The sequence below is a fragment of the Rhinoderma darwinii genome, chromosome 3 (assembly GCF_050947455.1).
Source record: "Rhinoderma darwinii isolate aRhiDar2 chromosome 3, aRhiDar2.hap1, whole genome shotgun sequence".
Taxonomy (NCBI): domain Eukaryota; kingdom Metazoa; phylum Chordata; class Amphibia; order Anura; family Rhinodermatidae; genus Rhinoderma; species Rhinoderma darwinii.
The window spans coordinates 402,512,411-402,656,589 of NC_134689.1; the positions used below are offsets into that span (position 1 = coordinate 402,512,411).

Consider the following 144,179-nt stretch of genomic DNA (forward strand, 5'->3'; position numbering starts at 1 on the left):
GAATATAAATCCTTGATCGAGACCGCATTTACCAAAAACCTGTTATGCAAAAAAGAAAAAATGTTTTTGACCGTTCCGTTTCCATCCATCCCATTCATGTATCATCTTCCCAAAATCCATAAAGCTCTTCAAAATCCGCCAGGCCGACCAATAATCTCAGGAATAGGCTCCTTGACAAGCAACCTATCACACTTCGTAGACATCCACCTCCAACCCTTAGTTTCCAAATTGCCTTCTTTTCTCAAAGATTCGACACACCTCATAAGAGATCTTTTTCAATTACAGTCAACTTGTGATATATCCAATATTAATTTCCTCACGGCGGACGTATCCTCACTATACACTAATATTCCACACACACAGGGAGCACAAGTCACTTTAGATTACCTTGCAACAGACTTACGGTATCCAAACACACAAATTAATTTTATTATGGAATGCGTAGAGTTCATTTTAACCCATAATGTTTTTAATTCTGATGGAAAATTTTACAAACAAATAAAAGGATGCGCAATGGGGACAAGATTCGCACCCTCATATGCGAACTTATATATGGGGGCTTTTGAGGAAGCCCTCATACTAAGTGAGCACGCTTTTAGAAATAGAATTCTGTTTTATAGACGATTTATTGATGACCTGTTTTTTATATGGAATGGCGACGCCGGTACTGCCAGCGATTTTATAGAAGTTTTAAATAATAATAAGTTTGGCCTCTCATTCACTCACAATTTTTCAGACACGAACATTGATTTTCTAGATCTAACGATTGGTAAGAAAAACGGCCATTTTACAACTAAAACCCACTTCAAAATGGTTGACGTGAACAGTTACCTCGATTTTAAAAGCGCTCATTATCCCCCATGGCTTAGAAATATTCCGTTCGGACAATACAGAAGAATTAGGAAGAATTGTTCAGATAATTTAGCCTTCAACCAGGAATGTAAGATTTTAAACCAGAGATTCCAAGAAAAAGGTTTCCCAAAAAGCCTTATCGAAGGTGCTGAATCAAAGGCCAGAAGCTTAACACAAAAAGAGTGTATCGAAGTGAAAGCTACAAGTACTAAGCCAAAACTAAGCTGTGAGAGGGTTAAAACTAACCTTATAACTACATTTAACAAAGGGAGTAATACCATAGCCACCATTTTTAAAAAACACTGGCACATTTTGACAAACGACCCTCTTTTAAAACCTCTAATACCAGCCAAACCTATCATCACATACAGACGGGCGAAAACAATAAAGAATCTAATAGCCCCTAGCAAACTACGGAATGTCAAAACAATAAACCATTGCTTACTCCCAGATTTGAAAGGTTCCTATAGATGCGGCCAAAACAGGTGCCTATGCTGCAACAATATTTCAAACAAATGCAGGGAATATCACTCCATAAAAACAGGGGAAAAATTCATGATAAAAGATTTTTTAAATTGCGGCAGCTCCTATGTTATTTACTTACTCCAATGCACTTGCAATCTCCAATATGTGGGCCGAACCACACAAACTCTAAGGAACCGAATTAATAACCACAGGTTTAATGTCACGAGGGTTTTTTTAAAACAAAGTGTGTCCCGCCACTGTATGTATAAACATAATTGCAATTTCTCTGACATTAAGGTTACCCCAATTGAACAGATACCAGTGGACCTACCCAATAGATTCATTAAGCTCAAGCAGAGGGAGAATTTTTGGATTTTTAAATTAGAAACCCTACATCCCAATGGTCTGAATGACCTTACTGAGTCATCTTTAGAATAAAAACAAAAAACAATAAAACGTCAAACAAAATCATAATTATAAGTGTATCTTCAACTATTTACCCCTCGACTTTCGTGATAGCACTACTAATTAGGATACCTTTAGTCCCTAATACTAATGGGCTGTAACCCCCGTTCCCCTGCTCATATACAAGATTCCCTTTTTAACATAAGGTCTCCTATTTAATTTACATTTTTCGGTCTGTTTTTAAATCTTTACAAATGTATATACTATTGGTATACAAAATCCAATTTGACCGACATAAATCCAGGCCCATCTTTCAACTTTTTGTGATGTTCATTCCTTTTAAGTGGCTTCTAAAAAATAACCATCTACCCACTGTGATAAGTGTGTCAATTATACTCTCAAGGAGAAAGAGATCTCTATTAATTTAAAAAGAACCAAAGTCCCTATATCACGACTTTCTGCCACTCACCGGTCCCGGTGCTGTGGTCCCCTTCAGATCTCTTATCGTTGAGATCCGTGACCCCCTGCGGTTCAATTTGCGATCCATCGCAAGTCCTTTAGTCCCCCATAAACCTCCGTGTATTCTTGACGTTCAGTAACCAAGGACGCTTTTATTCAGCAGTGCGTCTCCATGCGTTCCAAACATGCGGTCCATTCTAAGTGTTTTGGTCCCTCACGGCTTCCGTAATCTTTTGACTTTTAATAACCAAGGACGCTCTGTCTCAGCAGAACATGCGTTACTGTTGACCTTTCACTAACATTAGTCATAACACATAAAAACTTACACATAACTAAGTATATGACTGTCCATTCAGCTACAGTCGTACACACAAATAAAAGTTAATACTTTGCTTTTTATAAAAAATATCTGTAAATACCTGGGATCGACATGTCATTCTAACTCACACAGCATATATCCCTAATATGTAAAATAGCTTTTAAACATGTTGCTAATCCCGTTTTTTTATATTGTTCTTTTATACTGAATCATTACATGTGTAATTGACTTGTAAATTACTGTTTCTTAATTATGTTTTTTTATGTGACCTTTGACCCGTTACATCTGGCGGTCTTTTTCCTCACCCTGATGTATAAATAGGGCAGGAACCGCACAGTCTGTATTGGCCTGAGGAAGACGTCAGTTCGACGTCGAAACGCGTAGCCTATCAACAATAAAACTCCATACACATTACCCATCACGGTGGTTGTGTATTTTCTACGACCAAAGCAGCGCCGGTGGTCCCGTTTTTTTCCTACTCCTAAATTGTACTACAAGCTGACAGCAAACTTCGTTTGGCTGTGTTGTGGACCTGGCTGCAGCTTCCTAAGCCCTGTTGACACCCATTGGTGTCCACCACCCGAGGTGAGCGGAATTGTCGCACCGACCAATTTTTTAATACTGTATTAGATCCTGATTTGTGGCGCCGTGTTCCTTTTCTACCTTACCTAGCTTGATGATATACTTGTGTTTTCCAAGGACTGGTCCTCCCACATTGAGCATGTCAGGAAGGTGCTCCAGGCCCTTCGGAAAAACAAACTCTTTGCTAAAACCGAAAAATGTGTGTTTGGGGTGCAGGAGATACAATTTTTGGATCAAATCCTCACTCCTAACGAATTCCGCATGGACCCTGCCAAGGTTCAGGCTGTGGCAGAATGGGTCCGCCCTACCTCCCTGAAGGCCTTACAGTGTTTTCTGGGGTTTGCTAATTATTACAGGAGATTTATTGCTAACTTCTCGGTCATCGCTAAGCCTCTTACGGACCTCAATTGTAAAGGTGCTGATTTCCTCCACTGGTCTCCGGAGGCGGTCCAGGCTTTTGAGATCCTTAAGAGGTGCTTTGTCTCTGCCCCAGTGCTGATTCAGCCTAACCAAATGGAGCCATTCATCGTGGAGGTTGACGCCTCCGAGGTGGGAGTGGGTGCTTTATTGTCCCAGGGGACTAGGTCTCTCACCCATCTCCGTCCCTGTGCCTACTTCTCCAGGAAGTTCTCCTCCACTGAGAGAAACAATGACGTTGGCAACCGCAAACTCTTAGCCGTTAAATGGCATTTGAAGAGTGGCGCCACTTCCTGGAGGGGGCTAGGCACCAAGTAACGTTTCTTACTGACCACAAGAATCTGGTGTTCCTAGAATCTGCCTGGAGGCTAAACCCGAGACAAGTCCGATGGGCGTTGTTTTTTACGAGATTCAACTTTGTGGTTACCTTTAGGGCTGGGTCAAAAAATATCAAAGCTGATGCTCTGTCGCGTAGCTTCATGGCCAGCCCTCCTCCTGAGGAGGATCCCGCTTGTATTTTGCCCCCAGGTATAATCATATCCTCTGTGGATTCAGACTTAGCCTCCGAAATTGCGGCTGATCAAGGTTCTGCTCCCGAGAAGCTTCCTGAGAAGAAGCTGTTTGTTCCCCTGCAATTCCGGCTAAGGTTGCTCAGGGAGAATCATGACTCCCCACTATCTGGCCATCCAGGCATCCTGGGTACCAAGCACCTCATTTCCAGAACCTATTGGTGGCCTGGGTTGCTTAAAGATGTTAAGGCCTACGTCGCCGCTTGTGAAATTTGTGCTAGGTCCAAGACTCCCAGGTCCTGACTTGCGGGCTTACTATGTTCTTTGCCCATTCCCCAGAGACCTTGGACCCATATCTCCATGGATTTTATCACCGATCTGCCTCCATCCCAAGGCAAGTCGGTGGTGTGAGTTGTAGTAGATCGCTTCAGTAAGATGTGCCACTTTGTACCCTTCAAGAAACTACCCAATGCCAAGACGTTAGCTACCTTGTTTGTCAAACACATCCTGCGTCTCCATGGGGTTCCGGTCAATATTGTTTCTGACAGAGGGGTACAATTTGTTTCATTGTTTTGGAGAGCTTTCTGTAAGAAGCTGGAGATTGATCTGTCCTTTTCCTCGGCCTTCCATCCTGAAACTAATGGCCAAACTGAAAGGACTAATCAGTCTCTAGAACAATACTTAAGGTGTTTTATCTCAGACTGTCAAGATTATTTGGTCTCCTTCATTCACCTCGCCGAATTTTCCCTTAATAACCGGGTCAGTAGCTCGTCGGGGGTCTCCCCCTTCTTCTGCAATTTTGGGTTTAATCCACGGTTCTCCTCCGTTACACCTGGTGGTTCCAACAATCCCGAGGTAGATGTCGTTCATCGGGAACTGTGCACAGTCTTGGCCCAGGTTCAGAAGAACCTTGAGGCGTCCCAGAGCATCCAAAAGACTCAGGCAGATAAAAGCCGTTCAACTAACCCCCTATTTGTGGTCGGGGATCTGGTGTGGCTATCTTCTAAAAATGTGCGCCTTAAAGTTCCGTCCAAGAAATTTGCTCCCCGGTATATAGGGCCGTACAAAATCATTGAGGTCCTTACCCTTGTTTTTTCAGATACACAACGTGTTCCATGCCTCCCTCTTGAAAAGCTGCTCCCCGTCCTTGGCTACATCAAAGAAACCTCCGGTCCCTGTTCTCACTCCTGATGGGGTAGAATTCGAGGTAGCCAAGATTGTGGACAGCAGGATGGTCCAAGGCTTCCTCCAGTACCTGGTCCATTGGAGAGGATACGGGCCTGAGGAGAGGACTTGGGTACCCACCCGGGATGTTCCCGCCGGTATATTGCTCAGAAAGTTCCATCTTCGGTTCCCTAACAAGCCAGGCCCACCTAGGAAGGGTCCAGTGGCCCCTCATAAAAGGGGGGGTACTGTAAAGGGTTTGCTTGACACAGTTTCTGTGTCGACGCCCGGGGTTAATCAGCCTCCATCAGCTTCAAGGTCTGCTAGAGTGACGCGATCTGTTACCACTCAGGCTTGCAAGCTGAGGAGAGGGAGAACCTATCACAGCCTGGCCTGACGGTTCTAGCTCCCGCCCTCTGTCTCTTTATACGCTCACTTGCAGCATGTTCCTTGCCTGTGATTCTCTGGTTTCCTGGCTCTGCTATTCCTGCTATTTACCTGATTGACCGCTGTAACTTTTTGACCCTGGCTTGCCTGACTATTCTCCTGCTCTGTTTTGCTACTACGTACTCTCCTGGTTTGATTCGGCTCGTTCACCACTGCCTGTTGCTCACGGTTTTCCGTGGGCAACTGCACCTACTTCCCCTTGCTTCTGTGTGCCCTTGTTTCATGTTGTCTGTCTTGCACTTACTGAGCGTAGGGACCGTCGCCCAGTTGTATGCCGTTACTTAGGACGGGCCGTGCAAGTAGGCAGGGACTGAGTTGCGGGTAGATTAGGGCTCATCTGTCGTCTCCCTACCCCGTATCCTTTACAGGTACATGGCCCTGCCCGCAGAGCTGTTTGCTGTCCTTAGAGTCTTACGAACACAGTCACATACAAAGGAAATCCGCAGCAGAGTGGGTATGTCGGGTATACCCTTCCCACTTTGCGGGGCTCCTTGTACATAACAGTCCGCATTTTTGAGCCCCAGATGAAGCGAAACACAGTCCTGGTAATGGCCCTCGAGACAGTGGCAAGAGGGGGCCATGCCTGCGCAGTGTATTAAAGCACGGGCAAGACTTCGTTACGCAGGACCAGTGCTTTGCCCTCAATAGTGAGCTGTCTGAGGCTCCACAGTCCGATTCTTTGGTTGACTTTGGCAAAGCGTTCTTCCCAGGACTTTAGGGCTGCACCTTACTTCCCGAACCAGACTCCCAGAGTTTTGATGAAGTCCGGCTTGATGGTAAATGGGATGGGGGCAGAAGAAGACAGGTGCCAGTTCCAGAAGAGCATAGCTTCTGACTTCCTGCAGTTGACCTTTGCCCCTGAAGCCTGTCCGAACTCCTCGCAGGTCTGGACGAGTGCAATCACCGAAAGCTGGTCAGCGCAGAAGACAGTCACATCATCCATGTACAGCGAGCACTTGACCTCGAAGTGTCCTAGACCTGGTGCGGCGATCCCTGTAAGCTTTCCATTCTGTCGGATAGACCCTGCGAAGAGCTCTATAACACAAACAAAAAGGAGAGTTGAAAGAGGACAGCCTTGTCTAACCCCAACAAGACACTTTTCCAGCCATTCACCAACACCGTGCTGTAAATGTGAGTATACATCAGGTTAACATACAAACAGAACATCCTACCAAGCCCCAGCCCACGCAGAGCCCTGCCCATGAATTCGTGAGAGATCTGGTCATAAGCCTTCTCCTGATCAAGACTGACCAGAGCCACATGTGTACGGCGGCTTTGCATGAAATGCACCGTGTCTCTCACAAGGGCAAGACTGTCGGCCACCCTACGGCTAGGAGGGCTGCACGTTTGGTCCGATCCGATGATCCGTCCGATGACAACTTTCAGTCAGTTAGCCAATACTTTAGGGAGGATATTGTAGTTCACGTTCAGGAGAGAGATGGGACGCCGGTTTTTCAGGTCACATCTCTCCCCTTTCTGCTTATACAAGATCGTGATCATGTCTTCTCTCAATGATGGAGGCATTCTGCCCTCCACCACCATCTCCCCACAGAGCTCAAGCAGATCCGGACAGATCAGGTCCCCCAGCACTACATAGAGCTTTTTTGGGAGACCGTCACTGCCCGGGGTCCTGCTGGGTCTGAAGGATTTAGCGGCAGAGAGCAGCTCCTCTACCGTAAGAGGGACATCCATAGCCTCCGTACCTGCAGGATCAAGATGGTTAGTCATACCTGACAGGAATTTAGCAGCTTTAGGGTCAGTGGTCTTCGGGGGGAGTAGAGGCTGCGGTAGTAGTCTGTGAACATCCCCATCACCGCCTTATTCCCAGAATGGATGTTTCCGGTCTCATTTTGGAGTTCCTTCATAGGCAAGTGGCCGGCATGGAGTTTCCTGAAAAAGTTACGAATTACATTTCCCACCCTTCTCCATGTTCTCCACCTTGGAACGAAAGATAATTTGCTTGGATTTCTCCTCAAAATGCCTTTTCAAGTTCTTTTTGGCCTCTTCCAGCACTTTCCTGTCGTCCCAGCCACATTGAAGGAGGTCTTGCAGGGATTGCAACTGATGCTGCAGATCCCTGAAGTCTCTCTTCCTTTCACACGCCTGTTGATGACTTTTTGCCTGAAAGAAACAACGAAATTCAACTTTAACATATTCCCACCAGTCACAAGTTTTGTTAAAGAAAACGATGTCATTCCGGCAAATAATTTAGGTGTCTGTAAGTTCCACCAGTACGTCCTCTCTTTCCGGCAGGGCGCAATTCAGCTTCCAAGAGCCAGGGCCAGTGGGGAAACCGTGGCCGATGGCACTTTGGAAGAGAATGGCCCTGTGGTCAGGGAAGAAACAGGGGACCATAGAGTGCCCATGCTGCTTATCTGCCCGGGAGGTGAATAAGCAGTTTGGAATTGATATCCAGTTTTCTTGACATTCCGGAATATACTTTAAATTTATACAACAAACGCAAAAAACAAGGCCTCAAATAGATATGTAGCCCTAAAGGCTATGGACACATTTGACATGGAAAAACAGAATTTTACATATGGTAGTGGTAAAAAAAAGTTGTACTATGTTTCAGGCTGCAATCTCCATTCTTTTACGCAGCTTGCAACTTGCTCCGGTTTTAGACTTTTCTCATGTGTGCATGTCCCTCTCCATAATACATGCTGGATGTATGTTCTGTGTGTGTCCTAGATGCTGCTGCTGCCTTCACTATCTCCCATGTGCCAGCACAGCTTTATTCCTGTACGGCTTTCTTCTTTTACAGCTTATGAAGAATCTTCTCTTCCTTGTGCTAACAGACACTGATGCTGAGGAGCGTGTCATCCCAACAACCCTCTGTCTGCTGTGTACAACCTCCTCCCCCTCCCTGCTAATATCTCCAACACTTAGAAAAAGAATGGCGAAGAGCAGTGAGAGCTGAGACAGACAGGAGCACTGTGCTGTCAGATCTATGTCAGAAACATCTGGACAACCAGCTATGTAAAGATGTTACACAGATTCTACAGCAGGGTTAGGCAACCTTAGGATGATGAAGATCTACTGTTGGAACTTGGGAGCATAATGAAATCTACTCGGTACCAAGTTGTGACACAATCATGGGTCTAATGGTGTGTAACTTCTTGGGGGTGTTGCTAGGGTCTTAAAAGACATGGTCCCTAGATGGATATTACAGGAGAATTTTGCACTTATCAGATGCAGTCACAAGCAGAAACACAACAATTATATCCAGTGACTCACAGGTGACATCTTCTCTGAAAGGAAACATTTTCTATTTCCTTATCTTCCTTAATCAGCCTAAACCGCCAAGATGCATCTTTCATATAAACGACTCGTTTCGGCAGAGTTTGCTGCCCAAGTCCTCACTTTCCATCATTTTCTCCACCATCTCAGCACAAACTCCCCTTCCTGGAGTACTAACAGTGTCACTCTTCCACTACTTTCTAATACCGTTCCTGCTATGCTGCCCAGTGCCCCAAAATACTGTACTGCAGAGATAATAGTGACATACAGATAGTCTCCCTAAAAATACTAGTACCACACAGATGGCGCCCCCTCCAGTAATTAGTGCTATACATCGTGCCCTCATAAAAAGTGTGCCAAGCTCATAGTGCCCCTGACGGTAACAATGCCCACAAACTTCCCCCACATACATTTTTGGCAAGTAGACAGTAATAGTCCTCAAGCAGTGCTTCAAAATATAATTGTGCAAAGCAGACTGCCCTATTAGTAATAATGTGCCCCAAAATATCCCCTAATAGTAATAATGCATTCACAACAGAGCCCCCTTAGTAATAATGATCCCCCACTGTCCCCCCTTAGTAACAATGCCCCATTAGTAATAGCGCTCCCCATAGTGCCCCCAATAGTTATAGTGCTCTCGCACAGTGCCCACCTTAGTAAGTGTCCCCATTAGTAATAGTGCCCCCCGATAGTGCTCCTAATAGTAATAGTGCTTCCCACAGTGCCTCCATTAGTAACAGCACCTCTCACAGTGCCCCTATTAGGTATAGTGCTCCACTACAGAGGCTCCATTAGTAAAACTACTCCCCCCACAGTGCTCACATTAGTAAGAGTACTCCCCCACAGTGTCCCCATAAGTAACAGCTCTCTCCACAGTGCCCAGGTATACTGACCTGACGAAGGGACCAGTCCGGTCCAGAAACGCGTCGTCTTCTCAATAAAAGATCTCCTAGATACTATCCACTTGACTCCGTTCCTGATCCTCTTCAGCCTGGCGCCGATACCCGTAATTACACTGCATTTTTTATCTTCACCTCCTGACTCTCAATTGAAATAAGTCTTTTCTCACCTCTTACTGACGTAGCCAATCACAGTACGTATCAACTGTCTATTTTACTGATACAGCTGAGCATCGGTACATTAACGCTATGTGAAGAGGAAGCTCCATGACAAATGGTAAGTCATAGACTTGGTCAGTATTGCAGATAAGTTTTTAATCTCCAGTACTGAGTGAAGCCAGGGATCTATTTGTCCCCAGTCGGCGATTGACCAGTTGATCACTATCGATCGGTTTACGCCCCCTCCTTTACAGCAGCAAAATTATAGGTAATATTTAATGAAGATCGTTTAGAAAGATGTTTGATTTTGCATTTAGGAAGCAAATGAACATTAAAAAAAAAAAATCAGTGCAAAGGTGTCCATAGCCTTTAAAAATGTATTTTTTTCTTACAAGCCCTACATCTGTATGAGCAGCTGAACAATTTGATCCTGTACCAAGCAGTTCATTTTGTGATACTGGCAGCAGACATTGGGAGATATCAACATCTTCTTCATCAATGGCAGACAAATTCTCTGCAAGAATTTTAGGGGCTCCAGGCAATGCTGACACTATGTGTTATACCTTATGAAGTGTTTGAGGGGGAAGTTTGCAAAAACCTATTGACACTGCAGGAAAAAAAAAATTGTACTGGAAAAATGTTGAGTTTCAGCCAAGGAATTACTGTACTAGATGGGTATTAAATGGGTATTAGATCAAATTAAATAGTTATTAACCCCTTCCCGTCGTAAACAACTTTCAGATTTTAATTTTAGTTTTTTCCTCCCCACCTTCCAAAAAGCCATAACTTCTTTATTTTTCCGTCTATATAGTCCTATGAGGGCTTGATTTTTGTGAGACGAGTTTTAGTTTTTCATAGCGCCATTTATTGTGCCATATAATGTACTGGGAAACAGGAAAAAAAATATTTGTGGGGTAGAAAACGAAAAAAAAACAGCGATTCCTCCATTGTTTTTTGTGCTTCGCTTTTACAGAATTCACTGTGCAATTAAAAAAACATGTTAACTTTATTCTGCGGATCAATACGATTACGGCGATACCAAATATATATAGTTTTTTCTATGTTTTACTACTTTTACAAGGAAAAAACTAAGTGTAAAAAATGAAATTTATTTTGTGTCGCCGAATTCTGAGAGCCATAATTATTTTCTTTTTCCATCGATTAAGTGGTATGAGGGCTTATTTTTTTGCGGGATAAGCTGTCGTTTTTAATTATACCATTTTGGGGTACATGCAAGGTGTTGATCACTTTTGAATCCATTTTTTGTAGGAGATTAGGTGACCAAAAAATAACGATTCTGGCGTTTACATTTTTTTTTTACGTCGTTCACCGTGCGGGTTAAATAATGATATATTGTAATAGTTCAGACTTTTACGGATGCGGCGATACCAATTATGTTTATTTCTTTTTTTACTATGCTACACGGGGAAAATAGGAAAAGGTATTTTTTTAAAATGTTAATATTTTTTTTTTTTTTTTACATAAGAAAACCTCTTTATTTTACAAAATACAAGTAATTTTTTTTTTTTATTAGTCCCCCTAGGGGATTTCAACCAGCGATCTATAGATTGCTTGCACTATATACTGCAATACTGAGGTATTGCAGTATATCGTCTTTCTGACAGGTTTCTATTAAGCCCTGCCAGAGGCAGGGCTTAAAGAGGCTCTGTCACCAGATTTTGCAACCCCTATCTGCTATTGCAGCAGATAGGCGCTGCAATGTAGATTACAGTAACGTTTTTATTTTTAAAAAACGAGCATTTTTGGCCAAGTTATGACCATTTTTGTAGTTATGCAAATGAGGCTTGCACAAGTCCAAGTGGGTGTGTTTAAAAGTAAAAGTCCAAGTGGGCGTGTATTATGTGCGTACATCGGGGCGTTTTTAATACTTTTACTAGCTGGGCGCTCTGATGAGAAGTAACATCCTCTTCTCTTCAGAACGCCCAGCTTGTGACAGTGCAGATCTGTGACGTCACTCACAGGTCCTGCATCGTGTCGGCCACATCGGCACCAGAGGCTACAGTTGATTCTGCAGCAGCATCAGCGTTTGCAGGTAAGTCGATCTTACCTGCAAACGCTGATGCTGCTGCAGAATCAACTGTAGCCTCTGGTGCCGATGTGGCCGTCACGATGCAGGACCTGTGAGTGACGTCACAGATCTGCACTGTCAGAAGCTGGGCGTTCTGAAGAGAAGAGGATGTTACTTCTCTTCAAAGCGCCCAGCTAGTAAAAGTATTAAAAACGCCCCGATGTACGCACATAATACACGCCCACTTGGACTTTTACTTTTAAACACACCCACTTGGACTTTTGCAAGCCTCATTTGCATAACTACAAAAATGGTCGTAACTTGGCCAAAAATGCTCGTTTATTTAAAATAAAAACGTTACTGTAATCTACATTGCAGCGCCTATCTGCTGCAATAGCAGATAGGGGTTGCAAAATCTGGTGACAGAGCCTCCTTAATATGAGCACAGGGATGGCGGACCTGGGGGCCTTCATTAGGCCCCCAGGCAGCCATAGCAACCATCGCCACCCCGCGATTGCATTGCGGGGGGCGCGATGATCTGCTAGAGGGGGTCGCCCCCTTTTCTCTTTCTAACGATTTAAGTGCTGCGGTCGCTATTGACCGTGGCATTTAACAGGTTAAACGAGCAGTATCACGCTAGAGCGCGATCCCGCTCGTTACTGTGAAGTGTCGGCAGTAACATACAGCCGACACCCGCATCGTATGGAGCAGGTTCACTCCGTGAGCCCGTTCCATACTTCCGCTACCCAGCTATGATGAAACCATACGTCAAATGTCGGGAAGGGGTTAATTAAAGCCAAAATACGCATTGGGATAGACACCATCCAGGTAGTGTCTTCATTATGGGTTTGTTATTTTATTTCATAAAATGACATGTCCCTATGTACGTGACTCAGGTAAGATTTCTGCCCCCGTCAACGTCTAAAAATATACAATGCAAAAGTAAAAGGATGACAAAACAAGAATATATAGATAATACATTCACAATGCAAGTGGAAAGAAAAAATCACCCTGACTAATATAGAAAATTCTTTAATGCTTATAAAAAAGTGGGGGGGGGGGGGGGAGATGAAGACAGTGTCAGCGACAGCCGTTTCGCATACAATGCTTTCTCAAGCCCTCTAGATAATACATTCCCTTTAAGCAACAATTAAATAATAAGGAAAATAATAGTTGTAAGTATACAGTGTTTACTACCCGTGGGACTGTGAAATGTTAACTTTATAAACAACTGGTTTACCAGAAGGGGAAGGTCTTGAGTTTAAACCAGAATTACTGTAAAAAGAGTGCAACAGGTCAATATTCCAATCCACACTATTGCTACATTTCTGCAGGTGGAATGTAAAAAGATAACACTTTGTGACCACCGGAAGCCAAATGAAAAAATATAGCGGTACATGGGTATTAGATGGGAATTCCATAGGTATTAGATGGAAATTAGATAGCAATTAGATGGGCATTAGATGGTAATTAGGTGGTATTAAATTTAAATGACATAGTTATTAGATATATATCAGATGGGTATTAGATGGTAATTAGATGGGTATTTGATGGTAATTAGATGGGTATTTGATGGCAATTAGATGGGCATTAGATGGTAATTAGGTGGTATTAAATTTGAATGAGATAGTTATTAGATATATATCAGATGGGTATTTGATGGTAATTAGATGGGTATTTGATGGTAATTAGATGGGTATTAGATGGCAATTAGAAGGGTATTAGATGGTAAATAGATGGGTATTTGATGGTAATTAGATGGGTATTTGATCGTAATTAGATGGGTATTAGATGGTAATTACATGGTAATTATATGGGTATTAGATGGTAATTAGATGGGTATTAGATGGGTATTAGATGGTAATTACATGGTAATTAGATGGGTATTAGATGGTAATTAGATGGATATTTGATAGTAATTAGATGGGCATTAGATGGTAATTACATGTTAATTAGATGGGTATTAGATGGTAATTACATGGTAATTAGATGGGTATTAGATGGTAATTAGATGGATATTTGATAGTAATAAGCTTGTCATTAGATGGTAATTAGATGGTATTAAATTTGAATAAGATAGTTATTAGATATATATCAGATGGGTATTAGATGGTAATTAGATGGGTATTTGATGGTAATTAGATGGGTATTTGATGGTAATTAGATGGGTATTAGATGGCAATTAGATGGGTATTAGATGGTAAATAGATGGGTATTTGATGGTAATTAGATGGGTATTTGATCGCAATTAGATGGGTATTAGATGGTAATTACATGATAATTATATGGGTATTAGATGGTAATTAGATGGGTATTAGATGGTAATTACATGGTAATTAGATGGGTATTAGATGGTAATTACATGTTAGTTAGATGAGTATTAGATGGTAATCAGATGGGTATTTGATGGTAATTAGATGGGTATTAGATGGTAATTAGATCGGTATTAGATGGTAATTAGATGGGTATTTGATGGTAATTAGATGGATATTTGATGGTAATTAGATGGGTATTAGATGATAATTAGGTGGTATTAAATTTGAATGAGATAGTTATTAGATATATATCAGATGTGTATTAGATGGTAATTAGATGGGTATTTGATGGTAATTAGACGGGTATTAGATGGCAATTAGATGGGTATTAGATGGTAATTAGATGGGTATTAGATGGTAATTAGATGGGAATTAGATGGTACTTACATGGTAATTAGATGGGTATTAGATGGTAACTAGATGGATATTTGATAGTAATTAAATGGGCATTAGATGGTAATTACATGTTAATTAGATGGGTATTAGATGGTAATTAGATGGATATTTGATAGTAATAAGATGGTCATTAGATGGTAATTAGATGTTAGTTAGATAGGTATTAGATGGTAATTAGATGGGTATTTGATGGTAATAAGATGGGCATTAGATGGTAATTAGATGGATATTTGATAGTAATTAGATGGTCATTAGATGGTAATTACATGTTAGTTAGATGAGTATTAGATGGTAATCAGATGGGTATTTGATGGTAATTACATGTTAATTAGATGGGTATTAGATGGTAATTACATGGTAATTAGATGGGTATTAGATGCTAATTAGATGGATATTTGATAGTAATAAGCTGGTCATTAGATGGTAATTAGATGGGTATTTGATGATAATTAGATGGGTATTAGATAGTAATTAGATGGCTATTAGATGGTATTTAGATGGGTATTTGATGGTAATTAAATGAGTATTAGATTGTAATTACATGGTAATTAGATGTTATTAGATGGTAATTAGATGAAAACTGGATGGGTATTAATTAATTCAAGCTAAAACGCGCATTGGGGAAGGCAGTATAGTGATATGACATGTCAGTATGTACAGTATGTTAAAATATGGCTGCCTCTAATATCATGTAAAAATATACAATTCAAAGTAAGCAGGTCTTAATATTAAACCAGGATTACTGTAAAAAGAGTGCAACAGGTCAATATTCCAATCCACACTATTTCTACATTTCTGCAGGAGGAATATAGAAAGATAACACTTTGTGGCTAGCGGAAACCAACTGCAATAGAAAGATTTAATGGTACATGGGTATCAGATGAGTATCAGATGGGTATTAGATGGTAATTAGATGGGTGTTAGATGTGCATTAGATGGACATTATATGGTAATTAAATGGTTATTATATGCTAATTAGATGGGTATGAGATGCTACTTAGATGGGTAGGTGATCATAATCAGATGGGTATAAGATGGGTATTTGATGGTAATTAGATGGGTGTTTGATGGTAATTAGATGGGTATTTGATGGTAATTAGATGGGTATTTGATGGTAATTAAATGGGTATTAGATGGTAATTAGATGGGTGTTAAGGGCCTTTTACACCGTCCGACACTCGGCCAGTGCAGTGAGCGCCGATCAATGAGACATCGTTGATTGGCGCTCGTTGGCTCCAGTCACACGGAACTATGTATGGGACGAGTGGTCGTTACTCCGATCGCTTGTCCACATACATAATCATCATGTCGCCAGGGCCTTCTGTTTACACAGGGAGATGTGCTGCCGACAACGATAATATTTAACTTTTTTAAAACAATACTATCAGCAGATGATCGAGCGTTTGGTTGTTCTTCTGCTGATCTCTGCCCTGTTTACACATGGCAATTATCGGCTTGTCTGCCCAATAATCGCCCAGTGTAGAACCCCCTTTAGATGTGAATTAGATGGTTATTATATGCTAATTAGATGGTAATTAGATGGGTATTAGATGGTAATTAGATAGGAATTAGATGGATATGTAATGGTAATTAGATAGTAATTAGATGGGTATTACTGTAGATGAGAGTTGGATGGGTATCAGATGGGTATTTGCTTGGTATTAGATGGAAATTAGATGGGAACTAAATGGGTATTAGATGAGTATTAGATAAGTATTAGATGATAATTAGGTGGGATTAGAAGGGTATCAGTTGGGTGTTAGATTGGAATTAGATGGGAATCAGATGGGTATTACATTGGTAGTAGCTGGGTATTAGTATTAATTCAAGTCAAAATGCGCATCAGGATAGGCAACTTCCTGGGGGGTGTCTTCTTTATGGGTTTGTTACTTTGTTTTATGAAATGACATGCCACTGTGTATGTTACTCATGTTTTGCACTATAGAACTTTACTTGTAATAAATTGTAATATGGGGATTAATGTAATTTGCTAAATGATTGATTTAAGCACATGTGCCTATTCATGCCCTCTTGTTCCGCCTGTGGGACTCGTTTAATCATATACAGCATTTGTCTAGTTTTTCAATTCTATATGTACCTTTGGCTATTGGCAGTCATTAGTTGTATAGTTTGTGTTTAATAAAAAGAAGTTTACATTTTTGTAATGGAGTGCCAGACAGTCTCATTTTGTGATTTTGGAACTGTTACCATCGGAAGGAATCAGATTACCTCTAGAAGTTTGGACAAATTATCCAGCTAGTTCGGGTGAGATGATTCTCACGCCCTCGGCCTTGTTCCTGAGCTTCTTTTCCACTCCCTCTTTATGCTCTTTCTTCCTCGGGTATTCTTTCAATCTACCAGCCTATTCCTCTTGACATCTGACCCATTACCCTACCCTAGAGTTTGTAACGTTTAAACGAGCAGTATCACGCTAGAGCGGGATCCCGCTCGTTACTGTGAAGTGTCGGCAGTAACATACAGCCGACACCCGCATCGTATGGAGCAGGTTCACTCCGTGAGCCCGTTCCATACTTCCGCTACCCAGCTATGATGAAACCATACGTCAAATGTCGGGAAGGGGTTAATTAAAGCCAAAATACGCATTGGGATAGACACCATCCAGGTAGTGTCTTCATTATGGGTTTGTTATTTTATTTCATAAAATGACATGTCCCTATGTACGTGACTCAGGTAAGATTTCTGCCCCCGTCAACGTCTAAAAATATACAATGCAAAAGTAAAAGGATGACAAAACAAGAATATATAGATAATACATTCACAATGCAAGTGGAAAGAAAAAATCACCCTGACTAATATAGAAAATTCTTTAATGCTTATAAAAAAGTGGGGGGGGGGGGGGAGATGAAGACAGTGTCAGCGACAGCCGTTTCGCATACAATGCTTTCTCAAGCCCTCTAGATAATACATTCCCTTTAAGCAACAATTAAATAATAAGGAAAATAATAGTTGTAAGTATACAGTGTTTACTACCCGTGGGACTGTGAAATGTTAACTTTATAAACAACTGGTTTACCAGAAGGGGAAGGTCTTGAGTTTAAACCAGAATTACTGTAAAAAGAGTGCAACAGGTCAATATTCCAATCCACACTATTGCTACATTTCTGCAGGTGGAATGTAAAAAGATAACACTTTGTGACCACCGGAAGCCAAATGAAAAAATATAGCGGTACATGGGTATTAGATGGGAATTCCATAGGTATTAGATGGAAATTAGATAGCAATTAGATGGGCATTAGATGGTAATTAGGTGGTATTAAATTTAAATGACATAGTTATTAGATATATATCAGATGGGTATTAGATGGTAATTAGATGGGTATTTGATGGTAATTAGATGGGTATTTGATGGCAATTAGATGGGCATTAGATGGTAATTAGGTGGTATTAAATTTGAATGAGATAGTTATTAGATATATATCAGATGGGTATTTGATGGTAATTAGATGGGTATTTGATGGTAATTAGATGGGTATTAGATGGCAATTAGAAGGGTATTAGATGGTAAATAGATGGGTATTTGATGGTAATTAGATGGGTATTTGATCGTAATTAGATGGGTATTAGATGGTAATTACATGGTAATTATATGGGTATTAGATGGTAATTAGATGGGTATTAGATGGGTATTAGATGGTAATTACATGGTAATTAGATGGGTATTAGATGGTAATTAGATGGATATTTGATAGTAATTAGATGGGCATTAGATGGTAATTACATGTTAATTAGATGGGTATTAGATGGTAATTACATGGTAATTAGATGGGTATTAGATGGTAATTAGATGGATATTTGATAGTAATAAGCTTGTCATTAGATGGTAATTAGATGGTATTAAATTTGAATAAGATAGTTATTAGATATATATCAGATGGGTATTAGATGGTAATTAGATGGGTATTTGATGGTAATTAGATGGGTATTTGATGGTAATTAGATGGGTATTAGATGGCAATTAGATGGGTATTAGATGGTAAATAGATGGGTATTTGATGGTAATTAGATGGGTATTTGATCGCAATTAGATGGGTATTAGATGGTAATTACATGATAATTATATGGGTATTAGATGGTAATTAGATGGGTATTAGATGGTAATTACATGGTAATTAGATGGGTATTAGATGGTAATTACATGTTAGTTAGATGAGTATTAGATGGTAATCAGATGGGTATTTGATGGTAATTAGATGGGTATTAGATGGGTATTAGATGGTAATTACATGTTAATTAGATGGGTATTAGATGGTAATTACATGGTAATTAGATGGGTATTAGATGGTAATTAAATGGATATTTGATAGTAATAAGCTGGTCATTAGATGGTAATTAGATGGTATTAAATTTGAATGAGATAGTTATTAGATATATATCAGATGGGTATTAGATGGTAATTAGATGGGTATTTGATGGTAATTAGATGGGTATTTGATGGCAATTAGATGGGTATTAGATGGTAAATAGATGGGTATTTGATGGTAATTAGATGGGTATTTGATCGCAATTAGATGGGTATTAGATGGTAATTACATGATAATTATATGGGTATTAGATGGTAATTAGATGGGTATTAGATGGTAATTACATGGTAATTAGATGGGTATTAGATGGTAATTACATGTTAGTTAGATGAGTATTAGATGGTAATCAGATGGGTATTTGATGGTAATTAGATGGGTATTAGATGGTAATTAGATGGGTATTAGATGGTAATTAGATGGGTATTTGATGGTAATTAGACGGGTATTAGATGGCAATTAGATGGGTATTAGATGGTAATTAGATGGGTATTAGATGGTAATTATAGTCTGCCCAATAATCGCCCAGTGTAGAACCCCCTTTAGATGTGAATTAGATGGTTATTATATGCTAATTAGATGGTAATTAGATGGGTATTAGATGGTAATTAGATAGGAATTAGATGGATATGTAATGGTAATTAGATAGTAATTAGATGGGTATTACTGTAGATGAGAGTTGGATGGGTATCAGATGGGTATTTGTTTGGTATTAGATGGAAATTAGATGGGAACTAAATGGGTATTAGATGAGTATTAGATAAGTATTAGATGATAATTAGGTGGGATTAGAAGGGTATCAGTTGGGTGTTAGATTGGAATTAGATGGGAATCAGATGGGTATTACATTGGTAGTAGCTGGGTATTAGTATTAATTCAAGTCAAAATGCGCATCAGGATAGGCAACTTCCTGGGGGGTGTCTTCTTTATGGGTTTGTTACTTTGTTTTATGAAATGACATGCCACTGTGTATGTTACTCATGTTTTGCACTATAGAACTTTACTTGTAATAAATTGTAATATGGGGATTAATGTAATTTGCTAAATGATTGATTTAAGCACATGTGCCTATTCATGCCCTCTTGTTCCGCCTGTGGGACTCGTTTAATCATATACAGCATTTGTCTAGTTTTTCAATTCTATATGTACCTTTGGCTATTGGCAGTCATTAGTTGTATAGTTTGTGTTTAATAAAAAGAAGTTTACATTTTTGTAATGGAGTGCCAGACAGTCTCATTTTGTGATTTTGGAACTGTTACCATCGGAAGGAATCAGATTACCTCTAGAAGTTTGGACAAATTATCCAGCTAGTTCGGGTGAGATGATTCTCACGCCCTCTGCCTTGTTCCTGAGCTTCTTTTCCACTCCCTCTTTATGCTCTTTCTTCCTCGGGTATTCTTTCAATCTACCAGCCTATTCCTCTTGACATCTGACCCATTACCCTACCCTAGAGTTTGTAACGTTTATGGCCGCGGCCCGTCGTTCTGACTTACCCTCTGACGGCCGCGGCCATGGACATGTGAGTTCTCTGCGGCGTCTCCCTCCTGAGAGATGCCAGCACTCACTTCCTAGAGTCTGCAATCCAGGAAGTCTGCAATCAGTCCAGAATGCTGCTGGACTATAAAAGGGCTCTGTCCTCTTGATCATTGCCTGGTGGATCAATTTTCCAAAATGGTTCATTTTGTTCCCCTGTCTGGCCTGCCTTCTGCTGCTCTACTGGCCGACCTCTTCGTTCAACACATCTTCCGTCTGTACGGCTTGCCCCTGCATATTATCTCGAATCGAGGGATCCAGTTTACTTCGAAGTTCTGTAGAGCACTCTGCGGTCTCCTTGGTGTAAAGTTGGACTTCTCCTCGGCTTACCATCCCCAGTCCAATGGTCAAGTCGAGAGGGTTAACCAGATTATGGAGTACTATCTGCGGCACTTTGTCTCCAGGCGGCATGATGACTGGGTGCAGCTGCTCCCGTGGGCTGCGTTCTTCATCGTCTACGGTCAAAATCCTCGAATACCTCTTCCGGTCTCTACTATGTCCAAGGTGCCTGCAGCTGACTCTACCTTCATGGTCTTTCTGCAGATATGGCAACAGACCCCATCTTCTTTTCTGCTGGAGGTGGACCGCATGAAGAGAAAGGCAGACACTAGAAGAAGAGAGCCTCCTCAGTTACTTCCAGGTACGAAGGTCTGGCTGTCTTACAGGAATATCCGGCTGAGTGTGCCGTCTTGCAAATTTGCTCCCAGGTTCCTCAGACCCTTTGAGATTCTGCTACAAATTAACCCTGTCTCTTACAAGCTTTGGCTGCCTCCTACCCTTAAGATCCCTAACTCCTTCCATGTCTCCCTGCTGAAGCCTTTGGTCCTGAACCGCTACTCCAGGAATCTTAGTTCCGCAGTGGCTCCTGGCGGTTGCTCAGGGACTTTCAAAGTAAGGGAGATCCTGGCCACCAAGAAAGTGGGAGGACGGACGTTTTATTTGGTGGATTAGCGGGGATTCGGTCCTGAAGAGAGGTCTTGGGAGCCAGCAGAGAACATCGATGCTCCTGTCCTCGTGAAGAAGTTTCTCTCCTGCTCTGGCCCCAAGAAGAGGGGGCGTAAGAGGGGGGATACTGTAATGTCTATGGCCGCAGTCTGTCATTCTGCCTTACCCTCTGACAGCCGCGGCCATGGACATGTGAGTTCTCTGCAGCGTCTCCCTCCTATGAGACGCCGGCACTCACTTCCTGGATCTGAGACTGTCTCCCGCAAGGACCAGTGCGTGCACAATTGCAGGAAGTTTGCAATCAGTCCAGAATGGTGCTGGACTATAAAAGGGGCTCTGCCCACTTTATCCTTGCCTGAGCGTTGTTGTGTACCTAAAGTTTGTCTTCCAAATGGTCTCCTAGTTTTTTTCGGTTCCCAGTGTTACCCGTTGCTGCTGCCTGTACCCTGTATCCCGTGCCTCTGTGCCATCTGGAGTTGAAGTCGAGTTGTGTCTCCGGCTGCATCTACTGTGTCTACTGTCGGAGCCTCATCTTCAGCCTGAATAACCTCTTCTGTCTACATTGCCTCAGGTACCCTTCCTGGACTATAGACTTTGTATTGTACCTGTTTGGCCAGCTGCTATCCCGCTATGTGGTACAGCCCAGTGGGTCCACACCCCGTGCCGTGACAGGGTTGTTCGCTTATGGTTGGGCAGAGTCTTCATACTTGTAAAAGATGCCGGTCGGGACATAGGGCAGTTTCCTCCATGTTCTTATCTCACTTCCCTGTTGTATCTGATGGAGATTGTTTATTAAAAAAAAAAAAAGTTTTTGGAGCCTCCTTTATTTCCTTCTTCATTACTGGAGTCAATGATCCATGTCTTCTTCTGAATTATGTGGCATTATTATTTTCCTAGTAACAACCTCTGACTAATTTCAAGAGAAAAATGATTCTATTGGAGATCAATATTTGTTTTTTAGCTTATTTGTAAGATACTTTATTAGTATAAGATTTTTTTCAGAAATCACCAAAAACACTGGTGCAGTCATCAGGGGTGCAGAGGGTTCACTCAAACACAAGCCCCTATGTCTTTCATCTAAAGACTATGAGAATAGATATTTTCCCAGAAACAGCACCTCTCTTGCTTACAGGCTGTGGTTCGTATTCAGTTGAATGGGGCATTTTGAGTCCATGAACAAGAGTGGTGCTGTTTTTGGTAAAAATAGCGAACCCTTTTTTTATTGTCACACAAACCCTTTGTTAACAAATGTGCTCATTGGCGGGTTACATAATTTGCGACGCCTCTGACCGAAAGGGAATTTGAGGTCATGAATATCATACTATGTTCTCATCCAGAGAACCACCAAGATTTTTCTATATACATTTTTCCGAAAAAATAATTGTGGTATCTTCTATGGCATGCTATATTACGATGGTGCCATACGGAGGCACTACACAGAGTACCTACGGGTCTGTAATACGTGTGCCAATGTACTAGCTCCAGACACACGGCTTTATCATTCGCCTGAGGCCTGTTTATTAGATTACCAGATGGCCTGTCTACTATTTACTGCCTTGTGGACAATCTGGACCACTGCCTCTCGGATGTCAATAAGGCTTTAGGGCCATAGAAAGCAGGCAGCACACCACCCTGTTGGATTGGCCAATATTTTCATTTGTTCGCCCATTTGCCACCTGTCAAATCCTTGAGTAGAAGTCTGAAGAATTGATCTCAATATTGACATTACAGACCAGTTCTCAAAACCATCATTGTCCATAACCAGAGGTTAAGTGATCAAGGTTCATTCATTGCACCTTATTGCCTTAGACCGCTCTTCCCAGCCCATAACAAATAATCAGTAGCATTAAAGGGGTTATCCGGTTCCGGTAAATTATTGGTATTTTTTGTATAATTAAAAGTTATTTAATTTTTAAATATATTTTTTGTAATAATTCCTCACAGTTTTCAAGATCTCTGCTTGCTGTTTTCACCATCATTGTTTACTTTTAGTGGATAAAACTCAGTCCATGGTCATGTAATGCACACGCAGATGCTGGGATTGTTACAGGGTCATGTGATGTATACATAGTGCACGGGTCGTTAGAAGACACAGCTCTGATACACATACTGTAACTTTAATGAGTCAAGTACCTGTGTGTCCATCACATGACCATGTAACGAGCCGTGCACCTGTGTGTCCATCTCATGACCATGTAACGAGCCGTGCATCTGTGTGTCCATCTCATGATCATGTAACGAGCCGCGCGCCTGTGTGTCCATCTCATGACCATGTAACGAGCCGTGCACGTGTGTCCATCACATGACCATGTAACGAGCCATGCACCTGTGTGTCCATCACATGACCATGTAACGAGCCGTGCACCTATGTGTCCATCACATGACCATGTAACGAGCCATGCACCTGTGTGTCCTTCACATGACCATGTAACGAGCCGTGCACCTATGTGTCTATCACATGACCATGTAATGAGCCATGCACCTCTGTGCCCATCACATGATCATGGACAGAGTTGTATCCACTGGAGGTAAACAATGAATGTTCCTACTAAATAACAACAAGCAGAGATCTTGAAAACTGTGAGGAATCAAATCAGAAAGTATATTGGAAAATTGTTATAATTTTTAATTTTCAAAAAATAATCTTAACGTGCTGAAACTGGACAACCCCTTCAAGTTTAAATTAATCAAAGGGTAACTAAATTTTTGTAAAACTTTTAACATGTCAGAAGATTTGATTGGTGGGAGTCTGAGCACTGAGACCCCCAGTGATCTCTAAAATGAAGCACCAGAAGCGCTCAGGTGAGCGCTGTGCCACATCGTTTCCTCACAAAGTCGAGCGAGCGGTGTTTGGACTCATAGACTTTCTATTGAGCGCGTACACTGCTCTGAGGAAAGCTGATCAGAGCCGATCATAAATGAAGCAGCACCATGCTTACCCGATTGCTTCACCTGCTTCGTTTTAGCGATGGGTGGAGGTCTCTGTGCTCGGACCCCCACCGATCAAAATTTCTGACATGTCACTATGATATGTCAAAAGTTTTTTAAAAGTTTATTTACCCTTTAAGTGAAACTTGTAATAATGATGACCCCCACTACTCAAAAACAATAGCCAAAGAGAATTGTGTTTACTAAAATACATGAACCTCACAAGACAAGTTGTAAGTTGTAAGGAGTAATTGTCATAGGAACGGGGCTGAAAACGTCTGTTTTTATCTTCTATCGGCTTGAGCCCTCTGTACCATCACTGGGAAAGTGCTTCAAAATTTGGCATGCACTTCTATTTTCGATGATGTATGTTATATGCCGTGCCATCATTACTGACAGCCCATGATTGTAACTGGAAGGGTCCCAACACAAACACACCCTCACACTACACCCTCACACTACACCCTTTCACTACACCCTCACACTATACCCTCTCACTACACACTCACACTACACTATCTCTCTACCTCCTGACACTACCCTCTCACACTACACCATCTCACCACACTCTCACACTACACCCTCACACTATACCCTCACTACACCCTCACAATATACCCTCACACTACCGCCTCACCCTACCCCCTCAGGCTACACCATCTCGCTACCTCCTCACACTACCCCCTCACACTACCACCTCACACTACCCCCTCACACTACCCCCTCACACTACCCCCTCACACTAGTACCGCCCCACACTACCACCTCACACTTCCGCCTCACACTACCCCCCTCACACTATAACATCTTGCTACTGTCAGGGATCATTACTATGTATATTGTTTGAAAAATATTATCCTCACACATATGTATATACATTTCAGTTCTTTGTGTAATATACTGATATATATAACAAGTTCTTTGTTCATGTCGGACACACCTATGGAAGACACCGCCCCCTGGAATGCAAGAAGAGTGAATCTGAGAAGTTACAGCTGAGAAACCGGTGGGGGCTTGGGCACTCCCACATCTCTGGGGAGGAGGGATGTGTCTTTCTTTTTCTGTGTTTCTTTGTTCTGAATAAAAGTTTTTCAGTTCTCTCCTTGTCTGATCAAGGGAAGTTGTGTAACAAACATCTTTGGCTGGTTTACTTCTTTCCAGGCATGCCTTCAGCTTGCAAATTTACAGAGGTGGTTATTTGGTGTGAAATATGGACCTGACATTTGGCGCCCGAACGTGGGGCCTCACTCGAGGAAATATCAAAATCCGGACAATCGACAGTCACAGGGTGAAACAGAGGACTCAAAGTTGCCCACTGAAGGAATTTGATCACCTCCGCAACACGGTAAGTGAGTTGATTTTATGAATCTTCGACTTATCTGTGTTAGTGGACAGTCTTGTGGCGATCTGTAGAACCCTTTTGTTGGTTTCCTGGATTATCTCAGGCGACAGAGGCGATATTTTCCGCTGTGAGGTCGAAAACCTGTGAGACCTTAGTCGAGCCCGACTAACCATCCTCTGGGTAATTAGGGACTAGATAGAAAATACGCGGACACAATATACATGTGTGATAAGTCGTGGATAGTATTATAACCTGTCCTATACGCGGGCATGCAGGGTGCAATGCAAAAACACTGGTAAGTCGTGTGATAAGGCACATGCGGGGTGTATAAACTGATGAAACACTGATAAGTCATGCGATAAGGCAAATGCGGGGTGTATAAACTGATTAAAAAAAAACTGTTAAAGAGGCTCTGTCACCAGATTTTGCAACCCCTATCTCCTATTGCAGCAGATCGGCGCTGCAATGTAGATAAGAGTAACGTTTTTTATTTTTTTAAAAACGAGCATTTTTGGCCAAGTTATGACCATTTTTATATTGATGTAAATTAGGCTTTCTAAAGTACAACTGGGCGTGTTTAAAGTTAAAGTACAACTGGGCGTGTATTGTGTGTGTAACATCTGGGCGTTTTTACTTCTTTTACTAGCTGGGCATTGTGAAGAGAAGTATCATCCACTTCTCTTCACAACACCCAGCTTCTGGCAGTGCAGACACACAGCGTGTTCTCGAGAGATCACGCTGTGACGTCACTCACTTCCTGCCCCAGGTACTGCATCGCGTCGGACGAGCGAGGACACATCGGCATCAGAGGCTACAGTTGATTCTGCAGCAGCATCAGCGTTTGCAGGTAAGTCGATGTAGCTACTTGCCTGCAAATGCTGATGCTGCTGCAGAATCAACTGTAGCCTCTGGTGCCGAGGTGTCCTCGCTCGTCCGACACGATGCAGGACCTGGGGCAGAAAGTGAGTGACGTCACAGCGTGATCTCTCGAGAACACGCTGTGTGTCTGCACTGCCAGAAGCTGGGCGTTGTCAAGAGAAGTGGATGATACTTCTCTTCACAATGCCCAGCTAGTAAAAGAAGTAAACACACCCAGATGTTACACACACAATACACGCCCAGTTGTACTTTAACTTTAAACATGCCCAGCTGTACTTTAGAAAGCCTCATTTACATAAATATAAAAATGGTCATAACTTGGCCAAAAATGCTCGTTTTCAAAAAAAAAAACAAACGTTACTCTTATCTACATTGCAGCGCCGATCTGCTGCAATAGGAGATAGGGGTTGCAAAATCTGGTGACAGAGCCTCTTTAAGTCGTGTATTAAATTGTAGGTAATATAGTGGCCAGACCAGAGAGTTGTAGACCGAAGATTGTTATATAAATTACGTGTATAATATAGACTGTTAGAATGGATGGTTTACGGTCCATAATCAAATCATCAGGATCACCCGATCCTATTCATGATTTGGTGAAGTGAATGGCAGTTAGGAATAAGAAACGTATTGTATGTTATTTGTATTAGAAAACACAGGACCAGCCGACGCCCGGTAATGGTGTCCGTACCTCATGTTGAGTGTGTCCTCATTGTGGGTGGGAAACCCCCCCTTCACAGCTGCGCAATGTGTTTCCAATGGGGGAGGCTGCCCCCACCACCCACCCCTGATGTGGCCACGCCCGGCCCAACCAAATCAGTATGAAATAATCGCCTTGTTAATTTTGTCATTTGTAGTCTCTTTTCTATTTTTAGATTCAATTCTAGTGTGCAGGACGCTGTTCACTGATGAAACAACACGTCATCATTATATAGGGATGGTGGCCGACAGATTGGACTGTTACAGATTATGTGTTTGATGTTTTGAACGTAGATAATTCCTATACAATGGTGTGATGAATGATTGCAGATACGTATGTTGTTTTGCCAGCATTGAAAGTGTTAAGATTGTGAGACTAGAAGCTGTGAGAAATGAGTGTGTGACCCCCCCCTCCCTCCCCCCTGTAGTATGCTGTGTTTGGGAGGAGGAGGGGGCTGACTGGGTATATATATATCAGTGATGTCTACAAACCTAAATACATTTCTTCTCTTTGCGCATGCGCTATTGTTTATAAAAGTTACGATATTTATGTGTTATGATGTTAATTCAGATGTATTAAACTATAGATATTGTGAGACACGGGGTTTTGAAAATCTATGTGCCCCCCACCGTTCCCTATTTTTATATACAGTCTATTGGTTTGCAGTAATTAATGTTATCAGATATAATATTTTCTGTTTTATTGAATAACTAACTACAATTGTTTTGTTTTTGATTTCACACATGAGTTATGTCATTGTAAAGATAAAATGTATTTTCGTCAGGAAAAAAGTCATTTTTTTTGTTCCAGGCTGTTGTGTATTACAGGGGGTTAAATTAGTGCCGCACAGATAGAGTGCCCGACTTTGTTATGTTGAGATGTAGTTTTGAACTCCACAAAGGGGGGAATGGTGAAGGAACTGATCAGGTACAATTTTGGTTTATTTTGAGTTAATTAATTTGGTTTCAGGAGATCTAAAAATGTGTAAGAGACCCCAATGAGTAATCCAGATTAAATGTGTATGAGAGTAAACTACATTTTGAGGATTTTCTGTGTAGATGGTTCCAGATCTTTCCAGAACATTAAATATGGCACTGGGTAAGCTGTGCTGTAGTCTCCACCCAATATGAGGTATTGTGTAGGAGACCATCCCCCTCCAGCAAATTTACACAGGAGGCAGAGGTGACGTCACTCACAGATGAGTCTTTACAGATTTAGATGGGGGAGAAGGCAAAAAACAAAAAAAATTTGTCTGGACATTGTTAATTTGATGTAATGTTTTTAGGAATTTCTTTTATTTTTATTTGTTTTTGTATTAATCAAGTATTTGCAGAACCTGATAAAAGTGAGATTCTCAAAGTATTCTGGATTTTTACATAGTTACATAGTTAGTACGGCTGAAAAAAGACACATGTCCATCAAGTCCAACCAAGGGAAGGGAAAAGGGAAGGAAAAATTTCTACACATAGGAGCTAATATTTTTTTGTTCTAGGAAATTATCTAACCCTTTTTTAAAGCCATCTACTGTCCCTGCTGTGACCAGCTCCTGCGGTAGGCTATTCCATAAATTCACCGTTCTTACTGTAAAGAAGCCTTGTCGCCTCTGCAGCTTGAACCTTTTTTTCTCCAGACGGAGGGAGTGCCCCCTTGTTTTTTGAGGGGGTTTTACAAGGAACAGGATATCACCATATTTTTTGTATGTGCCATTAATATATTTATATAAGTTAATCATGTCCCCCCTTAGTCGTCTTTTTTCAAGGCTAAATAGGTTTAATTCTTTCAATCTTTCCTCATAACTTAGATTCTCCATGCCCCTTATTAGCTTCGTTGCTCTTCTTTGTATTTTTTCCAACTCCAGGGCATCCTTTCTATGAACTGGAGCCCAGAACTGAACTGCATATTCTAGATGGGGCCTCACTAATGCTTTGTAAAGTGGAAATATTACATCTCTGTCCCGCGAGTCCATGCCTCTTTTAATACACGATAATATCTTGCTGGCCTTTGAAGCAGCTGATTGACACTGCATGCTGTTATTGAGTTTATTATCTACAAGAACACCCAGATCCTTCTCAACAAGTGAATCCGCCAGTGTAGCTCCCCCTAGAACATATGATGCATGCAGGTTGTTGGTACCCAGATGCATAACTTTACATTTATCTACATTAAACTTCATTTGCCAAGTGGACGCCCAAACACTTAGTTTGTTTAAATCTGCCTGCAATTCACAAACATCTTCCATAGTCTGAACTATATTACATAGCTTGGTGTCATCTGCAAAAATAGAAATAGTGCTATTAATCCCTTCCTCTATATCATTAATAAATAAGTTGAATAATAGTGGTCCCAGCACTGAACCCTGGGGTACACCACTTATAACCGGTGACCATTCAGAGAAGGAATCATTGACCACAACTCTCTGGATACGGTCCTTGAGCCAATTCTCAATCCAATTACAAACTATATTTTCTAAACCTATAGTCCGTAATTTACCCATTAGGCGTCTATGGGGGACAGTGTCAAATGCCTTTGCAAAGTCCAAAAACACTAAATCCACAGCGGCCCCTCTGTCTAGACTTCTGCTTACCTCTTCATAAAAACAGATTAGGTTAGTTTGACAACTTCTGTCCTTAGTAAAACCATGCTGGCTGTCACTTATAATGCTATTTATTGTCACATAATCCTGTATATAGTCCCTCAATAGCCCCTCAAACATTTTCCCCACGATGGATGTTAAGCTTACTGGTCTATAATTACCCGGGGAAGACCTAGAGCCCTTTTTGAAAATAGGCACCACATTTGCCCTGCGCCAGTCCCTTGGCACTATACCAGTCACTAGAGATTCTCTGAATATTATGAAAAGGGGGACAGAAATAACTGAACTAAGCTCTTTAAGAATTCTAGGGTGTAACCCATCTGGTCCCGGAGCCTTGTGCACATTTATTTTATTTAATTTAGCTTGGACCATCTCTACATTCATCCAATTCAGTATATCAGCCGATATATTAACAGCACTGGCACCGGCTACATCAGCTACTCTTTCTTCAGTTGTATATACAGAGCTAAAGAACCCATTTAGTAACTCTGCCTTCTCTTGATCCCCTGTGATCAACTCCCCATTACCATTATCTAGGGGTCCTACATGTTCAGACCTTGGCTTTTTTGCATTTATATGCTTGAAGAATTTTTTAGGATTTGTTTTACTATCCTTGGCCACCTGCCTTTCATTTTGTATTTTTGCTAATTTTATTACATTTTTACAGATTTTATTAAGCTCTTTATATTTTACAAAGGCTACAGCTGTACCCTCAGATTTGTATTTTTTAAATGCCCTTTTTTTGTCATGTATTGCCCCTTTCACAGAAGGTGTAAGCCATGTGGGGTTTAATTTGAGTCGTTTATACTTATTACCTGTAGGAATAAATTTTGCACTATAATAACTCAAAGTAGATTTGAAAATCTCCCATTTATCATTTGTCCCATTATTTGACATTAGTTCTTCCCAGTCTATATCCTGAATTGCAGCCCTCATCCTGGGGAAATTGGCTTTCTTAAAATTAAATGTTTTTGCCCTCCCAGCCTGCGTTTGTTTTTTACAGTATAGGTAAAATGTAACTATATTGTGATCACTGTTACCGAGGTTTTCACGAACATTGACATTCCCAACAAGATCTGCATTATTAGAAATGACCAGATCCAACAGAGCTTCACCTCTAGTCGGGTCTTCCACAAACTGGCCCATAAAATTTTCCTGCAACAGGTTGAGGAAATGTCTCCCCTTTGCAGTTGAAGCCGAACCATGACACCAATTAATATCCCGGAAATTAAAATCTCCCATTATCACTACAGTACCCGCCTGTGCAGCCCGCTCCATCTGTTTATATAGCTGAACTTCCATCTCCTCAGTTATATTGGGGGGTCTATAGATTACACCAAAAGTAATTTTTTCAGTGTTTACCTCCCTTTCTAGTTCCACCCACAAGGTTTCAACCTCCTCACAGTATTCACCCACTATTGTCTCTTTCACACTCGCCTTCATATCACTTCTCACATACAGACATACACCACCACCTTTCTCCCCCATTTTACTTGCTAGACTTCTGGCATTTGTGAACATACACTTTAACTTGCCTGTCAGTTTTTCACTTTTATTATCAGAAATGTGATTTGACATTAATCGGTCCTTTTTATTTACACTGATGTTTTGTAACGAAAGGATCTCCTTATCCTGTTGTCCAGTCCTCTCCCCACATTCTGTTTCTCCCCCCACCAATATAGTCTGACCCCTCTCTAACCTGGCTACCCCTTTTTTTTCTACATTGACCTCCCTCCTCAGCCCTAGTTTAAATACTCCGCCACCCCAGCTAGAATTCTCTCCCCCAGCACAGCGGACCCCCTTCCATTTAGGTGCAAATCATCTGCAGAATACAGTTTGTACCCCAATGAAAAGTCAGCCCAGTGCTCTAGGAACCCAAATCCTTCTCCTCTACACCAAGACTTCAGCCATGCATTTAACTCCCTAAGCTCCCGCTGTCTTTCCTGTGATGCGCATGGCACAGGCAGCATTCCTGAGAATACAACCTTGGAGGTCCTTCCCTTCAGCTTGTAGCCTAGTTCTTTAAAATTATTCTTAAGGCTCCTCCACCTACCATTTATTCTGTCGTTGGTACCGACATGGACCACGACAGCTGGATCATCACCAGCCCCTCCCAGCAATTTGTCCACCCGTTCCACCACATGCCGAACCCTGGCACCAGGGAGACAGCAAACCATTCGGTTGAGGTGGTCTTGGCGACAAATAATTCTATCCGTCTTCCTGATTATAGAATCCCCTACGACTATCAATTGTCTTGGCTTACCTGCATTACCATCCCGCCGACTACTAGCTGGGCTGTTCTCCCGGCTGTTAGGGAGATCAGTATCCACTAGGGCTGCCATTTCTGAGACTGACACCCTCGCATCATCACCCAACTTGGCAATTTTGCCTGGAATGTCAGAAACCGGATCGGCCTTCCTTGTCTTTGACCCCTTTCTACTGCCCCTAACTACATTAACCCAGCTACTTACCTGATCCTGCTCACCCATGTCTTCACCCTCCATTTGTAACCCACTAACTGCATGCTCTGTGAGCAGCAAGCTCCGTTCAAAATTGTCTATCCTCCTCAGTGTTGCATTCTGCTCCTCCAGATCTCTAATACGAGCTTCCAGGTGAACAATATGCTCACATCTGCCACAGAGATATTCACCCTGGAACTCCGGCTCCAGTCGTGCATACATATGGCAAACTGTGCACTGAAGAAAACCTCCAATCTTGCTGTCCATTATCCCAGTTACAAAAAAACAGCGAACAGGTGTTAACCAAAAAGATAAAGAAGTAGAAGAGCACTTACTTGGGCTTTAACTCCTCTTTTGAACTCCGGTTTTTGGAACTCCACTTAATATACAAACCACTTGCAATTCAAGCCACAGAGCAGGCTCTACAGAGTAGTGAGGCCTGATTTATACCACCTGGTAGCAGCTAAGCCCTCCCCCTTACTCAGCTACTCAGGAAACTGCAAAGGAAAAAAAAGGTTACAAATTATGTCACTTTTGCAAACTTTGTAGCAAGCAAGCAATCAATACATATATCACATACAATGGCCCCCCACTTTGTCACACACAACACAGTAAATCAATCCGGTTTTTGGAACTCCACTTAATATACAAACCACTTGCAATTCAAGCCACAGAGCAGGCTCTACAGAGTAGTGAGGCCTGATTTATACCACCTGGTAGCAGCTAAGCCCTCCCCCTTACTCAGCTACTCAGGAAACTGCAAAGGAAAAAAAAGGTTACAAATTATGTCACTTTTGCAAACTTTGTAGCAAGCAAGCAATCAATACATATATCACATACAATGGCCCCCCACTTTGTCACACACAACACAGTAAATCAATCCGGTTTTTGGAACTCCACTTAATATACAAACCACTTGCAATTCAAGCCACAGAGCAGGCTCTACAGAGTAGTGAGGCCTGATTTATACCACCTGGTAGCAGCTAAGCCCTCCCCCTTACTCAGCTACTCAGGAAACTGCAAAGGAAAAAAAAGGTTACAAATTATGTCACTTTTGCAAACTTTGTAGCAAGCAAGCAATCAATACATATATCACATACAATGGCCCCCCACTTTGTCACACACAACACAGTAAATCAATCCGGTTTTTGGAACTCCACTTAATATACAAACCACTTGCAATTCAAGCCACAGATGAGTGTGGAGAAGTGTATAACATTTGGTTTTATTTTAGAGAATGAAGACGCCACCCCTTTGAAATGTTCTATCTATATGTGACATGGGTTTTTAATGTAAATTTGTAATAAAGAGATTTTATTATACAGTATGTACAAGACAGGATACGAGGCACCAGGTAAATTACCCAGAAACCACTCTCACCTTCTTGTTCATCTCAAGGAGCGGAGCTGGAGGTGCTCGCTGAGGCTGTAACCTGGCAGAAGGTAAGACAGCCGACATTTACACTGACTCTAGGTACGCTTTTGGCATCGCCCTCAATTATGAGCCCATTGGTAGTAGGAACTTTATTGGATCATCGGGTAAGCCAATTGAGAGAGCGAGAGACGACAGACCTGACAACAAGGATATGTGCAGCCAGGTGTCAGTAAATTGGCTTGTCCCTGGATACAATAATGCCACCACTAGGTGTGTAGCAGCCGTCATGATGTGCGCACGGCATGACATAGGTAAAACAGCAAAGGTACCTGTGAAAAGTGCAGCCCGGCCAGATTACCAGTCCCAGCGACTGCAGAACATACAACTACCCAAGGTAGAAGTGTATGACAATGTGCTCGTGTGTGTAGATCTGTTCTCAGTGGGGCCTGAAGCCCGGCCGGTATCTTCCCCACTACAGATGTTGTGTGTAAGTGACGGGGGAACAGTGTTATCCCAAGTATTGAACTGATGTTTGTACAATGATAAGATGTCAGCAGTTCTCCAGGGTTATCCAAAAGTTAGTTTGTTTAATAACTGTATTTAAGAAGTGTTGTGGGAATATTAAATACTGAGGTTAAGTTTTATGTAAAGTTCTAGACCAGCCTCAGCATTGGACTATTGGAGGAGTCAGATAAAAGGTACAGAAGCGGAATATTCCCATTCGAAAACATTTTTATTTGTTTATTTTTGTTGTTATTGTGAAAGGAAAATTTTAGAGCAGAGAATTCTGTGCAGTGTATATGTGTATGTATAGATATGTATATAAAGAAGAAGAATCAGTTTGTAAGTTTTAGTTACTGACCAGTGTGAACGTTTAAAATAAATCTGTAATTGTTAATGTTTTTCTTCAAGTTAATTATCTGATTAAGATCAATTACTGATTAGTCTATGAAAAGCTTGAGAGTCCAACTGGGAGCGGAAGGCGTGAGAACCAGTTTCTAACAGAATGTGGACGGATAAAGGAAGGTAAACCGGTAGCGCCCAATGCTTTCTTGATAGCACTTGTATTGATGGTGTATGACCTCACATATGCCCCAAGACTGCAAGGATCGACGTGGTAAGATCTAATTGGCATGTCCCAGGCTTTACAGCTGTTGCTGCTAAATTCTGTTAGAGCTGTTTGATTTGCCTACAGAACAGTCCTGGCAGACCGGTGCCAACCTTATCATACCCACCTCCCACAAAGAGAACCGACCTTGAGAGGCCTTCCCAGGTAGAACGAACCAGATTAGAGTAAGAAAAAATTGGTTTGAGACACTTGTCAGATAAACATGTGGAATCTGTGTATGTTTTTGTGAGGTGGAGTTGTTCTAGGCAATCAGCTGAGATCAAGGTACAAATCCTGCTGAAAGAGTATCACCAAGAGCAAATGAAATGTACCCAGTAATCACACATCTTCTAGGTGCACTGTCCATTGTAACAGAGAAGTTTTTCCTTTTTATATATATATATATATATATATATATATATATATATATATATATATATATATATATATATATATATAAAGGTATTTGATGTCATTTAAGGGCCTGACATTATTGTATGTACTTAGAACTACGTTTATAGTATATGCGGATGATGTTATCACCAGATTAGTATTTATTTTAACAATTGACAAGAGTTGGGGGTCCCCAGCAAGTGCCAGTAAATATGAACTAAAATACTTTTAATACGATGAACTCCATCACTGAGATGCGGCAGGCGCAGCCTGAGCCACTACAACGCGTTTATCATGAACTGACGGCAGTGTCACAATTCTAAGCAGCCGCCCAGACAAGTAACTTGCCAGAGGAAGAGGACAGATGCGGAGGGTTTGTGATAGTCACAATACAACTCCACTAATCCGCCTACGTGGGATCTCACCCCAGGCTCACAGCATGAGGTGCTATGTTTAGCCCGGTGACGTAAACGAAAGGAGACGGTGTCGGACAGATGAGAAGGACCAAACCAAGTCCTGATGACATCAGCAAAGATCAAAGTAAAGACCAAAGACCTGAGTGAATCCGTCAGCAGGATCAAGTGTTTTGATACGTAAGTGGCTAGGAGGGGATAATAATAACTCTCCCACTGGACACCAACGTAGTCTGACTCCACAATTGTGTGGGTTACCCTGAGGGTGACAGTCAGTGAAGAGCAGAAGACAGGAGAAGAAGAAGACGATGGTGTACAGGACTGGCAATGAACTGATGGGACCCGAAACCTGAGAGTGATAGCATGAGATTGGTGATAGCATTATGTTATTAGTTGAGGCCCTATTGTTTATAATGTCTGAGGTTTATAATTATAATGTGTGTAAATATGCCACAGTGCTGCAAATTACAATCTGAGGAGTTTTATGTGGAGGTGTGAGGTGAAGGTCACTGTGCTGCCCATGACCTGTTATATCTGCAGGGGTAAAAGTCCCATTAGGACAGTAAGTGACAGTGCGACAATTGTTACCATTAATACAATGTAGACTGGATTAATTATATATATATATATTACAACCAGCAGCGGTTTGTAGTTTATATCAAGACAACCATCCTGTATCCTGAGGAGAATAGGGAAAGTTAGGACCACTCCGACACCTTGGAAGTCCAGGTACAAAGAGGGTCACTCATCAGGAGTAGCTCGTCTCAAGCTGGTGAAGAAATCCAAAACCCCTACCCGCCTGGTTCGAGTGGTCAGTGGTAGGTTGCTAGGCAAGACTCAGGGATAGAGTAATAATATTTTTAGGGGGGACTGTCAGGGATCATTACTATGTATATTGTTTGAAAAATATTATCCTCACACATATGTATATACATTTCAGTTCTTTGTGTAATATACTGATATATATAACAAGTTCTTTGTTCATGTCGGACACACCTATGGAAGACACCGCCCCCTGGAATGCAAGAAGAGTGAGTCTGAGAAGTTACAGCTGAGAAACCGGTGGGGGCTTGGGCACTCCCACATCTCTGGGGAGGAGGGATGTGTCTTTCTTTTTCTGTGTTTCTTTGTTCTGAATAAAAGTTTTTCAGTTCTCTCCTTGTCTGATCAAGGGAAGTTGTGTACCAAACATCTTTGGCTGGTTTACTTCTTTCCAGGCATGCCTTCAGCTTGCAAATTGACAGAGGTGGTTATTCGGTGTGAAATACGGACCTGACACTACCTCCTCACACTACCCCCTCACACTGCACCATCTCTCTACCTCCTCACACTACCCCCTCACACTACACCATCTCTCTACCTCCTCACACTACACCCTTACACTACACCATCTCTCTACCTCCTGACACTACCCCCTCACACTACCCTCTCACTACACCCTCACACTACACCCTCAGACTAAACCCTCTCACTACACCATCACAATATACCCTCACACTACACCCTTTCACTACACCCTCACACTATACCGTCTCACTACACCCTCACACAATACTATCTCTCTACCTCCTGACACTACCCTCTCACACTACACCCTCTGACCACACCCTCACACTACACCCTCACACTATACCCTCACTACACCCTCACAATATACCCTCACACTACACCATCTCGCTACATCCTCACACTACCCCTTCACACTACCGCCTCACACTACCCCCTCAGGCTACACCATCTCGCTACCTCCTCACGCTACCCCTCACACTACCGCCTCACACTACCACCTCACACTACCGCCTCACACTACCCCCTCACACTACCGCCTCACACTACCCCCCTCACACTATAACATCTTGCTACCTCCTCACACAACCCCCTCACACCGCACCATCTCTCTACCTCCTCACACTACCCCCTCACACTACACCATCTCTCTACCTCTTCACACTACACCCTTACACTACACCATCTCTCTACCTCCTGACACTACCCCCTCACACTACCCTCTCACTACACCCTCACACTACACCCTCAGACTAAACCCTCTCACTACACCCTCACAATATACCCTCACACTACACCATCTCGCTACCTCCTCACACTACCCCCTCACACTACCGCCTCACACTACCCCCTCACGCTACACCATCTCACTACCTCCTCACACTAGCCACTCACACTACCGCCTAACACTACCCCCTCACACTACAACATCTTGCTACCTCCTCACTCTACCCCCTCACTCTACACCCTCACACTACACCATCTCACTACCTCCTCACACTACCCCCTCACACTACCCCCTCACGCTACACCCTCACACCACACCATCTCGCTACCTCCTCGCACTACCCCCTCACACTAACGCCTCACACTACCCCCTCATACTACACCATCTCGCTAATTACTCACACTACCCCCTCATACTACACCATCATACCACACCCTCATACCACACTCTCATACCACACTCTACATCTTATCAATGTATGCACATCCTTAACCCGTACTACTATCTAACACCCCTATGCCAAACCTGTATTACAAAAGTCTCTGGCCCTATTTAAAAAATGTAGCACATTTAGAAAAATCTTTTCACAGGGAGAAAGACCCAAACACTTGAGACAGGGGGCAGGAAAGGACCCAGGTGTTAAGGTACTTTAATTCTAACTAATCTCATCCATACCCTGCAGATCAATTTAATAGAGTTACTCCCAAAATGGCCTCTCCCCGCCACGCCTAATGTTCCCTGGCTGCTCCGCAGAACGTGACCAGCTCTCACCTCTGACCTCCAGATGTTACCAGGCTGCACCAGTTAAAATGAGTTTTTTTGCCGTTGTTTACAGTTTTTTCTTTCCAATAAAGTGGTAAACGAGGGTGCGGGGTCTTGATTTTTGTGTGGTGTTTTTTCTTTTTTATTACAAAAAAGGACTATTAAAAACATGTCTGTTTTTATTACCTATTCGATTACTATTTCCTTGCCATGTGTTAATTTTAGTTTTCTTTTATGGGCTGTAGTGCACAGTATGCACATTCGTAGCATTAAAACCAGTGTAAATAGTGCCCCCTGTAGTCCAATTGTATGTGAGGTCATTCTGCGCCCAAAAAAATAAATGAAAAAAAACATTGGGTGGGGTTCATAAATGGATAAAAATTTACGTTTTATTTAATAGAATAAAAGCTATTTTTCCACTGTTACTGGCTCCTATACGGTATTTTTATTGGCCTTTTTAAATGTATTTTAATACTTTGTCGCCGCGTTCCAAAACCCATAATTTTTTTTATTTTTCCATTGATGCAGTTGTAAGTGGGCTTTATTTAGCAGGACGAGATGTAGTTTCTATGAGTACAATTGGGGGGTAGTTGACTCTGACTAACATTTCTTATATTTTAGGGGTTGGGGAATGGGGAAAAAAATGCTATTCTGTTGTATTTTGTGTCTTTTTTATGTCATTCACTGCCTTCCCCTGCATTTATATAACTACCGAGGCGACGTGTTTACTGAAAAGCGCACTGACGGTCAATATGAAGGTCAAGGCTCCGAGTTATGTCAACCAAATACATTGGTTAAATAGAAGTTTCAGAGCTGGTGCAAGTTATGGGACAACGGATGGGCTCAACGTTAAAATACAGAAAACCTCTCAATGAAAAGTAAAAGAGAAAACAGCCTAGTAATCCAGTCCAATACATAGACCTCCATTGTTCAGACTACTAGCATTTAGGGTAATCTATGAATCGAGCTTACATGGGCCCAGTGGTGTAGCTATAGGGGCCGCAGCTATCGTAGTTGGCCCATGGCCCCCCGCCTGTCCATTGTAGTAACTGGGGCTAATGTAGTAAAATACATAGGTCCCTTTTTCTACAGTATTATCTCCATATGCTTACCCTCCTCGCTTAAGTGTCTGGCCTTCATGGCTTCGGGCGCAGCGCTGGGTACTAAAACCATTCAGTGCAGGACGTGGTATGCACAGCGTAAATAATGTAACGCTGAACGGTTTCAAGATCGAACGCTGAGGCCGAAGAGAACTCGTGGAGCCAGGTGGGTAAGTATATGGATACTGATTGCTGGTGCCTGTATCTAAGCCTATCATGTATGTTACCGTCTGCTGGGGCCATGCATCTAAACCTATCATGTGTGATATTGTCTGCTGGAGCCATGTATCTAAGCCTATAATCTATGATACTGTCTGCTGAGCCATGTATCGTAGGCCTATCATGTGTGATACTGTCTACTGAATCATGTCTAAGCCTATTGTGTTATACTGTTTGCTGAGATGATGTATCTAAGCCAATCATGAGCGATACTGTCTGTTGAACCAATGTATCTATTTCTATCATGTGTAATACTGTCTGTTGAGCCAATGTATCTAATCCTATCATGTGTGATACTGTCTGCTGAGCTGTGTATCTAATCCTATCATGTGTGATACTGTATGTTGAGCCAATGTATCTAATCCTATCATGCGTGTTACTGTCTGTTGAGCTACTGTATCTAATTCTATCATGTGTGATACTGTCTGTTGAGCCAATGTATCTAATCCTATCATGTGTGATACTGTCTGTTGAGCCAATGTATCTAATCCTATCATGTGTGATACTGTTTGCTAAGCCACTGCATCTAATCCTATAATGTGTGATACCGTCTGCTGAGCTGTGTATCTAATTCTATCATGTGCGATACTGTCTGCTGAGACAATGTATCTAATCGTACACAGTATCTGAATGGGTTGTAGTCATATAGATATGCTCTCCAAAATATTTATATGTACTGTATATTTAGTTTTTGTTTTTTTTTGGTGCAGAACATGCTTCTTGTGGCTTGTGCCCCTGATTTTGTAAGACCCTAGCAAGGTTCTTGCTGCTAGTGCTGCCTTCAGGGGGCCACGTAAGAGACCCAACCATGCAGCTGAAAGAACGGTCGGGCCGTGGCCATTGAACGTGAAGAAAATGGGTAGTCTGGGCACAGACAACTGATGACCTGTCCACAGTATATGATCGTAGGGGTCTGACACCCGGACCCCGCACGGAACTGCCACTCCGGCTGCCTCCAGGCGCCGGATGTTATGCAGCGGTCAGTGTCAGAATCAGATGGCTCTGGTCACAGAATAGCGGCTGTGCTGCAGTACTGCAGCTCTGAATACTACATAACATCCAGCACCCAGAGGCAGCTGGAGCAGCAGATCGGGGTGCCACAGGGTTGACAATCTCCACTTCAGTAATTTCTGGATAACTGAGCTAATAATCACGGACAGACCAACATTTTTACAGACACAATACAAAATCATTGCCTGTGCACTGTGCAGTGTAGGAGAGACTCACCAATCACAGCCTTGCTTGTAGCTTTCCCACGCTAACGTAACGTGGGAAAGCTGCAAGCGGAACGGTGTGATTAGTGAATCTGACTCACTCATCACTTCCTCCACCCCCACCGCCGCTACCACCTTGGCCTGTTTTAGAAAAAATGTGGGGCCCTGGACAAAGTTAAAAGCGGGGCCCCAGATGCTGCATTACTGTATGAATAATGCAGTCAATTCAGAAGGCGCTGTGCAGAGAACGGCATCGCTGATTTCCAGCGCGTTACTATTATAGGACCAATAATAACACAATATAAGGTCCAAATAATACACCATAACCATATAGTGACTGAATAATACCCCTATACTGTTACTGAATAATACCACCACACCATAACCACATAGTGACTGAATAATACCCCTATACTGTTACTGAATAATACCACCATACCATAGCCACATAGTGACTGAATAATACCCCCATACTGTTACTGAATAATACCGGCACACCATAACCACATATTACCACTACATAGTGACTGAATAATACCTCCATACTGTTACTGAATAATACCACCACACCATAACCACATAGTGACTGAATAATGCCCCCATACTGTTACTGAATAATACCGCCACACCATAACCACATAGTGACTGAATAATACCCCCATACTGTTACTGAATAATACCACCACACCATAACCACATAGTGACTGAATAATGCCCCCATACTGTTACTGAATAATACCACCACACCATAACCACATAGTGACTGAATAATACCCCCATACTGTTACTGAATAATACCGGCACACCATAACCACATATTACCACTACATAGTGACTGAATAATACCTCCATACTGTTACTGAATAATACCACCACACCATAACCACATAGTGACTGAATAATGCCCCCATACTGTTACTGAATAATACCGCCACACCATAACCACATAGTGACTAAATAATACCCCTATACTGTTACTGAATAATACCACCACACCATAACCACATAGTTACTGAATAATACCCCCATACTGTTACTGAATAATACCTCCACACCATAACCACATAGTGACTGAATAATACCCCCATACTGTTACTGAATAATACCGCCACACCATAACCCCATAGTGACTGAATAATACCCCCATACTGATACTGAATAATACCTCCACACCATAATCACATAGTGACTGAATAATACCCCTATACTGATACTAAATAATACCTCCACACCATAACCACATGGTGACTGAATAATACCCCCATACTGTTACTGAATAATACCGACACACATAACCACATAGTGACTGAATAATACCCCTATACTGTTACTGAATAATACCACCACACATAACCACATAGTGACTGAATAATACCGCCATACTGTTACTGAATAATACCGCCACACCATAACCATATAGTGACTGGATAATACCCCCATACTGTTACTGAATAATACCGCCACACCATAACCACATAGTGACTGAATAATACCCCTATACTGTTACTGAATAATACCGCCACACATAACCACATAGTGACTGAATAATACCCCTATACTGTTACTGAATAATACTGCCACACCATAACCATATAGTGACTGGATTATACCCCCATACTGCTACTGAATAATACCTCCACACCATAACCACATAGTGACTGAATAATTCCCCCATACTGCTACTGAATAAAACCTCCACACCATAACCACATAGTTACTGAATAATACCCCCATACTGTTACAGAATAATACCTCCACACCATGACCACATAGTGACTGAATAATACCCCCATACTGTTACTGAATAATACCTCCACACCATAACCACATAGTTACTGAATAATACCCCCATACTGTTACTGAATAATACCTCCACACCATAACCACATAGTGACTGAATAATACCCCCATACTGTTACTGAATAATACCGCCACACATAACCACATAGTGACTGAATAATACCCCCATACTGTTACTGAATAATACCGACACACATAACCACATAGTGACTGAATAATACCCCCATACTGTTACTGAATAATACCTCCACACATAACCACATATTGACTGAATAATACCCCCATACTGTTACTGAATAATACCGCCACACCATAACCATATAGTGACTGGATAATACCCCCATACTGTTACTGAATAATACTGCCAGACATAACCACATAGTGACTGAATAATACCCCTATACTGTTACTGAATAATACCGCCACACATAACCACATAGTGACTGAATAATACCCCTATACTGTTACTGAATAATACCGCCACACCATAACCACATAGTGACTGAATAATACCCCTATACTGTTACTGAATAATACCTCCACACCATAACCACATAGTGACTGAATAATACCCCCATACTGTTACTGAATAATACCGCCACACCATAACCACATAGTGACTGAATAATACCCCCATACTATTACTGAATAATACCTCCACACCATAACCACATAGTGACTGAATAATACCCTCATACTGTTACTGAATAATACCGCCATACCATAACCACATAGTGACTGAATAATACCCCCATACTGTTACTGAATAATACCTCCACACCATAACCACATAGTGACTGAATAATACCCCCATACTGTTACTGAATAATACCGCCACACATAACCACATAGTGACTGAATAATACCCCCATACTGTTACTGAATAATACCGACACACATAACCACATAGTGACTGAATAATACCCCCATACTGTTACTGAATAATACCCCCATACTGTTACTGAATAATACCGACACACATAACCACATAGAGACTGAATAATACCCTCATACTGTTACTGAATAATACCTCCACACATAACCACATAGTGACTGAATAATACCCCCATACTGTTACTGAATAATACCGCCACACCATAACCATATAGTGACTGGATAATACCCCCATACTGTTACTGAATAATACTGCCAGACATAACCACATAGTGACTGAATAATACCCCTATACTGTTACTGAATAATACCGCCACACATAACCACATAGTGACTGAATAATACCCCCATACTGTTACTGAATAATACCTCCACACCATAACCACATAGTGACTGAATAATACCCCCATACTGTTACTGAATAATACCTCCACACCATAACCACATAGTGACTGAATAATACCCCCATACTGTTACTGAATAATACCGCCACACCATAACCACATAGTGACTGAATAATACCCCCATACTATTACTGAATAATACCTCCACACCATAACCACATAGTGACTGAATAATACCCCCATACTATTACTGAATAATACCACCACATCATGACCACATAGTGGCTGAATAATACCCCCATACTGTTACTGAATAATACCACCACACCATAACCACATAGTGACTGAATAATACCCCCATACTGTTACTGAATAATACCTCCACACCATAACCACATAGTGACTGAATAATATGAGCTAAACACAAAAAATGGTTATAAACCATACCCAATAGAGATCCCAAATATGCAATCAATATATAGCACGGTGCCGTTTCGGAGAGCAACAATTCAGAAAGAAAAAAATAAATAAATATTTTCCAAAACATACCAGGCACTCTTTGGGATAACAATAATTTTGTATAAATTTTTATTAAATTCCATATAAAAATATATTTTAAAGGTTTTATATATATATATATATATATATATATATATATATATATATATATATATATATATATCTTTCCTCTTTTTTCCATAATACAATTTTTTTTTAGGAAAAGGAAAGGGTTTGAGCAAACACATTTGTTTCAAACTAGATGTACATCATTTAAAAATGTCTCCTGGCCAGGATACCAACACAGACTTTTATAACCTTACTTCCATTAATATATCCCCCTCTAAACATAATGACATGTCATGATGAAGTATCTAAGTAATATAAATTCTATACACGAGCCATTCATCAGACCCATATAGGTCGTTAGCTATAAGAAACGGTTCTTAAGATTTTTTGTTCAGACACCGTTGGTCTCAGTTCACACTTGCGTTTTTTTCTTCTTTTAGAAATTTGATCCGAAACTAACAAGAACAGTTCCTCTTATATGATAGCAATGCAAGTATAGGTAAAGAGTTGAATACTCATCTTCATGTTGATCTCGCAACTCAGGATGAACTAGAAATTCCCTCCTTTCCACTGTGTTCCTCCTCCTGGAACAATTGTAGGGTTAAGGCAGATTTTAGAAATATACCAATCGGGTTTTTCACCCCTTCGATCTCATCAATGGCAGGTCACAGTTCCCACATGGGAGATTCTCCTTATATCCACTCCATCCACGGTCAATGCTTATGTTGAGTAACTTAGATCTTCCTATACTCGGGGGCAGCCGAGATTTCACACAAAGGTGAACAAATTTTAGCGATGGAGCACACTCCTACATTGAAGAGTCAGTATCGTGCTATGCTGGTATCCACGTTGATTTTTTTCTGGCAACGCTGGAGACTGCAGGACGAAGCAAGGTTGACGTCACTACCTGCCAGGTACTAAGATATATACCCACAGTATATTACATATAAATTCTTATTTATTTAAAATAAGAAAAATTCATTTATCCCTAACAAACCCATTAGTGATAAGCAGTGTCTATCGAAGGGGTGAAAAACCCGATTGGTATATTTCTAAAATCTGCCTTAACCCTACAATCCTGGGAGAAGTATAATATATAAAAAATATCAAAAAAGAAAAGAAAAAATATTTCTTCATAACAAGATACAAGTATACACATAAAAAAAACAAAAAACATCTTAGCAACTTTAACTCCTTAACGCACCATCATGGTGAAGGAGAAGTATGGAGCCCGCTCCATATGCTGAGGGCAGGGCCGACCTTAGGATAGATGGCGTCCCGTGCGAAATTATCTTTGGGCGCCCCGTCACTATCATAAAAAATATGCCCCATAAAAAAGTATAATGCTCCCCCACAGCATAATGTCACTTTAGTGCCGCCCATACAGTAATAATAATAATAATAATAATAATAATAATAATAATAATATTTAATATAATATATGATAACCCCTTCAAGGACACAGTATTTTGTCCTCTAATTTTGTCCACACAGTTTTATGCCCACTAAGTGCAACACACAGTATATTGCCCCCTGTAGTACCCCTACACATTATAATGTCCACTTAGTGGCCTCCACACAGTATAATGCCCCCCTCCCCTGGCTGCCACAGACATCCCCTCCTTGTAGATAGTGCTGCACTGTAGATTGTGTCATACTGCCTCCCTGTAGACAGTGCCATAATCCCGCACCTCCTCCCTGTAGACAGTGCCATAATCCCCCACCTCCCAGATGTAGACAGCACCATGTAGACAGTGCCATACAGCCCCCCACCTCCCTCATTTAGACAGTGCCATACAGCCCCCCACCTCCCCCTTGTTAACAGTGCCCCCCAAACAAAAAACATTGTACTCACCTAGGCCCCGTTCCCACGACGAACTGAGCTGCTCCACAACACCGACGACGGGATCCTTGCGTAGGCCGGCATGATCCTATAGCCTAGTACAGAGTTTCCCAACGTTTTCGCACCCCTGGAAAAAAAATCAGCACACCACTCATAGTAAAATGACCATCAGTCCCCACTCACAGTAAAATGACCATCAGCCTCTCACTGAAAGTATAATGACAATCAGCACCCCCCAATAAAGTGACTATCAGCACCCCCAATAAAATTACCATCAACCCCCAACTCACAGTAAAATGACCATCAGCCCCCACTCATAGATGCCCCCTGTAAATAGTGCCACACAGCCTCTTGTAAGTAGTGCCACACAGTCGCTTATAGGTAGTGCCACACAGCCCCCTGTAGGTAGTGCCACACAGCTCCCTGTAGGTAGTGCCACACAGCCCCCTTGTAGGTAGTGCCTCACAGCCCCCTTGTAGGTAGTGCCACACAGCCCCCTGTAGGTAGTGCCACACAGCCCCTTGTAGGTAGTGCTACACAGCCGACTTGTAGGTAATGCGACACAGCCCCCTTGTAGGTAGTGCCACACAGCCCCCTTGTAGGTAGTGCCATACAACCCCCTTGTAGGTAGTGCCACACAGACCCCTTGTAGGTAGTGCTACACAGCCGACTTGTAGGTAATGCCACACAGCCCCCTTGTAGGTAGTGCCATACAGCCCCCTTGTAGGTAGTGCCACACAGCCCCCTTGTAGGTAGTGCCACACAGCCCCCTGTAGGCAGTGCCACACAGCCCCGTTGTAGGTAGTGCCACACGGCCTCCTTGTAGATAGCACCCCCCGTTCCTGTAGATAGCACCACTGTAGCTCCCTGAAGGAGCGGGATCCCCCTGTGACCGGGGATTCCGCTACTGGACAGAGTGATTGATGTCTCTGTCCTTATATTGACAGAAATGTCAGGGGCTTCTCCTGGAGTGGAATCCCCAGCCACAATGTCGGCAACGCTGTGGACGGGGATTCCGCTTCAGGAGTTGCCCCTGATGTCACTGTCCATATATGGACAGAGACATCAAGCGCTCCGTCTAGGAGCGGAATCCCCGGTCACATAGGGATTCCGCTCCTTCAGGGAGCTACAAGTGGCATTAGTAGACATGTTAGAAGTTTTGATTGGTGGGGGTCCGCGAACTGAGACCCCATCAATCGTTAAAATGAAGTGGCAGAAGCACTCGTGTGAGCGCTGAGCTGCTTAGTTTCTGTTCAGCTTTTGCTCGAAAAACGATGTAGCGGAGTACGGGATCATAGACTTTATATTGAGCCCATACTCTGATACATTGATTTCCAGAAAAAGTCAAACAGACACGAAGCGGCTGAGCGCTCCCATGAGCACTTCTGCCGCTTTATTTTAGCGATCGGTGGGGGTCTCAGTGCTCGGACCCCCACCAATCCAAACTTCTGACATGTCACTATGACATGTCAGAAGTTTGTCAAACATTTAGTTACCCTTTAAAAGAAAAAAATTAACTTTTCCCATTTTTTTCTAAAGTAATGTAAAAAATGAACAAAGTTGGTATCCCTGCATCCGTAAAAGTCCAATAATTACAATTTACCATTATTTAACTCGCACGTATAGAATTGCTGTTTTTTGTTCAATTTAGCGGTAAAAAATAATTTAATAAAAGTGATTAAAAGTCGTGTGTACCAAAAAATTGTAATGAAAACCAATGAAAACCACAGCTCGTGCCACAAAAAATAAGCCCTCACACCTCTCAATCGACAAAATGTCTATATCTAAAATGTTATAGTTTACAGAATATGGCAACACAATTTTTTTTTCTTCTTATAAATATTAATTTTTCTGTAAAAGGAGTCAAACATTAAGAAAACAATATAAATTTGGTATAGCTGTAAATGTATTGACCATCAGAATAAAGTTTATTTGCCGTTTTTACCGAACGGTAAAAATGAAATTGAAAAGAAAATGGAGGAATCACAGTTTTTTCCATTTCGACCCTACATTGAATTTTCTTTTCAGTTTCCCAGTACATTACTTTCAATGGTGCCAATAGAAACTACAACTCCTCCCGCAAAAAACAAGCCTCACACCATTCTATTGACGGAAAAATGTAAAAGTTATGGCTTATGGAATGCGGGAAATGAAAAGCGATAATAAAAAGTCAAAAAATGGCTTAGACTTCAAGGGGGTTAAGTGGTAATTCCATCTCAGACATTTATGGCATATTCCCAGGATGGTATATCTAGAACGGTGGCCCCCTGACCCCCGTCCTAATCTCTGCCGCTGGGATTCGTCTACTGTCTGACGAGGAGGCTGGGTTTTTCTGAAACAGACGAAGGCAATGCTGGCTGTCACCACTCAGTAGTAGGGCAGGGTCTTGTGCACTCTGCCATGATACAGGGGTACATCACTCCAGATACACTTGATCTTCTGCTCACGTGAAGGCCCCTGCCCTTTTACCCGTCACCCACACTTAGTCTGCGACTGTTTTTCCACACATCGACCCACCCTGAGGCTCCTGCCACTCATCCCCTGCCACAGTGCAGCAACATCTCTGCTGTCTACTGGGGCACAGCCCGCGCACTAAACCCTGCTAGGTGTGAACAGTTGTCTTTTATGCACTAAGCACCGCCCCAGCATAAGGGCACAGCGTAGCCATGCTGTGTCACGTCCCAAACGCTGCTATTGTGCGACACCACAATATTACCAACAAAGGCCCCATGTACACGACCGTGCCCGTAATCACAGCCCACGATTGCGGGCAGGGCTGGCTGCTGATGGCCGCCTGCATTTTCAGGCCGTGCTCCCATACCAAGTATAGGAGAACGGCCTGTAAAATACGACAAATAGGACATGCTCCATAATTCCCGGCACAGTACTATTGCACGGACACCCATCCGTAGCGCTACAGAAAGGTGTCCGCAACCAATAGAACCAAATTGGTCCGTAAAACCGTGGTATGGTCCAAGGTTTTACGGTCATGTGCATGGGGCCTAAGATGGCGTCTAGGCCGTTTCTTACCAACGCCAAATCCCTAAAGGCTACCGAAGCCACCATTGACTGCCCTGCACCAGAACCAAACCACAATATAAATGACACTACAAGTGACAAATAATAGGCAACACACAGCAGAAACATGCCTTTCTCTGGAACGCCAACCCTGGGGAGAAAAGCATATTAGAGCACCCAAAATGCATTTATAGGCACAGTGGTATTTACATAGGAATTACGTATGTATAAATGCAAAATAAAAATAATTAGTGTCCCTTTAGGGATAGGGTCACTCCCCCATTCTTACAGATCTATGACTCTTACTGATTGATTCAGAGGTTTTCTGACAACTTATGCCCCTCCCCAAGACTAAAGTGGTGGCCATAAAGCAATGCCAGCTGTCTCCAGTTATGTCACACTGAATATGATATGCCAAGGACCATGCCACCACTGACCCCTGTAGCAATGGTTATGATCAGGAAAAATATTTGACTTTTACGGTCGTATAGGACAGTCGATTTTTTTGAGGACAATATTTATATGCCATTGCTGGTACAACAGAAGGTTTCTAATAGGAAGGTGAAGATGAAGTAAATGATAAAGTCCGGTAAAATTAATTGGCCAAGTCTCAGTAAGCAATGGTCTATCGTGTTACTGTGCTTTTTGTTGAATTTCCATGTAACTGGCTTATCAGGTGTATATAAAATACGGCTGCCCCGTGCATGTTTGTCTGTTCTCTGTTATCTCTAGATGGCTGCGCAACAAGCAAATATTAGGAAACACTTGTCAGCTAGATTTAAACTCCTAATCCTTCCTTGAGTCTGTTCCAGTAACTGCATATACTATATAAACATAATATTAACCCCATACTGGACCATTTCTTGGACAATCCCTTGACAATAAGTAGATTAAAAAGTGTTCCCCTGCTGGAACTCACAGTGATCAGCTGTGATCTGTTGGGAAACGTGGCAGTAAGTGTTCAATTTCCCTGCAGCTCCTCGACAGGGGAGATTAAGTATTACACAGTGTCCATTCATATCAATGGGTTGTCTCTGTATTGCACATGAGGTCACATGAGGTCAGAGTGATGCCAAGTGAAATGTTACATACAAATCCATATAATTACTGTTATATGAATTTGTATGTAACGTTTCACTTGGCATCACTCTGACCTCATGTGACGTCAGAGGTGAGCTTTGACCTTTAATTTGAGCGCTTTTTTTCATGTGTGCTGCTTTGATGTGTGTGTTCTCTTTAAAAGAGGCATTTTTTTCATTCTCGTATACTTGGCCTGAGGAAGACGGTCCAACGTCGAAACGCGTAGCCTTATGTTCTAATGAATTATTGCTGTATTTTATAAATATTTCTACTATAATCATTTATACTACCAATATCAGCAGCGCCTACTATAGGTCCACAACATATGTTTTTCCTCACTCTACTCTCTATACCTGGCGGTAACTATTTCTTTGTTTTTTTTTTTTACTTTTTTTAAAACATTTTATTGAACATACAATATACAAAAGCAAAACATGGCATTGCCCACATTTTGAAAAAGTGCACATTTATACAGAGTATGTCATTTAAATTCTGTCAAATAGGTGTAAAGGATCTGCCAGGCACAACTTCTGTGTATACGCCCATAGGTAATCAGTCTGCACCTGAGTCTATGTCTCTGAGACTGACTCCATCTTCCACCACTCAGGATGGCAGGCTTAGGAGTGGGAGAACCTATCGCAGCCTGGCCAGACGGAGCTAGCTCCCGCCCTCTGTCTATTTATACCTGTCTTTCCTGTTCCTCCTTTACTTGTGATTTTTCTCGTGTGGTTTCCTGGCCCAGCTACAGCTTCTAATTATTTGATCCTGCTCCATACTGACCCTGGCTTACTGACTACTCTCCTGCTCTGCGTTTGGTACCTCGTGCACTCTTGGTTTGACTCGGCTCGTTCACCACTCTTGTTGCTCACGGTGTTGCCGTGGGCAACTACCCCTTTCCCTTTGCTTTGTGTTCCCTTGTCTGTTTGTCTCGTGCACTTACTGAGCGTAGGGACCGCTGCCCAGTTGTACCCCGTCGCTTAGGGCGGGTCGTTGCAAGTAGGCAGGGACAGAGTGGTGGGTAGATTAGGGCTCACTTGTCCGTTTCCCTACCCCCATCATTACAATAGGTACATTTTTATCCATACATTGTTTCAAAGAAGTATTTATCTCGGTCCAATCTTGACAATGTAAACAAAGGAAACATAATAAGAACTGAAAACAGTTAACATTTTAACTTTGGCAGACAGTTTACAGTTCGTTCGATACTCTTATACCTTCTCCCATATCGCACCCTTCAGCTACCTATCTTCAACTAAACTCTTGGCACTACGACCTTCAGCATACCTAAAGTCCCTGAAACATCTTCTGTAAGATACCATTTAGTATATTGAAATCCTGCTACTACATCTCCAATTTCTGAATCAGATAATTGCATTAGAAATGGCTTCCATTTTTTGAAGAAGCCCGCTGTTTTTTTCTCTTTATATGTTGCCATGTCAATCCTATCTGAATGTAGAAAAACCTTCAACTGCTGAATTAGTTGATCCAGTGTCGGTACACTGGAATCCAACCAATTTTTCAAAATGCATCTTTTGGCAATAAGCAGTATTACATGTGCTAATGATGGTACATATGTCAAGGCCCCCTCTTCCTCTGCATCTACTGAAGCTACGGAATGAAATAAAAGTAGCATAGGAGCCATCGTAAATGTTCTATCCCAGAGTTTTTGGATGTATTCGAGTATTTCCCTCCAATATCTTTGTGTATCCGGGCATAACCAGATGCCATGATACAGGGCAGTGTGCGGCTGATTACATTTGGGACATGCATACAGCCTATTTGGGTTATTAGCATTGGGTGGTATGTTGAAAGCGTAAATGTCCGCATGCATCAGTCTGAAATGGGTCTCTCTCCATATTTCATTGATGATGTGTTTCCTTACTACCTTCCATCCCTCCAATAGGTGTGTGTTAATGTTTTGTGTTTTTAGCGTGTGCCTCCAATATGCAAAATGATCATTCGGGTCTATTCTTAAAGGGAATGTGTCGCTAAATATATATATTTTTTTTCAGTTAAACAGTTAGTATATAAGTGATTACACATTGTTTTAATTTTTTCACAAGTCAGGAAATATTATAAATTAGATTCTAATTTATAACATTTCCATGTGCTGGTCACTAGAGGGAGCAATTCCCAAATTGCAGCATTGGCAATGTGGTAAAGCAACCTCATTGCTTTATGCTGCAAATTTGGGGTAGACACACTCGCTAGAGTGTCCTCACACAATCCCCCCTCCATTATCCTGGCTAGTGCCAGGAGAAGGAGGAGGTTGAATCTTCAAACCTCCTACACTGTGTGCGGCCATTTTCTGAGCGAATGCACAGTGTAGGAGGATTAGATACAGTGGTAATCAGACAGTATAACACGAACATAATACACACATCACATACACAAACATAACTTACCTGCTCCTGCCGCCGCTGACGCTTCCGCTCCTCTGCTTTGCGTCTTCACTGCCTTGAACATATGGCCGGAAGCCGCAACCGGAAGTCGTACTGTCCGGCCGCGGCTTCCAGTCCACATGAAAATGGCACCAGATGTCGCTCTGCTGAAGACCTTCCTTTTGATTTGTGTGGGAGCGGCGCATACGCCGTTCCCACACAGACGGCGTACGCTATAGTGAATGGAACGGCTCCCGTTCGCATTCTCTATGGGGATGTATGTGCCGTATTCCATCTCTGTATGTGTAGTTAATCAACACATATAGAGATGAAAAAAATAAATGGCAGCCCCCATAGAGAAGTAAAAGTGAGAAAAAAGTAAAAAGTAGAACACAAAAACACAAATAAATAAAATTTATTTTAATAACATACTAAAAGCAATATTATATATATATAAAAAAAAAAATTGCGACACCTTCCCTTTAAGTATAAATCTTTAATTGTTTTATATAAAACTGATAATGTCAACAACTTCCCTCTCCAAATTTCTTACCATGTTCATACAGAAAGATTTGACCTGTATGTATTGGAGAAAGTGTGCTGGCAGGATCCCAAATTCCCCCACCAGTTCGGACAATGTTTTTATTCTAGGTTCTGAGGCATGTAATATGTGACCCACTGTTGTGATACCATTTTGTTTCCACATATTAAACAGGTTACTGGACATCCCAGCCGGGAAGTCTATATGTGACCATAAAGGCAAATATTTAGATAACTGAAAGGACAAGCCTTGCTTTTTCCTCACTTCCTACCAGCACATAATAGTGTCTCTCAACACGACGGATCCCTTAACATGTCGCGGAAGAGAAATAATTTTAGTATGTAGTAGCGCCGAGAGATCACATGCTCCCGCTAGCTCTGATTCCAACCTATAGTTAGAGTAATAGTTAGTGTGATGTATCCAATCTAGGACATGTCGAAAAAGACTGGCTACATTATATCCCCTCAAATGTGGAATGTTTACCCCCCTGCCAATGATAGCACTGCAATTTAGATAGCAAAATACGGGAATGTTTGTGTGACCATATAAATTTGGAAATAGCGGTATTAAAAGCATTGACATCCGTATGCTTCAATAGTATTCGCAAAGTCTGTAATGGATATAGTACCCTGGCAAATGAATTCATCTTAACCAGGTGACTCGGTAACTACTTCTTAATACCGGACTGGACCTGGCTGCAGCTGGTCAATGTTCTTACTCTCTGCCTACACCAGAGTTGTGCCTGGGATTTACACAACCCCACAAGGTGAGCATTCTACCTGCTCACCCTCATTTGTCGTTTTGTATCATCTTCTATTTGCACCATGTGGCGCCGTGTATTTCTGTTTTCCTCTTCTCAAGTCGCATTGCGGGGAATATCTTCGTAATTTGGCCTCAGTTAAAACAACAGAATATACCTCTGTATGAAATTGGAGATACACAATGGTACAGTGTAATGGCCGCGGACAGCCAACTCCCCTTACCTGATGACAGCCGCAACCGCAGACCTCCCTCCTGTGGTCGACGTCTCCTTCCCCGGAGACGTCAGTGCATCCGGCCACTCTGTCCTGTAATGTCCGCTGGCTGTCGCCTCTGTGAATGGCCTACCATTGCCTGACCCTATTGTGTCCATCACTAAACTGCTGACACTACAAATCGGAGTTCTTCACTCGGGAACAGATCACCTTCCTCGTGCTGCCTACAGCTATCAACTCTGTTCTGCTGGGCCTGCCTTGGCTTCGTCTACACGCTCCGGTCCTCGTCTGAAATTCTGGAGAAGTCCTCCAATAGGGGCTTAGATGCCTTAGCCATTGCCTGCCACAGGTTCGTCCTGTTTTGCCTCCACTGCCTCAGTCACTCTCCGATCTACTGTCTCATTATGCTAGTTTTGCGGATGTCTTCAGTAAGAAAGAAGCAGAGACTCTTCCCCCTCATCGCAGCTACGACTGCCCTGTTGATTTACTTCCTGATGCTTCACCACCTCGAGGGCGAGTTTATCCTCTCTCCCTGCCAGAGACTCCAGACATGTCCACCTACGTTAAGGAGAACCTTGAGAGAGGGTTCATCCAGAAATCTTCCTTCCCGGCCGGAGTCCGGTTCTTCTTTGTGAAAAAGAGGGACGTATATCTTTGTCCATGTATCGACTACCGGGGTCTGAACCAAATTACGGTAAAAAATAAGTATCCTCTGCCGCTCATCTCAAAACTTTTCGATGACATTTGTGGGGCCAAGGTATTCACTGTCACGATATCTGTGGGTATTGTGGAACCATTGGGCCGTACCGCCTTGACGGTATGGCAGCTGGCCAACAGGATACAAGTCAAAGTCTATAGTTCGTATAGGTGTACCTGTAGTAACTTCAGACAGTAGCAGGATAGGCTCGGATGGGACCTTGGCAGCAGGCAGACACCAGGAGTGGTGAAACAAGACAAGCATAGTATACAGCACAACACGACTCCAACTCTACACGGCACTGGAACAAGATAGCACAGGATACAGGGTACAGGTAGCAGGAACAGGAACACTGGAACTGGAAAATTTTCAAGGGACCATTTGCAAAGACAGACACGGGTAGGTACAAACAATGCTCAGGCAATGAAGGAAGAGGCAGGGCCCTTCTTATAGTCCAGGGTGATCTTGGAGCAATCAGCTCAATCTCACACATGTGTGTGACTACTTGAGGTCGGGAATGAGCTCGAGCGCGCACCCTAGTGGACACTGCAGGACAGGACGGCCGCATGTGCTGGCATCTCTGGGGAGGATGATGTCTGCAGGAAGATAGGAGCCTGCGGTCTGCGACCGTGGACATTACATTCACAAGGCTGCATCTACACGGAGCATATAACTTGATTTGTATCTGAAAAGGTGACGAATGGAAAACCGCATTTAACACCAAAGATGGCCATTACAAATATCTTGTGATGCTCTTTGGACTGTGTAACGCTACAGCTGTGTTCCAGGAGTTTGTTTATGACATTTTCCAGGATCTGATGTATGTCTGTGTGGTGGTCTATCTGGACAACATCCTGATTTACTCACCAGATTTGATGACACATCAGAAGCATGTTCGCCATGTTCTGTAGCGGTTAAGGGGGAATCACCTATATGCTAAAATTGAGAAATGTGTGTTCGAGATAAACTCTATGTCCTTACTGGGCTACATTGTATCTGACTGTGGTCTCAAGATGGACCCAGAGTAGGTGAGATCTGTCTTAGAGACGCCACGTCCACAGGTCCTTCACTCCATACAAAGATTTCTGGGATTCGCAAACTTCTATTGAGAATTTATCCCAAACATCCCATCTCTGACTGCTCCAATCTCGGCCCTCACCAAGAAGGAGGTGAACGCCAAGGTTTGGCCTCCGGAGGCAGAATCAGCATTTACTAACCTCAAGAGCACTTTCACCTCAGCATCTGTTCTCTATCACCCTGATGCTTCTCGGCAGTTCTTTATGGTAGTGGATTCATCTTCCGTTGGTGCTGGAGCACTACTATTTAAAAAAAACCTCTAAGGGCAAGATGGTGGCCTGTGGCTTCTACTCGAAATTATCCCATCCAGTAGAACGCAACTATTCCATCGGGGATCGGGAGTTGCTAGCCGTCAAGTTGGCATTAGATGAATGGAGACACTTGCTGGAGGGGCGGTTCACCCTATTATCATTTATACAGACCACAAGAACCTTAAGTACTTACAGTCAGCACAATGACTAAATCCTCACCAAGCCAGGTGGTCGTTGTTCTTCGCTCGATTTCAATTCTTGCTCCACTTCCGTTTCCGTCCTGCTGATAATAATGTGGAGGCTGATGCCCTATCTCAATCATTTGAGACTAAAGACTCTGATGAAATTCCTCAATATATTATAGATTCATCTAGGATTATTATATATTATAGATCCATCTAGGATTATTGTTGCTAACCCGTTGCAATTTAGAGACATTCCTCCTGGAAAGACTTTTGTCCGCCTTGTAGACAGGAAGAAAATACTCCGCTGGGGACACAGCTCCAAACTGGCGGGGCACTCAGGTGTTCGAAAGACTCAGAACATAATAGCCCGTCAGTACTGGTGGCCGACGCTGCCTTTGTTGCGGACTATATATTTTCATGTACGAACTGTGCCTCGAACAAGTCTACCCGCTCCAAACCTACTGGTTTGTTCCTACCCCTGCCTGTCCCTGATGCTCCTAGGCAATGTATTGCTATGGATATATGTCACGGAAAGCTAGTGCTTCCCGCAAAATGCCTTATCCATACGGCAAATGGATGGCACGGGCTCAGAAGCTGAGTCCGTGCCATTTCCCCCGTGCCATTATGTTACAACTGACACCCTGCTGTAATGGCGGGGACAGAAGTTATCCCCGATCCCCGCCATTAACCCCTAATATACAGTAGTCAAAAGCGGCCACTGCATTTAAGGTGTCTATAGCCAATCGCCACCCCAGTGACAAGATCACCGGGATGCCGATGGCTGCAATGGGAACTGGAGGCCTAACACTAGGCAGTAGTACAGAAGCCTCCTAGGATCCACCTGGAGGCGGGATCTAAGAGGCTGCTGGTACCAACGGGAAGATGGCGCTTGCTCAGAAGCTTCCATCCCTGCCATTAACCCTTTAGATGCAGCGATAAAAAGCGATCGCTGCATCTTAGTGGGTTGTAGCCAAATCGGCAGCCCTGTGATGGGATCGAAGGGGTGCTGATGGCTGCTATGGCAACAGGAGGCCAAACAATGGCCTCCTGGTCTGCCATTATGGAAGCTGATTAGGCCTCGCCTGGAGACGGAGCCGGGATAGCAGCTGGCCAACAGGATACCAAGTCAAAGTCTATAGTTCGGATAAGGGTACCTGTGGTAACTTCAGACAGTAGCGATGGTAGGCTCGGATGGGTCCCAAAATCCACATGGTGCTCCTTTGCTTCTGAGGCCGGTGCTTCAGTCAATCACCATACGAGGGCAATATGTGGAATATTTCGAAAAACTGCAGAATCTGGGCAATGAATATTGAGTTGCGTTTCTTTGGTAAAACCTTCTGTGTTATAGAAAATAAAGGATTAAAAAATTATTTCTGCAAAAGAAAAATACATTTGCAAATGTTACCCCTACATTGCTTTAATTCTTATTAAAGGCCCAAAGGGTTAAGAAACTTTCTAAATGCTGTTTTGAATACTTTGAGGGGTGCAGTTTTTGAAATGTAGTGATTTATGGGGGTTTGCATTGTTTGGGCCTCTCAAAGACACTTCACAGCTGAACTGGTCCCTGTAAAAATAGCCTTTTGAAATTTTCTTGAAAATGTGATACATTTTTGCTAAAGTTCTAAACCTTGTACCGTCCTAGAAAAATAAAAGTATGTTCAAAAAAACAAAGCCAATCTAAAGTAGGTATATGGGGGATGTTAATTAGTAACTATTTTGTATGGTATAACTATATGTCTTGCAAGCAGATACATTTAAACCCATTCGCAATCTATTGGATGCGGATTGTTAGAAGATGTAACGTGGATTTTAGCATGGAAATTCGTGTAAAATACAGAATGTGTGAATGGGTCCTATGTTTTGAATACCTCCAGTAGAGGGTGTTAAATTATACAATTTTGACTCCCTGCAGCCACCACTAGAGGGAGCTTGGGAGCATACTGTATACTGTTTTATCATTGACTTCAATGTATGAACAGAATGCAGTAATCTCCTAAGCTCCCCCAAGGGGTGACTGACAGAATTTTATAATTTGACTCTATGGCTGAGTAAGGGGAAGCTGGGGGGGGGGGGGGGAGCCCTGACCCCTATAAGATGTAACTGGGTTTAACCATCCTTAAAGGGAACCTGTCACATCGTACAGTACATGCCTTCCGATGCACGGCCAGCATGTTATAGAGCAGGATGGGCTGAGTTGATTGATGTATATAGAGAAAAAATTCAGGATAACCAATATTTTATTGATACAGATCCCTGCTCACTCTTGAGTTAGTGGGCGGAGTCAATCACTGATTGACAGACTTCCCTGTATGAGTGTGGTTACAGTAACAGTTGTTAATCACTAAGTAGGACTGCCCACTAGACTCTTAAACCAAGTGAGAGCAGGGATTGATATCAATAAATGACGGGTTAACTCAGCTTATCCTGCTCTATATCCTGCTGCCCGCAGATCGGAAAACATGTACTGTACCTTATGACAGGTTCCCTTTAAGGAATGTTAAAGCTGGTTCAATAACCTGGCACAATAATTAACATTTAAGACGATTGTAATCTCTTTGGAGTCATTTAACTTCCTTGTTCCTTTGTTCATTATTACACTTGTTCTTCATATCTGAAGATCGCATTTCCTGATTACTTCTGAATAGTAGATCCATGTAAATACATTTCACTTCCATCAGATTTAAGGCTCAGGCCTGGTAACCATATTTATTCCGTTCTGTTCCATGTGTGCTCATACTGTAACGTCCGTGGTCGCTGACCACGAACTCCTTCCATCCAGTCTACGCCCTTTTCTCAAGAGATGCCTGCTCCATAGTGACCACCAGGGTGCGCTCACGAGCTCAGTCCAGACTTAAGAAGCCAGTGCGCATGCATGTTGGTGATTTGAGCTAAATGCTCCAGAGCACCCTGGGCTATAAGAAGGTCCCAGCCCCATCCTCCCACGCCTGAGCTTTGTTGTTGTATTCCAAGTCTGTCTTGCAAATGGTCCCCTAGTGTTTCCTGCTCCCAGTCCTGCTGGCGGTCGACCGCATGAAGCAGAAGGCGGACACAAGGAGAAGAGAACCCCTCAGTTTCTTCCTGGCACAAAGGTCTGGCTGTTCTCCCGGAATTTTCAACTCAGGGTGCCGTCGTACAAATTCGCTCCCAGGTTCCTCGGTCCCTTCGAGATCCTGCAGCAGATCAACCCTGTCGCCTACAAGCTTTGGCTGCCTCCTACCCTCAAGATCCCCAACTCCTTCCATGTTTCTCTCCTGAAGCCGGTGGTTCTGAACCGCTATACAAAGACTCCTAGCCTCCAGCGGCCCTTCAGACACCTTTAATGTTAAGGAGATCTTGGACATTAAAAAAGTAAGAGGAAGAACATTTTATTTAGTAGATTGGAAGGGGTTTGGTCCAGAAGAGAGGTCCTGGGAGGCAGAGGAGAATCTCAGCGCTCCTACCCTCATTAAGAGGTTTCTCTCTCGTTCTGGTCCCAAGAGGAGGGGGCGTAAGAGGGGGGATACTGTAACCTCCGTGGTCGCTGACCACAAACTCCTTCCATCCAGTCAACGCCCTTCTCCCAAGAGATGTCTGCACATACGGCCATCCTGCTCCATAGTGACCACCAGGGTGCGCTCATGAGCTCAGTCCAGACTTAAGAAGCTAGTGCACATGCATGTTGGTGATTTGAGCTAAGGTGGTACTAAAATGGCGAGGTGCAGTGAGAGATCGTTGTGGATGATGGAGGAGGAGGGGGGTTAATGGGGTAATAACATTTTTTAGGTAGATCAATGGAAGAACTAGGGATTGAGGGAAATATCAATTAGGACAGGATGGAGGGAAAATAATAAATTTATATATGTCATGAACTCCAGCTCCTTTGCGTGCTCACAGTGGAATGGGGCCCCATTTCATGTTTTGCTATAAGGCCCTGCAAGGATGTGCCCTAGTTGGTATACAGCCCCCTCCAGGAATGATGCGAAACAGATGGTACGAAGACAGGAACTAGTTGCGAGCTAGAACTTTTTATTCTCAGGCTGGCACCAATGGTGCACACGGCCACATGTATATTGAGTTTTTACTTATATGGGAGAAACAAAAATTAGACTGATCAGGCAGGTCAAGATGGCGCTGTCACAGAAATAGTCTAGTGCGCCGCTCCCTAGTATAGGTGTTGGTCTGGCAATAAAAGCCAAGTAGGCTGAAAGATGGCTGCTGCTTCTTGCTGCCTATGATCAGGCCTAGTAGGCCACAAATCTTCTCAGACTGTCTCCTCTACAACACACCCTCCTCAGCTGCTTTCCTCTCCCACAGCACAACCTCCTCAGCAGCTTTCCTCTCCCACAGCACAACCTCCTCAGCAGCTTTCCTCTACCACAGCACAACCTCCTCAGCTGCTTTCCTTCTCTACAGCACAACCTCCTCAGCTGCTTTCCTCCTTCACATCACAACCTCCTCAGCAGCTTTCCTCCTTCACAGCACAACCTCCTCAGCTGCTCTTCTCCTACACAGCACAACCTCCTCAGCAGCTTTCCTCCTTCACAGCACAACCTCCTCAGCTGCTTTCCTCCTTCAGAGCACAACCTCCTCAGCTGCATTCTTCCTACACCACACAACCTCCTCAGCAGCTTTCCTCCTTCACAGCACAACCTCCTCAGCTGCTTTTCTCTCCCACAGCACAACCTCCTCAGTAGCTTTCCTCCTCCATAGCACAACATCCTCAGCAGCTTTTCTGCTACACTGCACAACCTGCTCAGCTGTTCTTCTCCTACACAGCACAACCTCCTCAGCTGCTCTTCTCCTACAAAGCACAACCTCCTCAGTAGCTTTCCTCCTTCTCAGCAGCGATCTCCCAGTAACTTCCTCTTACAACACTCTGGCCTTAAAGCACCAGAGCCCAGGTCACACTAACTTCCTCCCAACACTGAACAAGGTTTGGCGGACTCACCACTTTTTTTATGCATCAAGCTCCACCCTCTGACGAGATGACGTTGAGTAGCCACGCTGCATGTCATCACTCGGTTACAGAACAACAGTCTCAGGCAAAATAGGGGAAATCGATGTTGATTTGGCATCCGATGGAGCATGCCACAATTTTTTTTTCATATGGAAGCCCATAGACCATGTAAAAAAAACTTGTGTGAAAAAATGTTGCAACATCAGTGCTTTATTATGAATCTGTACAGGGCCTGACTGGCCATCTGGCAGTTCTGGCAAATTCCAGATGGGCCGGTGATCTGTGGGCCGCCTGCTGGCCGACCAAACAATCAGTGTCGGTGGCCTGCTGCCTCTCTGAGGGGGCAGCGGCGCCACTGAAACCAGTCGATGCCACCCCCTCCTGCACTAATTGTACCTGCCTTACAATGATGCTGATAGGGAGGGCAGAATAACTTGCTCCGCCAATCAGCATCTTTCAACGATGCTAGTGGCACGATGACGTCATCGCACTGCTTCCATTGTTGAAAGGCGCTGATTGATGGGGCAAGTCTTTCTGCCCTGCCAATCAGCACTGTTGTTCAGCCCGAGCAGACCTGTTTAGAAGAGAGCAGGTCTACATTGACACAGGACTGCGTGTGAACGGGATCAAGGTGAGTATGTAAAGTTGGGGTATGTGCACACACACTAATTACGTCCGTAATTGACGGACGTATTTCGGCCGCAAGTACCGGACCGAACACAGTGCAGGGAGCCGGGCTCCTAGCATCATACTTATGTACGATGCTAGGAGTCCCTGCCTCGCTGCAGGACAACTGTCCCGTACTGAAAACATGATTACAGTTGTCCTGCAGCGAGGCAGGGACTCCTAGCATCGTACATAAGTATGATGCTAGGAGCCCGGCTCCCTGCACTGTGTTCGGTCCGGTACTTGCGGCCGAAATACGTCCGTCAATTACGGACGTAATTAGTGTGTGTGCACATACCCTTGTTGTTTTTTTCCCACTTAAAAATGTGAGTGACTTAATCTACAGGGGGGAGCTATATGTGGGACACTATCTATGGGGGAGGCTATATGTGGGACACTAAGTGGGGATATAATGGCACAATCTACAGGGGAGGCTATATGTGGGACACTAAGGGGGGGCTGTATGTGGGGCACTATATACAGGTGGAGCTATCTACAGGGGGCTTTATCGGGGGCACTGTCTACAGGGGGCTCTATGGGGCACTATCTACGGGGAGCACTCTGTGTGTGTGGGACACAGTGTATGGTGCTATTATAATCAGGGACACAGTGTTTCGTGCTATTATAATCAGGGACACAGTTAGAAACTTTCTCTTCGTTTATAGGTGCAGAAATGTTTGAATTGTGAGAAGCTGAAGACATCTGAGCGGCAAACTGCAGAAATAGGCTGTGGCCTGGGAGAAGTCGTTATAGAGGCCTGGACTGGATGGAGAAGAAAAGAGAAAAAGAACAACTAGAATCTGAGATCGTCACCAGTGAGTCACTTAATATAAATGCTTATTCTGTCTCTAATCAGTACTGTAGTCACTGTATGATCTGCAGCGAGATGGATGGTAGGATTTTTTTTGTGAAACAGCAACTCCCAGCATATCCTTACCATTGCTCGGTCCATGCTGGGAGCTGTAGTTTTATGTCGTACAAACCTATACAACAGGGGTTGCACTAAATTGAGCTGTATTTGTGCTGGTGCTGTATTTATGTATTGGGCTTGGTACTGGTGCTGTATATATGTACTGAGCTTGGTTTTGGTGCCTGTATATGTGTAGTGAGCTTGGTTCTGGAGATGTATATATGTACTGAGCTTGATTCTGGTGTTGTATTTATGTGCTAAGCTTAGTTCTGGTGCTGTATACATGTACGGAGTTTTGTTCTGGAGCTGTATATATGGACTGAGCTTGGTTTTGGTGTTGTATATATGTACTGAGCTTTGTTCTGGTGCTGTATATGTGTACGGACCTTGGTTTTGGAGCTGTATATATGTAATGAGCTTTGTTCTGGAGCTGTATATATGTACTGAGATTGGTCCTGGTGCTGTATATATGTATTGAGCTTGGTTCTCGAGCCGTATATGTCAGAGCTTGGTTCTGGAGCTGTAATTATATAGAATATATTTATAATAACAAAATTACAGGGCAGATGGAATTGTTTTCAATTCATTGTATATTTAATAGGAACCTGCCAGGTAGTTTTAACCCCTTGAACCACCACAATGCGGTAATACATGACCTGACAATATTTCCAAACATTCCCCTGTATGTTGTTTTTAGATGTAGAAAAATCTATAAAATCAACTTTTAAAATGGCGCACACTATAGGCTAATTTCTCATTAAAGGGTCATGGAGTTGTGCCGCTATCCTGAAGAGTCACATCGTTCTGCCTCCAAGCCCAACTTTCCATGCTTGATTGACATCTCTCTTTCTGTTATACATCACTACCAGTCTCCTCCAACTTTCCCTGATGTGCCATTGCCTTGTACTACTTGGGCACGCACAGTGCAGTGAGGTGTACTCTGCCCGGCTGCACCGCCCATGCCAGTACAAGGCAACGGCGCATCCGCAAGAGTTGGAGGAGGCTGGAAATGATGTAGAACAGCCAGGGGGGATGTCAATCAAAATCTGGGGGGCGTCATTTGAATTTTCGCCTTAGGCAGCAGAAAAGCTAGAGTCAGCCCTGCAGACAGTGGTGAACACAAGCACCAACATTACAATAACTGCTGCCTCCTGCTGTTTAAAACCACATCTTTCTGAGATTTATTGCTGTGAATTCTGCAATGATGGGAAGGAGCGCTGCAGAAATGAAGTATAGCGCTTGTTGGCCGAGCTGCAGCTAATCAGCTCTAGACTTGATTTCTGCACTGAGGCCTCGCTCACTAGCGCATGTCTCTGGTGCCGCAGAGGAAGAGGAGAATCAGTTCCTGCCCAGTCTGCATGTACAAATCAAACCTAACGCTGGTTGGCTGAGCATCAGCCAATCAGTGATGGGCTTGCTCTTTCTACTGCCCCCCTGAGCACAGCTTCAGTCTGGCAGCCGAGGAGATGGAGACTCCCGCCCCTGCCAGGTAGGTAGCTGATGTCTGTAGCGCCAGCAGGTTTATTTCATTATCTGCTTCAGCTTCATGTAACCTGCCACCAGTCTTCTGCAATGGATGTTAATGTTTATAGTGTATGTCAATTATATGAGTGGAATATGTAATTTCTGTGAGTTTTGTGTCTTCTTCTAATGTATTAGTGGCATTTGTGAGCGTGTTGTTTTCAATGTGAGTGTGAGTGGTATGTGTGGTATAGGTCTAGTGTGTAAGTGTTATGTGAGGTATGTGTTTAGCATTTGTGTGGTGTATGTGTAAGTAGTGTGTGCGGTATGTATCTTGTGTATGGTACGTGTCTAGTGAGTGAGTGGTATGTGTCTAGTGTGTGAGTGGTGTGTGCAGCATCTGTGCCAGGTGTGAGTAGTGAGTGTTCAACAGGTGTGGGTAGACAACATGCGGCATATGTCTTAGGTGTCAGTGGCGAGAGTGGAGGATATATCCTAGGTGTGAGTGGTGTGCGTGTGCATTTGTCCTAGGTGTGAGTGGTGTGCATGCGCATGTGTCCTAGGTGTGAGTGGTGTGTATGCGCATGTGTCCTAGGTGTGAGTGGTGTGCATGCGCATGTGTCCTAGGTGTGAGTGGTGTGTGCGCGCATGTGTCCAGCATGTTAGTGTGTGTGTATATCGCTGAACATAAAATTGAAATCATACTATTTAGTTACAGTATGGGGATATTTTAGCATTGTATAATGGTATAATTTGCAATCTTTATACGTCAGTATTAGGCCATGATCCCGCAATCTGGATTTGATTAGGACTAAGTCCCTGATTCCACACCTAAATCCCTTTCAAATCCACTAACATTCTGCATCCATTACAAGTGAATGGGCCATTTTATACCCCATTCTCATGCAGCGGAAAGAAGTCTGCTTGAATTTTTTTCTGCTCTGCAAAAAAAATAATCCTCTAGAATAACGAACATGTTCATTATTCTCGTGGAAAAACAATGGATTCATTGGAATTGGAGCTATCAGGACTATTCCTCTTTTCATTTACACCTGTTTTAATAAATCTCCCCATGTCTTGTATAGCTGAAAGGTGGTCCCAACCCAACACTGGCAGCTGTGTATGGCCTGCGGTGGGCCTGTGTGCTTAGAAATGCCAGGGCTGATTTTAAGACCCAGTCCGGCCCTGGATCTGTACCATATAGAAGTGATATGGATCCATATGATGCCGAAAAGTGAAGACTGGAAGTCATATCGGTGAAACATTTGAACATGGATTTTTGCACACAAATGGTCATGTCCTGTTGTTAAAATACAATAAATATACAGTATATCTGCTGACGACTACTGACAATTTAAAGTGTAGCTAAACGTTTGACAAACTTCTGACATGTCATAGTGACATGTCAGAAGTTTGGATTGGTGGGGGTCCGAGCACTGAGAGCCCCACCAATCTCTACAATGAAGCAGATGAAGTGCTCGTGTGAGCGCTCAGCCGCTTCATGTCTGTTCGGCTGTTTCTGGAAAGAAATGTATCGGTGTACGGACTCCATAGAAAGTGAGCCCGTTCTCCGATAATGCCCTTATGACCTCTGAGGGCCCAATTCAATTTTCTCCGATTTTGTTTGCCCAATGGAGAATGAAGGCAGATGCCAGGTTGAGGGAAATATAAATTTTCCTTTGGGTCCCCCTATCCTTAGTATACAAGCTGTACCATACATACATACATACATATATATATATATATATATATATATATATATATATATATATATATATATATATATATATATATATATATATATATATATATATATATATATATATATATATATAAATCAGGGAGGGCACCATAGAAAAAAAATGGCTCATGCCATCCTCATCCATTACCTTCATTCATTTGTTTCCTAATGTTGCCCTATTGGCGATCTCTATGGATTCACACATCCTATAAATAAAGGAGATAGAAGAAGCCTAAGGAAGACCCATAGTGGCTGCATGTGCTGCCTATATACAGGAGTGTAATTGAGAGGACTGTCAAGATATGTTACTGTCAAGATATGTTCCTCCGGTACTTGGCGCCAGGGACAGAGGTGGCCAACAAGCCATTCTGCCTTGACTATTTAGATTTAGTGCTAGGGCAGTAAACTAAATCTTTGCCCCGGTGAAGGAAAGTCTCTATGGCATCGATGCCCTGGTGTACACCCCTGCCCAGACACATGACAGGTTCTCTGTAAGAGAATTGCCACACTCAGCAGAAAACTTTTTGTATACAGGCACCTGTGTAGTATAAGATACAGACAGTTTGCTTTAGTAAATCATTCAGGTATGGCATTGGTTCCTTTCTCTTCCGTGTTCTCCATTCGTTTTACTATTAGATTGTATTGTTCTTTTGTTTTTCTCTAATCCGCTATTTTCTTCGCTCTCATTCTGTTCCACATTGTGCAATGAGCTTTTATGCTGGAGTGATTTCCCGACAGTGTTTATTTTGAAATAGGACAATCCTGTATTTGTCCAGCCGCCAACTATTTACATACCCAGCCCTTAAATCACTCATGTTACTTATTACAAAGGCTGCTGGGTCAAAGTGAAAGACTAAAATCCTTTATAACCCCCCTTCAGGTCTCAAGAGAGCACATACCCCAGGCAGCATCATGGGGTTTGGAGCTTTGTGTCTTATTCTACTATATGGTCTCATTGGGTCCTATGCGCAGCCACAGTGAGTACTACCGGATCCTATACATATAGAATTTACATATGCATACAATCACTGTATATACATACATATGTAGCATTACTTATATATACATACATATGTAGCATTACTTATCGTGACTCTGATAACTTGTTGCGGCGTGATAACTAATCACCTAAGCCATTGAAAAGCCATCGAAAAAGTTAGTTTCTAACCACTTTGTATTTAAAGTGTTAAAAGTCAAGTTAAAGATCGCTATATGTATATACAATGACTAGAAATGACTATTTAAAATAGAAAATACAACAGGCATCTTGGGTAACGTTCCAGTCTAAGAATAGTGATTTTGCTTTTTTTTTGGGAAAAAAATTATTTATTAATTTATTGTCAACTTTTACGAAGGAAGAAAAGGGTTAAACAACTCTGGGCTCAGCAGACTTTTAATGTTGTAAATTCTAAGATTAAATCCTCATGCACATGACCGTTGTGCCACTTAGGCCGTTTTTGACAAGTGGCACCCAATATTCTTCACGGACCCATTTACTTTAGCGGGGAATCGGGTGAAAAATGATCCGAGTCTCAGATCTGAGCAAAGATAGGACGTGTTCTATCTTTCCGCGGATCACTGACCGGGCTCGGCCGGCGCGCACGGTCGTGTGCATGAGGCGTAAATATGAATTTAATTGCTAGAGAGTGTAAATAATGTTATTGGCAGCATAAAAGAAATGAAATGAGGCAATATATTCATGACAGATTTATATAGTGTTGAGTTAGGACTGCAGGTTTCTATTCCAACGCTTTCTTGTAAACAATGTCTTTTGTCTTTTGATCCGGTGCCAAGATGTAGAGATTCTTTACAGTGCTGACTCTGGAGCAAGCAAAGGAGGCAAACTTTGTTCAATGTCCAATCAAAAATAACTATTCCCTGATTTTAACCCAATGAAAAATCGGGCTTCAAACAAACAAACTTTCGAAAATATATAATAGAATATAGTGTGCATTTCCTAGCATTGACCACACGATGGCGCTGCTGCTCAGCGTATCACTAGGCTGTCTGCATTACATTCAATTTAGTGAGATTTCTAAGCATTGACCACACGATGGCGCTGCTGCTTAGCGTATCACAATCGGGCTTCAAACAAACTTTCGAAAATATATGATAAGACGCATTCTGCTTAGGCCCTGTTCACACTGAGTTTTTTTGACGAGTTTTTTGGCCCGGAAATCGCTCCGCAAAACTCGGCAAAATCCGCCCGAAAATGCCTCCCATTGATTTCAATGGGAGGCGGACGAGTTTTTTTACCGCGAGCAAAAAAAACGCGTCACGGTAAAAAGAAGCGACATGACCTATCTTGAGGCGGTTTCCGCCTCCAAAACCCCATTTCAATCAGTCAGAAACAGGAAAAAAACGCCTCGACGAGTGTTTTGACGAGTTTTTGTCAAACCACTGTGCAAAAAACGTCTGGAGCAGTTTTTGCAGGAGGAATTTTCCTCCTGCAAAAAACTCAGTGTGAACACAGCCTTAAGGACGCACCGTCTCCAAAACACACAACAGATTTGATTCTTGTTTAAAGGAACACTGATACACTGTGTTAGGCCCCCTGCACACGGCCGTAGCCATAATCACGTTCCGTTATTACGGTCAATGACGGCCGCGGACAATCATACCATATTTGCGGGCCGTGCCCCCATTATAAAGTATAGGAGCACGGGCCGTATTTCAATGTCCTATTTTTTGCGGATCCTTTCTACAGCCCAGACACCGTCCCGTAAATATACAGGACGGTGTCCGTGCACCATAGAATTGAATGTATCTGTATTTTTATCCGAAATGACGGATCCTTATACGTAGAGGGGCTTAATGGCATGACACCGGGATCCTCTCTTTGGTGTTGTTTGAATCCCTGTGTCATGCTCCACCCCTCTGCACTAGCCACAACGCGGTGTATCAGTTTTCGTATAACTTCTATATGCTGTTTGGCCGGTGCCGCAATAAATTGCGATACCTAATGAGATTGTGCGGCTTTACATTGTATGCCATCTGGGAGGTTGAGGGAGCACTGCTGGGCATGACGGGAGCTGTGCTGAAGGAAGTTCGGTCATTTACAGGAAGTTTTTTCCCCCTTTAAAAGGCATTTTTTTAAATTAGCTATATTTAGTAATTATTTTTTTGTGGGGGATATTGATTTATTTATTTATTTTTTCGAAAAAAACATATTGATCCTTTTTTTTTTGTGTCCCATAGAACTTGATGCAGCGATCGTTTGATCATTTCATTAAAGGCCATGGACACCTTTGGGTCTTTTTTTAAATTATTATTATTATTGAAATGCATTTATTTACCGATAAAAATGACTCGGTTCCGATCAAGTCAAAGTGGATCCGCTTTCAGCTTACAAAATCACTCAGGAGCTGCGGTCAGTTGGACCGTCAGTGCAAATCACTGACAAATTTGACTCGGAATGGATTTCTGCAGCTTTTACGTACTGTGATACAATGAAGCTGGAGAACTGAAACAGTGAATTTCTGGGGCCTTTGCTAGGGGTTAAAAGAGCAAGCTGCCATAGTTTCCTATCCGTGCCCAGCGATTGGCTGACAGAGGCAAAGTCATCTAAGGGGTTAAACCACAGAAATCAGAGCATGACTGCTGCTGTGTATTATAGACGTTGCTCCTGATCGCAAGGGCACATTTGCTCTGCCCACATGATCAACAGGACAGATATTCTCATCCTCATGTGGCAACTACTTGCCGCTTAGGCATACTAGTCCAGCAGCGTCAAGTGTTTAACCCCTTCCAGGTGATGCCCATGGTGATGACTAAAAGCTGAGCAGCAATACCAGTCACAGCCCATAAACAAGAGTGGCGCTGTTTTAAAAAAAATAAAAAAAAAATAGGCTCCTTTTTCTAATCTTTGGACAACCCCGTTTTACCTCCATTTGTGCGCCACGCAATAGAACTGAGGATATCCTGTGGCAGTTTTTATAGCTTATATTGAAGTTTTTCTTCTCTTCATGTATTTCTTTTACCAGATGCACCCTGATAACATCCAATGTGCTGCGTGTGGACAGCGAAGAGACCATTATAGTAGATGGACAGGGCTCTGCTTTCGATGCTGAAATCATAGTCCAAGACTTTCCCCGGAAGACATTCATTTTAGTTACGGGCAGAGTCTCTGTGAACAGCAATAACCAGTTCTTTAACGATATTAAGTTGACGGTAAGATTGAAGTCCCTCGAGTAGAAGTTCTATAGACAATCTGTTTTTACCTCTTTATATTATTGCCTGTTTGGAATATAGCTCTGCAGCCCCCTGCCTAGTGATTGGTGACCCTTGATGACATCATTGGGTGCCCCATCACTCACCTCTCTTTTCCCATGGAGAATAGTAACTAGTGTTTCCTGATAATGACTACCAATGGCAGAGTTTTATTTAAACCTTGAACAGATATGTACTGCTTGAGTTTTTGTGTTCTCTGGTCTGTCTTACCATTATCTTACGTCCATTTCATTATTAACCCTAAAACTTCATCCCCCTTCTATATGTGTCTCACGGTTATGTCTTTCGACTTGTTCCCCTCTGTCTGTAGGTAGCAACAGTTAGGCCTTATTCACACGAACGTGTATTACGTCCGTGATACTCGCGTGAAAATCACGCGCGTCGCACGGACCTATGTTAGTGAATGGGGCCATTCAGACTGTCCGTGATTTTCACGCAGCGTATGTCCGCTGCGTAAAACTCACGACATGTCCTATGCTTGGCCGTTTTTCGCGCATCACGCACCCGTTGAAGTCAATGGGCGCGTGAAAATCGAGCACGGCACACGGAAGCACTTCCGTGTGACGCGCGTGATTCGTGCAACAGTAGATAAAGAAATGAAGGAAAAAATAAAAGCATTTCCTTCATTTCTTTTTCTAAACTTCAAAACCGCGTGTCATTAGCATGGCATATGTGTGAAAATCACGCAGCCAGGCAGCACATACTGATGACACACGGAACTGCAACGCGCAAAACGCAAACGTTCGTGTGAATAAGGCCTTAGAGTAATCCAAAGGTAAGATGATAAACAAATGCTATCAAATCATTTCACCCTGTATTCCCAATTGTATTTAGACGACAGCTGTCCGAGAGCCGACACAGACACACAGTTGCTGGTCTGATGGAGTCCCTCAGGCCCCTTCTTTTATTGTATAGCAAAATGGGAGTACATTTTAGAGCATCATTTGACACAACACCTATCGTTCAACAACAGTAGGGTGTCGATCACCAATTGCAGTATGGAATAAAAAGCAGCACATATTACTAGTAGGATACACCCAGATGTGTCTCTCAAAAGGAATAAAGAGATGCTCCTGTGCGCCTTCCTTTATGAACCAGGCAAAGCTAGATTTCACTACTTAAAGAGTCTCTGTCACCAGATTATAAGAGCCCTATCTCCTACATAATCTGATCGGCGCTGTAATGTAGATAACAACGGTGGTTTTTATTTTGAAAAATGATCATTTTTGAGCAAGTTATGAGCAATTTTAGAATTATGTGAATTACTTTTTTGATGCCCAACTGGGCGTGTTTTTAGTTTTGACCAAGTGGGCGTTGTGAAGAGAAGTGTATGACGCTGACCAATCAGTGACCAATCAGCGTCATACACTTCTCTCCATTCATGTCTATTTGTACTCAGCATGCTGTCATTCACAGCGTTATCTCGCGAGATCACGCAGTGCTGTGATTAAGTCCCACACAAACTTTACCGAAGTGTCGGGAGTGTGAATAGACATCGCGTCCGGGCTGGAGGTGATGTCTATTCACTCTCAAGACACTTCAGTAAAGTTAATGTGGGTGTATGTGACAGCACAGCGTGATCTCGCTGTGCTGAGTACAAATGGACATGAATGGAGAGAAGCGTATGATGCTGATTGGTCACTGATTGGTCAGCGTCATACACTTCTCTTCATAATGCCCACTTGGTCAAAAGTAAAAACACGCCCAGTTGGGCATTAAGAAACTAATTAGCATAAATCTAAAATTGCTCATAACTTGCTAAAAAATTATCGTATTTCAAAATAAAAACCACTGGTATCTGCATTACAGCGCCGATCAGATTATGTAGGAGATAGGGCACTTATAATCTGGTGACAGAGCCTCTTTAAGCCCCTATTATACCGGCCAAAAATCGACCGATGCAACGAGCGCCGATCAATGAGACATCGTTGACCGGCGCTCGCTTGCTCCTGTCACAAGGAGCTATGTATGGTGACGAGCAGTAGTTACTCCGATCGCTCGTACCCATACATTATTATCATGTCGGCAGCGCGTCTCCCTGTTTATACAGAGAGATGTGCTGCCGACAATGATAATATTTAACTTTTTTAACCCTTTGAAGCATTACCACATACATGTACGTGATAAGCGTCATAGGGAGGTATGGCGCGCGCTCACGGACTGAGCGTCCTCCATACCCTGCGGGTGTCAGCTGTGTTTTACAGCTGACAGCCCAGACTAAAGGCCGGGAACAGTGATCGTGCTGTTCCTGGCCGTTTTAACCGCTCAAATGCTGAATGCAGTCAATCGCGACCGCAGCATCTGAAGCGTTGAAAAGATGGGGGTGGCCCCCTCTGACAGCTCATCGGCGCCCCCACACTGCGATCGGGGTGTGTCGGTGGTTTTCATGGCCGTCCAGGGGCCTAATGAAGGCCCCAGGGCTGCCTTTTGTCTGCCTCTGTTAAGTTGTGTCTCTGGCACCGTTTAACAGAAGCCTGTGAAAATGACGATATACTGCAATACATTTGTATTGTAGTATATTGTACCAGCGATCTAATGATCGCTGGTTTAAGTCCCCTAGGGGGACTAATAAATGGTGTAAAAAAAAAAGTTTAAAAAAGTTATTAGTAGCGAAAAAAAAATATATTAAAAGATCAAAAAACCCACCTTTTCCCATTTTTCCTCTACAGTAATGTAAAAAATAAATAAAATTGGTATCGCTGCGTCTGTAAAAGTTTGAACTATTACAATATACCATTATTTAACTCGCACAGTAAAAAACAAAACATTTAAAACACCAAAATCGCTGTTTTTTGGTCACCTTAGCTCGCAATGAATATGTAATAAAATGTGATCAAAAAGTTGTACATATCAAAAATTGGTACCAATAAAAACTACAGCTGATCCCACAAAAAAAAAAATAAGCCCTCACAACGCCCAATCCACGGAAAAATAAAAAAGTTATGGCTCTCAGAATGTGATGAAACAAACAAATATTTTTATTTTTTTTATTTTTGTTAACAAAAAGTGTATTTTTAAAGTAATAAAATATAAAAAAAAAATCGATATAAATTTTGTATCACCGTCATCGAATTGAGCTGCAGAATAAAGTTCAGTTGTCATTTTTACCGCACGGTGAAAGCCGTAAAAACGAAAAACAAAAAACAATGTAGGAATCACAGTTTTTTATATGGTTCTTTAAATGGTGCCAACTCCTCCCGCTAACAATAAGCCCTCACACCGCTCTATTTGCGGAAATATAAAAAAGTTATGGCTCCTGGAATGCGGGGAGTGAATAATGAAAACAAAAAAATGAAAAATGGCTCGGTCCTTAAGGGGTAAAAATGATATGATCAGCAGATGATCGAGCATTTGCTCGTTCATCTGCTGATCGCTGCCCTGATTACACAGAGCTGTGACCTGGGAACTCCCTCTGCAGCAATATAATTACTACCTTGACAGATTTAGGGTGAAAACAAGGCCCGAATCCTTAGATGGGCCTCAGTCTAGCTTGTGGTCATTCGATACAAGGATCTCATTATCTAGGCCTGTATCAGCATCCATTATCAAACTCCGTTAGGACAGTTTGTGGCTTCCTGTAGTCAAGGAGAAACATTCACTTCCGATGGGTTTCTTTCGAAAAATTTCTGAAGTGATTAGATGTAGGCACGGAGCTCCATCAAGATGTGGGATCTAAATAGATGACCGGCCCTGCTAACTTTTAGGATTATGTTTTTGTTTTCTTTAGATCCCCTCAAATAATTTGGAAAAAGACCCAAACAAGAAACAGTATGTGTACGTCAGTGTTAGATCTCCCGTTTGCAATCTGGAGAAAGTCGTCCTGGTGTCCTTTCAAAGCGGATATATATTCATACAGACCGACAAACCCATCTACACTCCAGGATCTACAGGTATAGTATTTTGACATAATTAAGGGGGTGACAATAACCCTATTTTTAGAAGTCCACCAAAAATTTGAAGACTACATTCTTTAAAGACTGAAAAATTGTAGTTTCTTTCGAGAAGGACTTCGAAAATTGGCATCGTCTTGGAGCACAAAAAGATAGAGAGTATCTCCGGTAATCAAAATGCTTTAGATTGATATTGCCACTACTAGTTATCAATATGCCCCCTGTTCCAGTGGTTCACCAAGGACCAGGGTTTCCTTCTGTTATGCATAGTTCCTAAAAATAGGGGACTTTGGGTCAATGGTCTGTAAGAGAAGAAAATACAGACATATATCTTTTTTTTATAACTTTTTGGCTTTCCAATTTGCCTGTCAATTTTTATGTCTGTGGTTTTCAAGGTTTGGTTAATATAATATTTAATGGGGTCTGTCGAGGTTTCTCCTCAGGCTTTTTGGTGGCAAGAATAGTGCAATTTACGGTACTGGGCTATTCTGACTGTCAAAAGATACTGGAACCCAACAGAAACCCATTAAAAACAGTGAGCTCTGTCGGGTTTTTGACGATATCTGTTTAAAAAAGATCCAGTACAGCCCTCACGGCTCCGATACAATGAAACCTTGACGTGAACAGAGCCAAAGTTATCCAAGGACAACCCTGCCAACCTTATTTGGTGACACCATGGCACATGTTCAAAACAAGGATAAACCTAGAGAATTTTATGTGTGTACATACCGAAGAAAGCAGATTCAGAATATAAACATATACATAGTAAAATTGAACATTATATAAGTAAACCCCAAAAAACAGTTTGTTTATATATTTCTTTTCTTTTTTTTTTTTCTTATAAAGTTCTATACAGGCTTTTTACCATGACCCCAAATCTTAAACCATTGAGCAAGCCGGTGATCATCGAATTCCTGGTGAGACTGAATTCTTCTAAAAAATATGAGATATAAGTCAATAAGACCAGAAAGGAACATGTCATTCAATCCAGGTCCAGTCAAGTCAAATTTTTTTCTTCCTCCTAATGTCTAGGTAGACTTCTTATACACAATAAATAATGTCAGCGTCAGTCAAACCTGGGGAGTTACCAGGGTCAAGGCTGAAATCTGTCACCCTAGGCTCCACATATTACCTGGAGCTAGTCCTGCCTAAGACTGAGTCTATGTTAAGACCTGGATACTCTAATCAGTGTTCAGCTTCCTCGATCTTCTAGAAACTAGAAGACCTTTATGCTCCTGCGAATGTCTGGCTATGCGCTGTTCTAATAAGAGTCCCATACACAGCTCCGTAATCGTGTTTGTGAATCCTGATTGGGAGAAACATCAGTTCGTCAATACTTATCAATATTTTGGACGGTTAAAGAGGAACACATAAGGGGAATTTGGTGAATGATTCACTTTTTCATGTATGACCATGTTCTTCAGCAAGCATGTACTTACCCATTTACAAAAATTGTTTAATATGCGTACAGATAGACAACGCACAGCACACGGCCCCGTCGATTTTAATGGGGTGATTGACACATGCGTGAGTTTTCACACGAGTGTGAAACTCACTGCATGTCCTATATTGTTGGGTTTTCACGCACCTAGTCGCCTTTTGAATTCAATGGGTACGTGAAAACCATGGGCAGCACACGGGCGACATTCGTGCTTGCGAATGAATGAAAAACACATCACTCGCAAGGAAGACTGATGCCTAACGCAACGCACATGGACAGATTTAACGTGAATTTTTTACACGCGTAAATCTGTCATGCTCGTGTGAATGTAGCCTTAGTGTGTCATCTAATGGCACATTAGTATAGAAAGCAGACCACCACAAACAACCATGCTTGACTGCCGGACCACCATGCTAGACCTCCATGCTAGAGCACTATGCCAGACCACCATGCTGGACCACTGCGCTAGACCACCAAGCTAGATCACCATGCTGAACCACCAAGCTTGACCATCATGCTAGACCACCATTCTAGATCACTATTCTAGACCCCTAGGATATGATAGACCACCATGCAGGACCACCATGCTAGACCCCCATGCTAGATCACTGTTCTAGAACATCGTGCTGCACCACTGTGCTAGAACACTATGCTAGACCACCATGCTAGACCACTAAACTAAACCAGTATGATGGATGGACCACCATGCTAGACCAAACCTGCATTATTAGGGCTCATTCAGACGAGTGTGGTTTTCGTCTGTGTGCTGTGCGTTGAAACAACGCCCAGCACACGGACCATTGATTTCAATGGGGCCACTCACACATGTACTGTTTTTCAAAGAGTGTCTGTCCGTTGCGTGAAACTCACTGCATGCCCTATATTGGTGCGTTTTCACGCACCTAGTCACTCATTGAAGTCAATGGATGCGTGAAAACAACCTACAACACACGGACGCATATCCGTGTACTGTCCGTGTTTCACCCATCAAGTGCTGGCAAGTGCGTGAAAAACACATGCCACACACAAAGCACACTGATGCAAAATGCAACGAACACGACCAGATTTACGTGCGTTTTTTATGCGTGTAAATCCGTCAGGCTTGTGTGAATGTAGCCTTAGATTCCTCTCGTTTCTTCACAGACTCCAGATAATGTCATTGTCAAAAAAGATCTGATTCAACAAAACAGCAAAACTGGAATTATTTCCTTGTCTCATAAATTACCCGAGCTTGTAAGGTGAGAAACAAAAACTTGGAACTAGGGGGCAGCATTCCCTGATGATAATAATGATGATAAAATTACTAGTGATAACAACATTTTTCTTTGCTCTCTAATTTACAGTATAGGACTATGGACTATATCAGCAAAGTTCGAGGATACCGTGATACAGAATTATACCACACAATTTGAAGTAAAAGAATATGGTAAGAACACAACTAATCCATTTTCTACTCTTTGATCCATTAGAGAGGTTGCCTTTTTTGGACAATCCATTTTTGTTAGACAGGTCCCCAAAAATAAGCTTATCACAGGATATCCCACTGCAGGGACCACAAGCAATTAGTTGTCATCAGCAGGGCAACCCGATACCACATGTTCAATTGACCTACAACGCCACCACATAAGAATTATAGAAAATAATTAAGATCAAAATGTAAAATTTTCCTATGGGATTAAAAAAAATAAGGTAAAATGTCTAAAAAAAAAGTAACAATAATAATAATAATAAAATAAAAAGAGAAAAAAAAATTCTACTTGTCTAAAATCGGCCTTGTTCTCAAGAGGTCAAAGTGTCTGTCTCACGAAGACAACCCCTTTTTAAAATGAGGTGGCGCTCTGATCATCTCCACCCTAAGCGATCACTGTGCAGTGAAAATTTCTGCCACTAGATGGCTATGCATGTCTAAAAAAAAACGTTGGGGCAATTTATTAAGACAGGTGTTTAATATGCCAGTCTTAATAGTAAGGAAAGTTGGAGTAAACTACAACACACTGATTAAGAGGTGAAAGCCTCCTAATAATTTTGTTGCATCTCTCAGCCGGTTCAGGTGCCACAATTGTGGTGCAACAACCACTGCCATTGGCCAGAAAAAAACAAAAAAACACATACTCCCCTCACCATACTCCCCTCACCGTCCGGGTGCACTCAGCATTCAAGCGGCTCCTTTATGTTCTGACGCCGAGCTTCGTCATTATTATTTTCCTTATATGTGATGCTACACTTTAACGTCATCAGTGCTGCGTCGCATATAGCGTCCTGATGCTGCCCGCACCAGTATGTAATATGAGCCGCACTGAAGTGAAGATGAAGCCAGAAAGGAGAAGAGGAGCGGTGAGGTGAGTATCATTTTTTATTTTTTTTATTTAACTGTGCAATGCAGGGGTTGAGGCGTGCCGGGGACGTCTGAGGGAGGGGGCAAGGTACAATGTCTTTGTACGGGCCTCTACCTTGCTCCACCACACAGAGTGAAGTCTAAGCCAGCTAGCTAGCATAGAATTCCAGTATAATTTACACAGCCACTGTGGCCTCTTTTAATAAACCATGCCCTTTTCCACAAAATTGGCGCAAAAACTTCAAAAGTCGCAATTTGCACCAAAAAACTGAAGAAAGGTTAACAAATTACCCTTTTTTTCCTTGTTTTACTCAGATGTATTTGCTCTGAACAGCACACCATGTGGTTAGATGCGGTATTGCGAAATTAATTGTTTGTTCACTCTTACAGGAATTTCTAATCATCTTAAAGAGGCTCTGTCACCAGATTATAAGTGCCCTATCTCCTACATAATCTGATCGGCGCTGTAATGTAGATAACAGCAGTGGTTTTTATTTTGAAAAACGATCATTTTTGAGCAAGTTATGAGCAATTTTAGATTTCGTTTCTTAATGCCCAACTGGGCGTGTTTTTACTTTTGACCAAGTGGGTGTTGTAAAGAAGTGTATGAGGCTGACCAATCAGTGACCAATCAGTGACCAATCAGTGACCAATCAGTCTCATACACTTCTCATTGTTCCTGCCCAGCATGATCCACAGCACAGTGAGATTGTGCAGTGAAAGAAGCTGGGCTGGAACAATGAGAAGTGTATGAGACTGATTGGTCACTGATTGGTCACTGATTGGTCACTGATTGGTCAGCCTCACACTTCTTTACAACACCCACTTGGTCAAAAGTAAAAACACGCCCAGTTGGGCATTAAGAAACTAAATCTAAAATTGCTCATAACTTGCTCAAAAATGATCGTTTTTCAAAATAAAAACCACTGCTGTTATCTACATTCCAGCGCCGATCAGATTATGTAGGAGATAGGACACTTATAATCTGGTGACAGAGCCTCTTTAAATTCATGTTTTCTTTTACATTTATTTCAGTTCTACCAAGCTTTGAAATAAAAATAAAGACGTTTAAGAATTATTTCCACATTAAAGACATTGACCTTAGGGTGGACATAGAGGCAAAGTGAGTATAACATTTAACAAGTTCATGGGTAGTTTATATGTGACTCAGCGATCAGTGGCATGTATAGAGGAATTATTTATGTGATTGGTAGTAAAACATTGTTATATTTTATCTCATCAGTTATCTCTATGGTAAACCTGTAAATGGCATGGCCTTTGTACTTTTTGGTGTCAAGAGGGACAACGATAAAAATAGTCTACCAGATACTTTAAGGAGAGTCGAGGTAATGATATATTTTTTTCTTTTACGTCCTCCATATGTGCTCAATATCCACCTATCAGATGAATGGCCGCCATGTAAAACACGGATGGCCCAAATCTGCCAGAGAGGAAGCTACTCCTACAGAGCAGCTCTCCATTCTGGCTCATAACGGGAGATCCTGAATGGGGGAACCCCTCTAATAATGTTCATATGCCCTAATAGGGCTGATTTACACCAGACAACCCCTTTAACAAGTTGGCTATCCATGCAAATGCAATTTGACTTTTTATGGTTTCCAATTCTCAACTAGATCTCCGATGGCGAAGGGTTTGCTGTTTTGAAAAGAGAAGACTTGGTGAAGTATTTTCAAGAAGAGAAAGACATGTTACAATGGAGCATATATGTATCTGTTACTGTCATCACCGATTCAGGTAAGAGAAACAAATATCACACCATGATGTAAGTTTAGGTGGGGGCAGGGTCAGAGCCGTAGCTAGGCTTTCTGTCACCCAGGGCAATGGTTTAGTTTGCTGCCCATATCTCAATATCCTGACCAAGTCAAAGTGACTTGTTGACACCCAGCATCCGGGCACATAACCGGTAGCTCCCCTAGCTATGCCCCTGGGTGGGGTGGTGAAGGCCCAAGAGCAAGTGCACCTTTTGCCCATTCCTTTATTCAGCCTGGCTAACAAATCTATGTTGTCACCTCTGAAAAAAAAGACATAAAGACATAATGATTTCAGAGCATGATCTGTCTCTAGAACCACCCGAGTACAACACAAGTCCTACTGGAAGGCCGGTGTGTTTACGAATGTAGCCATCTTCATCTTGACTTAGGTCACCTATGTCCTTAAAGGAGTTGGACTTATTGTTTGTAACCCTTATGTTCCCTCCCCCTTACGGTATTTGTGTGTTTCCCTATAAAATTTGTTGTCACCCCATTTGTTGTGTTCCCCACTACTGCCCCTTGCTTTTATTTTATACCTGTTTAACCTTACTAGTTTCACTGGTCACAGGGGCAGCCTCATGGTGGCCAGTTTGAAGGAGGAGGAGTCCGTCATCAACACAAGCCCACGCAGGTTCTCAACACTGTTGTTGGGGGCAATGTGATGATGCAGATCATTGCGCTGTGGCGTTGCTGCGTAGGAAGGGTCCTACGGTAAGGATATAAGAAAGAGAAAGGAGGAAGCGAGTGGAGTGTGAGAATAACCACGTGTAGGGCCAGAGGAGCTTGCCTAGTGTGTGCTGTGCAGCAGACCCACGTACAGCCGCCGTAAGTCAAGCTGGTGGGCTGGGGGCTGAGACAGAACAGCCGCCAAGAGACAAGCCGGAGGGCTAGTGCCAGAGACCAAGAGACTTTAGAAGCCATTGTCTGATCGGGCGTTGGCTATAAGAGTGCCAGCAGGCAGAGGTAGTCTGGATGTCCGAAGTCCTACTGAAGGGACTATTCTTTCGAGTGGAGCAGAGTGGGTGGACTGTTAGGCAAAGATGGACAAGTTTAAGTCAAGTCGAGTTATTCCTCCTCTTGTGAACCACAGTGGAAGTGTTGCACTAAATTTTTCAAACAATATTTTTGCAACACTGTGGCCTGGGGACTGTACTTATGTGTTGTGCAGAGTGTTATGCGGCCTACATGCCCACAACAGGGGTTAGCTGGGATTCTGTAACAGCTAGTAACGTAGCAGCCACGTGGACCCATGGACGTGCAGATCAACTCCCATACAAAGTGACTGGAACAACCCCGCAAGCTGCTTATAGGCAGGGCAGGCTGTGGTATACAGCAACTTCTCAAAGACCCACAGTAGGTCAGGCTGTAAGTCTACAGTGACTTGGGCACAACCCAGATTGGTGGGGCCGTCAGTGGAGGCTGAGGTCCCTGACTCTGGTACAAAGAGTTTACGCTACTGTTATGAAAATAAAGTTATCAGTTCGACTGCAATTGTATTATCCGAGTCATTCCGGGGAGCCCCTCTACCAAAAACAGCGCTACACCTATTCGCAGGTTGCGTGTAGAATTGCAGCTCAGCACCAATTACTTCAATGGAGCTCATCTGCAATACCAGACACAACTCATGGACAGGTGTGGCTCTGTTTTTGGAAGACAGCAGCCAAGTTTTTTTTTAAATCCTTTACAACACCTTTAATTATAATCTACAAACTGTAAATATAATGTACGTCTGCTTCTCCTACAGGCAGTGACTTGGTGGAATCTGAGCTGAGTGATATTTTTATTGTTACATCCCCATATAAAATTATCTACTCAAAAACATCCAAGTATTTCAAGCCTGGAATGTCATTCAGTCTCATGGTAAGAGTATTGATTCCATACTAGACTATAGTGTATTGTATTATTATATGGTGTCATTATTATTATTATTATTATTATTACTATACTGTTTTGTATTTAACACCTTTAATGTTTTGTTAAAAGAGATGGGGGTAAAAATAAAAAATGTGATATATATATATATATTAGCAAAAGAAGCCACATACAGTGAAAAATGAACAAAATATAATACAGTGGGAAGATGAGCCCAGTCCACAGGAATTTACCGTCCCAATGAGTTGTAGTATTGCAATCAATATAGGGTGTCCACCAAGACCGAGTGTCGGCCATGATGGGTTCCCTTACAATATGTTCAATACCATAGGACTTGTTGTAACACTACGGATGTCGCCATCTTTATCTTGACCCTGAACTTCCTGCAGCGTGATATCACACAACAAAAGCCCATGAAAAAAGTCAAGTTAAAGTTTCTTGACACTGTGCATTTCATGCGTTAAAAGTCAAGATAAAGATGGCTACATCTGAATGTTGTGGTATTATATATTTTGATACTTTTTTTCCCCTTTCAGCTTCAAGATTTTAGCCTGACCTATCCTTTATCACCTAACATAAGATAAGTCAATGTACAGTAGGAGGTATCTGACAACCACTTATATTCATCCCCATAGAAATAAATCATCCCACTTGGCCGATACAAGTGTCTATGGAGGAGTTAGGCAGGTTAGCTGTTGGTCAATGGTTATCTTATGTTTATTGGCACCTTTATGGTGACGTTAAGTATTTGTTTGATGATCTAACCAACTTTGGTGAGATCTACTGGCAGACTAATGTCTATGATAGACATTGTATTATCAGAAGAACTCATGAAAAATGTTTGAAGAGCAAGATGGATGTAGGTGCTTCAAGTAGTAGTCTTTGAGATCACACTCTTATTTCAAGGGCATAGCCCTCTGTTCACACTTATGTTATTATTTTTCTGTCAAACTTCTATAGTCCTTCCGGATACCTGACGGAAATCTGTTAGACCTGTTATAAATTTAAACAAATTGGGGAGGGGGGGTTTATAACTCATCATGATGTATCATTCTGAATAATAATGGATCTGTCCAATCTGTTATGGATGCAAAGAGAAAGCCCAGTGTGAACAGATTAACATCATATGCAAATCTTTATAGATTTTTATGACCCTAAGGTTAGAGTGATCTGAGCGGCACAAAATCGGATTGAGCGCTCTATAGTTCTGTAAGTTTAATTACCTGGGTTTTCCTTTAAGCTTGACCAATGTTGCCCATGAAGGCAATCTGGCAGTGGGGTATAGAGCTTTAGTCGGTGCCGAAGTAGCAGTTGCACCTTAGGCCTGGCGCCTGAGGGGCTGTAAGTTCTTCTGCCACATAAGAAGACATTGGCCATTATAAATGGCACATGGTAGATGGGAGGCTCTGTTACCGATTTTGAAGTGGGGTCCAGGAGCTTCAGGTTACGTGTCTGGAAACAGGGATTGTATATGTTTGACTGTTATCTATCCAATCTTTAGTTTGTCCAGAGAAAGAGGACATAGAAGAGTATTTTATAATAATGACACACAGTAATACAACGCCGCTTTCCCTTCATCTAGGCAGGTTTCCACTCACCGACCGTTTTTTTTTTTCAAAAATCTCCTTTCTGTCTTTACCCATTTTAGGTGTTTGTCACCAATCCTGATGGGACTCCGGCTCATCGTGTCCCCGTTGTAGCGGAACCAGGAAGAGTTAGAGGAACAACTCAGGAAGATGGAACCGTTAGACTGGCCCTGAATACCGGCTCGGACCTGAACCTACTGCAGATAACAGTAATATTTCTATTTTAATAAAGCTATATATTTTTTTTTTTACTATTTTTGTATGAATGCTTGATAAACATGAAAAACTTTGACTCTTCTGAACACAGGGATTCATGTATGGAAAGCAGGGGCACACTTAGGGGGGTCTTCTAGTACCTGAGAAAACCCTCTCTGAGCCCTGCATGAGAAGTAGAGTTAAAGGGAACAGTCATCTCTGTTATACTGCCCCCATTAGGGGGCTTTCAATGCAAATTTTTTAATTACAGAAATCTATGGGAGCTATATAAATCGCTCCCACTAGTGGTGGCTGCAGAAAGTCAAAATTTAATCATGTAATTCTATGACTTTGTGGAAACTGCTTATAATAAAAAGAACGCTCTGACCCCTATAGAAAATATTGGATCTATTTAGAGTAAATACAATTACATTATAGGTGTCGTTTCCTAACCTAGACCACTTTCAATAATCCGTTCACCATCCCATCCAGGGTTACCACTTATACTTAAACTTCTGCACCATCTGCAATATTGGGGGGTGGTGGGCATTTTGCATCTCCCCGTAAGCAGTAACGGATAAGAAACTCCCCTTTGAAAATCCTGCAATCCGCGCTACATGAACGAAAACTGTATATTGTTCACTATGACCATTGTATATTATATATATATATTACCACTATATTACTACTATAGTCATTCATTGTGGATATCTATTTCTTTTTCTATGCTTTTAGGTATCAACAACAGATGACAGATTGAACAACGACCAACAGGCTTCTGCTACCTTGACGGCCACCTCATACAAACCCATTGGTGGCAATTACTTACATATCAGTGTCACAGGAGGGGAACTGAAACCGGGAGAAAATGCAGTTATCCAATTTATTACCCGGCACATTAATCCTGCTGTTCAAGATCAGATCACCCATTTTAACTATGTGGTAACTAGTCTTAGTTCCTAGTCTTTGTCGGGCTTAAAACCTTATTAATTTTTGGATTTATAATATCCAGAACTGTCTCTTGCACGTCAGTACATTCTCATGATCAAACGGCATTATGTCATTGTATTCACATTTCAATGTAAGAAGTTCATGGAGAGTCATTTTTGCTTTGGACATTCCCTTTTTTTGCTGGAAGAGTGCCCCAAAAATAAGTTGAATATAGGCAATGGAAGAGCCTTTGTATCCAGAGAGTGCGGCAGTTAGGGACCTGGGCATATTTCCCACTAACAGTATATTCACATCAAATTTGAACACTTTTTTACGGTATTCACTGTGAAGAATAATGTGGTATACAATGAAAATACCCATAGGGCCTTATTGACCTGACATTCACTAAAAGAGTGTTCCTTTGGCATGCATCAGGAAGGTTTATGTTTTAGATATATATATATATATATATATATATAATATTTTTTTTGTTACTGTATGAAATAGCGAATTGGACTACCCATTGTAGAAAAGTTTTCTAACAATGGAATCCTATGGACGAGGTATGCTACTGTATGTATCAAAAATATACCACTGATGGGATGTCAACCCAGTCTAAGCCGGTGATGCAGAATAGCAAATAAAATTAAAGAAATAAATATTAACTCACAAGGCCCTAATAATTAGCTGGTCTTGGACAATAAAGGGTTTAATGTCCAAACTTCTGGTTTCTATTGCAGTGAATGGGCTAATGTCAGGATCCCTGGTGGTCTGGGGCAGTGAATAGGTTTATGTTAGGATTCCCGGTGGTCTGGGGCAGTGAAGAGGTTTATGTTAGGAACCCTGGTGGTCTAGGGCAGTGAAGAGTTAAATGTCAGAATCCCTGGGGGTTTAGGGCAGTGAAGAGGTAAATGTTAGTAAACCCTGGTGGTCTAGGACCATGAAGGAGTTAATGTCAGGATGTCTGGAGGTCTAGGGCAGTGAAGAGGTAAATATCAGGATCCCTGGCGGTCTAGGGCCGTGAAGGATTTAATGTCAATATGTCTGGTGTTCTATGGTAGTAAAGGGGTTAATGTCAGTATCCCTGGTGGTTACTCACCCCTCCAAGCTCCAGTGTTGTCCAGGCTGTAACAGGAAGTTGAACACTGATCGCTCAGCTTCCTGTTCTCTCCCCGCACTTACCATAGAGACAAATGCAGGGAGAGGATGGAGCTGTTGTAATTGTACATTGAAATATTTTAGGAGCGCTCTGTACGATTATTAAGGGGGGAGCTCAGGGAGCCTGCACAGGAGCAGACTTTCCCTGAGCGTAAATAGATTTTAACCTGCATGTCCGCACTGCTTGAGTGAGGAAAGTAATTCAAGGCTATTCCGCTTCCTGGACCCCCCCCAGTGAGCAGCTGTAATCTGTGGCAGAACCTGGCAACAAGTGCTCAATTCCCCTGCAATGCCGCCACAGGATAAATAAAGAATTACAATATAGACTCTCCACGAAATGCATGGATATGCTGGGTACTCCAGAGAGTTTGGTGAATTATCTAGCTCCTCTTTGCTGTGTCTTATTGATGGAGGTCCCTCTAGAATGCCCTAATAAAGTTTTTAAAAATGTGTTTTCTCAACCAGACTACCCCTTTAAGTATGATGGACTAACAGGCATCATGCTTCATGATGTTGTCGGGTCCTATACAAAAGATGTCCAGAATGCATAGACATTTGATTAGTCAAAGGGGTTTCTATATCCTTTATTATATCATATTGAGAGAATACAGGTGACTAAACGAACCGGGTCATTGTAAAAAGCAAATCTTGCTCTATAGGACCACTGTTATCCATGTATTACATAGACACCTATTGATTTAAACAGTCTATAAATTCTGATCTTTCATCTATGTTAAGACAGGTTCCAATTTTTTTCAAAAACCTCCGTATACCTCTGTAGGAGGCACATGGAGGTACAGTTGGGCCCATAGATTTCTATAGGTGCCAAATTACAAATCTATACAACACGCACTCATAATATGTACGAGCGCATTAGAAACTAATGTACCGTCAACGATTATCAAGATATCTGTTCTCTGATATTGATGCTTTTTTCTATAGATAATGAACAAAGGTAGAATAATGAGAGTGGGAATACAAGAGAGGGGGAAAGGCCAGGCTCTTGTGACTATGTTACTGACAATAAAAGAAGAATTTATCCCATCATTCCGCTTTTTGGCATACTATACCGTGACGACTGGTGCTGGACGAGAAATTGTGGCTGATTCTATTTGGATTGATGTGGCAGATACCTGTATGGGAACGGTAAGAAAATGCATCTCTAGTGATGATTGTATCTGTATTATATTAGTGCTTCCCTATTTTAGAAATGGAGAAGAAATTTTTTGAATCCAATGGTCCAAAAATGCACCACAATGATTACCATTCGCCATTGATTGAGTATTTTTATGTCTTCCCTTTCCATTTTATTTCCTTCCCTTTCTTCTGTCCCATTTTCTCTCATTCCTTTCTTTCCCTTCCACTTCCAGTTTTTCTCTTATGGTGTTATTGGAGTAAAATGATATCATCAGCTGTCAACTGTTCTGGAGCAACTCACTTCTAAACCACAGATATATTATGTAATGTAACATTAAATCCGAAGCATGTGACTTATGTAACAGATACAACATGCCATGCCCCTTTCTGCTCCTAATGATGTCATCCTGTCTGCATCTATCAATCCAATGACATCACTTCCTGTCTCAGTGACCATGGAGTATTGTCTCCTAACTGCTTTGTTCATAGACAATAATTCATGTATAGAAAAGGGTAGGGATTATCCGTCCATAAAAACAGAAGTAGTTATGGAAGATGGCTCCCAGTCTTGGGTTGAGTTTGGCGAATGCATGCTATCTCCTCCAGGAGAAGGAACAAAATCTTTCTAGTGCCACCTATCTGAGGTAGCTTCCCTGTAAGTCAATATCCGACCTGTAGAAGAAACCTACTAGACAGATTGTTTTGCTTCTCATGGACAACTCATTTGCATATTTTCTTTCCCATGGAGCATTGCCTTTAAGGCTCAATATCAGCTGTGTCTCCTTAATGAGAACCAGCACCTCCTCAGAACTAGTTGATGGAATATAGTATTTTAATGATTGACTTTTTCATGCAGCTGGTGTTAACAGGGGAAAAGGACAAAGACAATGCTATTCAGCAACCTGGAGCATTCATGAAGCTGAAATTACAAGCAGATAATAAGGCTGCTGTTGGACTGGTGGCTGTGGATAAAGGTGTCTATGTGATCAACAATAAACTGAAGATCTCTCAGAAAAAGGTGAAAACATAGTTAAGGAAAATGTATCACAAAAGTTAATTATACAATGTTGAATTTCCAGTGAAAGTAATTTGTCCTTCTGTTAAGGTCTGGGACTCAGTGGAGAAATATGACATTGGCTGCACACCTGGGAGTGGTGCCGACCCACCAGGAGTGTTTTATGATGCCGGCCTGGCCCTGCAGACAAGCTTCCAGATTACAACTCCTCAGAGATCAGGTTATCAATTGTTATAGGCTTAAAATTTTACAAATCATAGAGACTGGGTGGGGATCAATGAGCTGGTATCATCACATCACTGATCACTCAAGTAAAGGAGCTCCTGGTGCTCTTCTTAATTCCATGCGGATTTGGCTTTTTAACGTAGAATTTTTCAGCTCTCTAAGCTAATTTTGAAACACTGCCATATAAATTAAAAGGACTATAAGTTATTTCCCCTTTCCTTTTAATAAGAAAAAATAATAATAGAGATTTAAAGATGCTCTGTCACCAGTTTAATACTTCTCTATCTCCTACCTTATCTGAGAAACGCTTTGATGTAGGTAACTACTGGTTTGTTTTGTCTTAAAAACGTTTATTAGTGACAAAGTTGTGATCATTTTTACATTTATGCAAATTTTTTGTAAAAGCCCAACTGGGTGTTATTTTTTTGGTTTCACCAAGTGGGCGTTATATAGAAAAGTGTATGGCACTGACTAATCAGCGTCATACACTTCTCTTCATTCATGCCCAGTTTTATTCACAGCACAGCGTGATCTCGCGAGATCACACTGTGACGTCACTTACTCCCACAGTTCCTTCAGTGGAGTGACGGGAGAATGACCAGACATCGCCTCCAGCCGTGCCGGGACTGCTGCTGAGGAGGATAATCGTCCTGGCATGGCTGGGACCGATGTCTGACCATTCTCCCATTGCTCCGGTGATGGAACTGCGGGAGTAAGTGACGTCACAGCATGATCTCGCGAGATCACGCTTTGCTGTGCTGTGACTAAAGCTGGGTAGGAGTGAAGGGAAGTTTGTGATGCTGATTGGTCAGCGTCATTCACTTTTCTTTCCATGCCCACTTCGTGAAACGAAAAAAAAAAACGCCCAGTTGGACTTTTACAAAAAATGTGCATAAATATAAAAATGATCGGAAATTTGTCACTAATAAACGTTTAAAAAAAAACAAAAAAAAACAGTAATCAGCGTCAAAGCGTTTAGTAGATTAGGTAGGAGATAGAAAAGTATTAGACTGGTGACAGAGCCTCTTTAACGTAAGTCACTTCACAAGAGACTCATTGAATTACTTGAAGGATTACAGATACATTGCGTATTTTGACGTGGATATGATGCTAAACAAAAATACCATGAAGTCCCTCCAGGTTAAACATAGAGGCTAACCGTAGAGATGTAAACCAGCCAGTCATGTGATTGAACTTTTGGCTGATAGAATTAAAATAAGAATTAAACAAAAACACCCCGCACATGTTAATTGACCAATCATACTGTAGACTTCAGGCAATGTCCAAGCACTCTCCAAAAAAGTCCAGTATATGGACATCAAAATCTGACCAGATGTTTGAGGGTTTTTTTTTCTCCCAATAGCAGCTGGCCAAATAGTGGACATCAATCATGTAGTAAAAAATAGGGCACACTAGATGGACCTCTTGGTCATAAATGAGGGGAGAGGGAGTAGATAGGGGTTAAAACTTGAATATCGTTATAATGATAATTTCTTAATCTCCAATTTTTCCACAGAGCCTTTGTGTCAACCAAAACTAAAGCGGAGACGTCGTTCCTCAGCCCTACTGATTCAAGAGCGGGACAAAAAAGGTAAAAACGGAGATGGTGCAGAGATAGTTGGTGGTTACATTACATTCACTTGATCGTATCCCTTGCTCACGTGTGTTTTTTTGCATTTTTGGAGTAGTTACAATGTCTAGAATGATCTGCCTTATTCTTTCAGCATCACAATACATAGGGATGGAGAAGAAATGCTGTGATGATGGAATGCTGGTCAACCCCATGGGTCACAGTTGTGAACGTCGGACTCGCCACATCATGGATGGACAGAAGTGTATTGATGCTTTCCTGGATTGCTGCAAACATATTACAAAGCAAAAAGAACTTGAGAGGAAACTGAAAGAAAATGATCCAGAAGCAAGAAGTAAGGAGACATAATATGGGAGAAATAATCATAGATATCACATTTAATACGCTATCATCAGGTTCCGGTCACCATAAAAATTTGGGAATAGAGACAAGCAAATTGGTTTTCCCCAATGCCACCCAAAGCATTGGCCCATAGAACACAAGGGACAAACTAATTTGCCAATTATCACCCAAATTTTCTCAAAGGAGGGGTAATTGCAAATTGATTCTTGAGTCCCTTTTTGCAATTTTAAACCGGAAGGTGGTGGGATAGTATAATCTGTGGTAAACATAAATTGCGTAACTTTATCTCCATTACTCTGTAATAGTTTTTTGATAAAGTGGTTAACTTGTTTCAGTGCAAACGCCTACTCAAATCCTTATCCCATTCTACACGTGATTAAATAGTCAAACCCTTATTCCCAATAGTGTAAATCTCGGAGATTAATCCTTTGATACCTTTTTATTTATTATACGTTTTAGCCCTTTCCATTGATCAGTGTGCAATTTTTCTTTACTTTTGCTCTTCCGGATGGCATATCACAGCTGAACATGCCAACATATTTCTGTGTCAAGCCAAATTCCAAACAAAATTTTTCTAATGGTAATAAGTTCCCATCAAGACAAATCTGTGCAATTCATATTATTTCTTTAGTAATCAAAAATTTTCGGCTCTCCATAAAACCTACTTCCCCTATACAATAATTATTATACAAGCGAATAAAACTCAATGACCTGACCTTACATATCTTTTTTTACCTCTATCCATATTCTGTATAATTGTGCTAAAACTTTTGATAAATATTCAAAAAGTTTCAAAAATAGTTTGGAAACTACCAATCCCCATTTTAATTCCCAAATTGTTATACATTTCACCCCAATCTTCAATTTTTTTCAACTTTTTCAATAACAATATCTAGTATTCAGAACCGCCAACCCGCCCTGTTTTGCCTATTTTGAAGTACATTTTGTGAAATCTTTATTTTCCGATTTTTCCAAAAACAATCATTAAAAATACTTTCAATTTTTCTGAAAACTGTTTTCTCCAACCATATCGGAGAATTATTGAGAATGTATGTAATCTGAGGAAGTAGTAGCATCTTCAACAGGGTTATTCCATCAGCCCTATTCGAAGTAATCTTATTTCAACTTCTTATTTTCTCCCTAATCCTCTTCATCAGAAGAACATCTTTCAAGTTCTCAAATTTAGAAATATTATGTGAAATATCTATTCCAAGATATCTAAAACTCTCTCTAGGCTCCAACACTATCAATTTCTTTCCTACGTCTCCGATCTCATTCTCAAGAGTACAAGGATTAATTTTTCCCAATTCAATTTAGGACCAGTGAAAATGTAAAATTTATCAATGACTAGGAATATAATTCTCAATGAGTTATTAGAATCTTCTAGAAATAAGAGCAAATTATCCGGGTATAGTAAAACTTTTCTTGGATGTCAGAAAGCCTTAATGACTTGCGACTACCTGATTAATGCTGCCAATGGTTCCGTCACCAAGAAGAAAAGGAGGGTAGACAGAGGGCAGCCCTGCCTTGTACCACGAGATAATGGAAAGGATTGTGACAATCTTCCACTTACTAAAATATTAGAAACAGGATTTTTAAACAACAGTTTAACCCATGATACAAAATATTCGGGAAAACCAAGTTTGACCATAACTGCCCAAAGTAAATCATACTCGACACTGTTAAAGGCTTTTGCTGCATCCATTGACAGTATTGAGTGGGTTCCCCCAGAAACAGGCATTATGTGTAGTATTAAAAAATAATGGCTGTAAATTAGTTGAAGTAATTTTCCCTGGCATAAAGCCGTTTGGTCTGGAGAGTCCAATGATGTTGTCATGGTGCCCGTTAGTTTTACAGTGACTGGGCCAGCGGAAGGAGGTGTGAACCCACCTTGTCACTAAGGGATTTGACTTAGGGCTAAACCGGGTATCAGAGTCAAAGGGAACCCCTGGTCTTCAGCCTTTAACCCCTCTACAGGAATATGACTACGCTGCAGGGGAACCCCAGATTGCTACCCACAGAGTAGTCTCCCTTGGTGACGGCCAACGTAACAGGTGTAGTGTCTATAGAGTGGTCAGGTATGACAAAAAGGTCAAGGCAGGTGGCAAAGGTTTGTCACGGCTATTGTAGCAAATGTACAGGGCAGGCTGCAGGTTCGGATGGTCATAGGTACAGGCTGAGGTCAAACACGATAAAAAAATAAACTGGATAGCTGGGACTCAATGAAAACTAGGAGAACCAAATTGCTCTGGCAGAGTCCAGAGAGAAAGACCTTTTTATATTCAGGGACAGCTGGGAGAATTGAATTTTGGCGCGCTGGCCCTTTAAGAAAACAAGGGTCAGCGTGCACGCACTGGGACCCAGCGCAAAGCGCAAGCAGAGATATCGGGTGCCAGGTGCCGAGGAGATACTAGGAGAACGGCATAGAACAGGACGCCGGAAATAGGTAATGAAGTGGTGGCGGGGAACGGGGATAGTTACAGTTGTCGATACTTTAGACAATCTTCTAGTCAAATCCCTGGATAGGATCTTGACATCAGACTCTATCAATGAGATTGGTCTATAGGAGGCAGGGAACAAGGGATCCTTTCCATGTTTTAATAACACAATAATCATTGCAATTTGCAACCATGGCGATAAAAATTGTTGTTTATAAGCTAATAAGAAAATTATAAAGCAAAATACCCTTCGATTTTTTTTAGAAATTTCCGGAGGAATAACATTTAGGTCTTTCTATTGGGAGACTGGTTCAACGCTGTTTCACATTCTTGGGAAGTAATAGGAGCTTTTAGAATATCAATCTCCTTATACCTTAATGCTAGCAAATTTATTTTATCCAGATAAATACTCATCTGTTCTTTCGAATAGCTCTTTTTTGAAGAATATAATTCCTCATAATAAACAGTAAATTATTCCAGAATTGAACCAGGGTCACAACAAACCTGCCCACTTTTAGCTCTAATGGTGAAAACCCTTGATAGAGAATTATAATCCTTAAAGGTATTGTCCGGACACGGACAACTGATGACCTATTCACAAGATAGGTCATCAGTATATGATCGGGGGGGTCCGACACCAGGTGCCTGGACAACCCCTTAAATAATTTGAGAGAAATTTGCTACTAGCTGCTGGATCCAGAAATTAATTTTTTGATACCAGAACTGCTGCCTCTGAACCGTATGAAGTTGAATCTTTCCCTCGCCTTATTCCATTTCCTCCTATCGACCTTCTCACTTCTTTCATCCCCTTTGCTCTTAGTCAAATCTAGTTCATTTTTCAAACCGGTTTCCTATATTAGGCAACTCAATCATTTGTTCAGACACGGACTGGCTATTCCACTGATCTCCTGATCCGGTAACACTTTAATCCAATAAGGATTCATTTTACAAACCCTACGGATGTTTTCATTAATTTTTTTTTAAATTATTCCTACATGAGCGTATGGTCCTATAACCCAAGAACACTGTTTGATAGACACCTTCATTATATATGGAAGCTTATGTTCATTACCTCAAGTTAGGATGATCCTTGATTGATCCTTGTAAGATTCTGAATAACAAGAAAGCGTATGTTTCTCTGGATTCCTTGACCTCCATATATCTGTCCATCCCACCTCTTGAATGAAGCTACCGAATCCTGTAATCTGATTTTCTCCCATGCCTTTCCTTTTCCCTAATCTGAGTTTAGTAAAAAGGGTGGGGTGTAACAGTAAGTGTGTCCTACTGCAGACAGGACAGAGGGAAGATTCTCCTGCTGCAGCCAGTTGTCATAATTTTATCTTCCTTGTGAGGATTTCTGGTAAAATCCATGGGGTTTTTTTAAACTCAAAGGCACATTTCAGCTGAAGCAAATATCTGCTAATACTAAGGATCCTCAGACTAAGGCCACTTTCACATGGGCATATTTTGGTCAGTATTTGTAAGCAAAATCCAGGAGCGGCAAGAGGTACAATTCTTTCTGTTATACATTTTCTCCATGCAGGATCCAATCCTGGTTTTAGCTTACAAATACTAATGCGAAAAACTGACCATAATACACCCATGTGAAAGTGGCCACATTGTTGAACTATTTTCCATGTCCCTCATTCTTTTGCTTCTTCACGTCTAGTAATCAGGTTACAACTTATAATAATGATCTGTCCAGACCTTTAGTTAAAGTGGCCATACACTAGTGTTTTTGATTGGCTGAAAGAATAGATTTAGAGAACTTCCATCCAATTGATCATTTATTTTTTGTGCCCCAAATGATGGTGTTTGAAAACGACCAACGCACAAGATCTGTCTGAGACTTGATCATACGCGGTGGACTTTTTCGGCCATTTTGGGTTTTTACTATAATATATATTAGGTTCCTTGTATAGGCAGAAGACCATATTTTCTGTCTTTTTGTCTTATTCTGGATCAACATACCGAGAAAATAATAGGCTGAACTTGGTGGACACATTTGACCAGGCCTTACATACTTTGTAACTAGGTTTATATTTCAAAGCTGATATTTATTATTTTTCAGGTGATGAGGATACTGACTATATTGACGACGCCGATATAGTATCCAGAACAGAGTTCCCAGAAAGCTGGCTCTGGAAGATAGAGATAATGAATGAACAACCAGATGCCAAAGGGTGAGTACAACAAGTATATGGTTAACTTATTAAATGAGCAGCATGAGCTGCAATACCAGACACAGCCTACAGTCAGGAGTGGCACTGTTTTAGGAGTATGTGTGCACATACACTATATAGTACTGTACAGTGGAAATCAATCCAAATAATCCGTATCAGTGATCACCTCGTACACTATTGTCAGACATGTTCGGATTTACACTAAAAATCTCTATTGTTTTTTTTAACAGAATTTCCACCAAGTCTCTTGGTATTTTCTTAAAAGATTCAATCACCACATGGGAGGTTTTGGCTGTGAGTTTATCCGAAAGTAAAGGTAAGTTGCTTCGTATTTTTGCACTTTCTCATGCGATTAATGTATTTGATCTGTTGGACATGGAGTATTTATTGTTAAAGGGTATGTAGACAACAAAAATTAAACAACTTTTTGTAAAATATCCTGCTGTTTTGTATATGCAACTCTTAGGTAGACCTATCTGTCGCCATGGTTACAGACTACAAACAAACGCTGTGTAGTCTGAACCTGCAGTCATGTCTTACTCTACTCTCTATACTTCTTCTTCTTGATAACCTACAGACAGTAGGAAAGGAGGCAGATGGGAGAGAATTTGATATAACTGAAGGCTCAAGCTACAGAGTCTGTTTGAAGGGCTATTTTCAAAGTTGCTTCATTTTGTATTTTAGATGTATTGGAGTCATAAACATGGTTGCAAATGTGCACAGCTTTACAGTTCACATAAAGAATTAATCTCTGTGAAAATTAGAGTCACTTATATGTAAATGTAAATATATTACATTACTTATCTTGTACTGATTCTGAAATGCTGTATTAAAGTCCAGAGCTGCATTTACAATTGTACAGGCTTCAGAGCTGAAATCTTCCAGCATTCCCTTTGTACTGCAGTGACTTGCTCTGGTTTATGCTCTAGAACTCTTGTGAAGTACATACTGTACATTAATCTGAAAAAAACAACAACTATTCTCTTGCATTGCTGGAGCTCAGCTAAACTTTTAGGGGTGGATCTGTCAACAAGCTTGTTGACAGTTTCCAATAATGACCAGCATATTTGTGAATGCAGATCTGGGTTATAATAAAGGCTGTAGCTCAGTATTAGTACAAGATAATTAATGTAATGAATGTACAAAGTTGCTCCAAATTTTATGTCGATTATGTCTGTAATCATTCGTATGGGATTTGACATTCCCTTTTGTTTCCATATTTTCTTTGAAAGGTATCTGTGTGTCTAAACCTCATAATATTCAGGTGATGATGAACTTCTTCATCGATCTGAAGCTTCCATATTCTGTGGTGAGAAATGAGCAAGTAGAGATACGGGCCATTCTCTACAACTATGGCAACAGTCCTCTTAAGGCAAGTAAACCAGATTATAGTCACGGAAATGGGCAAACTTTTAGAAAACGTTTGAAATGTCATAGTTTCATGTCAGAGGTTTTGATTAGTGGGGAGTCCAAGCACTGAGATCCCCACCAATCGCTAAAAAGAGCTCACCCGAGCACTTCTGCCGCTTCGTTTTAGCGATCGGTGTGGGTCTCTGTGCTCGGATCCCCACCAATCAAAATTTCTGACATGTCACTATGACATATCAAAAGTTTTTCAAAGTTTACTTACCGTTTAAAGAACTTTTCTCGTAGATCTTTGAAAGACCACCTTATTGTCTTTGGTTTAGGTGCGTGTAGAGTGGACCTACAATGAACATTACTGCAGTCTCTCTACTACCAAGAAAAGGCATCGTACAGAACATACCATCAGACCTTCCTCATCGGTGGCTGTTCCATTTATCATTGTGCCATTAACTTTGGGATATCATATCATTGAAGTGAAGGCAGCTGGGCAGTTCGTATCTGATGGTGTGAAGAAAACTCTGAAAGTTGTGGTAAGTAGCAAAGATAGTTGCAGTCCAGATAATATCCCTCTATGTTCGGTATGATAGCTGTTCTCTTCTAGAATATCTCAACCATATGGTGCACCATACGGTGGCCCACAAAGTCCCTGTAGTATCGTAGTATGGAGCCGCGTTGTGCCACCATAAAGCCTACTACGCATGACTCACGTGTTCACAGGGCTATATTTTTAGCCCATATTGAGGAAAGAAGAAGAACCTTTTCTCCTAAAAACAGTAATGGATCCCGTTACCTAAAATTTGGAGAAATCTAACTGGGATCAGTTTCAGTCAAGATATACTTGGATGAGATGTCAACCAGAAATACCACTACGTAAAAGTGCCCTCACGTTAGTTGTAATTAGAAGAGCAAATTACAATATTTGCAAAAATATTAAGCGGGACTTAACCGCATATCTCCTTTAATTTCCCTTTTTATTTCCAGCCAGAAGGAAGACGTCTCACACAGACCCTGAAATCAGTTGTTTTAGATCCAGAAGGAAAAGGCAAAGGTCCGTATATTGTATTAGACTACGATGTTACCCTACACTAGTGAAGGAGCGTTGGTTGTTACTTTTAAGACTTTTTGGAATAGAAGCAATAATTTCAAAAATGTTGATTTTTTTTTCATAGAATAGAAATAAAAAAAATATATTAATTTGTGGTTTATGTTGGCTTTATTGTTAAAAGCGCTATCCAGGATTCGAAAAAATGTTTTTTCCAGATACAACGTCACGTCTGCTTATGGGCTGTGTCTGGTATTGCAGTCCTGCAACTTCAATGGGGATTAGCTGCAATACCAAGCATAGCCCATGGACAGATCTGACGCTGTTTCTGGAGAAAATGAAGACCCTTTTTTCTAACCCTGGACAAGCCCTTTAAGGCGCAATAGCTTTGAATCTCTTCTAATTATTGATTTTTATACAGGTGGAGTGCAAGAAGAACTAATTTCAGCAGTAGATCCGAAAAATATTGTTCCCATGACACAAGTTGACACCATTGTTACCATTCAAGGTAAGAACTGATAGGTTAACCATCCTGTTATACATTATTCTTCATTGTACATACAAAATAGATATATAAACACTATGGAATAAAGGTTCTGTTCCTTGCCTGATCTTATGACTACCTTATATCTCCATACGATCCAGGGAGCCCTATAAGCGAAATGGTCGAGAAATCTACAGATGGTGTCAATCTTAATCACCTGATCAATGCCCCTGTTGGATGTGGAGAACAAAACATGATGAGTATGACGTCTCCCCTGATAGCCACACATTACTTGGATTTCAGCGGCCAATGGGAAAGAGTAGGACTACAGCGCAGGGAGCAAGCCATTCAGTACATCAAAAATGGTAAGATGATCTGCACTGGAACAAAAAGATCTGTGACCAGATAAACAAGAAATTATTTTTGTTTCCCAGAGTTCTCCATGTAGCTTTTTTCTTAGTGTGATATCAGGTGGAAAAAAACTATTTAAAAAAAATTTACCAAATAAAAAAAGAGCTACCTTCTCAATCATTGGCTGACATTAGTTGACTTGGTCATTCTAACCCAACGAGAGTTGTCTAGAGAATGTGATCTCCCATCCTTGAACATCCTACATATCCATGAATCTATATAACCTGTTAAGGAGCCATGATCATGCATATGACCAATTTTTGGAAACTCCTGTTGACTAGTAAAACCATAGAGAGGGAAACGCTGGAGATTAGTAATTTCATGGAGATATATATATTTTTTTAATTTAATCTTTGATACTTTGTTGTGGTTACATAGTTAAATGCATAGTTAGTACAGATGAAAAAAGACACAGAAAAATCTGATCTAGATGAGGGTGGTCTTCTCGAAAAGATGGTCTAGATGAGGGTGGTCTTCTCGAAAAGATGGTCTTTTTGAGAGGTTTCACTGTATATAAATTTTACTTATATGTATTTTTTTTGGTATGAAATGAATGTCAAAAGTGTTACATTATGTACATGCGTAAAAGCTAAAACAAAATCACATGGGGTAAAAACGATTAACCAATAATAGGTTGAGTTGGATTTTTGTTTACTCGTGCAATCAAATAGGGTTTTATTCATATATTGTGTCGAGATATAAATGAATGTGGGATGCGGTTGGCAATGAAAATGTAGATACAGTTCCAGTTTAAAGTCCACGCTTGGCTTTATTACAGTCCAAAAAAAAAAACATTCAAAATATATAAGTGTTTATCCAGCATACAAGACTTGCAACATATCCATAAACAAAAGAAATATCTGGCCCTTCTGGGCACTAACTAAACAGCATCTATTATAAACCATAAGTACAGAGTTCCTTGGATCAGACTTCCCACACTATCCTTGTGTGGATTCCCAGGCTCTGACCCTCTCCTCACTAAGGGCAGAGCTTATTTTTTGGCTCAGTAAGGATCCCAGTAGCTTCAGGTGAGCAAAATGGGCTAGGGGTAACACCCGTACTGGAGTAAGAAAGTCCCACTACCATTCCTACCTGCCTATCCATAGAAATCCAGTCCCAGAACTCACATTTAACAAAAGTCTCAGCAAACGCGGTTTTCCTGGATTCCTAAATAAAAAGGTGGGGTAGGTGTTCATTATTCAACTCTACCCAAAACTGAGTGTTTTGATTTGCGTGGGTTGTCGCGTGAGAATTTTTTAGTTTACGAGCACTAAACTTCTACATCATTAATGCTTCTAATCGTAGGTTCTCCCTCAATCCCATATGTATATCTTCTTAGTATTTTTGTGCAGATAATCTCAACAACATTATTCCAATCTCCCTCTGTACAGGAGCTCAAGGATGTGTTACAAATTCTCATGGTACAGATCTGTAATAAGGCGCCCATAACCTGCTGGGCCTATAATTTACATTCAATTATTTTCATGAATTCTGTGGGAAAATTGTGGCCTGCTTCATCACATGCTATATTATGAAGATATTCTCCCGTAGAAGCAATGCTTCTCATGGAGGTAACATACAGATACACTAGGGCCAGGTCCAGGTTTACGTGGGTCCTTCTGGGTCACAGACTTAGTGGGCCCCTTTGCAGGGGAACTTACGGTGGCAGTAAAACGGCAGAAAACGTCAGTTTGTGCCCCCATATAGAAGGTAGGCCCCCAGATTGTGCTCCCATATATACAGTGCCCTCTGTAGATAATACCACAGTGCCCTCTGTAAATAGTGCCAGACACACCCCGTGTAGATAATGCCACTCTTCCCCCTGTTCATGGTGCCACACAGCCCCCTGTAGATAGTGTCACACACAGCCGTCTGTAGATAGCTCCACACACAGCCCCCTTGTAAATAGCGCTTCATACCCCCTCCCTGTAGACAGCGTCATTGTGTCTACCTCTAGGAGTGGAATCCAGAGCGTTGCCTACGTTCTGACTGGGGTTTGTCCTCCTGGAGGAGCCACTAAAGTCACTGTCCATATATGGATAGTGACATCAGGGGTTTCTCCAGGAGCAGAATCCCCATCCAGAGCGACGGCAACACTTTGGCCGTGGTTTCCGGTCCAGGGGGAGCCTTTGACGTCACTGTCCATATATGGACAGGGGCTCCCTCTAGGTGCAGAATCTCGGGCCAGAGAATCGTCAATGCTCTGACCGGGGATTTTGCTCCTGGAGGAGCCATGACGGCAGCGTAAAGCACCGTCCCTGAGTTTCTCATGGAGTGCCTTAGAGTCAATAATACTGAACCACAGGGACTTTGTACACGGCCTGTGCATTCGGCAATGCCTTATCTATTAACCTTATTTACGACCTGCTACTGTATATCAGATGAGGTACTGCATGTCCATTCCCATAAGGGCACATGAACACAGGTATTTTATGTTAAAAGTGCTCCTGTGTCTGATATGTGCAGTGATATATGTTCTTCTTCGACAGGTGTAATTCAGCAAATGACATTCTCTAAACCAGATGCTTCATATGGTGCCTGGATCCAAACACCTTCTAGCACATGGTATTGTAGAAATTTACCATTGTTTTATTTCTTATCCAGTATTATTTTTCTATAATATATCAGTTAGTTGCATCTTGAATAGGCTCCATTGTACATGTTGGTATTAAAAGGCTCACCTTAAAACTTTTTCTTACTTGGCATGTCATCGAATGGTGTCTGTCTCCTGTGACCCCGGCTGATTGCTCCTTAGATCACTGTGCCAGTTCCTTTTCTCACTCTAAGATCTTCAGATCGTATAAGTCGCCCATTCACTGCATTGTGCATGTGCACTACAAGTCCCCCTTGCAGTGAATGGGATATTACCACTACAGACTTAGAGATCCGAAGTCAGAAGATGAAGGGGCACAGCGCTCCTAAGGCATGCCGATGTCCCCTTTGTTTAGCGATCAGTGGGGGTTACAAGGCATAGATCCCCATGGATGACAACAGAAAATGTTTTTTTAAGGTGAACCCTCCATTTCAAACTTAAGTTCAGTGAGAAACCAACAAGTGACATAAGTAACAGATACACTGTGATGCCAGCTCGTGCTCCATAAAATGTCCTCCATGCTGCATCTCTCATTCAAATTACATCACTTCCTGTCTCTGTGACCACAGAGTCTCGTCTCCTAAAAGATTGAACTGTAGTGGTCATAGTCAATAATTCAAATAGGGCCTGGGAGAGAAAAAGACAGGGATCCTCCACCTATGAAGCCAGAACCAGAAATATAAGAGGGTTGCCAGTCCTGATCTAAGACGGGAGTATGAGTGTTTGAACTAGGGGAGGGAATATAGATAAGTAGAAAACGTATAATGTGCAAACCCGCTTAGAGCGAGGAGTTTTGTTAGGCTTTATGTCCATTAAAGAGGATGTCTCATAATAAACATAGCCAATGGCCGACCATGCAGTCTCTGGAAGAAGCCAAGAAAAGTCAACATGGGTGGAAGGATCTGAAACTTTATTCTAGCAATCGGCGGTGATCACAAGAGTTGGACCATTATACAAAATGTCTTTCTACTGAAACCAAAAGATTAATTTAGCACTCCCCATCACTCACACCTAGAAGGGTGGTTAATTTGACGAGTGGTTCCTAAAGGAGGGAATTTTTTTTTAGCCTACTCACAATGTTTTCTTAAGATGTTACATGTACAGCCCTAATAATTTAGGATCCTTAATTGACCACAACCTGTTTGTATTTCCTTTGTACATGATTCTAAATACCTGCTCTTCATAGAGTGGCTCCTCAACTTGTTGTAACTCCTCCCATTTTATTTTTAGCTCCACCCCTGCTTACTATAACTCAAATTTTGCTCATTATTATTCTGGTTGTCTTTGTTTCTATTTCTTTATAGGCTCACTGCTTACGTGGTCAAAGTATTTTCCTTGGCTTCAAGTCTAATTAATGTTGAGAAGAATTTGATATGCGATTCAGTGAAGTGGCTTGTTCTAAATAAACAAAATCCAGATGGGGAATTTAGAGAGGATGCCCATGTCTATCACCAGGAGATGGTGGTATGTACAAAAACATCACAAAAACAAAAAACTCAACACATTACACCGCAGACTCTTATAGCAGCTTGATATTGTCTCACATCAGTTACTACTAATGGAACCTACTCCAATATAGAGGGGCCCCAAGATCCCATTTTGCATAAACTTTACCTAGAAATGAATAGGAGCATTGGAAACAGCCAATTACACACAACTGCTTCTGGTGTTTTCATTCATTTCATTATTCAAGACCTTTTCCCATTCAAGTGAAGGCTGTAATACTGTGAACTTCCGCAAGAAGTGTGTCGGCGACTATATTATGAGCAGTTATCGCAATAAAGGGGAAGCAGCACTTATACAAGCAGCGCGGCCTCTTCAAAACTGATGATCGGCGGGGGTGCCGGTAGTGGGACCTATACCGATCAGATATTATTATACTTGATATAAAAAACAAAGAAAGAGAGAGATGGCGCTCCTCTAAGGTGATAATGTACTTTCTAACAAATATAATCTGTGCAAGTGAATGTGAGTTGACTCACCTGGATCGTCGGCACAACTCAACTTTGATGCGTATCGGGTGTATTCACCCTGGTATCGGCACACTGAGCAAGCCTCCGGAGAAGACCCTCAGTGTATAGCTCCGGGATTGGAGTTTCTGCCGTGGTCGGGTAATTCTCGAATGAAGAACGTGGAAAAAATACTCCTTGTGTCGGGTGCTCTTGTGTGGATGGTTCAGTGAGTCCACAATCCGATTGCCTCTTTCGTAGGGTTCATCTGGTTTCCATCGCGGTGTTAGTCATTTTGCATGCTGCCCTATTTTTTTCTGTAATTTTTTTATAGATTCTGTGATGGAGGGTCCTAACAGAGCCTCTAACACAGATGTCAACAGAGCCAGACACACAATTTCTGGTCGTGTTGTATTTTTTTTATACATCTATAGCTGCCTAAGGAGTAATGTGAATGTTCTTTTTGTAACAATATTCTCTTTTTTACATAGGGTGGTGTACTAAAAGGTTCTGCTGAGATTGATTCAAGTCTCACATCCTTCGTCCTCATCGCCTTGCTTTCCAGTGAGCAACCCTGTGGTGACCAAGTTGGTGTAAGTCTTTCTATGCCATTAAACATGTAGCCCTGATAGAGTCCTCTCTTCTACACTTCATTATAGTCCTACCTAACTATAGTTGGGATGATATAAACATGTAACATCTGTAACATATTGTCTTTCAATAGCTTACACTATATAATCAGGCTCCACACATACCCTATTCAGGTGTAGTCTACTTTTGTGTAAAACTAATGGAAACTCCGAAAACATGGTTTTGGAACAACCCCTTAAATCTGTTATACCTTTGAATCCCAAATACTCAGAACCAACTTACAGAACAAATGCGTTATTTGTAAAGAAGATCCCAGAAATGTTAAGAATAAGACAACTTGCATTTCCAAAGTAACAGTCGGGTTCCGATTTTTGATGGCACTACTGTTTAAGAAGTAGTCCATGGAATGGTAATAGTCATCCCCTGTTAATTTTTGGGTTATGGGTAAATGCCTGTAGATGTATAAATCAGTAGTATTAGAAAAATGGATCCATTATATTTTGCCATTAGTCAAGAGTGTATAAACCATACAGGAAGACCATACAGCTGCTATAGGGCGGTCCAGCTCAGATTTTTCCCAATAGGTGGAGTGAAGTTGAAAATGATTATCCCTCTTTACAGCGTCTGTAACATTTGGGAAGAGGAAAGCAGACCAAGGGCATTTTCTATCAACTCTCTCTCCTACACAGGATGGGTAGTGGGGTGGATGAACGAGTACTAAGATCTCTTGTGTAGACCAATTTTTACTATAACCCTTCAAATCGAATAATACGTTATACTTGCAATACCATACCTAACCATGTGGTGTGCTGTTCAGCAGAAACACATCCACACCCGCAACCTGGAGCTCATAATACAAAACATATGAAATAACAATTTTTTATGAATATAGCTTACAATATAGGTAACTCTTATGTACATATATAACGGCTCATTACAATGTTACTCATTCATTTATTATACATCCAGAGTCTACCTGGAGCCATTAAGAAAGCCATACAATATCTAAATGATCATTATCAATCTCTGAAGAAACCATACTCCATAGCACTCACTTCCTATGCACTGGCTAAGGCGGACAAGCTCCCGGACACCAAGATACTAATGTCTGCATCTACAGGTAGAGTACCAGCCATTGTACAACCTACTACCACCAATTTTTTGTTTAGGCATTTTCTTATATAATATTCATAATTTCCTATTTATATAGATCCTAATTCGTTTTATTACAGACATAGTTTTATATCAACATGTCCAAAGCCAATGATTCACTAGAAGTTCTAGACGATTCATTGTAGAGAAGTAATTTCATTGATGGACTATCTTGTGACTAACATGAACCATATTTTTGATGTGGGAAGGAAACAACGTCCACAGTTGTCCAATGTTTATGGATTTTTTTGCACCCAAATTACATTCCAGACAACATCCATTGGGACGATCCAGGTTCCCGATTCTTATCCCTTGAGGCTACCTCCTACGCACTTCTTACTCTTTTGAAGATGAAGCAGTTTGAGGAGGCTGCACCATTAGTGAAATGGATAACTGAGCAGAGATACTATGGAGAAATTTGGGGATCAACACAAGTATGTAATTCAACTGAGTGGAAAATGTCATTTTGTTAACTAGCTAAGGTCATTGGAAATGAAAAAAGGCAACAGTCTCTCTGGACACCAGACTGTGGCTCCCTTTCCCGTCTTCTAGAGGGTCAATGGGAAAGATAAATCTGAAATGGAATCATGAGCTATTATTAAGATCAGTGTTCGATTGGGGTATCTTGGACCAACCAAAAGAAAGTATTCTGTGGGCCCACTGTAAATCTATACAGAATATCTGAAAATAATCATAATAATAATAATATTTCTTAATGTAGCTCCACCATACAGTATTCTGTAGTAATCTAAACAAATGAACAAACAATGAGACAAAGGGTGTAAGGTCCCTACCCGTAAGAGCTTCCAATCTACAGGGGAGGTCCCTGCCCATAAGAGCTTACATTCTACAATACAAAGGTCCCTGCCCATAAGAGCTTACAATCTACAGGAGATAGGTCCTTACCCATAGGAGCTTACACTCTACAGAAGAGAGGTCCCTGCCAATAGGAGCTTACAATCTACAGGAGAGAGGTCTTTACCAATAAGAGCTTACACTCTACAGGAGAGAGGTCCCTGCCCATAACAGCTTACACTCTACAGGAGAGAGGTCCCTGCCCATAAGAGATTACAATCTACAGGAGAGGTCCCTGCCCATAAGAGCTTACAATCTACAGGAGATAGGTTCTTACCCATAGGAGCTTACACTCTACAGAAGAGAGGTCCCTGCCAATAGGAGCTTACAATCTACAGGAGAGAGGTCTTTACCAATAAGAGCTTACACTCTACAGGAGAGACGTCCCTGCCCATAACAGCTTACACTCTACAGGAGAGAGTTCCCTGCCCATAAGAGATTACAATCTACAGGAGAGGTCCCTGCCCATAAGAGCTTACAATCTACAGGAGATGTCCCTTCACATAAGAGCTTACAATCTACAGGAGAGGTCCCTTCACATAAGAGCTTACACTCTACAGTAGAGGTCCCTGCCCATAAGAGCTTACAATCTACAGGAGAGAGGACCCTGCCCATAAGAGCTTACAATCTACAGAAGAGTTCCCTGTCCATAAGAGCTTACACCCTACAGGAGAGGTCCCTGCCCATAAGAGCATACACTCTACACGAGAGGTCCCTGCCCATAGGAGCCTACACTCTACAGGAGAGAGGACCCTGCCCATAAGAGCTTACACTCTACAGGAGAGGTCCCTGCCCATAAGAGCTTACACTACAGGAGAGGTCCCTGCCCATAAGAGCCTACACTCTACAGGAGAGAGGACCCTGCCCATAAGAGCTTACACTCTACAGGAGAGGTCCCTGCCCATAAGAGCTTACACTACAGGAGAGAACCCTGCCCATAAGAGCCTACAATCTACAGGAGAGAGGACCCTGCCCATAAGAGCCTACAATCTACAGGAGAGAGGACCCTGCCCATAAGAGCTTACAATCTACAGGAGAGAGTTCCCTGCCCATAAGAGCTTACACTCTACAGCAGAGAGTTCCCTGTCCATAAGAGCTTATACTGTACAGGAGAAAGGTTCTTACCCATAGGAGCTTACACTCTACAGGAGAGCAGTCCCTGCCTATAAGAGCTTAAAGAGGCTCTGTCACCAGATTTTCAAACCCCTATCTCGTATTGCAGCAGATCGGCGCTGCAATGTAGATTACAGTAACGTTTTTTTTCTCCAAAAACGAGCATTTTTGGCCAAGTTATGAGCATTTTTATATTTATGCAAATGAGCCTTTCTTAAGTACAACTGGGCGTGTTTAAAGTTATGTCCAAGTGGGCGTGTATTGTGTGTAACATCTGGGCGTGTATTATGCGTGTAGATCGGGGCGTTTTTACTTGTTTTACTAGCTGGGCGTTGTGAATAGAAGTGTATGATACTGACGAATCAGCATCATCCACTTCCCTTCGTTAACACCCAGCTTCTGGCAGTGCACAGACACACAGCGTGTTCTCGAGAGATCACGCTGTGACGTCACTTCCTGCCCCAGGTCCTGCATCGTGTCGGACGAGCGAGGACACATCGGCACCAGACGACAGTTGATTCTGCAGCAGCATCGGCGTTTGCAGGTAAGTCGATGTAGCTTCTGTCGCCTGGTGCCGATGTGTCCTCGCTCGTCCGACACGATGCAGGACCTGGGGCAGGAAGTGACGTCACAGCTTACACTCTACAGGAGAGAGGTCCCTGCCCATAAGAGCTTACACTCTACAGGAGAGTGGTCCCTGCCCATAAGAGCTAACACTCTACAGGAGTGAGGTCGAAGCCCATAAGAGCTTAAAATCTAAAAGGAATGGGTGGAGTGACACAATAGGTATAAGGTGAGAATTTTGTCCAGAGGGCAAAGCCCCTTGTGTTGGCAGTGAGAATATAAATAAAGCTGGATGAACTTGTCACCCAGCCGGTATCTGATCCAACATAGATATAAAGTGCATGGGCCGTAGACTAGAGTTATGTGGCATAAGTCTCCTTGAAAAATGTTGTTTTCAGGCCATCCTTAAAACTGGAAATGTTAGGAGCAAGTTTAAAGTGCAACCAAACATTCCAAAAACTTTTGACATGTCATAGTGACATCTTAGACGTTTTGAACGGTAAATTTATGAGCTCTGAGACCCCCACTGATCATTAAAACGAATCGACCGAAGCTCTCAGGTGAGCGATGTACTGCTTCGTTTTTGATAGCAGTGTACGGGCTCAATAGAAAGACTATGAGCTCATTCACCGCTCGCTCGGCTTTCCGAGTGCTCAGACCCCACAGATCAAAACTCTGACATGTTACTATGACTTGTTAAAAGTTTAAAAAAAATTGAGTTACCCCTTAATTGTGGGGAGTGGGGAGCTCCACAGAATGGGTGCAGCACGGGAGGAGTCCTGCAGACAGGAGTGAGTGGATGTAATAAGGGAGGATGAGAGTCGTAGGTCTTTGGCTGAGCAAAGAGCACAAGTGGGTTGGTAACTAGAGATGAGATTATTTTATAGGATTTCCAGTAATATACTAGAAATAGAAACTTTTGCTTATAGGAGTATTGTTTTATAGGCTGGGGTGACAGATGGTATACTGACCATGTCTACATTCTTTAACTCTTGGCTTCTAGTCTACTATCATGCAGTTTGAAGCCCTTGCTCAGTATCAGATAGATGTACCAAATTTCAAAGACTTGGACATGGATGTCACCTTCAAGCTTCCCGGGAGATCCCAAAGTACCACTCATCGACTCAATCTCCAAAATGCCTTGCTGGCCCGATCAGAACAGGTAAAAACCGTGGATGTGATGGGGTCAATTGTAGCAGAGGTGTTGCTGGACCCTCGTGACTTAATTCATCTATTTCTTGGCAGACAAATGAAGTTGGAAACTTTATAGTCAATGCAAAAGGAAAGGGTCAAGGCACGTTGAGGGTAAGAGAATAATATATTTTGCTAACCCCTTTTCATATTCCCTATGTAGGAAATGGTGATTTCCCCGATCAGGACCCCAGACAATGGGTGCTGTATAATGCCCTTGATGAAATGGATAGTGAATGATATTGCAATTTTTTTTATATTGTTTTCCATTTGACCACTAGGTGTTGTCGTTTTATCACGCTCTTGAGACAGAGAAAGAGAAAAAATGCAACAACTTTGACCTGTCGGTGACAATTCAGGATGAACCTCAAGGTAAGATAAATGCATGTTGTTATTCTTCTGTTAACTATGACCCATTAATAAAAAAAAATAAAGTCATTCTATAGAATATTGTGAATTTAGATTTTTTTTTATTTCTCTGAATATCTTAATGACTTTTTGTGGAAATGTATTATTTTGTCATCTTGCATTTATAAACCAAGATGTGAGATGAAGAGAATATTATCAGTAGTAGGGCTCATGCACATGGCAATGCTGTGTAAGGACCATGTACGGCCATACAGGGAGACCCTACAGGTCCATATTACGGCCCTGTAGCCACACCATCTCACTCTATATAGTAGTACTTAAAAAAGTTGACTCAACAAGTACTCGTTTTCATAAAAGCAATCGTATAGAGTAGCAAATATATGAAAAATAACTTTCCCTGTACTGTAAAACGCTTGACTCTAGTATATGGTCTTAACAATTAGCCCTAAGCTTTTCCTCTTTGATGTAGTAGACCCTATGTCTTTCGTTGATGCCCCTGTCTTTAACAACCGTAGCACTGTACAATAACTCTACAATCCGGTCCTCAATCTCAAGTTGATAAGTAAATATATAAAAAGTAATAATAAGTAAATAGAGAGACTTTCTTATCTCCATAAGAAAAAATGTCATGGTCTTAAGAGTCAGATGCCAGGCCGTCTTCCTACTGTGAGTATTCTCCCCTCCTTGTGGAAGCTACAGATGCCTACAAGGGTCAAAACTGGTAAGAAAGACGCCCTAGTGGCAAATTCCAATTTCAACACACTAGAGTCTTCCATGCAAAGTACCCATTAGGTGTAAGAAGATATAGAAAATATCTCACACACAAAATGAGCATAAAGGCAGAAAGTCCAAAAACATATTACCGGCTTTCTCAGGGGTCTGGGTTATGGAATTTGCTGCTAGTAAAGGTGAGAGGTTAGATTTGACCTGTTTAAACCTTTCTGGGTGTTCAGAGCTTCTACAAGGAGGAGAGAATACTGGCTGCGGGAAGAGGAATTTGCGTTTGGATCCTTAAAGGGGTTATCCACTTTGCACAATCCCTACTTGTTAGAAAGATCCCTGACAATAAGCTGATCGCAAAGTGGGATGGGACCCCAGTTGAGCTTGAATCTGTTGGGATGCCTGGTAGTAAGTGTTCATTTCTCTGCAGCGCCACCACAGGGAAAATGAAGCTTTACACGGGTCTCATTCATATCAATGGATTGTCAGTGTAATATAGGACAGTACAGGTCATCCGGAGAGAGAGAAAGAGAAAGAGAGAGAGAGAGAGAGAGACTCCTTGTAACTGTTCTCCACTCTGGCCAAGAGATGAGGATCCTGAACAGAGGACCTCCCTATGAACTCAGAATTCCCTATTAGGGTATATGAAAATGGGTTCTCGACACAAGACACCCCACTTAAGCCAGCCATTTACTTGAAATCTTAGATGGCCCCTTTCTGAACAACGTGTTGTTTACGGTTGGTCTGTGAAGATTGATGATCTGGACATCAACGCCACGATTAGCAGATCAATCTCTACCTTGCTCTGTGACCTGGGTTGGGCTTTTTTTGATGAGGTGAAGAAACTTTGTAGACCCATTCCACCTGGTATTTCAACATGTCCCATGTTGTACATCTGTTTGTCATAACTTTCCAATTAAACCAACGCCTTCACCCAACAACGACCAAAAGAATCCAACATGGCAGACGCATTATTTGGACAGATATCTACCTTTCTTCTGTGTGCTGTTTTACAAAAAGGCACCAATAGTCGACAGAAAATTGTCTACATCAGCCTTCATGGCTGCCTAAAATCTCTAGACTAAGTACAGCATTAGAAATGTTATTTATTAATGGAGGATGGTCTTGGAAAACCATTGGAGAAGAGAATATTCAAAAGAAGATGTTCACCTAGTTTTACAAAAATATGGATAATATGGCAGTAAGAGATGAGGCAAGGCATGGTTTAAATCTTGCCGAACCTTCTCTGCCTTCATTCCAGTGGTATTTCTGCTTTGAGCTGAAGACCTAAAGGCTATGTCCACATTTGAAACAATATATATTTTAATTAATCAATGTTTTATGTGATTTTAATTTTAAATTGACGTTTATTAAAAAAAATTTACATTTTAAGATACAGCTTATATGTATCCTGTATATGTAGAAGCTGTATAATTCCGTCAAAGTCGATTCCGTCAGTTCAGCTGAACTGGCGGCTCGGCTGAAAGCTGGTCCCGCATTATGAACTTAGATGTGATCGATATTACGTTGGTTCTGTGTATTAGAGAAACGCAGGAACAGCTTTCAGCAGAGCTGTCAGTTTAGCTGAACTGACGGCCACGGCTTTAAAGGAACAATACAGCTTCTATGTATACATACAAGATGGATTTTAAAGAGCATTTTTTTTCTTTTTTAAATAAAAGTCAATTTAAAAAGTATTATTAAATCATATAAAACATTGATTTATTAAAAAAATCCTTTTAATGGTGTACATAGCCTTTAAGTAATCTTGAACATACAATTTGCTAGGGACGAGCTACCTGACATTCCATTGAAAATACTGTGGTTTTTAATCAGAATACCCCTATCAACCAGATTGTCAGACACACCAGAATTTACACGGTGAAGTGAAAAAGTATCTTGGCTGCAGCCCATCCATGCCTTCCATTATCTAAGGCTGCTGTACAGTATTAATCCGTATTAAATCAAATAAAATGTAATTAACTCTTACAATTTTTCACATAGTTAAGGGACCTGATGGGGCCAAGTCTACTGTTTCCATGACTATTTGTACCAGGTAAGTTCCATAATTTGTCAACATTGTTAAAGTGTTAATTCCAGAATATGATTTATAGAGAAATAGAGAGAAGAGCCTGGGAAAAACTTAGGGGAGACAAAAAGGATGACTTCCAGCCTCCAACCCTCGTTCCTCCACAATCACCAAGGAACCAACTTTGGGCACTGGCAAGAGTGTCCCCCTCTTTAACAGCGATAAAGATAGTGAAGGTGCAACCTTGTTTCTAAGCATTTACATGTTCTGAAAGAGTCCTAATTGAATAAATACAATCGGAAATAAAGGTTTGCATCAAAGGGGTTTTCCGGCCACGGTATAGGTGATCAGTATATGATTGGTGGGGGCCCGACACCAGCACCCCGCATCGATCAGCTGACTCTGGGCACCAGATATCCGTGCCGGAAGCAGATGGCTTCGGTCACAGTATTGCGGCCGAGCTGCAGCTCTGCTCTTATTCAAGTGAATAGGAGCAAAGTTGCAGTTCTGCAGCACGGCTGCTATGCAGTGTATGGTGCCATCTGCTTCTGGCTCCGAATACTGCATACCCTGCATAACATCCGGTGCCCGGAGGCAGCCGGAGCAGCTGATCGGTTTGGGGTGCGGGTGTCAGACCCCCACAATCATATACTGATGACCTATCCACAGGATAGGTCATCAGTATGAAAAATAGTCCTGTGGCTGCACAACTCCTTTAAATGTAATTACCTATCATATTTTCATTAGCCCCAGGAGTCCTCTGAGCAACTGCATAGGAAACAAAAACCTATAAGTTGCACCTGAAGCCCATTGACAAATGGACAATTACAGATCAAGATTGTTACAATGCAGTCTGTAACCTTTTGGTTTCAAGAAAGATGGGGGTAGGGAGTTGGAGGGATGTGATTTCCCAAAATAATCCCATGTAAGGTAATTGTGAAAAATTTCTCCAGATTGTACCTGTTGTCATTTTTTGGGGGTTGTCTGGTTTCAGAGATAATACAAGGAATCCGCCTTTAGGACTTCTATCTATTACCCAAAGCAAAGAGTGCCTCGCTCTTTAGAACCTGGCATGTCTATGCATTACATCAACAACACATTGATTTCAATGTGTAATACTTTATTTCGCCTGTGGTGGCACTGTGGTGAAATTAAACACATAGTGCCGGGATCCCCCAGCGATTGTGGTCTGGTGGTACAAAGTAGAGAAGAAACTCTGTGACTAGTTTACAGGGCACACTTCCACCAAAAATGATATTTCTAAAGTGTGATTGTGTCACGCTTGTGGGATATGTGGACAAACTGGGCTGCTCCTCCGTAGCAGAGAAGCAGCTTGCCAAACAACAGTCAATAACAGTCTCTCGGATAAGAGTACTTGGGGAGATGATCTGCCAGATACTCGAAGTAGCAGACACGTGGCTCAGATGATGCTTGCCGTGGCAGATGACACTGGACGTGGCAGACGACACCAGACATGGCAGATGAGGTACACACGACTCCAACAATAGGCTTAGGCTCAGGAACAAACACAGCAACAGGATACAGGAAGCAGGATACCGGAACACCAGGAGCAGGATACAACTAAGAGACAATTTGCATAGACAAACACAGGAATACAAACAACGCTCAGTCAAGGAGGGATAAGGCCGGGTCCTTTAAATAGTCCAGGGTGCAAAGGAATTGGCTAGGGAACTTTTACTTGGGTGCACTTGCCCTTTAAGGCTGTGAGGAGCGCGCACACGCACACTGTGGGCGGCAGTGGGGAACTGTGTGCTGGCGCCTCTGGGAGGAGAGATGCCGGCAGGTAGAGTGTGTCCCGCAGTTGCGGCTGGCAGGGGTAAGTAGGTTGTGCTGGCAGTCCGCGACCGCGGGCACAACAGATTGTAGCGTTTATTTCTCTATCATCCAAGGAGAATTGGGCCAATGCAAGGGTACAATATTTCACATAATAAGAATGATAATTTGTATAGTGGAATATATAATTTCTTATATATTGTTTCCTGGAGCAAAAATATCCAAATGCTTGTTGCATCGATGGTGTGGGGGGCATCTTTAAGACTATGGTCCACTAAAGTCAATTGAATATAGTATTTTAGTGTATGTATAGTTCACATATCAATAGACTAAACTTAGTATCTATATTTTTGCAGATTCCTTAAGGCTCATGAGTCCACCATGTCCATCCTTGATATTTCTATGATGACTGGTTATGCACCAGATATAAATGACCTCAATAAGGTGAGTACCAAAATTTGGAAAAAGTCTACCACGTCCAAGACTTCCTTCAATGTCTTTTAAAAACTAGTCCAATCACATCTAAAGACATTACCCATGATGAAAGTGGTCTTCAAAAAAATGACTATCATCATTCTGAAGAAGAAACGTGTTCAGACAAGTAACCCCTAGTTTTCCCATAAGATACATACCTTTAGAAGAATTCGGAGCTCCACTACTGGACCATCATCGTCATGTTTTTGGGAACTGAAACTAGGCATTATTGTTTTGTTTTCTTCTTTTTAAATCTAGCTACAAGTGCCTTCATGTATCCAGTGTCATAGCTTGAGGGGGTTTTAGAGGTTACAGTTACACCCACTAGGGACAGTAGTAGCAGTGGAAAGTTTGTGGACCCTGGTACATATCTTGTATTTGGACCAGGTAGCTTCTGTACCTCCAAACCTGGTCTAAAATTTTTAAGACCATCTGTTGCCAAGATACCTGAGAACATAGTGGATTCACTTGGGCAGAAAGATTACCTGTGTGGTATGCAAATGTGGGAATGTGAACCCTTTCAATACTTCTAGTCCATTTGATTGTACGTTCTATGTGTTGGTGAATCTATATGTTTGTTGTTGTTCTTTAACTTTTTATGTTGTTTCCAAGATTTCTAGAAAGTGAATGTCCTCTTTATTTACAGCTGAAAAAAGGAGTGGACCGATACATCTCCAACTATGAGGTTAACAAAGGCGTGTTTGATAAAGGCACATTGATTCTGTACATTGACCGGGTGAGAAATTGCATATTTTTCTGCAAATTCTTTTGATATTATGGAAATTTTTTAGAATATGAAAGGCACATATGAAATATAAACAACAATTAACCATAGGTACACACGGCTATAGCAATCGACGTCAAATCTAGACACAACTGAGAAACATCCATTACCAAATTCATGGCCCTCCTTCCTTCTCTACAGGAGCCCTAAATGCCTGCCATTGAGTCCACCAAAGAAGCCGGCCAGGTGATCTGCTGATCGCCGTGGGTCTAGCTTCTCTAACCCCCGTTGATCAGCTATTATTGGGGGAAGCTGTGCCTGACTATATATGTGCCTGGGGAAATGCATTAAATGCCAGCTATTCAGATGTATGGCCGACCATGTAATCTATTGACCGGCCGGTTCTGCCAGAGTAAAAGACTGGCCCTTCTTTCTGGATCTTAGAGTGAAGTTCTGAGAGGGGACACACTCTATGATGTCTATATGCCCCAATAGGATGTATGGACTGGGGTTGTCTTTATGAGACAACCCTCTTAAAGATGAGAACGGTTGATGATTTTTAGTTAAAGATAGTGATCCTACGGTAGTAGCCTTTAAGAGGTTGTCTTATTTGGACACACCCCTTTTTTGTCAGAAGGGTTCCGCCGATGATAAGCTATTCCTCCAGGGTACCCATTCAATGGGTCGCTGGGAATCATCTGTAATCTGTGGTGTTTTTTGGAAGTAAGTGTTCAGAATTCCCTGATAGGGTATTTTAAAATGGGTTTTGTAAACCAGACAACATCCATTCTTAACCACCTTTTGTGGGTTAGATGTCCTAAATAAGACATGATTATTTAATTGGGGTGGGGGTCACCACTTGGTATTCTGTCTAAAGTAAACAATACATCAATTTTTTGCATCTATTGGGAAAACAAGAAAAAACATTGATTCAGCAGCAGCTTAGGGAAATATTTTTGAAAGGCATTAAAAGCGACCCTCAGGACAAAATTCTAAATGTGATGGGGTATATGGAGTAGTATTACCTGATGCCCTCCCGTTGCCAACTATGCGCCATTTTAGGGTCCCATCTGTGTTGTCTCAAAATGGCCACAGCGCTTCTCAGACTAAGACACTCCCTCTGTTCATGGATTGGACGGAAATGCTCATGTGGGAGTGTCTGAGACTCGTAGTCTACAGCCATTTTGGGACAGCACGGAGGGGACCATAAAACGGTGGATCCACTAGAGGGCACAAGGTAATATTACTCCATATACACCATCATATGATAAATGTTGTCCTAGGACTAGAGGGTCACTTTTATTTTTGAAAGTATTGTCCTATCAGCTATAAATTCCTTTAGTTGTCAATCCTCATCAACCAATTAATAAAGAAGTAAAATTTTTGTTTTGTGGTTTATCGATTATTATTTCACTGTAGATTTCCAATACGGAGGACGAATGTCTGAAATTCTACCTTCATCAGTTCTTTGAAGTAGGACTCATTCAGCCCGGATCTGTCACAGTGTATGACTATTACTCTCCAGGTAACATCCTAGCTACAAATCCTAATACATAATCTATGAAAACACAAGATTTCATTGTAACTCATTTAATACATTTTTTTTACATATTGTCTTCCAAAAGTCAAAAATAGAAAATTGGAACAACCATATTTAGATATTTTTTATTTTTATAAAATGTCCTATTTTTGTAAAATTTACATAGTACTAATTACCCAGAAAGTACTTAGCTGCCAGGTATATGTACGTACTCGGCTACATTTTTCCATAATACCTTTTGCATGTGTATTTTTATTTTATGGATCAAATATAGACATAAGTTGAAATATGTATTTTTTTACAGGCTTCATTGACCACGGGTGAAAATCTAAAAATGTGACATGCATACAAAAATTTGGCCACATATAGCCACGTGAATAGCTCTGTTGACTAACATAATTTCTCTATTCGAGACCTTCCAAATATGGAATACCCTGGGTATAGATATTCCTAACAAGCTTAAAGGTTATGTAAATCTTCGGGGGGAATATTTTTTAACAAATGTTCATATTTATTGATAAAAAAAATATATTTGTAATTGACTTTTATTAAAAATTGTGTTTACTTTTCTAGATGCAGCTTCTATGCAATCCCTATACATAGAAGCTACATCTCTGCTCTTTCAACCGCATCCGTCAGTCAACTCCACTGATGGCTCGGCTGTCAATGCTTACTGTGTCCCTCTGATGCCTTCTACAACCCTATTACAGATCATATCTAAATTGAACAACTTAGATGTAATCGGTATTAGGGTTAAGAAAAACGCATGAAAAAACGCTTCTAAAAACGCTCGCGTTATTAAAATGTAACATGCATTATTTATGGCCTTTCTGGTGGTGTTTTTTCATTTTGTACATGCTTTTTTTCCTGATATTTTTGAAGTCCTACAGAGAATGTTATGGGAAAACACCTGAAAAAACACCATTCCCAGAGCATGCTTCGTTTGGAAAAAACCGCCACTGACACGCAAAATTGCATCAAAAATGGCACAAACCAAAATGCATTTGTATGTAATGCATTTTATATTTTACTGTAGACTTTAATATAACATCTGGCCCCGCTAAAAAATGTATGAAAAAAAAAAAGCAATTAAAAATGCCAAAAAAATGCACAAAAACAAACCAAAATGCTCGGACAGGGCAGCATAAAGAAGTGACAGATCCGCTTTAAAGGGCAATGTCTTTTTATTAGAAGGGTCCCTCGAAAAAATAAGCTTATCACAGGGAGTCCTGCAGTTGCGAACCACAGCGATCAGTTGTAATCTGTGGTGAAACCTTTTAGCAAATGTTAAAGTTTCCTGCAGTGACACCACAGGAAAACTGAAGCATTACATGGTATGGTGCCCATTGAAATGAATGGGCTGCCTATGTAATGCCTATGTAATGCATGAACAGATTAGGTCCTCCAAAAAGAGACACTCTCTTTGTAGCTGCTCTCTGCTCCAGCTTCTTGATGGAGGGCCAAATTGTCGGACACTGTTCTATTGAGTCAGAATAGTACGGTATTTCAAAATGGGTTTTCTAAACCAGACAACCCCTGTCCATATGGACGTTTTTGAAGGGTGGTCCCCCATTTAGGACTCCTCTATACTAGCAGAGAGCAACGCACGGCTTCTACTCAGGCGGACTCGGCCTACCCGTGTAATACAGAGTTGCCCAGTCAGTTGGATGGTCATCGTGGAGCGTTTACCCGGAGTGAAAAGTGTGGCTAGGCTCAACTTCCACCCGATAATTTCATCGGGGTGCTAAGCTGGTCAATGGGCCAAATTAAAAGGGGTTGTCATTGTAAGAAAACCCCATTAACATAGTTCCATCAATCAATTCTACAAGAAATTATTGTGATTCACTGGAATTAGTATTTTTATATGATTTTTTTTCTACCCAACAGAAAACCGTTGCACTAAATTCTACCACTTGGAGGAAGGCAGTAAACTTCTAGGCAAAATCTGCAGAGGAGAAGTGTGCCGCTGTGCAGAAGGTAACGGGCCGTAACAAAGTGTGCACTGTTTTTAGAGAATCAATGGGTTTACCAACTGGTGGGACTCTCATACTGGATCTTTTTCTTGAAATAGTAATTGGTTAATGCACATCCTTACTTTGTGTTTTTTTCTTTCCCATATGGAGAAGAATTTTGCTTAGAATTAGAAATTTTAAACTTCATGTTCGAATTTCCCAAATTTTAAATTTCACATAAAATTCGTTAGAACATACAGAGTCTATTAATACAGTCTAATTTTCCCTTTAATTTTGCAGAAAATTGCTTTATACAGCAACAGTTACAAAATCTTGATGCTCTTGTTCGATTAACAGAGGCGTGTAAGGTTGGTGTGGACTACGGTAAGATCATTATGATGTTATTATCATCACATATTTCGATAATTAGTCTAAAAACAAAAACTTTATTCCATATTTATTAATTTATTGTTATTATTATTTAGGATTTTTATTACATTTTATATGAAGTTTTTGAAATCTCTAAACACCCTCCATTCTACAATGTTCGAAGATCGATGGAGAATTCCTCTCCATTGTGATTCATTGGACAGCTGTCCAGTTGACAACAGGAATTAATAGGGGACGAATATGTCAGTGTTTTAAGAGGGAATATGGTCTGTTAAAGGGGCGACTACATAGAAAAGTACTGACTGTAATACAGTACCATACTGCACACTACATTGAGGCTAAAACATTGCGTAGTCTGATCCTCTAGTCATATTGCCTCCATCAAGAGGCATGACTCGAAGCTCCTAATATTTTACCAAGAAGTCACATAGGTCTGCATAGGAGCTGTATACACAAAACGGTAGAAAATTTGACAATCGATACTTTTTTTTAAAAAAAATTCATGTTTTATTTTATATACAGTGAAGCAAATAATAAATTGGTTGCACAGGCACATACCTCCTGTGGTTAAGATATATCATGTAAAGTTAGTAAAATCCTATGAATGTTTTTCCTTTGCAGTTTTTAAGGTAACGCTCACTGACATTGAGAAGGGTGATAACTTTGACAACTATGTGATGACAATTACAACAGTCATTAAAGAGGGTAAGTTACACAATGTGGTTTTATGATACGCAGTCCTTTTTTTTCCTGTCAACGTAATGGACACCCCGCGGAACCAGATGGACCTCATTATAAGTCAATGGGGTCCTTCGGGTGCCGGTGGTGTACGTTGTGTGATGGATCCGTCACAGCGTTGTGGCTTCCATTATAAATGTAAACCACAACGCAGGTGTGAACAGGGCCTAATTCATGCATTGAAATATTTTTTTTTTTTATATACACCATGAGGTGCTCCAAATATTAGTCTATAACATATAAACCCTTAATCCATCTTTGGAGGCCTACATTTTGTCCCAGTTCTAGAATTGTAATTTACCCCTGATTCTCTCACAGACTGTTCTTTTCAGGATATTTTCACATAGAGACTTTAGAAGGGTATACAGACTTGAAAACATAACTGTAGCAACTAGTGTCAGGCAGCTGCTGCCAAGGAAAATAAAATAATGAGGTGCATCAAAAGGGGCAGAGATGTACATGACGAGAACATAGTTCTAACACTTTACACATCTCTAGTCAAAACTCACGTAAAATATTGTGTACAGTACTGGGGGGGGGGGGGTGACCCTAATAACTATAAATATATCAAAAGTCAATACAGAGATCTCTCTCATGGCGTACTTATACCCAGGACTGAAAGTATATCTAGGGGGCATCTTCTAAGTCTAGAGGAAGGAAGATTTCTACACAAAGATAGAAGAGGATTCTTTACTGTAAGAGCAGTGAGACTATGGAACTGTCTGTCAGAGCAAGTTGTTATGGAGAATTCATAGGGGCCTGGATGCCTTTCTTGAGTATAATAATTTTACAAGTTATGATCACTAGATTACTGGAGATGGGTGGTTGCTCCAGGGATTTATTCTAAGTGCCATATTAGATTCGGGAGGAAATTTTCCCTAGGATGAGGAAATTTTGCTTTTGACTCATGGGTATTTTGTCTTCCTCTGGATCAACATCGCAGAAGAACAGGCTAAACAGGATGGACTTATGTATTTTTTGCCATCTATTTGAGGCTAAATGACTTATGTATACAAGATTTTATACTTGTATAATCCAATTTTTCATTTCTAGGTACGGATATAGTTCTTGCTAATGGAAAACGCAATTTTATCAGTCATTCCAAATGTAACAAAGCCTTAAGCATGGAGAAAGGTCGAGACTATTTGATCTGGGGTGTGGGCAAAGATTTGTGGAACACTGGTGCTTCTGGGTAAGTCACAGTAAAGAATTGTGTATTAACCCCTTCCCGACATTTTATGTTTACTTGCGTCATAGCCAGGAAGGGGGCGTATGGAGCGGTTCTCACGGGCTGATTATTGCAGTATATTGATCAAGCGATCCAGGGATTGCTAGTTCAAGTCCTAGAGGACTAGTCAAAAAAACTGTTAAATAAAGTTTTGTTTTTTTTTTACAAAAAAGTAAAAATTAACTTTTCCCCAATTTTACCCAAAGTAAATGTAAAAAAAATTGGCTGGAGGCGATGTCTTTTCATTCTCCCGACGCTCCGGTAAAGTTAATGTGGGAGTAAGTGACAGCACAGCGTGATCTCGCGAGATCACACTGTGCCGTGAGTAGAGCTGTTCATGAATGGAGAGAAGTGTATGACGCTGAGTGTATGAATCAGATTTTTCAAAATAAATTAATAGGTACAATCGTTTTAACTGTTGATAATGAAATTTCCACACTGATAATTTTACCTGCTTGGTTTCCCAACAGATTTGCGTACATGATAACCAAGGACACGTGGGTTGAGATGTGGCCAAGTGACCGGGAATGTCAGAAACCTGAGTATGCCGTACTCTGTGAAGAATTCTTCCAGTTTGCAGATGAGCTAGAGTTTCGTGGCTGTATCAGATAAATTATTTCAGTCTTCCCCATCCCCATTTTATATTCTCTTGTATATGCTTAGACTTAATACATCAATAAAGGTTCTTCCTGTTCAATGTTTTCACGTTAATTTATATTATTAATAAACTGCACCCTCCAATACATATCGAAATAAACGTCTGTCTCTGGAGCACCCACCACATTTGGGCATTACACAGACAGACCGTTGATTTCAATGCATGCCATGTAATGCTTAATTTCCCCTGCGGTGGTGCTGTAGGGAAATGAAACAGTTGCTGCCCGGTTCCTCTGCAGATTAAAGTTCATTGCTAGGAGTCACAGCAGTAGGAGACCTTGCGAACATTTTCTTTCCAGTTAACCCTTCTAACAAAAACGGGACAGTCCAAAGTGGACAACCCCTTTATCTATACAGAGTTATGCCTTCTCCATTCTGCTGCTTCGACAAAGGTCTCTATGGATCCATTTACTGAAATAGATAATAGAAAAAACTAAATGATATAGGTAAATTGAAAAAAATTATATTACGTAACTTTTTATATAGAGATCCAAAAAAAACATTGAAAACGTATATTAATCTCTTGTAGAAATGGGCAAATTAATCCGTCATTCATTATCCATTGGTGGAAATGAATTTTACATGTTTGAGTTTCGCTTTTGGAGAATTGAAGAGAACAATACGCTAAAGGAGTTCCCCATTGTGTTCTATAGGCTGGCAAATTAGGGATTTTCTTCAATTGGACACCATTTATTTTAATATATAACATGAGGTTTTCGGGGATAGGGCTTCTTATGGGTTTATAAGGGAGGAGGCTATTTTTTTAAATTATTATTATTGCTATTAATTATAAAAAATTTAACAATGTGTCCCCCATTTGTCAGAAAAGGCCTTTGCGGGACTTTATTATTCTATATATATTTTTATATATTTTTAGGGTATGTTCACATGCACTGTTTTCAGACGTAATTCGGGTGTTTTACGCCTCGAATTACGCCTGAAAAAACAGTTCCATTACGCCTACAAACATCTGCCCATTGCTTTCAATGGGTTTTATGATGTTCTGTTGCCACAAGGTGTTATTTTACAAAATATGTCAAAAGACGGCGCGTAAAAAGACGCCCGCGTCAAAGAAGTGCATGTCAGTTCTTGGGACGTTTTTGGAGCTGTTTTTCATTGACTCCATTGAGAAACAGCTCCAATAACGTCCGTAAAATACGCCGCGAAAAACGCGGGTAGTTACAAAAACGTCTGAAAATCAGGAGCTGTTTTCAGGCGAAAACAGCTCTGTAATTTCAGACGTATTTTGCTACTGCGTGTGAACATACCTTCACTCTTCACCTGTAATTGGAGCTGCCATGGCAGTACCAGTTACAGGAGACAGGTGTCCCAATAAGATCTGAGGTGGGTCTAGTTAGAACCAGAAGCCTGGTTACGTGACCAGTCACCTGGCGATCATGAGATCGTTGGGACCAATGGAGGCAACAGCACAGCCCTTACACAAATAACGATTCTACTTTCTCTCCTGACTCTCCTTAACTAATAAAAAAAAGTAGGAAGGAAGATAAATCTTTTTGGAGGTAATGGGGTAGAGTTGATGAAACCACAATTAACCCTTTAATGACTGCCTAAATACCTATTTCTGGTGGTCACTAATGGGCTTTATTCTAGAAGACAATAATGCCGACCTGATTGATTGTACAATACGCCATCTCTGTGACCTGCATTGATATACATCAGCTCAGTGTGGATATACTGCTACTTAAACCCATCTTTGGATCTACAGACTATACCTGGATAGTCCAGCAGTTAAGATGGGGCGAACTAGGTAGAGAGAAGCGTCTTAAAACAAGCTGGAACCCTTCTTCCCCGCTTTGGGAAATATCCAAGATAGCGACTGCTCCCCACCTCGTACATCCCCCAAGTGGGAACAGAAAACCAGGCAAACGGTGAGAAGCCTATCAGCAGCCGCATCGCTTTTCCTGAAAAAGGCTTCCTCTTCCTTACCTACAGAACATCGCCAGAGGACTTAAATATGTCCAGGGGCTCTGGGGGAGCAGCAATGTCAGCCTTTGGGCCTCGTGGACACCCCTGCCCCAGTAGCTCACCATGAGGTCTCTATTAGCATAATTGAGGACATTTTTTCAAAAAGACATAAACTTTGCTCTAAATGTATTACAAAGGGAGATAATCTAGATAAAATGGAGGTATTTACTAAGGAACATAAGTTATAACCAATTAGTAGATGCCCATAATGATGCCAAGGATGACATAATAACCTCAGATTTAGAGGTAAACCTAAAGCATTGTTTTGGTTCTTAGAGAACTGGACTGGACTCAGAAGTCAACATGCGGTACTGTATAGCGTACTGACCTACAGACATTTTTCCCTGGCATAGATTGTGTAGGCCTGATGCAGCAGAGGAGACACGTCCTGGTCTCCAAAAACAGCACGAAAGGTAGCAAGAGAAGTCAGTAGGTTTGTGATTACAGGATCATCTCGTTTCCACAAGGGGTTAACCTAATCCAAAGCTTCACCAGAAAGCAGAGACACAATAAAAGCCACTTGGTCAGAAAGAAACAGCTGTGCATGCAGGTCAAAGGGAATTATACACTGGTTCAGGAAACCACGGCAGGATTTGGAGTTCCCAGCATATCGAGGAGGCAGAGGTCATTGTATACCTGAACTTCTGCAGTGTGAACAATGTGCAAATCGTTGTACAGGCTAAGGAGTTGCTGGAGGAGGATTAACCACTTTTTGTGCAGCCAAAGTGATCATAAACTGCAGGGTTTGATCTTGACGATAACTGATCTCCTTGATGACGTCATAGAGCGCCTGTACCATAGGTTTGGGATTGCCAGCAGGGTCCATGGCCTGAGAAAATTGCAACAACCAGTGGGTTGTGGACCCACTGGACTACACCACCAGTGAGAGTAGCGGTTGGCAGCGGATAACAGGACACAGACAGGTAGCAGGTAGTTGGACACTGGTGGACAGCAGGTAACTGGACACAGGCTGGTAGCGGACTACTGGATGTAGGCTGGTAGCGGATTACTGTATCCAGGCTGGTAACAGATTACTGAATGCAGACTGGTAGCGGATTACTGGATCCAGGCGGGTAACAGATTACTGGATCCAAGCTGGTAACAGATTACTGGATCCAAGCTGGTAGTGGATTACTGTATGCAGGCTGGTAGTGGATCACTGGATGCAGGCTGGTAATGGATTACTGGATGCAGGCTGGTAGTGGATTACTGGATTCAGGCTGGTAGCAGATTACTGGATCCAGGCTGGTAGCGGATTACTGGATGCAGGCTGGTAGTGGATCACTGGATGCAGGCTGGTAACGGATTACTGGTGCAGGCTGGTAGCAGATTACTGGATTCAGACTTGTAGCAGATTACTGGATCCAGGCTGGTAGCGTATTATTAAATTCAGACTAGTAGCGGATTACTGGATTCAGGCTGGTAGTGGATAACTGGATTCAGGCTGGTAGTGCATTACTGGATGCAGGCTGGTAGTGGATTACTGGATTCAGGCTGGTACTGGATTACTGAATTCAGGCTGGTAGCGGATTACTGGATTCAGGCTGGTAGCGGATTACTGGATGCAGGCTGGTAGCGGATTACTGGATGCAGGCTGGTAGCGGATTACTGGATGCAGGCTGGTAGCGGATTACTGGATGCAGGCTGGTAGCGGATTACTGGATGCAGGCTGGTAGCGGATTACTGGATGCAGGCTGGTAGCGGATTACTGGATGCAGGCTGGTAGCGGATTGCTGGATCCAGGCCTGTAGCGGATTGCTGGATCCAGGTTTGTAGCGGATTACTGGATCCATGCTGGTAGCGGATTACTGGATGCAAGCTGATAACTCGTAGCAATAGCAGACAGGATACAAGCTGGTAACGGACAACTGGATACAGGGTGATAACTGGTAGCAATAGCAGACAGGATACAGGTTAGTAACGGACAACTAGATACAGGCTAATAACTGCGAGCAACAGCAGACAGGATCAAGTGCACACAGGAAGTTTTGCTTCATAACTCTAGGTTGTTCCAATATAGCTCAGTCCGGTGTGTTCGGTGCAGCAGTCTAATATATCTGGTGATTGACAGGGATAAGCTTGGGTTGGATTTGGTTGCCGCGCACTGTCCCTATTTGATCCAGGAAGCGAGAGTGTGAACGCCCTATAGTCAGACCCAGACACTTCTACCCTGCCCCCCTGGCCTGCTCCCTTGGGAGTAGTCATAAGGCGCATCCATAGGCTTATGTGCTTATAGCAACGCAATGATGCCCGTACCGCCATCCGCTGCCTAAATTGCTCATTATATTTTAGCCAAGCAGTACCACATACGTTCTGTAAGCCTCCCAAATGGAATCCAAATAACAAAATAAACTGGAGCAATGGTCTGGATATTTTTCACCCACTACGCTCGCCATAATGGAAAAAGCTTGAAGCCAATTGCCAAAAGTACACAGAATAAATCAATATCTTCGCCTCTGCTCATTCTCCTCCTTACGACGCTCCTTTCCTTTTTGCCAACGCAAACAACGTAAAGATGTCTAAGTTCCCCCGCTTCCAAATCTTCTCCCTCACCTCAGGTTTCAAATGTGCCCCTACTACCTTTAGCATTATCAGACACTGGCAATGGCTTGTGAATCCTGCCCACCTTTTCAGTCTGCATTCCGGCATCAAACGCATTAGAAAAAGAGGGGGGTCGGCAACGACCCCCCCAGCGCTCTCATTTTTAATTCCTACCACTAACTGTCCCTGTGATAACCACACCTCCATGGGACCCCTAGCTGTGACCCTTGAGAACTGACTACTGACACTAAAAACTGACGTAACCTGTCCAAAAATTTACCCAGGACCCCACGTGTAAGTGCGAAATCCACACGGTACCACTACCTAAATTAGCATGACCCAACTGACTAAACTCCCCTTGAGACATATAATCTACGTGTGTGGTGCGAAGTTGCTTTGACTCACCAAGAGGCTGCCCACCACTGGACACTAACGGGGCCCTCTGTCCTGAATCCACCGACGCCATCTCCTGACCGATGATCCTGGGAACTCCAAGTGCCCGCCACAAAGCATCAGTCACCTCCGATCCACCATCCATGACCGCCGACACACGTAACAGCAGATAAAAAGCTGAAACGCCAGCAATTGGGCCAATGTCACCTCCAGGTGACATCGGCCGAGGAAAATCGCCAGCATCCGTAAGGATACCCTGAGGTGGCGCAGCCCTGCCACCACTATTTTAATACAAATTCTGAACAGCAGGTGGCGCTGGCCTGCCCCCACTGCTGTAATACGTATCCTGACCAGCAGGTGGCGGTGGCCTACCACCACTGCTGCAGTACTGACTTTTTTCAGACAGTGGTACTCTAACACCCAAACCACAGGGTGTAATACTGTCTCATGCCTCCCGTCCAGCAGATGGCGCTGCAGGAGCGCAGGTTACACTCACCCCAGCAACCGCATCATCCTGGCCTGCCATCGATCCCCTGGACGAGCTCCAGCCAAGCTCTCCAGGTGTTCCAAATTATTATGCACATTGGATTTAAGTGTCCTAAACATTTAATTAGTAGTTTTTCAATTAAACTCATGGATGGTATTGTGTCTTAGGGCTCTTTGGATCATTGTAATCAATCTCAGACACCTGTGATAATTAGTTTACCAGCGTGCCCAATCAAAGGAAAACGACTTAAGAAGGAAGTTCCACATTATTAAGCAGGCCACAGGTTTCAAGCCATATGGGAAAGAAAAAGGATCTCTCTGCTGCCGAATAGCGTGAAATAGTGCAATACCTTGGAAAAGGTATGAAAACATTGGATATTTCAAGAATACTTAGGCGTGATCATCGTACTGTGAAAAGATTTGTGGCTGATTCAGAGCAGACGGGTTCGTTCAGATAAAGGCATAATGAGGAAGGTTTCTGCCAGACAAATTAATAGGATTAGGAGAGCAGCTGCTAAAATGCCATTGTAAAGCAGTAAACAGGTATTTGAAGCTGCTGGTGCCTCTGGAGTCCCACGAACCTCAAGGTGTAGGATCCTCCAGAGGTTTGCAAGTGTGCATAAAGCTATTATTCGGCCACCCCTAAACAATGGCCACAAGCAGAAATGGTTGCAGTGGGCTCAGAAATACATGAAAACTAATTTTCAAACCGTGTTGTTTACGGATGAGTGTCGTGCAACCCTGGATGGTCCAGATGGATGGAGTAGTGGATGGTTGGTGAATGGCCACCATGTCCCAACAAGGCTGCGACGTCAGCAAGGAGGTGGCGGAGTCATGTTTTGGACTGGAATCATTGGGAGAGAGCTGGTAGGCCACTTTAGGGTCCCTGACGGTGTGAAAATGACCTCTGCAAAGTACATAGAGTTTATGATTGACCACTTTCTTCTGTGGTACAAAAAGAAGAACCGTGCCTTCCGTAGCAAAATTTTCTTCATGCATGACAATGCACCATCTCATGCTGCAAAGAATACCTCTGTGTCATTGGCTGCTATGGGCATAAAAGGAGAGAAACTCATGGTGTGGCCCCCATGTTCCCCTGACCTCAACCCTATTGAGAACCTTTGGAGCATCCTCGAGCAAAATATCTATGAGGGTGGGAGGCAGTTCATATCAAAACAGAAGCCCTGGGAGGTTATTCTGACATCCTGCAAAGATATTCAAGCAGAAACGGTCCAAAAACTCACAAATTCAATGGATGCAAGAATTGTGAAGGTGATATCAAAGAAGGAGTCCTATGTTAACATGTAACTTGGCCTGTTCAGTTTTTTCTGATTGAAAGAGCTTTTGATTTCTGTAAATATGACCTTCTGATGCTGCAAATTCAACAAATTACCATGTTAGTTCTCTTTAAAATGTTTTGATCTCTGTTGTGCATAATAATGTGAAACAGTGCATTGTGAGTTTTTTACTTCTAAAAAAAAATCTGTTCTCATTAGGAGATTTGTTCAATAAAATTCACATTATACTCCAACGGTTGATGGCTTGAAGATTATACTGACTGACATATGCATCGACTATTTAGGAAAATCAGCGAAAAATAACATTTGCATAATAATTTGAAATGCGGTGTATAATCACAATACCCCTCTAGTTGACTCCTTGCAGGCCTCATGACCGCCCTCTGCCCAGCTTTGCTTAGCTCCGGGCTCACAGGATCACAATAATATCGATAAAATTATTTAATAAAAGTTAATTTAAACAATGTTTAAAACCACCTAAAACATACAATTATTATTTAAAAAAAAGCCTACAAACCTTCCCACTGTGATTCTGGTGTTTATCTCTTTCCTTCTCAAGGGACATGCCAGCAGTGGGGAAATGTCCCTATTATTCAGTCTAGTTCTGCCCTTCTTAAATAATAGGGCAATCAGCTAAAAAAGGGAGGCCCTATGCAGGACCCTTTACCTAGACTACTCCTATTATGCCCTGTCCTCCCTTGTAGTGGTGATTACAGATTGTTCGACATGAGTGCCATGCTGAGCGTCCACCAACAGGTACGGGGTCTAATCTTGCAGTATGGCCGTGTTGTACTGTTTACCTGGGGACAGGTGGTGCCGAGAGCCACTTCTATCACTGAGGTATTGCCGTAAAAGGTTAGGGCTAACAAAAGGCCCAAGTACCTTTGAAGCAGGCCTGGGCTAAACCTTCAGAGACTGTCAGGTGACAGCCCAGCTTTGGTGAATAAGTGTCTGTTATGTTTTCTGTTGTTCCAGTTTTGGCATTCGGTTTGTTACTGAGCGTCCTGGTGCCGAGGACGGCGCCAATTGAAGCTGGAGGAGATGTAAGCATGTGAAACGGTCCTTTGACTTTTTTTTCCCTCCATAGGTCCGGATTCTGGAGAAGAATTGATATTATATAATATATATGTTCACATTTATGATTGTTTTATTCATTATAATCTATTTTGTGAAGCAGGCAATGGTGGCTCACTTTGTCATTTGAATGTAAAGGGTGCAAAATGGCCTTCACGACATATTATAATATATTTTTTGTACTAACAACTGTTCGGGAACGCAACCAGTATAGGAACACTTTGTGCCTCACACAGGGCGGTGTCATACCGCCAAACTTTTAAGTATAGGAAAGAAGGACAACTCATGCACATTTTTTAAATGTTAAGCCACACCTCTAACCTCACCAAATCCCTGCCCAATCCCTGTCCATACACACAGAGTTTGCTTTGTGACCCCCACAGTATCATGCACCCCTGCCTTCGTAGTGACCCCCACACAATACCATGCCCCCATAGTACCCCACACACAGTATCATGCTGCCATAGTGCCTTCCCCCACACAGTATCATGCCCCATATTGCTTACCCACACAATATCATACCCTATCGCCTTTCCACAGTATAAAGTCTCCATAGTGTCCCCCACACATTCTAAAGACCCCATAGTGCCCACCACACAGTATAATGTCCCCATAGTGCCTCCCCACAGTATAATGCACCCATAGTGCCCCACACTCAGTATAATGACCCAATGGCTTCCCACAGTATAATGCCCCTGTAGTGCGCCCACATGGTATAATGCCTCCATAGTGCCTGATCACATGGTATAATGTCCCCATAGTGACCACCACACAGTTAAATGCCGCTATAGTGCCTCCTGACACAGTATAATGCCCCCATAGTGCCCCGAATGCAGTATAATGCCCCCATATTGCTTCTACACACAGTATAATGCCCCCATAGTGCATCCCCATAGCATACTGTCCCCCAAAGTGTTCCCCCACACAGTATAATGCCCCCACAGTGCCTACTAAAAATAAATAAAATACATAGTCACGTGGCTGTTAGCGTCAATCATCGTCCAGTGCATGTGCTATGGCCCTTCGATTAGTAGGGTGTTGTACTGCTGGAAAGCATGTGTTGAAGTAAAGACACTGAAGCTAGAGCGGGTCCAGGGATGGCGGGATGAGTTGCCAGGTAGTGTCCCCGCCAGTGGCATAACTACCGCAGTAGCAGCCGTAGCGGCTGCTATGGGGCCCGCAGCATGAGGGGGCCTGCTTCGCCCGCCGTCACGGGCCCCCCTCCCATGACCGGAGGCTCCGCTAGCAGCCGCTATGGCTGATAGAGCGTGACGCCACTGAAGGGGTTGTTCCTACAAAAGACATGCATCCCCTATCCATAGGATAGGGGATGCATGTGTGATCGCTGGCAGTGATAAGGAGAACGGGGGACCGAAAGTCCCCTGAAGTTCTCCATGACAAACCTCGGACTTTCGGGGTCTGTCTGCTGCTCCATAGAAATGAATTGTACACTGGTCACGCTTGTGCGCATACGTGACCAGCGCGCCTTTCATTTTTATTGAACTGCGCAGACGCCGGAAGTCCAAGGTTTGTCATGGAGAACTTCGGGGGACTTTCGGTCCCCCGTTCTCCCTATCGCTGCCAGCTATCAAACATGTATCCGGATGCATGTCTTTTGTAGGACAAACTATAGGCCATTTTTTGTTGGGGGCTGCATGGCGTTACCTACAGGGGGGGTTTGGGGCTATCAGGCGTTATCTACAGGGGGGGCTGTCTGGCGTTATCTACAGGGGGGGTTGTCTGGCGTTATCTACAGTGTGGCTGTCTGAGGTTATCTACAGGGGGTGGGCTGTATAGTGTTATCTACAGGGTGAGGGCTGTATAGTGTTATCTACAGGGGGTGGGCTGTATAGTGTTATCTACAGGGGGTGGGCTGTATAGTGTTATCTACAGGGGGAGGGCTGTATAGCATTATCTACAGGGGGAGGGCTGTATAGTGTTATCTACAGGGGGGCTGTATGATGTTATCTACAGGGGGCTGTATGGTGCTATCTATAGGGGGTGCTGTGTGGTGGAATCTATAGGGAGGCACTATCTACAAGCGGGGGGTTGAGTGATACCCAGGGGAGGGGGGGCCCCAGTCAAAAGTTTGCTATGGGGCCCAGTCTTTCCTAGTTACGCTCCTGGTCCCCGCAAAAAGAGAGAAAAAGGACCAAGAAAGAAAGGCCCTGGAGAGAAAGAGGACGTTACACCTGCACCGGGGAGTAATTGAAAGCTTTATCGGGGAGTAAAGTTGGTGAGTCAGCATTGCTACCGCCATTGTAAGACACTGTCCTTGTGGACATTTCTGTATACCACCCGTCAGTAAGCGGACTGGTATTTGCATCATATCTGTGCCTACTGTTATCATTTGCGACTAAACCTCCCTGGCGATACTCGACTTTACACATCGATCTGTATAAAGATCTATAATGATATTAATCAGCAGAGACTGTAGGACCTAAATACAAAATGCTCTTTAAAGGGGCAGTACACATGAATAAGCACTAGATGACGCAGTCTGGCCTCTGGTCTACACAGTATTACTGCTGCAGCCGTATCCTTGGAATAACTTCTCTCAAAACATGTGGTAACCAGCAAAAACCACACAAGGCTCTAGTGACCTCTGAGTTGGTCTCTTTGTGGTTTGCAGGAAAAAGTTTCATGTTATGACAAATCTCACAGCATTTTACTTCCAATGTTTCCCATTACTTGTTGCAAGTTAAACTCCAATGAAAGGAAATTTTGCACTAAACCCGAACAAATGTGTAAATGTTGTAAACCAGGGATGTAATATCCCTTCTCTAGCCAAAAATATATGAACACCTGACCTTCACACCCACATCAGATTGTTGGACATCCCAGGAGACTGAGGAGACTGTGGAGCTGCTCCGTTCGTCACGGGAACGGGGCTAGGTGAGTACAAGGTTTTTTTATTTGTTTGGAGCTGTGTGTCGCTATTTACAAGGGGGGGCATGTGGCAATATCTACAATGGGTCTGGGTGGCACTATCTATAAGTGGGCCGTACGGCACTAACTACAAGGTGAGGTGTGTGGCTTTATGCACAAGGGGTGTTTGGCACTATCTATAAGGGGTGTGGCACTATGTACAAGGGGGGTGGCACTATCTATAAGAGGAGGTTGTTCATTATGTCACCATATAGTTTCATTAGCCTCAGTTATACATGCTGTTTTAGTTAGGCACACTGACCACTTTAATTTATTGTCTTTAATTTATTGTTATGTTAACTACTTTATATAACTATATAGCTTGAAAATTTGTGCAAATGATTTTATCCAAGCCGAGGGTTGCAAAAACGTTTAATAACTGGTTGCAGGCTTTCTCGGTGCTGGGTTGCGTGGTTTCGCAGAAGTTCCCCGATAAGTCTTTTCAACTGTTCATTTATTTGGATACTATTTTTAGCGCATATACTGTCGCATGAGGGCTCAGCTTGGTGGCGCTATGATGAGGAGTTCTGTAGACGTATGGCGCAAAAGCCCGAGGTCTGTTGGTATACAAAAGCTACAGATGTTTGGCTGAGGCTCATGATGTCTCAGCGTCCCTTTCAATCAGCAGCCCCCTCCCCATCCGCGTTTGGCGGTTTCTCCGCCGGGGTCGGGCTCAAAGCGACAGGCGTACCAGGACTCGCTGGCTCTACAATGAAGGGCACTGCAAGTTCTATGGGTCCTGCAAATTCAATCACGAGTGTTCAACTTGTGGGGGTCCCCACCCAGCAGTCCGTTGTAACCGGCGGAATGCCCAGGTCCCATATCCCAACAGTACGGGTAGGGTTGAGGACCCCAATACGCATCCTAGAGATGCTCCCCTGGCTAGACTGGTACCCCAAGATGGGGGAGGCCACCCTAATTAGGACTGGTTTTTCGTTCGGGTTCTTTATCCCATTTATTTACAAACCTGCACCGACTTTTTCCAGTAATTTAAGGTCCGCTAGAGAATTCCCGGCGGTTATTATAGATAAGGTGAACAAGAAGGTGGAGCTTGCCCGGATGGCTGGCCCTTTTTCTGAGTTACCGTTCTCTAACCTCAGGGTATCCCTGTTGGGGGTGGTACCCAAGAAAGAGCCGGGAAAATTTTGCTTGATCCACCACCTGTCCTCCTACCCCAAAGGCGGTTCGGTTAATTATGGCATAGATAAAGACCTGTCCGCGGTATCGTATGTCTCGTTTGACAGAGCGGTGGATTTAGTTTGTCAAGCGGGGCAGGGAGCCCTTATGGCTAAAACCGACATCTAATCAGTGTTTCGGCTATTACCCGTTCACCCGGATTGTTTTCACCTACTTGGTTGTGAGTTAGTCGGCCGGTTTTATTATGATATGTGCCTCCCGATGGGTTGTTCAATTTCATGTTTTTATTGCAAAGTTTTTAGTTCCTTTTTGGAATGGGTTTTGAAGGAATTTACAGGGTGAACATCGGCGACGCATTACTTGGACGACTTCCTTTTCGTAGGCCCTGCTTTGTCCAATTCAGGGGTTTGATTCTGCATACGGAAGTCCAAGACAGAAATTTTTGGCAGAGGGTGTTGGGTATCTCTGAGACCGGTTCCCGGACCGGCCTGCCCTGTCCGGGCCGTCACACTTTATATAAATGTTCAGGTGTCAGGCACACAATTCTTGTCCGATGCCAATGGTAAACCACTCACTAGGTTTCAATTCTCGACCATATTTCATTCAGCGTTAACCCGTGCTGGCTTTCCCCACAAGGAGTTCGGAATGCATTCGTTACGCAGTGGAGCCGCTGCCACGGCCAGTGTCTTGGGCCTATCTGACGAAGAGGTGCGGCACATTGGGCGACGGCGCTTGGACTGTTTCGCCGGTTATATCCGTCCGGATTTGATTTTGCAGTTACTTTTTATTGTTTTCGTTCTAAGTTCACGCCCCGTTATATGGATACTTGGTCATTCGTAAGTTTTTTGGGTGGAACGAAGAGCGGCAATACAACCAGGAGGTCTCTCGCTGGGTCTGCTGGGAGCTGACGTTCATTGGATGGATTTGCAAGGCCTGAGATGGCTGGACGTGTTACCTGAGGTGGTGGCCATAAGCAGGGAATGACCTATGTTCATTTGGGTGAGCTCATAGCACTAATCCAGTCCGACTTGGAGAGGTTTCATTTTTTAATGAATTGGTGCTTGTGTGGTCTGAGGTCATTCCCAGGGCAGTTTGGCAAGGGGCCCGTGATGAGGCGGCAATTGAAAGGGGTAGGAGGCTGCGTAACACCAAGGTGTCCAGGTATGTCAGGGCTGGTGGAGGTGTGGTGATTAGGCACCGGCAGTTGGAAGGTGACAATCGGCGTCTGCTGCTACAAGACGGGGTACACCTCACTGATATCGGGTTGGATATCTTTTATCCGGGCTCCAGGATGGTATGGAAGAGGCTCTGTTTCGGTTGACCGGAGGTCGTGGGGGAGGAGGTGTGTGAAGTTAAGGATGCTCACCCGCCTCGTGGCGGTATTTGTGGAAAGGTACGGCCTAAATGCCCTGCTTTAGGCGGGCTGGCATACGGGTACATTTATAATGGTTTACAGTTATATTTTGAAAATATAAAAATAATAAATAAATAAAGCTGTGGCCGACCCTCCGTGTCAACCCACGTTTAAAAGTTCAGTGGTAGTTTGTCAAGTTATTTATAGTAAAGGTGTGTAAGTCCAACCTAGCGTGATAAAAGGGTAATATGCACACAGTCAAAATGTGAAAAAAAAGACACTACGGGGCCCGCTGCATGAGGGGACTGCCACATTCAGCTGTATATTATGGTGTACCATTGACTAAGGCACTGGGACAGAATCCCTGCACTGGCTGGCGTAATAGTTCACACCGGTCAATGCACAGATCCCGTCTGATAGGCTGTGGAGGAGGATGTGGAGCTGCTCCATTCATTGCGGGAACGGGGCCAGGTGAGTACAAGTTTTTTTTATTTGTTTGGGAGCTGTGTGTTGCTATTTACAAGGGGGGCTGTGTGGCACTATCTACAAGGGGGCTGTGTGGCACTATCTACAAGGGGGGTGTGGCACTATCTACAGGGGGTGTGTGGCACTATCTACTAGGGGGGAGTGTGGCAATATCAACAGGGGGTCTGTTTGGCACTATCAACAAAAGGGTGTGTGGCACTGTCTACTAGGAGCGTCGTGTGGGAATATGTACAGGGGGCTGTGTGGCACTATCTACAAGGGGGTCTTTGTGGCACTATCTACAGGCGGGTTGTCTGGTACTATCTATAAGGAGGGGCTCTGTGGCACTATCTACAAGGGGGGGTGGCCCAATATATATAAGAGATGATGTGTGGCACTATCTACAGGATTGTGTGTTTGACACTATCTACAAGAGGGGATGTGGCATTATCTACAAGGGGGGGGGGTGTGGCAATATATACAAGAGGGGGCTGTTCATTATGTCACCATATAGTATAATTAGCCTCAGTTATACAATCTGTTTTAGTTAGGCACACTGACCACTTTAATTTATTTTCTTCAATTGTTATGTTAACTACTTTATATAACTATATTGCTTGTAAAATGTGCAAATGATTTTATGCTTCAGTTTGATAAGAAAAAAGGTGGGAAAAAAAAGACACCTCTTTGATTGGTAGGGAAAGCAAACATGGCGAGGTGGAAGGAGACGTCGGGATAGAAGTTGGAGGGGGCTGCCAAACGGAATCTCCCAGGTGCAGGAGAACCTAGCTACGCCTCCGAGCCTCGCTATCCATCTGGCTCAGTGGGGCACCCAGCGGTTCCCGCTGGCTCTGGAGGTTCTCACATACAGCTAGACTCAATTATATCCATGTCCTTAGAACGCCGATCCAATTGACAGTGCTGGCTAGACAAGCGAAAAATCGGTTCTCTTCTGCGCTATTCAGCGCTTTTCTTGTGATCAAGGTGTCACAATGACGTAATCGCGCCATCTGCATCTTTCCGATGGAGCAGGCCTAGTCAGAAGAAAACAGGCCTGCATCACTGGAGGAAAGTGTGGAAAAGGGGACAGGTAAGTGTGCTTTTTGTGGCATGGCACATTACCTACCCGGGGCACTGTTGCACTATCTATGTCTGTGGCATTATCTACATGGGCACTGTGGCATTATCTACAGGGGACAGTGTGTGGCACTTTCTACTGGGAGTACTGTGGCACTATCTACAGGTGGCACTGTAGCACTATCTACAGGAGGCACCGTGTGTGGCAGTATCTATGTTAATTTTTACACTACGAGTAGTGGTCAACACATATTTACTAGCCTAGCCCTTTATATTAGAGCTTGTAATATCAAGGGCTAGGCTGGTGGATATGTGCAGAATATATATATATAATAGTGTAAAAAACAGAGGGTAACTGTAATGACGGAGTAGGGAGACAGGTTAGCCCTAATCTACCTGCCACTCAGTCCCTGTCTACTTGCACGACCCGTCCTAGGCGACGGCGTACAACTGGGTGACGGTCCCTACGCTCAATATGTGCACGACAGACAAACAGACAAGGGTACACAGAAGGGAAATGGGGCAGTTGCCCACGGCAACACAGTTTGCAACAAGAGTAGTGAACGAGCCGAGTCAAACCAGGAGTGCACGAGGTACCAAACGCAGAGCAGGAGAGTAGTCAGTAAAGCCAGGGTCAATATGAAGCAGAGGTCAATAGTAATAGCTGGAACAGCAGTGCCAGGAAACAAGAGAGAATCACAGGCAAAGACAAGAAGCAAATGAAGGTATAAATAGACCGAGGGCGGGAGCTAGAACCGTCTGGCCAGGCTGTGATAGGTTCTCCCACTCCTCAGCCTACCAGCCTGAGTGGTAGCAGATCAAGTCACTCTATCAGACCTAGGAGCAGATGCAGACTGATTAACCACGGGCGTCGACACAGAAGCTATGTCTGGCAGATCCTTTACAGTAACGGGATCGAGGTGAAAACAAGTTGGTTTTAACCCCTTAAGGACCGGGCCATTTTGCACGTTAATGACCAAGGATTATTTTTTGTTTTTTCATGGTCGCATTCCAAGAGTCGTAACTTTTTTTTTATTCCGTCGACATAGCCGTATAAGGGCTTGTTTTTTGCGGGACGAGTTGTATTTTGTAATTGTACCATTTTTAGATGCTTACAATATATCGATGAACTTTTATTAACTTTATTTTAGGAGAGAATTGAAAATAAGCAGCTATTCCAACATTGATTTTCACGTTGTAAATTTACGCCGTTTACTATGCAGCGGAAATAACATGTTCACTTTATTCTATGGGTCGGCACGATTACGGGGATACCAAATATGTAGAGGTTTTATATGTTTTTCCTACGTTTGCACAATAAAAAGCCTTTTAGAAAAAAATTACTTGTTTTTGCATCGCCGCGTTCCAAGAGCCGTCATTTTTTTATTTTTCCGTCGATGTGGCCGTATGGGGGCTTGATTTTTGCGGGACAATGTGTCGTTTGCATTAGTACTATTTTGGGGTACATAGGACTTATAGATTAACTTTTATTTTATTTTTTATTGGGGGAATGGGAGAAAAAAGAGAATTTTGCCGTTGTTTTTTGCGTTTTTTTTGGACGCCGTTCATCCGGCGGTTTAATTCATGTGTTCATTTTATTGGTCAAGTCGTTATGATCGTGGGGATACCACATATGTGTATGTGTGATTTGTTTTGACACTTTTACTGAATAAAACCACTTTTTGGGCAAAAAAAAGTAGTTTTATTTGATTTTGACTGTAATTTTTTTATTTTTTTTTTCCACAAACTTTATTTAACTGATTGACATTTTTTTTTTAAGTCCCACCAGGGGACTTCACTATGCGATGTGTCAATCGCATATATAATGCTTTGGTATACTTAGTATATACCAAAGCATTATTGCCTGTCAGTGTAAAACTGACAGGCAATCTGTTAGGTCATGCCTCCGGCATCGCCTAACAGGCAGTTGCTGAAGACAGACCTGGGGGTCTTTGTTAGACCCCCAGATGTCATGGAAACCCGACGGCGACCCGCGATTTGTTTGCGGGGGCGCCGATCGGGTGACAGAGGGAGCTCCCTCCCTCTGTCAAACACATTAGATGCCGCTGTCACTATTGACAGTGGCATTTAATGGGTTAAACTGCCGGAATCGGAGCGCGCTTCGATTCCGGCAGTTGCAGCAGGAGCCAGGCTGTGTATAACAGCCGTGCTCCTGCCGCTGATCGCGTGGGTACAGTCTCAGTACCCGCACGATTACAGGACGGATATATCCGTCCTCCTGCGCGAACTAGCAGCTGCTGAGGACGGATATATCCGTCCTTCGGCGTTAAGGAGTTAAAAGTATGTTTGGAAACCCCTTTATAAATATCCTGCATTTGCCCCTGCACTACTAGCAGGTAGGATGGAGCTGTATATATGAATGTGATATAGAGGTGTTGCAAATACCGTTAATAACCGCAATCTTGGAAGCGCCACATCCTTCCATTTGTAGTCGCTATGAGCACATGTTTCAGCGCAGTAGAAGTTTCGGGATGCCCGCTCAGCTGTAACGTTGCCGAGCAGCCAGTTAAACTCTGGCTAATAGCATATGTGGCGAGGGAAATCCTATGGATTGCTGGAATGAAGTTCATGCAACGTAAGTGGAATGGGATTAGGTGTTATAACTCACCAGGATGGCTGAAGTCGGTGCTTACATATAGATGGGGCTCGGGGCCAACTATGCTCCTTCTTCAGTAGTACACAGAATACTACTGAGGAAAGAGCCTAGGTGACCCTGAAATTCGTCTAGCCAGTACTTTAAAAACTCTACACTTTTCTATGCACTGAGAGCGTTCCCACATACAAATATTAAGGTTACAGCTTCCTATTGAGTCTCAGCAAGAGCTGCATTCGCAATTCAGCTGGTGGTTACTGGAAACAGTCAGACACACTCTAAACAGCTTAGCTGAGCAACTATAATGCAAAGGGCATTTTCTCAAACTCCATAGAGATTCTGTGCCATGTACATGGGTCGTTAAAGATATTGAATAAGCAGAGAATGGGTGATTTCAGCTCTGAATTGTGAATGCAGCTCTGGAGTACACTACTGGCTGTAACCCATCCTGGGCTCCAATACACAAATCTTTAATGGCAGGGGGAAGCTAATAAGGGTCCTCCACATAAGGAGACATCAGTATTACAAAAGGCACATAGTAGGTTGTGGGCCCTGTTTTGCATTGGGGCCCAGGAGCTTCAAGTTTTACTTCTGGCAATTGGCCCCTCCACTTTTCTATGACATTTATAGTAATGGTGACTACAACCTTGGCCCAGCTATGTCCCACCCATGCTACCATCTAATCCTGGGTAAAGTCCTCAGGTTGTATCTTCAGGATGGACAGATGTCACATTGCTTGGCACCAATAACTGATCCCAGAGAATCCTATCTTCTCATGTCCTCTTATGTCCTACCAAAATATAGTCACTAAGGTCAGTAAAGAGCAGCTCCTGGAGGCTGAGAGGGTGCGGGAAGTGGTTGGGAGTGATCACTTCCTTCTATTATGTAGAACTAAAGTATTTTTTCCCCCTTAATCAGAAAATCTTTCAAAATAATTCCAGTAAAATGCATATATCCAGAAGATGATGAGTGTTATAGTTTATTATGATCTTATTATTATTATTATTATTATTATTATTATTATTATTATTATTATTATTATTATTATTATTATTATTATATGGCATTATTAGGTCATATGGATGTTGTAGAGGAGGTAAAGGGTTTCCTGATCCAGACCAACCTCTATTAGCCAGAGTTGATAGCTGCTCCTATCACTCAAGAGGACTAGATGCCACCATGGATTACAGTCAATGGGCACCATGTTTCAATCCATTTTTCCCTCTTAAACCAATGGGCAGGAACCGCTTAACAATGTATAAAAGACGAATGGGGTGCTGCTAATACGCCCCTGAAGCATGCCTAATCAAAGTTCTAAAAGCTGGTCACCAGTGATTCAACCGCCAGATATTCGATGGTAAACACAATATTGGGGAGCTATCGCAAGGAGGGGGCTGTCCTGGGTGGACAACAGTGCAATATGCCATAAAATCCAGGGTTCGTCCTTAGTAGGGAATTCTGAGATAATACAGCTGGTTTTCTGTTAAGTAACCTAATCTATAAGTGCTAAGTGGAGAGCGAGTACAAAGAGAGTCCCCCACCCTGGCGGACCTGGCATATCCATGCATTACACGGACAACTCATTCATTTCAATAGACGTCATGAAATGCTGATCATGACATAATTGATAGATTTACAGATTACAACTAATAAATGGAGCCAACAGCAAGACACCAATGAGCAGAATGCAATGCCTTATTTCGCCAGTGGTGGTGCTGCATGGGTACTGAACATTTGCTGCCTGGCTCCCCGGCAGCTTATGGTTTGGGGGTCTTACCAGCTGGACTCTCTCTGATCGGTTTATAGTCAGGGGACCCATCTTACAAAAAACCGTCACCCCCGGCAACGCTCTCTGCCTGCTCCGGACAGGAGCAGTTGTTCTCGACTCCCCCCCCGCCGCCATGCTAGGAAGGGGGCCGGGGGAGGGGAGCCTGTCTCCTGCAACAGACCCCGAACGCCGTGCCTGACGTGGCAACACGGCGTCCGGGATCCTTGCTAATGCAGCCACGGTCTCCTCCAGCCATCCGGGACCGTGGTGCACAGCAGCAGCACGCAGCTGCTCTAACAACCCTGCCTCTGCCATACTGAGTGAGCGCGGCAACGGGGAGCTTGTCTCTCCCTGTGTTACTTCTCCCGCTGCTTCCGGCTCAATGCCGAAAAACAGCGGGAAGCCCAGCAACAGCCCCCTGACTCCTCCTTATCCCTCCTCCTCACTCTCCCTCCAACTCTCCCTTACCTATTAACCCTTTCCCTACCAGGGAGGTCATGGAGGCTTCCCCTTAAGCCCTGCAGGCTGCGTCCAGCCTCTTCTTTCTGATCATATGTGATAGAGCATCTGTCAGATGACAGCTGTTCCATTCCCTCCTTCCAACACTGATTGATGGAAAGATTGGTGAATGAGCAGGACATTTTATGCAAACAGCTTATTATAGATGGTATAAAACATCGTATCAGTAGAACAGTGTGGAACCAACAGGAAAGTAAGGGCCGTTAGGGGCACTGGACTCCGGGCAAACCTAATAGTTAGACACCAGATACTGGACCACTAATGCCGTGGTGCAAAGCATAAAACTACTAGACTCCATGGTCTGATGCACCATACAAGTAGATATCATTATTACCACTGGACACCTGACACTAGGAAGAGGACGCATACCCGCTAGACACCAGGGACTGTGGTACCAATCCAACGGATGCCATTATGTGAAGCATAAAACACTAATCACTGTCCAGGTACAGTACAGGGTGATTACCCACTAAACTATGGTGCTAAACCCAAACGAATGAATGCCATGGAAGGGAGTATCAAACCACGCAATATCAGGGACTGTGCCAGCAAACCACTGGACCCCATGTACAGGACACTTAAGGTGCTGATACACATTTGATGAACGTCGGCTGAGCCGTTTTTTTTTCTCGCAAGACCAGGCCAGTATCTAATGTGTATGGAGTCGTCCCGACGCCAGAGGATGGGGGAAATAAGGATTGAGTATGTTGGATTTCAACATACCGATCCATTGTTCTCATGGGACCCACACCGATCCTAAGAATGAAGGTGCTGACTTAGGTCTGGACCTGCTTTCTTTTTCCTGCACAGCGTTCTCCTGGCCATCAGGCTGTGCAGTGAACTGCAGCCAGGCCCATTCATTTGAATGTGGCAGCACTGTAGTTTCCTGTATAGCAGGGCACCACTGTGTAGGGAAAACAGTGAAATGGATGCAGCACTAAATCAGGACTATTTAAGCATTGTGGGAGTCTTAGAGGTCAGACCCCCACCGATCATAACGTGATGTCATTTCCTACCGATATGTCATCATTTTATAAGATAGGAATACCTCTTTAAAATACTGGGTATCAGCTACCAGACACTTACCAAGCACCAGGGACAGGCAAAAATACACTCGACACCCATGGACTATGCCACTAAACCAATGGATACACCACAGACACTTTGGCGTGCTTGGGTGTGAAGAGAAAATATTTTACCAATCTTCTCATTGGTACCAAAATACCTTCTCTCACCACTGACTGTTTTATAGGGATTTTTCTGTGTTCAAGCAGCTCAACCACCAGACATTGACACTACGGGTTGGCGTGCACTGAGCCGAGCCTTCAAGGAAATCGAAAGAGTGAAGCAGACATCCTGTGCACTTACACGTAAACCAGTGTCAACCGTCCAACCCACAAAATGAAACTATTGTGCCTTCAAAGGAAGATATTCGTGAGTTCATTTCTTATCGGATGCATGACTGATTTTTTTTTTGGGTAACTATATGTCACTCTGCAAAGAATTACCGTCCAAAAATATCTTATTTATGACTAATATATCCTTCAGACCCTTGGCATTAATCATTGTGGGGTTCCCGTCATGCAGTGGATCCTGAAACCAACTAATCTGCTGTACCCTGGTATAGGGTTTTGCCATCTCAAATGTGGTTCTATTATAAAGGATTATTAGGATGCATGGGGCCATGGGTACGATTCCAACCCAGTGCAACATCTCCATGAAGTTCTCCCATCTTTTTGTAGGTATCTTCTGGGTTTTCCACTTTGCTCCAACTATCCAAAAACATATTGATGGTAAAACTGGTAACAGGACTATACTTGTTTTTGGCGTCATCTCATGTATATTTTAATAACTCAACCTACAGTGGTGTCTAAAACTGGGGTTATCCCTTGAAACAAATGTTTCATCTATCCACAGGATAGGTGATAAATGTGTGATGGCTGGGGACCCCACTTCTGGGATTCCCACCAGCGATGAATGGAGCTCCACAGCCTCCACAGTCCTGCAGCCTATGAGATGCTGAGACAGAACCCTTGCGTAGGCCGGCGCGACAAGTAACGTCATCGCGCCAATGTGGGCAGGGATCCTGTCCCAGCGTCTTATAGGCTGCAAGCCTAACAGAGCTGGGGTCTGATAGCCCTCAGCTCTGCCATAGTACTCAATTGTACCTCCGTCCTGGGGATGGAGATACAATTGAATGTTAGAGTCACCAGGGCACCAGGCCAAAAATACAGGGCTTGGGCCCTGGATGCCCGGTGCAAGCAAAGCCACTGAGGGGCCCCATGGAGGTACACCACTGGCATATAGTAGTGCTAGACAGCAAAAAGCCATAATTTTGTTATTCCCACAATGTTTTTGCATCCGAGTGGGGACCTTCAACCTCTGGGCCCCATTTCAGCTATTGTGACTTTTACGGCTATAGATCCTACCATGGCTGAGAACAAGGGCCTTCAGGGCACTTTTTAGGCTGACATACTCTTGCTCGAGGGAAGGCACCACCAGAGCCAACATGGCCGTCTAGGATTCAATTTTTTTATTTTTTTAAAAGTGATACTCAACTCCTTGGGCTGTCTGATATTGCAGTTCAGCCCCATTCACTTGAAGCAGACCCTTCTATCTAATCCCAGCCAACCTCTTGAAAGAAATGGGAACACACTTTACCAACATGGCAGGATAGCGAAGAGAATTTTATTAGTAATTTTTCAGTTCCGGACATTAACCCTTTAACCTGAAATGTTTTTGTTTTTGCTTGCTTTGTTTGTAACAGGTTTTATGGGGGGTCTGACTGTGGATAGCCTCATAAATTCTGTGGAGGTTTATAAATACACACAGGCACACACTGCACCTGTCTATTAGACGGCTGGCTAGACAGCTGGGAGTCTTCTGACGTTCTGAATCTAAAGGGAGGAGGGAGTGATAAGGTCTCATATTCCTCCTCCCTACTAACCCTGTGATGTACGGCCAAATGTCACATATTGGCGTCCTGCTTCAAACACTTTAGGATAACCTACTTGGACCAGAAAGAAAACTGAAGTTGCTGGGTATTATATGGCGGAGTGGACAACCTGCTTAGTGAAGAATGATGTTGAATAAAGAGGTCAATGGTTGCGTAACTAACACCAACATGGATTCAATAAAATGTCACCAATCCAGAATGCTTGGGCTGGGTATGGTGGACTAACAGGTTTTCCAGAACATTGGATACTTGTAGGATTCCTTGACCTCTTTTGAAGTTCTTAATGGACCATCAGCAGAGGAATCTTTCCAGATACTTCCCACCGCTTAACATTGATATTAAGATAATTAGCAAGGGACACTTCTTACTGTCACTTGTTAACTATCTTTGTTCAATTAGTGGCACTACATGGTTGAGGCACATCACCCGCTTATTACAGAACTCATTTGATCTACTTATATAGTATGACTGCTCCTTATAGTGGCTAATACCATATTGTAATGATCCCCCCACCACTTAAAAAATGAGTCCGATTGTATTGGTCAGAATTATAGTATCAGTACTGGAGACATAGAATTGAATGGAATTTTCGATGATTATACATTGATGGCCTATCCTTAGGATGGGTCATCAATGTTTGATCACCAAGGATCCCCAACGATTGTCGGAACGAGTGGGTACCAGGCACAGCCTTGATTAACTTTGAAGGCTTTGAGGCACATTTATTCTGCTGACTGGTAGAGGTCCTTGGAGTTGAATACCCACCAAACCCAAGGATAAACCATCTAAGAATAGGCCATCAATGTATATTCCAGAAAAAACCCTTTAAGATCAGGCGCAGGCTGATCATACAGGCATTGCCTAAGACCCTAGCACATTAAAGGAGTATTCCCACCTCAGACATTTATGGCATATTCAAAGCTGTTTCAGTAGCTCTCTGAAACAGTAGCTCATTGTTCTACGCTGTTTCTGTAATTTCCATTCTCAAAACATCATGGCAAAA

At 42.4% G+C, this 144,179-nt stretch overlaps 1 protein-coding gene across 1 annotated transcript; it reads left to right on the top strand.

The window, feature by feature from the left end:
* The first annotated feature begins 67,184 nt into the window (after window positions 1-67,184).
* LOC142750235 (venom factor-like) lies at window positions 67,185-120,620 on the top strand. Its single transcript, XM_075859176.1, has 41 exons — window positions 67,185-67,292; window positions 70,299-70,485; window positions 74,273-74,435; window positions 75,282-75,352; window positions 77,020-77,114; window positions 77,220-77,302; window positions 79,247-79,334; window positions 79,455-79,557; window positions 79,846-79,966; window positions 81,728-81,843; window positions 83,504-83,650; window positions 84,372-84,578; window positions 86,667-86,870; window positions 87,718-87,879; window positions 87,967-88,096; window positions 89,618-89,692; window positions 89,826-90,026; window positions 94,544-94,655; window positions 94,886-94,971; window positions 95,888-96,027; window positions 96,344-96,550; window positions 97,002-97,068; window positions 97,484-97,570; window positions 97,708-97,911; window positions 100,447-100,522; window positions 101,855-102,014; window positions 102,991-103,092; window positions 104,060-104,210; window positions 104,513-104,676; window positions 107,778-107,936; window positions 108,020-108,079; window positions 108,247-108,337; window positions 111,059-111,110; window positions 113,234-113,321; window positions 113,998-114,087; window positions 115,495-115,600; window positions 117,503-117,592; window positions 117,868-117,951; window positions 118,579-118,662; window positions 119,749-119,887; window positions 120,394-120,620. The coding sequence occupies exons 1-41, from the start codon at window positions 67,228-67,230 to the stop codon at window positions 120,533-120,535; spliced, it is 4,959 nt and encodes a 1,652-aa protein (XP_075715291.1). The 5' UTR covers window positions 67,185-67,227; the 3' UTR covers window positions 120,536-120,620.
* Window positions 120,621-144,179: the final 23,559 nt, after the last annotated feature.

Bases quoted from the DNA above. Each gene is read 5' to 3' on its own strand.
- LOC142750235 (XM_075859176.1), top strand. From the start codon at position 67,228: ATGGGGTTTGGAGCTTTGTGTCTTATTCTACTATATGGTCTCATTGGG. The intron at 67,293-70,298 runs GTGAGTACTACC...TTCTTTTACCAG, and splicing joins GGGTCCTATGCGCAGCCACA to ATGCACCCTGATAACATCCA. The intron at 103,093-104,059 runs GTAAGTCTTTCT...TTATACATCCAG, and splicing joins CCTGTGGTGACCAAGTTGGT to AGTCTACCTGGAGCCATTAA.